Genomic DNA, 121108 nt, shown 5'->3' on the forward strand with positions numbered 1-121108 from the left:
GGTAGTCGATGATCAGTAATGAGAGTAAACTCTTTCCCATACAGGTGCTGGTTGAAACTTCTTACACCCTAAACCAGACTCAAGGCCTCTCTATAAACCTGTGTATAATTTTTCTCTGCAGCTATAAGGGAACGTGTGCAAAGGCTATGGGGCATTCACTTGCATCTCTCATAATGTGACATGACTGCACCTATACTATAAGGTGAGGCGTCACAGACAAGCTGCACAGGATGATGTGGATCATAATATGTGGGTGCAGTGTCTGAAGTCACTGTTTCTTTTACCACCTTGAAAGTCAGCTGATAGTACTTTGTCCATTGTCATTTCTTTCCGATCTGTAGTTTTCAGTTCAAGGGGTAGAGCACAAAAGCCAAGTTTGATAGGAACCTGTTATAGTAATTGACAAATCCTAAAAAGAACCACAGCTGTGACACGTCCCTTGGCCTTGGGGCATCCACCACTGCTTGAATTCTCTCAGCACACTGTGTAATTCTTGTATGTCAATGGTGTGACCACAGCAAGTGATGCTTGGTTTAAAGAATTCACACTTATTAGACGGCCAAATGGGGAGTGAGAATTGGAGGAGCAAATTTGTAAGGAGATAGCAGATATCTGTAGTAAGCACAAGGTTGTGATTGTGGGAGATTTTAATTTTCCACACATAGACTGGGAAGCCCATACTGTAAAAAGGCTGGATGGTTTGGAGTTTGTAAAATGTGTGCAGGATAGTTTTTTGCAGCAATACATAGAGGTACCAACTGGAGAAGGGGCAGTGTAGGATGTCCTCTTAGGGAATGAGATAGGTCAGGTGACGGAGGTTTGTGTTGGGGAGCACTTCAGGTCCAGTGATCACAATGCTATTAGTTTCAATATAATTATGGAGAAGGATGGGACTGGACCCAGGCTTGAGATTTTTGATTAGACAAAGGCTAACTTTGAGGAGATGTGAAAGGATTTAGAAGGAGTGGATTGGGACAGTTTGTTTTATGGGAAGAATGTAATAGAGAAATGGTGGTCATTTGAGGGTGAAATTTTGAGGGCACAGAATCTTTATGTTCCTGTTAGGTTGAAAGGAAAGGTTAAAAGTTTGAGAGAGCCATGGTTTTCAAGAGATATTGGAAACTTGGTTCGGAGAAGAGAGATATCTGCAATAAATATAGGAAGCATGGAGTAAATGAGGTGCTCGAGGAATATAAAGAATGTAAAAAGAATCTTAGGAAAGAAATTAGAAAAGCTAAAAGAAGATATGAGGATGCTTTGGCAAGTAAGGTGAAAATAAATCCCAAGGGTTTCTACCATTATATTAATAGCAAAAGGATAGTAAGGGATAAAAAAAAATTGGTCCCTTAGAGAATCAGAGTGGACAGCTATGTGTGGAGCCAAAAGAGATGGGGGAGATTCTGAACAATTTATTTTCTTCGGTTTTCACTAAGGAGAAGGATATTGAATTGTGTATGATAAGGGAAACAGGTAGGATAGTTATGGAAACTATGATGATTAAAGAAGAGGAAGTATTGGCGCTTTTAAGGAATATAAAAGTGGATAAGTGTCTGGGTCCTGACAGGATATTTCCTAGGACCCTGAGGGAAGTTAGTGTGGAAATAGCAGGGGCTCTGACAGAAATATTTCAAATGTCGTTAGAAACGGGGATGGTGCTGCCGTATTGCTCATGTTGTTCCATTGTTTAAAAAGGGTTCTAAGAATAAACCTAGCAATTATCGGCCTGTGAGTTTGACATAAGTGGTGGGTAAATTGATGGAAAATATTCTTAGAGATGGTATATATAATTATCTGGATAGACAGGGTCTGATTAGGAACAGTCAACATGGATTTGTGCGTGGAAGGTCATGTTTGACAAATCTTATTGAATATTTTGAAGAGGTTACTAGGAAAGTTGATGAGGGTAAAGCAGTTGTCTATATGGACTTCAGTAAGGCTTTTGACAAGGTTCCATATGGAAGGTTAGTTAGGAGGGTTCAATCGTTAGGTATTAGTATTGAAGTAGTAAAATGGATTCAGCAGTGGCTGGATGGGAAATGCCAGAGAGTAGTGGTGGATAACTGTTTGTCAGATTGGAGGCTGGTGACTAGTGGTGTGCCTCAGGGATCTGTACTGGGTCCAATGTTGTTTGTCATATACATTAATGATCTGGATGATGGGGTGGTAAATTGGTTCAGTAAGTATGCAGATGATACTAAGATAGGTGGAGTTGTGGATAATGAAGTAGGGTTTCAAAGCTTGCAGAGAGATTTAGACCAGTTAGAAGAGTGGGCTGAAAGATGGTAGATGGAGTTTAATGCTGATAAATGTGAGGTGCTACATTTTGGTAGGACTAATCAAAATAGGACACACATGGTAAATGGTAGGGCATTGAAGAATGCAGTAGACAAGAGGGATCTAGGAATAATGGTTCATAGTTCCCTGAAGGTGGAATCTCAGGTGGATAGGGTGGTGACGAAAGCTTTTGGTATGCTGGCCTTTATAAATCAGAGCATTGAGTATAGGAGTTGGGATGTAATGTTGAAATTGTACAGGGCATTGGTGAGGCCAAATTTGGAGTATTGTGTACAGTTTTGGTCACTGAATTATAGGAAAGATGTCAACAAAATAGAGAGTACCGGGGAGATTTACTAGACTGTTGCCTGGGTTTCATTACCTAAGTTACAGAGAAAGGTTGAGCAAGTTGGGTCTTTATTCTTTGGAGCGTAGAAGGTTGAGAGGTGACTTAATAGAGGTATTTAAAATTATGAGGGGAATAGATAGAGTTGACGTGGATAGGCTTTTTCCATTGAGAGTGGGAGAGATTTAAACAAGAGGACATGAGTGGAGAGTTAAAGGGCAAAAGTTTAGGGGTAACATGAGGGGAAACTTTTTTACTCAGAGAGTGGTAGCTGTGTGGAACGAGCTTCCAGCAGAAGTGGTTGAGGCAGGTTCGATGTTCTAATTTAAAGTTAAATTGGACAGCTAAATGGGCAGGAAAGGAATGGAGGGTTATGGGCTGAGTGCAGGTTGGTGGGACTAGGTGAGAGTAAGAGCTCGACACGGACTAGAAGGGCCGAGATGGCCTGTTTCCGTGCTGTAATTGTTATGTGGTTATATGGTTATTGCGTTGTCTTCTGATCCCATAATCCTCTAATCTTTTTAACACTGTTCCTTGTTATCCTCACCGGTAACAATGATGTTATCCGGGTAACAGTGAGTGCCTGGGCAGTCTTGCAGCACCTGGCCTACAGCTTTTATCAGATAAGACCCTTTGTGTGTTTTAATGGTGAGAAACACTGGACGTTTCTTCCATCCCCACCTGTAGGTAGGCCTCAGCAATCCACTTTGCTCAAGTGTTTCCCTCCGAAAGGTTTGCAAAGATATCCTTTATCTTGGGCAGCGGGGTATTGATCTACTTTCAGTACTGAGTTGATGGTGAACTTAAAATTACCAAAGTACCTGACAGACCCGTTCTTCTTGGCTACTGGGACCACTGGTGCTGCCCAGGGGTTCCACTCAACTTTGGAAAGAATTCATTCAGCCTCCATGCAACCTAACCCACTGGTTACTTTATCATGGATAGTATAAGGAACCAGCAGTCTTTGAAAGACTTGGGTCTGGCATTTTCACTTAACGCTATTTTACCCTAGATATGTTTGAGTTTTCCAATGCCTTCCCTGAACACCGCTGTGACATCATCCAGACCCTTATTTCATTTACCTTCAATTGACTTTATTGCAGAGTATGTGGCATGCAAATGGTGGATGGATCTCCAATCAATTTGTGATTATCTCAGCCAATCACGACCCTGCAATGCTGGCCCTTTAGTTTTTTTTTACCACAAACAGGTGCAATGTGGCTTGTTGGTTGTTTTATTGCTCTGTTACGAATGTCATTCACACTGGAGTTTATCTTTCTCCAGTAAAAGCCTAGTTGGATATCTGCAGGCTTCAGTTCAGTATCTTAGAAATACTGTTCAAAGTCATTTTGTGTAATGACTGAAACAACCAAACCAGTGTCCAATTCCATTTTAATTAACTTGCTGTTCGCTTTTGGTGCAAGACATATTGCTTGTCTATTGTTAGTCTTCACATAGTAAATCTCAAGGCTACGCAGTCCTGTATCACTCTCTTCATCATCAGATTTTTCATCAATAGGATGCAAACTAGTGCTCCTTTTGAATCTGTAACTTGACTTTTTATTATCTTTTTCTCTTCCCCGGGCAGTCCATTTATTTTTGTCTGCTCAGCATGGTCTTTGTATGTGTCCTACTTTGTTGCATTTTCTGCAAGTTTCAGCTTTAAACTTTTATTGGTCTGTACATGTGAGCCCCTACCTCAATGGTAACACAATTATTTAGGTCAGGCCAGTTACTGTTTGGACACTGCAATTTTGTTCACACTCATTTTCATTTCTGACTGCAACTCAATTGCGTCTCTCTGCTGTTTCCATTGATACAGCAATTTCAACTGTTTTAAAGCTGTGCTTTAATTAGGAGCTGTTTTTGAATGCTTTCTTGTAAGATTCCACATATTAAACAAACTGACAATGCTCAGACAACTTCATTACACTGAAACAGTCCTCTTCCTTTATGAAACTTATAATGTTGTGAAATCAACAACGGTTTTGGTTCTAAATGTTCCTGTATTACTTTCACGATATCAGTAAAGCTAATTTGGGCTGGTTTGGTTGCAGCAGGTAAATTGCGCTCAGCAAAACTGGTAATTGTTTCTCATTGGCTATTCTGTTTGCTTTAAAATATTACTCAATTCACTTAGTATACAATATCCAGCTATCTCTTGTTCAAAAGAACACGTCTATCTTTCCAATGTAGCCAGCCATTTTGACTTTATTTATTTATGATGATTATCACCTGGTACTTACTGTTTATGAAACTATGATGCCGTCCATTTTCTGCCTTTTTTAAAAACTTGACCATCTCTGTCCCTTCCCAAAGAAGCATGCGCTGAACTTTTATTTCCAGTTGACTGTTTATCACTCTGCTTTTTTAAACACTTGAATGTCCCACTATACTTCAACAAATAGGTAGTTGCCTTGGGTTTGTTTAACACTTCATTATTCCAAAACATAACAACTAATTGAAAGGGAAAGGAAAACGGAAAAATAAAAACAAGATAGTCCAGAATGGTATCTAGTTTCATTTTCACTTTAAGCAAGGCTCATGCTTAAGACCATAAGACATAGAAGCAGAATTAGGCTATTCAGCTCATCGAGTCTGCTCTGCCATTCCACCATGGCTGATCCCAGATCCTGCTCAACCACATACACCTACCTTCTCGCCATATTCTTTGATGCCCTGAACGATCAGCAAACTATCAACTTCCGCCTTAAATATACCCAAGTATTTGGCCTACATTCCACAGATTCAATAGTCTCTGGCTAAAAAAATTCCTCCTTACCTCTGTTCTAAAGGTCACCCCTCAATTTTCAGGCTGTGCGCTCTAGTTCTGGATACCCCAACCATAAGAAACACCCTCTCCACATCCACTTTATCTAGTCCTTTCAATATTTGGTAGGTTTCAATGAGATCTCCCCCCATTCTTCTAAATTCCAGTGATTACAGGCCCAAAGCTGTCAAATGCTCCTCATATGTTAACCCCTTCATTCCTGGAATCATCTGCTGGACTCTCCAATGACAACACATCCTTTCTGAGACATGGGATTCAAAACTGGTGACAATACTCCAAGTGCAGCCTGACTAGTGTCTTATAAAGCCTCAGAATTATCTCGTTTTTATATTCTATTTCCTTTGAAACAAATGCCAACATTGCATTTGCCTTCTTTACCACAGACTCAACCTGTAAATTAACTTTCTGGGAGTCTTGCACAAGGACTTCCAAGTCCCTCTGCACCTTTGATGTTTGAAGCTTCTCCCCATCTAGATAATAGTCCGCACTATTGTTCCTTGTACCAAAATGTAATATCATACATTTCCCAACGCTGTATTCTATCTGCTACTTTTTCACCCATTCTTCCAATTTGTCTAGCTCCTGCTGCAATCGCATTGCTTCCTCAGCATTACCTACCCCTCCACCAATCTTTGTATCATCCGTAAACTCTGCCACAAAGCCATCAATTCCATAATCTAAATCACTGACAAACAATATGAAAAGTAGCGGTCCCAGTACTGAACCCTGAGGAATACCACTAAAAATGGGTAACTAACCAGAACAGGTCCCCTTTATTCCCACTCGCTGCCTCCTGCCCACTCAGCTATTCCGCTATCCATGCCAGTATTTTTCCTGTAACACCATAGGATTTTATCTTGTTAAGCAACCTCATGTGTGGCACCTTATTAAATCTTATGAAAATCCAAGTAAATGACACTCACTGCCTCTCCTTTGTCCACCCTGCTTGTTACTTCCGCAAAGAACCTTAACAGATTAGTCAGGCAAGATTTCCTTTTACAGAAACCATGCTGACGACTTATTTTATCATTAGTCTCCAAGTACCCTGAAACCTCATCCTTAATGATAGACTCCTCCTCCTATGCATTTTAACTCATGACGGCAAACATCCCATGGGCCTTTTACAGCTGATCCAGTTAGCACTAGTACATTTTAGTACACATCTGGTTGTGCCAAATATCATGCTACAGTAAAACAGAGACTCCAAGACAAAGTATTTTTATAAAGTTGTTTATTTAATAAATAAGTCAAGTGTATGCCAAGAGTGTAAATACTTAAAATAAAAAGGCACTTTAAATCAAGAAAGTGATCCAAGTGAAATCAGTCCATACCTGGAACGAATTAATGCATACAGCTATATCTAGCATGTCTCCAAGTTATTATTTGCTTGCAGCTTATTAGTATGTATAGCTATTGAACATAAAGGAACATTCTGAGTTTGAGCAGTTCCAAGAGAACCTGCTTAGAAATGAAAGATTTGCTCTTTGCATTGATACAAGTATCGAGGCCTATTGGTTACTACAAAATACCTTAAAAAATCTGCAATATTACAAACCAATGAATACTTGCATCCAAGTTTTAAAAAAAAACTAAGTTTGATCTGTCATGATTTGGCAAAGCCATTGACAATTAAATAAAAAGATTCCACATTTGGCAGAGTAGTGTACGCATATCAAATATTTCAGGTATATGTTTGACACAGTTGTATAATGCTTTAAAAATAAAAGAAACGTACTTTTGCTCAGTTGTCACGATCTAAAGGGGGTAACAAAATACACAGAATGCCAACTAAGAATTTCACAAGTCACAGTATGACTGTAAGATAAACGTGGATTAAAGAAAAGATGAGATTTATTTTGGGTCTACAAAATTCTCTCAGGCACTCATGTAAATACCAGACATACAGTATATTCCAAATTATTTCTTTTGGCACATAAATTGAGTGGAGATTCTTTTGCTTTTCAAGTTGTTTTACCGGATTTGAATACTGTTCAGAGAATTTACATGATAGCAAGTCTAAATTCTGGAAGAATCTTAAAAAACAAAGCTAGACCAAGGGATAATATTCCATTCCAACACTGGCGTTTTGCACCTCTTCAAATTAAAATGCATTTAAAAAGCAACTAATTTTTGTTTACACTTACTGTACACATTGCAAAATCTGCATAGAAAAACTTACATTATTGGTTAGCAATCACTGCCGTGATCTAAAGCTAATTTGTGACTACAAAAGAAACCCAAACCCATTATCTATATTAAAATTAAAAAAAACCCTCACAAAAATGAACAAACTCCATCATTTTCCCTCGTATTTTGGGTTGACAATAGTTGTCACCGCACTCTTGTAGATTGGATTTTCACCCTGGAGAGGAAAGATAAAATTAACTTTAAATTTCAAAATAGTATGTCATTGGCAAATATATATAAATTATATCATTAGTGATATTAAACCTGATTTTGATTCTGATATTTAGCAATTTAATTGACAAGTACAGCATCTCCCTGAGTTCACAAAATTTTTACTTATTGGAAGGAAAACGTATTAGGCAGATAGTAATTTGCCTCTCACTGGTCCCTACTTTTAAGACCTGGCTACTTTTATATTGTCACTTGTTATGGATTATAACAAAACCTAATCAGTAATTAACTCTTTCCATTTATAAGGCACCTATGGCTTCTTTAGTAGGGAAAACTTACTCTGGAATAATAAAAATTAAGCAATGTTAAGCAATCTCCTGACCTCAAATGTTTGTAAGTTTTAGAGGAAAGAAACAACAGAATACCACAGTCTTCAGAGTAAGACAACTCCTTAAGCTTCCACACAACTGCAGAAGTTTTCAGTTCACTAATCAAGTTTATGGCAGAGCAGTAATAGGTCATTTAGCTGAGCAAGCTATTTCAGACCGTGATCAACGAGTTAATCCCACTAACATGTCATTCTTTAACATTGTTGTTAACATTTACATTGCAACTTAGAGACCCTGAAATTCATCTTCTAATACTAGTTTGCATGAAGATGATACAAAAAGTTAGCATTTCAATGCATGTTCTTGCTCTACATCTTACTAGTAAAGGTCTCACTCTTGTTTGCTACGTCTTCTTCTTTCACTATTTATATATACATGTCTATCATGAATGAAACTGTATATTGTGAACTACAAGAGCAGGGGAACCGATCAATTGGATAACTCAAGAGGCAAAATGGTTTGAAAGCCTCCCCTAAGATATGCAACTTCATATTACATCAACATTTTCCGAAGTAAAAGTAAAATATACTGACTCTCATCACAATACAGCCCATTTATCTTGATTTCCAGGTGATCTGACATAGATTCTTCCAAGAACACCATGTCCAAAAGATCTACTGTGATGGTATTACCACTGTGTTCCACAACCATGTAAGCTTGGCATCTATTAAGTTTAGTTTTAGCAACTTTGTTTCCAATAATAACAAGATTGAAATAATTTGCTTTACAGATCTGTTTAGTTAAAAAAAACCTTATTATATTAAACATTCTAGTCCTCAGAAAACACTTTGCATTCAAAATCACATATCTTGCCATTCCTAGTTATATCGATTGAGTGCTGTAATTTATTATGTATGCCCTATATACTCATTTGAAGACTGATTGTTTGCTGGTAAGCAGTTTTCGGAATGTTAAAATAATGAAACACCACATACTAATAGCTACAGTCATCTCAACTTTACAGGTGATGTTAGCATGACTCACAATTTAACCAGGAAGAATATTCTGTTCATAGCTGCTTAATTTTGAGAACTCAATTCTTCTGTCAGTCACAAGTATACAAAATCATAGTGGTTTCAAAACTACATTGTAACCAGCTTAATATAATTTTTGGCAACTTAACAGTAAGAAGGAATATTTTACATTTCAAACAATCATGTTAAAGCATACTTCAAAAGGTGCAAATTAAACTCCCATTGCAATTCAACTTCTGAAGTATCATTCAAAACCTAAATATATTACTGTAATAAAATCTGAAATCAAATTAACATACAACTTAAATTCACAGCACAGCAGTGACAGGTTAGTTTCAAAGCAAGTTCCTAAGTTCTGAAGCACACTTGAGCCAGGAATTAAATGCAAGTTCACAATATTCAAGTGCATAAAGCAGCATGAAACAAAACAGCAATTACTATAATCATACCATCTTCTATTAGCTCGCATTGAAAAGCACCATTTAAGTAGAAAACAACTTCAACGAACAGTGCCAAGAGACTGTATCAGCAACAAAAATATAGCTTTATGCTAAATTCTAAAGCAAGTGACTTTGGTTGTTGTAGGAGAGCCATCAAACATGGGGTGAAGAGAGAGGCATGCAAGAACAGTGTCAGAAGTACAGTATGCCATCAAGAATGGATAGATCACAAGTGTAACGGTTGGGGAAGACCGAGGATTTGAATAATGTGCAAGATTTGGAGATTGGGAATCATGGGAAGTTAGTCAAGACTAAATTTTGTACTTCATTCTCCCTCCACCCCACCAAAACAATTTAAATATCCAAAAGCCAAGAGGGACACTATATATATATATATATATATATATATATATATATATGTATTTAAATTGTTTTGGTGGGGTGGAGGGAGAATGAAGTACAAAATTTAGTGTGTGTATATATATATATAGGAGAAAATATATAAATATAAATAAAGCATAAATTGAATGACCAAGTACAGGATGACGGGATGAGATACTAAGGAAGACTGAGAACCAGCTAGTCAGAAAGAAAAAAAAATAGAGAATGAAGGTTCTAAAAGCAGAGGGGCTGCTGAAAGTACAGAAATGGAAGCTCAAATTCTGTGAGAGGTTGGATATGGTAGTATAAACTGTCTGGATCAGTGCACAATGGCTGACTAATGGTATAGAACCACAGGTGGAACTGCTCAAAAGTGTTGCAAATTATTCTGCTATCTAATAGAAATAGTTCTTTCTAAACTACATTAAGATGTTTTAATAATATTTAATTTTACATTTATTCATTAACACAGCTTTCTTTCTTTTCACTAAATGATAAATCACACCTTGCCAAATCACATCTCTTGAATCTGAAACACTATCACTTTTTAAAAAAATTCTGGTTCCTCCAGGAATAAGGATGGAAGGAGCAAGGTTAGCATTTATCCCTCATCTGTCCTTGCTACAGAATGGACTATTTCAGACTCAGTTAACACACTTTACCCTAAAGCGGGAGACCCCAACCTTTTCTATGCCACAGACCCTTACCATTAACTGAGAAGTCTGTGTACCCCAGGTTGGGAACCCCTGCCCTAAAGGATATGAGAACGAGATGACTGTCCCCCTTAGGAGCTGGTAGTTCCATCTGCTTTACTGTTGCTAGCATTTCATTTCAGATTCCGATTTAACTGAACTTAAGATGAAGTGGTAGGATTTTAATTAATTTCTGAACATTTGTCTGAGCCTTTTACCACTAGCCCAATAAGAATACTGCAATGCTTCTGTAACATATCAAATCTTTAATCATCTTTATTGCAGAATTACCAATACCATCATTAGAGAGACTGCAGGAATGTGCAACATTCAAGTTACTGATTAAATAAATGGGGTCTTTCTCACACCCTACAAATTAAGAACATATAGGAGTAGCACAGGCAAACTGCCATTATTACATTCATTTTGCTGTTAGGAGAGCAGATTGCTGAGGATACAGCTATTACATTTCTTTATCAGCAAAAATGTTAAGATTGTGATTGAGGAGGAACTCACACCATCCAGCTTACTCTCTTTACCAATGTGTGGTAATTTTAATGCTACTCTCTCCAGATATGGACAGTGAATCACAGGCTATTGAACCATATGTTTGACTGGTCTCTGTTCTAAAGAAGGTTCAAACATAACAACTAAAACAAACATTTTCAATCTTTTGGCTGCATGAATCCTGTATTATTAGAGATTATCACCTACTGTGCCAAGAAAGATGTGCTTACATAAATGGAACATTGCCAAAAGAGTAAAACTGTCTAATGGCAAAGCACGTTTAAGTCACACAAGCTATTTAGTTAGCAAAGTGCACAGACCATGCACACAAGGATTTCCGAAGAACCCAGCATTTCCAAAAAAACTAGTGTGAGCAGGTTTCTAAGGAGAATTATAATTCTATTATGTACATTGTAGGGTGAAGCTTGCCTAAGTCAGTTATTTTGCTAATTTATTGCCTGTCTCAAGTAATTTGAATACATGTATGCTCACTGTCTCTGGTTAAACACCACCAAAACCATGCATGTACAAAAAATTTGGGTTCATTTTCCCTTTTGAATATTTGTAGTTGTTTTAAAGGCAAGTCTTCTGTCACTATAACAGTTAAACAGGCAAATACAGAAAAGCAAAGACAAGAAAACATGCAAGAGAAGATGATACAAACAGGTTTAGAGAGAAGCAACTTTGCGCCCATAATTTGGATTCTTGAATTTGTGTATAGGACTCCTGTAAATAGGATTTTCTTGCTACAGAGAAAACAAATATGAAGAATCAGCAAAAAGAAAAAAAAATTAAAGATATAAATATTGATTTAGTTGTGCTTTTTACCCCCAAAATTATTTCAGCAGATCTTTCAGAATAACAGACAAGTCAGCAGCTTGTCCACTGCATCAGATAGTAGACCCTGTATTGGTTGAAAATATGCACACTAAAGATGTGAATTCAAAACAATTCAATCACTTGGTGATGGGAGCATTAAACCAAATTAAATCCCGTAAGCTATTATCTACAGTAATGACAAATAAGCTAATTACATTACATGGAGATCTGAGATGGGGGTGGTTTTACTGATACCAAGTTTGATTTCCATTTGTCTTCACATCTGATACCTACACAGCTAAAATTCAGACCTATATTTAATATTTGAATTACAGAGATGATTTGTAGATTTTCATTTTTCTGTATCCAACGGCTGAAGAGCTCATTTCTGTTCTGTGCAACTCTATGGTCACTTATTTCCAGCACCCTTCAGCTTTCTTCACAGCAGTGAAATAGACGGTGAGGAATGGAAGGTCTCAATTTAAAGGCTACCATGACAGACTCATTTGAAACATCACGACTGTAGCTCAGAATTTTTAGATATCAATTTCTATTGGAACATAGAGCATTACAACTCAGTACAGGTCCTTCATCCCAATATGTTGTGCTGACCTTTTAACCTGTCTAAGATCAATCTAACCCCATAGCTCTCTATTTTTTTTGTCCATATTTAGACATTGTTACTTAAACTTCCTTTAACCTATTCAGAAAGAGAAGCTTTACAAGCTGAATTTATTTCTTAGGCAATTATTTTTCCAGTGTTCATTACTTAGAAAGAAAGGAATAATAGTGTTCCATTTTACAACTTCTTGGATATATTTCATGACCGTGCCTCAACTATCTTCTGTGGGTGAACACATTTCTCCACTCAGTTATAAAGGGGCTACTTTCTATCCCTAAGCACTGACCACTTTTTCTGGACTTGCACACAATGGAAAGTTCAGCACATTACAAACAGTAACAAGATATCCACCTATCAAGCTGTGCTCTTTTAAAGGCTGGTGTTGCAAAAGATATTGTGCAACCTAACACTCTAGGAAGTACAATTCTTAATCTTCATATACTGGTTTACACATGATTTTGTTATAAAAGGTAGGTAGTTTGGATAGTTATTAATTAGACATGGCTCAACAGCACATTGACAGCTTGCAGCAATGAATTTATGTTCCTAAGAATGAGATCTTAAAAATGAACCAGATTGAGATATAAAAAAATGTCCCAGCTTCAAGTGGATTATTCTAAATAGCTTTTTGGTTACTTTCTTAAATCCATGACAAGAACACAAAGTGGACTTACTGTATCCCACTTGGCATTCATTTTCTCTTTCTCGAATTTTGCAAATTCCCTTCGGTCATGAATGATCATCAGTAATTTCCAAATCAGCAACAAGGCAAGGCCTATCAAGACAATACCAGCAACTACTCCAGCTACAATTGGAATGATGTCAGGTGCTTGCGGACATTCTAGAAAAATAAATGAAAAACAAAATATAATGGACTTTATGATCTATATAACATTTATGTTGAGCAATATGGTTATTTGTCTTTACATTGATGACATATTGAAATAATTCACATATACAAGGAAATATAAGGACCGTGAGAAGTTAGGTTTTGGTTGCTTTTCCACTAATTGTAACTTATTTCTCATTCATGCAACAGTCATATCCTTTGGGAATGGAATTTTTTTGAAGATAGCAGAAATTATTGAACGTGGAGGCTAGTGTAGCTTGAAACCAAGGGCCACCATTTCCTTTGCTTTACCTGAAAGAGAGGGGAGAGAGAGCAGAGATGCATGAAATAGATGATATGTACTTGAGGGCTCTAACTATTACAACAGAAGGAAAAAAAAAGTTAAGAAAAATAAAGAGAGACCTCAGGAAGCATCCATGTGGAAAATCCTATCATTAGAACATACTGCAATAGGAAGAACTGGGAAAATGGAACAGATATTTTGCATGCACTACAATTGCAAGAAATACAGCTGTAGGATTCTGTCGTTTGGGAACCCTCCAACCTGACGGTAAACAAATTCCCCTTCCCCCTTCCTTTATTCACCACTTTGACCTTTTACTTCTTCTCACCTGCCTATTTCTTTCCTCCAGTCCCCTCCTCCTTCCCTTTCTCCTATGGTCCACTCTCCTCTACTATCAGATTCTTTTTACTCCAGCCCTTGACCTTTTCCATCTATCGCCGTCCAGCTAGCCTCTTTTCTGTCACTGTCCCCACCTTTTGATTCTGGTGTCTTCCCCCCTTCCTTTTCAGTCCTGAAGAAAGGTCTCGGCCTGAAACATCGACTATCTATTTATTTCCATAGATGCAGCCTGTCCTTCTAAGTCCCTCCAGCATTTTGTGTGTTACTTTGGATTTCCAGCATCTGCAGATTTTCTCGTGTTCACCAGTATCAAAGTTCAAACTAAATTTATTATCAAAATACGTAAATGTCACTATACAACCTTGAGATTCATTTCAATATATCTGCTGAAAGAGACAGAAATCCAGAAAAGACCATGCAAAATTGACAGCAGGTTGGAAATAGGCAGCAGAGGATTTGTCTTTTTTAATATAAAAAATCTCTTGGAGCAAAGGGCGGCCTGGTTCACATATCCCACAAGGACAAACACAACATGGGCCCATTCATGTTCCCATGATTACATTTCTAATCTGATCTGGAGAAAGAGTTGAATCAAAGGAGAAGCTGTTCAATATCGGAACTAAAATGAAGGGGTCAATTTATGGAAGGGATGAAGCTCTGTTCTAAGAAATAGCTTTGAGGCAAGAGTAGACTGAAACAATGGGAGTGCCCAGTTAGGCCTTCTGTGCACTTTAAGAAAGAGGCACCAGTGTGTTGTATGGGATTGAGGGACCACAAGGCTGGAAGCTGTGAGGGAAGATTATCCTAACAAACTGTTAAAGACTTGAAGGACCATTCTGTGGTTTTCTGATCTTTCAGGAGAATGCTGTTGCCTTTTCATTAGGAGTTAGAACAGTTGCTGTCTTATAAAACAGCTCCCAATGAGTGGAACACGAAAATGTCAGTATGTCCTTGATTACAAATATGCATCGATTTGGTGTACTTTCTGTAACTCGGACATTTGTGGGGGAAAAAGAAAACGTTAACAAAGCCTTAACCAACAGTTTCATAACAAATTTTGACTACTCGAAATACCAGATTTTGAATACTTTTTCATTGCTTTGCTAATAATATTTTTCATATATTTTGTGTATTGGAGCACTGAGTCACAGTTGAAAACTTCCAAAGCACACAAGTCTTACCTGGATTTTTGGTAACATGAACTTCTGGAACATTCTGGTCATTAACAGAATAGGAGAAGTAGAACCAGCAGTCATTCTCATCCTTCTCTTTACAGTGAGCAATTGATGGAACTGCTCCTGGTTGTGGCAACTGATCCTGCTTTTCCACCAAAATCACTTCAAACTCACACTGATCACAAGTATCTTTCTTGGGTCCTTTCTGGAAGGCTTTACACTGAACACAATCCCTATTGAACACAGAAATTTTGCAAGTTTATGCATACCCTTTCTAGTTAGTCACAGAGATTCAATTCCAGATCAAGTACCTTGGGTAAAAAACTACAATAAAGTTCTACTGGAGAGTTCATAGACTGTTATCCTTAGTTTACCCGTAAATTTGAATTTTTTCCATAGACATTAACTAGCCAACATTCCAAGACATACCAGTTTTAGTGGGAACACAACATTTGGACAGAATGACAAATTGAATGAAATACAGATGAAAGTAATCATGCTTTTTTTCCTTGCATTTTAAAATGGATATTTATTAGGCATCTCTGAAGACATTGATAGTTTACCCTTAGCTCCAAAAATTCATATTGAGAATGGTTCTATTGATACAAACTTGGTTCTCAGACTGGAGTACAATATTTGTACTGTTGCATTCTAATATGCATATAATCCATAAGAGTGGCCCAGGATCATTAAATGTCTATTACAAACTTATCTAACCTTGAAGCAGCAGCCAAGAAAATAGAAAATAATTTGTGAACATGATTTTTTTTCCCCTTTTATTTTCAGTCTTAAAAGAAATATTGTCTTAAGGTTAATCATGAGACAAAGAAATCAAGACTGTAAACATTAAGATTAAATAAGATATGATGGGTATTCTGATTATTTCTGGATTAGTTTACCCCTTTTAAATATGATATTCAAGTGCAGAAGGATTAAGCACTTGTACTAACATATGGAACAGTTTTACTTAAATGCCACAACTTTTATTTAATATAACACTTAACATGGTATAATGCCGAGGCTTTAACACAACAAAAACAGGAATAAAATATCGGAATACCTACTTATGTTCTATACAGACTCCTGGGCAAGTTGGACACATTTCACAGGCCGACCCCTGGAATTTTGGATCAGTGCATTTGCAGCGACCACATTCACATGTACCTCTGCCATTACACATCTGTCCATTCTTTGAAATACATGTTGAATTGTCCACAGAGCAATCACAGGCATTGCCAGTGAAGTTGGGGTAACATTCACATACCCTACACTTACAGATTCCATTTCCTGCAGAGGCAGAGATAAATATTCCTGAATAATCGAGTTTGTGATTTCTGCACTCCCTACCACCTTACAACCCACTCACCCATCCCACCAAAAAATCATCAATTTACTTATGAAGCAGAACAATTAGAGCAGACAAAGTCATTAAGCCCGTCAAAGTCTGTAAAGTCTGTACTGGTTTAATAGAAGAACAATCTGGCTGGTCATACTACTTGCCTGTGTTATAGGTATCAGCTTCACTAAAAATGAATTTAAATACAGTTGGAGATAACAGTAACAGAAAAAATGGTAAAAGACTTATCATACAGATAAATAAGCATATAGTGCCCAGAGCTGCATACAATACCCTAGATGTGGAAAAGTGTTTTTTAAAGATTCATCAAGGCTTCCTTATTCTTGAACTCTTTTAAAGTCCACCAGGACTTTATAATTTTTTTTTGGAATACTTTTGCAACTGCTCGCCTCTTTTAAATGAACTATTCATATGTGAAACCAAATCTGTTCTTCTTTTCCTTTTACAAACTAGAGCGCAAAACAGTGAAATTATAAAATCAATTACTAAAATAAAAGCAATCTTCTGGATAACTGGCAACACAGGAAGTGAATATTTTCAATATAGGAAAAGAAAAAATTTAAAAGATTGTGTGGGATAATATAGTTGCAATCATTTATCTCAACATTCTTCTCAGTTATTCAGTGTAATATCTAGTCCAAGATTGAAGCACCGGATGTCACAAGAGGTCATTAATCCCACAAAGTCACAGCATTCACATCAGCACCATGCCTTCAGTTAGTTCCCTGTAATCTATTCTCGCATCAAAAATGCTTGGTCCTTTTGCTTTTCATTTACACTTGTACGGGGGGTGGGTGGGTGGGTTAGAAGAGCACTTAAATGTTTTTGCAGTTCAGTTTTGAAACAAGGTTCAAGTCTCCAATCAATTAAAGATACTGAAAGAATGCCTTAGAGTGACCACTGCATGAAACAGAAGTACATGGTAAAGTGATACAGACTGTGTGCTGTCCGATGGGATTAGTTTAGATCAGCATCATGGTTGATGAAGACATGGTGGGCCGAAAATGACATTTACTTTCTTTCTCTTTGGCGTTAGGTATAGTTCTAATTCAACACGTGATGAGATTAGGTAGCACAAAAGCATGATGGAATTGACTCTTCTATGAATTGAGATGTGCTAAAATGGTTCGAGTGGGAAAGCAAATGCCTCATTTCCAAAATGAAAACAGAACTTTTTGCCACAGCAAGAGCATTTGTAACAATATTGTAAACAGAAGTATTCTGTGAAACTTCATTATGGAATGTGAAACATTAATTCATGTAGATCACTTCATGTACTGCATACTTGCCTCCACAAATCAAACCACCAGACCGGTCACAGTTGAAGTTATCACATTCACAATATTTGCCAGAGATGATTTCAGTAGGATTTTCCCTCTTTTTACAGACACATTCTCCACAGATGCAATCACCATTGTCACTGCAGATTTGAGATGTATTATCTTTCCTGCATGAAGCATCCATGTCCTCACTGTTTACCTCATCAGTGCTGCACTCACAGAAACGCCCAATGCGCCCTTTATTACACCTGAAAATTAAGCAGCCTATATTTTAAAAACTGCCGTGATATATTATAAATATTACAATATTTTCATGTATTTCTTCTAGCACCTTTAATGAAGAAGATCTGAACTCTTGCTGTTACATTGTGTGTTATTCAGTGGTACTCAACAAACAACCTACCAAATCTAGTGGTTAATATGGAGTCTGAGAGTGGTGCATGGGCGAGACCTTTCAGCCACCAAGTCAGTACTAACCATTAAGCATCTATCTTTACAATAATTGTGTAATATTTTATCCACAAGTTCCGATCAACTACCCTGCCCAAACTCCCACACCTACATTCTACCACTCATTTATATACTAGGGACAATATAAAGTGGCCATTTAACCTGCCAACCCAAACAGGAGAGGAAACAGGAGCATCTAGAAGAAGATAATGTGGGCACAGGAATAGACAAAGAATAGAGATATACAATTCCTGGGCAAGCACATGGAATTAGTTTAGATCAATATGTTGTGTGCATATATGGTGGACAGATAAACCATCTCCTGTGCTGTAGTTTCTATGACTGTACCTGGGTCGCTGGAAGTACAAAACAGCTTTACTTGCCACAGCACTGTGTATATTAAAATTATCTCACCACACTATTGCACAGCTCTGGTGGAAGGGAGTCACCACGACAGACAATACAAGTCAGCTTATCTGAATACTTTTTCAGACACACTGATATACTGGGGCTGGAATTTATTACGCCCGCAGTATGAGTCACCTTTCCAGATCCGATGAGGGAAGTTATTAACGAGCCACAAAAGGAGAATTATTAGAAGTACCTCAAGCTCATTTTAGTGCAGGCCATGAGCAAAGATGCTGAAAACAGCATCTAAGAAAAGAGGAACAGTTAACATTTCAAGAGGAGGAAACACTTCACCTTTCTACAGATGCTGGTTAACCTACTGATAAAGATTAGCTTTATTTATCACATGTATATAGAAACATAGTGAAATGTAACTTGCGTCAAATCAAATCAGCAAGGATTGTGCTGGGCAGCTGCAAGTGGTGCTAACGCAACATGCTCACAACCCACTAACCCGTATGTTTTCCGAATGTGCAAGGAAGCTGGAGCATCCAGATGAAGTGCACATAGTTACGGAGGGAACACAGAAACTTCCTATGGACAGTGGCAGGAATTAAACCCCGCTCTTACAAGTGGCATTATAATAGTGTTACACTAACTGCTGTGTGACCATGCCACCCCACTGTAAAAGGAGTGTTTACAGTAATTTGTATTATTTCAAATTTCCAGTATCTGCAATTTTAAAAAATTTTCATGGGATAAGCTGGATTTCTCCAAAATTTAACTATCTCAGGATTGTGTGCAAATTTACCATGCACCAGATGCCAATGGCAGACATATAGGACATAAGTCTTTAGTACACAAGTGAAAACAGATCAGATTTTTTGCATGAATTGAGAATAAATGTCCCCGGGGAAATTACAGTAATAAGCAAAGAATCATTAGCATACCAAATAGCAATTAGTAGTAACATAGTCATAATTCTATAAATTACAACACTGCACCAAAATTAGTTCTTACAGACAAATTCTTGCCTTATTAAATGGATAAATGCAACCTGCATTGTCTGCATTAGCAGTTCCACCTTGAGAGAGATTAATGTTTTGGGTGTGATCCAACGAGCTTGAGCCCCTTCACTTTCTCCTCAGAGTGCATCTGTATTTTTGCTACATCATTAAAAGCTGTTCAAGTCTGCAGTGTGACCATTTTTCACCTTGCACAATTAAACAGGAAAAAACTCCCTCCAATATAAGCTGCCATAAACAAGCTTTTTTGTTAAATTCCTGCTTTGATTAACGCTTAAAAAACTGAAACGTCTTGAATTTTGACAGTATGTCACATTACAAAATCAAACGTATCAATTAAAATGATTCAGTTGAACTTTTATTCATTAATTTCTCCACATCAGGCATGCACTTAATTACAAACTCCTGAACAAATTGGTCACCTACCTGCAGGCTCCACATTCAAAGGTTCCATTACCCTGATGACATTCTGCGCTATTTGGCAATCCCTTTTTATGACATTCACATTCACAAATAAATTCCAGATTAACCTCTACTTTTTCAGTAAATCCCAGAGGTTTGATTTGAAAACTTGTTTTTTTACCATTATTTGGACATTTTGTTGCTGTGATACTTATGTTGAAGCTGACCTAAAAGACAAACAAAAAAAAAATGACTTTTCCTCTCTCACAGGGGCCTTTTATTCTTAGGTTTCCTTTAAACACACAGGTTCTGTTGGCTGTGCTCCCTTAAACTGAACAAAATCTAACGTTCCAAAAAATCAAATTAAATGTGCTAAGAAACCAATCAATGGTTCAATGATTCCATTTAATATCAGGTAATATATACAATATACAACCCGTAATTCTCACTCTCCACGGACATCCTTAAAACAAGAAAAAACCCAAAGAATGACAGAAAACGAAAACTTGAGTCCCGAAGTCTCCTATTCCACTTCCATGCACAAGCAGCATTAACCCTCCCTTCCCCCCTCCCCTCCCCCCATTTATTCTTGCATAAATTATCAGCATTCTACCACCCATCATAAACAATAACCGATAAACTAGAAAATCTGAGGATCCAGCACTAAAGTTTCAAATGTATCAGATTTAAGAGTTTTACTGTAGACAGGACTCGTGTCTCCTAAGTGTGAAGTGATGTACTTTGGGAGAACTAATAGGCTAGGACATATACAATGAATGGCACAGCTTCTGAGTTTTTGAGAACAGATTATTAAAGCTGGCCGCACAGGCAGAAAAAGCAGTCAGAGAGGTAGCTTTGTTGGCACAGAATACTACCCAGGTTTGTCCTGTTCATCAGGAGGAGAACAAAAATTCAGCCAATTACCACCCATTAGTCTACTCTTGATCATTAGCAAGGTGATAGAAGGGACAATCAGCAGTCCAGTTTGGGTTTTGCCAATGTCAATCAGCTGATCAATTCATTACAGATTTTATCCAACCATGGACAAAAGAGCTGAGCTCCAGAGGTGAAGGGAAAGTAACTGTGCATAACATCAGGACAGGACTGTGTATGTGCATGGGTGGGTGGGTGGGTGGGTGGGTGGGAGGAGGAACAGGGCTGTTATTTTGTTGCCTGTTGTGTTCTACTGAACATTGTGGGCATGCTACAATGTGGCAACACTTCCAGGCTGCCCCCAGCACATCCTTTGGTTGTTAACACAAACAATGTATGTTTCTATGTACATGCGATTGATAAAATGAATCTAAAATCTGTTCCTTCATCAACAATACGTTAAAATCATGGAACTCTCTCTATTATAACATACCCACACCTCAAGGACTGCAGCTGTTCAAAAGGGGCAGTTTTCCACCATTTTCAAGGGCAAATAGGAGTGGGCTATAAATGACCTACCTGGAATAAGTATAGCAGGATACAATACCAACAACCTCCGCTATGCGGATGATACAGTACTGATAGCAAACAGTGAAGTAAATTTACAGAAACTAGTATCTACCATCAACAGAGAGCGAAAGATTTGGCCTAACCTTAAACAAAAGAAAACCGAAGTAATGGTAATACCAAAGAAGCATGATATCCCAAACTGTAGGACCGTATTGGGAAATGAAATCTTGAAACAAGTTCAAAAGTTCAAGTTCCTTGGAGCATGGGTAACATCTGATGGCAAATGTGAAACAGACATAAAAGCAAGAATAGCAATGGCAAGAACAGCATTTACAGAAATGGGAAACATCCTAACGAACAAGAAAATAGCAATTGACATCCGCCTTAGAACTCTCAGCTGCTACATTCTTCCTATATTGATGTATGGCTGCCTGTCATGGACCATCACAAATGCAATGGAAAAAAGAATCAATGCAGTAGAGAAGTGGTTCCTCAGAAGAATGCTATGCATATCATATACAGACAGGATAACCAATGAAGAAGTTTCTACAGAGAACAAAAACAAAATGTACATTACTTAAAAAAAAAATCAGAAAACAGCAATCAAAATTCTTTGGACACATCATGTGAAGAAAGACATCAGAACATTTAGTTACAACTGGAAAGCTGGAAGGAAAAAGAAGCAGAGGCAGACAGAGAATGAAAATGACAGATGGAATAGCATCATGGTTAGAAACAGGGGAGGCAACAACTACAATTCGGAGGGTCAGGGATGGTGATGGATGGAGAGACATGATCGCCCACGCCGAACGGCAAGGCATCTGAATCATAAATGCTGGCTCAGCCTACCTTCCTTGAATTTCTAAGGACATAGGAGCAAAGATCTAATGGTACAACTTCATAATGAATTGGTTAGGCTATTTATGGAATACTAAGTGCAGCTCTGGTCACATTACTTGAGGACAGACCAGCCGGCACTGGAGAGAGTGTAGAGAAAAATTACCAGGATATTGTCTGGGATTGAGTGTTTCAGTTGTGGAGAGACTTGATAGGTTTGAGCAAAGGCAGCTAACAGCAGACCTAATAAAGGTATAAGAATTCTGAGGGGCACAGATAGGATAGAGAATAGGAAATTAAAATCAAGGATGGGAGGTGGAGGGCTAAAAGTAGGAATCTAGAGTTCCCAGCTCATAGGGATGGTGGAATCAGAGGCACAAATGTAAGAATCTGTGCACTTGAATTGGCAGAACATAGGTGGCTACTCAAATGGGATTAGAATAAAAGAATACTCAACAGTCAAGACGGTCATGATGGCAAAAAAAAATGTTTCTGCTGATGGAAGTATGCCATCCTTTTACCTGATCACAGAGATAGTAGAAGCAAACAGGAAAAGGACATGATTGGGAAGCAATGTTGATTTTGGTTATGACCTACCAGAATATTGTTTTAGATAATTAGACAAGATGGTAAGGTTGTATCCTCAAATGCTAACTTTTTATAGCTACTGAAAATGGAATATAGGCAGAGACCAACTAAATATATTTTTAGGGTAAGATTCAAACACTATAATCAGACATCATCTATGTGGTGCTTAGAGGAGAGAGGAAAAAAAACAATACGCTTCAAACTAACCTCAAATTAGCTGAGCAAAAAATGAGCTACTTGCTGATTCTCAACTTCTGCATAACTACAAATGTATAGATTTGGTCAGTGATCAAACCTTTTTAGAAAATATTAGCTTCAGTAATAATTAGCAAGACATTACCTCGTCATCAATCTGAATGCCCGAACACTTCCTGCCATCCTCCTTTGTATGAACAGTATTATTCTTACAGAAGGCTGTATATTGCAATGAAATGCCTTCTGGCAATTTATCATTCTCCAGGATAACTTCAGAAGACAAAGCCTGCTCAGACCAAAAAACAGAAGTGTTATATTGTTCTAAAGTACAGAAAAGGAAGGTAAACAAATTTTAAAATTTGTGTGTTAGTACTTACGTGATAAGCATCAAGGATTAAATTGATAACATTACTGGAGTTTGATGAAAGAACACCCACTTCAGATTTTGGAATGAGATTATGGAGTTCCTGTTAGAAATAATGTAACAAGGCTAACTGCAAGTTGTAGGATGACAATAATAAATCAAGAACAATAGTAATAAGAGTCTTAACTTTTTTTCCCCAAGGTAAGAAACACTGAGTTAAATGAATTCAGTTATTGCTTAGAAGAGCTAAAGGCAGCAATGCCATTCAGTTGGCATACAAATTAAAAAGTTTATTCTTCAAATAGGTTAAGTCATAGAAAACTAGAAGAGATCCAGAAAAGGTACCATTTAGTAATTCATAACAGAACATAGCTGTAGCTAAAGACCACATCACATTAGTATTTCAGCAGTAGTGTAATGTTGTTTCCACTAGCTTTATTGTTTACACTAACTTTATCTTCTTGTGATTTCAAATATTTCAATTTTATCAAGCTTTAGTTCCAATAATTTGACTTTTTTTTGCTCTTTAAGTGCATCGGCCAACTCTTTCCTTTGACATGTCTATCTATCTGGTTAACTTGTTAACCAATTAATAGCTGGGGCTCCATTTGCAGTTCCATGTTTTTGACTCATTATACTTGCTCTACATTGGAAATAAGTGCTCATTTCATTTCCATGTTTACTGTTAACTTTTCATATATTAATCCACCTTTTTTCCAAGATGATCACAATTCTGCCACTGCTGACAAGTTACTTTACACTGCATCTTTCTTAGATCTGCTTTAAAATGTAGTCTCTTTTCATGCAGTAACCCCAAGATCAATGTTGAATTTCTTTTACACTGTGGGTTCTGAGGTGGTCAGATACCAATGCTGGTATGGTAGACACTATAGGTGGGGCATAAGGCACATTAGGTATTTACATTGGCCTTCTACGTGTTCCTGATTATGGACACAAGGTTTTCATTTCATTGTGATGGTCCTCCACCACTTGAGAACTAAAATTCTCGAAGAGTCAGCCAAAATACCATATTTTTTCCAAGGTAACTTTAAGCATATCCTTGAATATTTTCTTCAGTCCATTTGATAATTACTTCCCCTACACACCCTGGAATATAATGCCCATTTCAGAAAACCGTTGCCATGTATGAGAATGATGAGGCCTACCTAACTTGACTTACTCTTAAGTAAGGCATCATTATTGAGGATGTTGGGTTGGAGAGGAAAATAACATAGGTTAACTTATTGTTCAGAGAACTGGGAGGATGTTGTGGAGATGACATTGGTGGTATTTTTCTATAGTCTTGAGGTCTTTGCTGTAGGTAATTCATGTTTAGGCAATCTGATAGACCATGAGTTTCGCCTAACTCAGAGCTCCTAAACTTCAACTTTCCTTTTCTTCAATCAGCTAAAGGCTGAGGTGACATAATATGGTTTGATTTCTGCCTGTGCAGTAAAATGCCTCTCCTGATTTCCAGATGTTCAATTTTGATAGGGGTTATTCAGTCTGAAATATTAACACTGACTGATTCTTTTCACAGTTACTGCCTGACCTGCTGAGTGTTTCAATATTATGTTTTACTTCAGATTTCCAGCATCTGCAGTTTCCAGAATCTTGTGTCAAACCTTCATTACTGTTGCAATAGGGATCAGTTAATAAAGAATATTGGCCTTGGGGATTTTGACTGCAAGACTGACCCCATCTGTGCTTGGGTAAATGAGTCAACAATGACTGAGTTCAATCTCCCAGCACGCATAAATGTGTGTATAATCTGCAACATTAGCTCTGAGTAACAGATGCTGTAGATTTAACAGATTCATTTTGAAGACTAGCTCCATTCCCATACTGATTTTAGCTGATTTAAATGATACATAGATCTGAAAATAGTAAGGGTAAAGAAACTATTTTCTCTGACAGAAAATCATTTGAAAATTGGAGTTGGACCATTTAGCAAAGAAACCAAAAGCCACTTTCTCCACATGAAGGATAATGAAAATATGCTGCACTCTCAAAATATTGATACAATTCAAAGGATCAAGGATATTTTTGTTTGTTAAAAGAGGTATAGAAATTGAATAAATATCAGAAAGAGTTTATAAAAATTGCATTGGCAGTAGCTAAGACTATAGCAGTTACTTGGAAATCTGATTCATATTTAAGTATGGATCGTTGGAATAATGAAATGGCTAGCTCTATTCCACTTGAAAAAATTACTTATAATTTAAGAGATAATTATGTAACATTCTTGAATATTTGGAGCCCTTATTTACAAAAGATAGGATGTCATATCTAAGTGCTCCGACAAAGAATTTGGTTACTTGGGGAAAGTAACGAATAATTATACCAAATTTATTTTGAATCCCATGGAGCGTGTGGAAACCTTCCAATATCCAGACGGCTTTTTTTTTTTCTTTTAGGTAGGACTATATATGGGGGGGGAGGGTTAAGGGGAGGGGGGGTAGATTTTATCTTTTCATGTATTCTTTTTGAAAATTTAATAAAAATTATATATAAAAAAAAAAGAGGTATAGAGTGAAGATGGGTACATGGAACTGAGGTACAACTCAGACTTGACTGGATTAAATGGCAGAAGGGGTTACTGTTGCTATATTCTGACAACTACAACTTCATTCCTTTTTTGATAAAAGAAACTATAAGTGGTTTTGTCTGCATGTTACAGCAGCACGAATGACTGAAAAATACCTATGGGTGTATGTCCAAACCAATATTCCAGCATCAACCTTTCAAAATGGCCATCACAGATCTCACTGGTAATTAATAGATCCACGAAAACTGCCTAAAGTACCACGCAACACACATAAAAATTGCCAGCAGCATCTCTAGGAAGAGGTACAGTCGACGTTTCAGGCCGAGACCCTTCGTCAGGACTAACTGAAAGAAGAGCTAGTAAGAGATTTGGAAGTGGGAGGGGGAGGGGGAGATCCGAAATGATAGGAGAAGACAGGAGGGGAAGGGATGGAGCCAAGAGCTGGACAGTTGATTGGCAAAAGGGATATGAGAGGATCACACACCAAGTTGTATATTGTTTTAATATGATTAAAAGTGGCAAGTCACTAAAAAATGCGAAATATTTCTTCTATAATTATACTTTTGAGGGGGAAATATTATTTATTTATTATTTATTATATTATTTATTAAAGCATCACGCTCGATTATCAATTTTTCCCTGTGATTAAATGATAATGATGAAAAGGATGCAAGAGTATTTTCACATCATACTCAAAGAATTATTTTGTATGAATGCATAAAAAATACTGTAGCTGAAAAATATATTTGGAAGCACTTACCTCGTATACACCCTTGAAATCATCAGTAACAGCAAAAATAGGCTGAATATTATTTTCACTAAGTTTCTGTACCAAATGAGCAATGGATGGATAATCCTGCACACAAAAATGTAAATCAGATTTACTTGAAGAGTGACACTTTTTTTTTTAAAAAGAAAGAATAATCTGTAAACAAGGTAGATAAATCTTCATGTCTTTCAAACATTACAATGATCAATACAAAGATTGGTGGCGTTATGGATCATGTAGAAGACTGTCAACAGATACAGAACAGTTCCAGATATGGGCAGAGAAGTAGCAAGAGGGATTTAAACAGGCCGCTGGTGAGGTGTTGCACTTTGGGAAATCAAATATAAAGGGACAGACAACTGTGATGACTGCACAAGTTGATAGCATATGGCAGGCTTACCTTTACTTATTGAGGCACTGAGTTAAACAGCCAGGAGGTATGATGCAGCATTATAAAACTCTGGTTAATCTGCATCTGGAGTATTGCATTCATTTCTGGACATCCCATCAGAGAAAGGATGTGAAGGTTTTGGGAAGGATGCCGAAGAGGCTTACCAGGATTCTGCTTGGCTTAGAGGGCAAGTTCTTTAAGGAGAGGTTGGGCAAATTGGGACCCTCTTCCCTGGAGTGGCAGAAGCTGAAGATTATGAGAGGTATAAGGAGACAAGTTGGCATTTGATTTCCTCCAGCATTTTTTATTCTGTGCATGTTATCTGTAACCACCACCACCGCCGCCGCCCCCCCCCCCCGCCCCCGCACCAGGGTGACAAAGTCTAATGAATGTCTTGGTTTTAAAAAAGTGGTGTGTGCTTGGAATGCACTGCCAAGTGTGGTAGTGGAGGCAAATACTATAGAGACATTTAAGAGGCTCCTCAATAGGGACATGAATATTTCAGAGAATGAAGGGATACAGATATTGTATAGTCAGAAAGGGCTTTGTTTAGTTAAGGCATTTAACTTCTAGTTTAATTAGTTTGACATAACATCGCAGATAAAAGGGCCTATTCGTATATCGATCTATGATTCACAAGTTCCAGGATCAAAAAACAAACTTACATAGTAATCACTCATGGTGTAGAGACCTTCAGTATTGAGATGACATTTCCCGTCATTTGGTAGAACAATGCCACCCAGTTTACCATCTCCAGCAAAGTGAAATCCTGCATCTGTAGAAAATACCAGCAATCGAGTAACATTTCGCCAACCAATCTTGTCCTGCAAAGAAAATAAAAATGAAGTCCTGAATTCCTATAATTTTTACAATTCTATTTGGTTTATTTGAGGCACAGAGGATGGAAGAAAAGGAAGATTACAGGAGAAAGTAACGAGTACACTAAACAAAGGAGAAAACTACTTGGAAATGTTGGTGAAGTTCTATGACAAGCAGGAGTCAAAGGGAGATCTGTTGAAGTATGCCAAATAGTGATTATCTTTATAAAGAAAACTGAAAATAAAGATATATCATATAACTCGATAAAAATGAAGCAATCCATAACACAAAATATTACTTTATAATAATCAGGGACAGTTATTATCACTTACCCCACAAACAGCAACCTGCATAATGGCATCAAAACCACCTTCTGGAGAGTCCAGATTTCCAGAAACAGTCTGGTTGCTTACAAGTTCATTGAACTTTGATCCATCTTCTGTCAATGGTAGCACATTTTTGAAGCTAAATGGACTTGTGCATACATCAGCACCTGGACAAGGATTTTTTCGTTTGGCTGGGGTTGTGCTAATGTATGGCATCACAGTCTTATCCACAAAGGACCCAAACCCTAAATGAGAACAGGTTTAATACAAGATGAAGCATTGTAAGGCAGAAGGAAAGAGTACGGCTCTGAAAATAAAGACTGATCATCCTTACCAATTTTGAAATCAGAAGTTATCTTCTGCATTTCATTTTTCAATTCTGTTCCTAACTTTTTAACCTTTTCCAAGTCATCCTTCATGGAAAAAGAGAGGTCCATAAGATAATAGAGATCAATAGGATAATCATCTGCTCTTTTAAAATACAGCGAGAAGGTCTGGGGCTCTCCTGAAATAAAATTAAGGAATTCCAGTGTCAGAAATGGACATATGAAATTCAAATTCACAATTAATTTGTTTCATATCATATCAACAGCATATGACAGGATATCAGAATGTCTTTATCCTTTGAAAACTGTACATGTGAAATTTGTCATATAAATTAGCATTTCATCTCAAGTTAGTTACACCTTTGTATTAAGCCCAATTTTGAAATGCATTTTTATTCTTGGACCATAGGTAACAGCATCTAACAAATTTCTACAAAGTTAACCTTGACATAAAGACTAAAACATTAGGAACATCAGAATAACAATAAGTGGAGGCAAGCCAAGGTAGAAAAGGCATATGAGAATTGGAGTCATCGTGACATAGATAGAAGTTCACTCCAGACAAACGTTATCTATAGAACAAGAAGAGACTATGACATACACAACTATCATTGCAATTCAACAATAAAGGCCTTTGATTCAATTTGGAAAACAGAAATGGATATATTATTGCCTAGGTACTTAAAAGGCTGAGCTACTACCACAACCTTATTTTCAATGTGAAACAGTAAAAGGTAATGCTATGAAGTCCTATAACAGAAATTCAGCACAATCTAATTGAAAATGCAGATGGAATGCATACCATCTTTGGAATACAATCTTAAAACAAGATTTTGCCTGCTGGAGAGTCATTTTATGAAACTATTCAAACAGAAGCTTGCCTATGCTTGTTTTAAGAGGCACACTCTCATAACTTGCTTGGCCTAAATATGGACCAAATGCTGAATTCCAAAAATGAGGAAGTGAGGGAAGCAAGCTACATATGACTTAATCGAAGAGGCCTGGCAAAAATAAAGTCAATGGGCTTCAAAAATGATTGGAGTCACAAATGAATAAATGAAATGGTTACAATTAACTTCCAACAGTCATCCCAAGACATAAAGTAGAAGCTTGCTAGGACAGTGTCCGAAGCCCAGTTACCTTTTGCTGTCTCGTTGATGACTTGCTTGTAAATGATAGGGTTAGAAATGCAAATGTTTGATGGCTGCAGGATATTAAAAAAAAGTGAAGATTCAATGTTCATTCAGAAATATGATGGCAGAGGGGAAGAAACTGTTCCTAAAATGTCGAGTGTGTGCCTTCATATTTCTCTATCAGCTCCTTGATGGTAGCAATGAGAAGAGGTCATGTCTTGAGTGACGGAGGTTCTTAATAGTGGACGCTGCCTTTTAGTGATATCCTCGATGCAGGGGAGGCTACTGCCCCTGATGAAGTTGGCTGAGTCTGCAATTCTGTACAATGGCCCCTGCATACCAGACAATGATGTAACCAAAAAAAGCTAATCTACACACTGTGATGCAGTGTAAGGGAAAAGTCTCTTGCTCATCATAAATAAAGCAGTGAAGTCTTCAAAGAAGAGCTGGGCACACTGGAGCATCAGCCACAAAGCTGGACTGTAACTTTAACAAGTTAGGATGCTTTGAAAATTAAGTTCTACAAAATGTGGACAATACTACCATATATTGAGATATTTGCTGTAGTTACATTTCTCAGATCCGTAAGCCAGTCTGTTTGACAATAAATAGTCCAGTGGCAGGGCTGCACAATGTAGCATTATGCTAACTGTATTCTTGATAGTGATGAATTCTCTGCTGGGATAAAACCATTTCAAAGTCCAATAAATCCCAATATGCTCATCACTTTGCATCCCAAGATAATGTGTCTTGGATGTATACCTGAATGGAACAGTGACTATCACCTGCAGCCATTTTTATTGAATTTGAAACATTTTCTAATTTATAGCAATTATTATTTTATGTATTTCTTATAGAAATACCTGATCGCAATTTCAGAGTTAGCTTCTGTGGTCGAATCTGTGTAATGTCTTTCACCTCTACTTTTGTACCGCTTGTGCGACCAGTAAGTTCTTTATTTGCGTCTATTTGTTGTGAACCTTTGGGATTTTCAATCTCATCCTCCGAACATCCTTTACTTTTTAAAGATTTAATATCATCACAGCGTGCAGAGTTTGGTTCCCCCTCTTGTAAGAAATCCTACAAAACAAAAATTCAAATCCTTGAGATGCAGATTATGCCTTAAGAGAATTTAAACACCTGTAGACTTTGACCTTATTTGATAAAGCATTCATAATATTTGATTCTATTATCTTGCTTCAACAACATGCATTGCTGAAACTTCAAGGCACATTTTCTTATCCAGATTGACACACATTTAGCCAAGCTTCTGACTAAGTTTCTGTCTCACTGAGATGCCAGCTACTCATGCCTCTTCACATTTTCTACATTCTATCCTACAATTTGTCCTCCAGCAGAAAAACTGCAGCAGCTATAAGCACTGCATTTCTACACTAGACATTTAAATTACCCCAGCCTCTTCACTGGCGATGTAGAACAGTCCATGCTCCAAGCCTTCCCCGGTAACGTTCCCCAACTCTTGCTCGGCTACATCGATGACTGCATTTCATGCACCCATGCAGAACTCAATTTCATCAACTTTAACTTCCACCCTGCCCTTAAAATCACTTAGTCCACCTCTGACTCTGCCCTTCCCTTTCTTGATCTCCCTTTCCATCTCTGAAGACAAACTGTCGACAGACATCTTTTATAAGCCAACTGATTTCCTCAGTTATCTTGACTATACCTCCTCCTACCGGATTTCTGTAAAAATGCTATTCCCCTTTCTCAGTACCAAAAAAACGGCAGAGATGTCCTCCTTCTTCAAATAGGGCTTCTTTTCCTCCACCATTGATGCTGCCCTCACCTGCATCGCCTCCATTTCCAGAATATCCACGCTCACCCCATCTTCCCGCCACCTCAACAGTGAGAGTTCCTCATCCTTACCTACAAGCCCACGATCCAACATATCACCCTCCACAACTTCTGCCATTTCCAAAGGGATCCTACCATCAAACACATCTTATTTCCCCCTCCCCCCAACCCACTTTCTGCAAGGATCACTCCCTCCGTGATTCCTTTGTCCATTTGTCCCTCCCCACTAATCTCCCTCCTAGAACCTATCCCTGCAGGCAGTCTATGTGCTACACCTGCCCCACCTGCCCATTTGCCTCCTCCCTCACCTCTAGTCAGGACCCTCTTCACCAGAAAACCTGCTAGTGTCCAGTGCTCCTGATATGCCTCCTCTAGATTAATAAGGCCCACTGTAAATTAAGGGATCACTTCACAGAGCACTCCCTGCTCCTTCCACCAAAATGCAGAACTTCCTGATGGCCAAACATTTTAATTCCAATTCCCATTTCAGCTCCGACATTTTGGTTCATGGCCTCATCACTCAGTATGAAGGAGCAACACCTTATATCCTGTCTGGGTAGCCTCTAACCTGATGTCATGAATATAGATTTCTACTTCCAATTTAAAAATATTTCTCTTTTCCTCTCCTCTTCTTCTATTCCCCTCTCTGACCTTTTATCTCTTTCGAGTTGCCTATCACCTTCCACTGTGTCCCTCCTCCTTTCCTATCAGATTCCTTCCTCTCCAACCCTTTATCTTTCCTCCCCACCCCACCTTTTAACTCTAGCATCTTCCCCCTTCCTTTCCAGTCCTGAAGAAGGGCCTTGGTCCAAAACGTCAACTGTTTATTCATTGCTGCCTGATCTGCTAGGTTTCTCCAGCATTTTGTGTGTATTGCTTTGGAGTTCAAGCACCTGCAGACTTTCTCATGTTCATAAAGAGGCACGAGTTTAGATTTCTCCTTGACTGAATTTTGGCTCAGATATTCCAAAACCGAATAATAATCTGACTTAATATTACATGGTCAGAGTTCAGGCAATCCTATTTTTGGTTGGAATTGCACACCAGCTGACATATGGGAGATCCTGTTTCATTTTCTTCATCGTCTTTCTTTTCTTATCCAATGAGTTATAGTATTCTCTGCGAAGCATCCCATGTCCACTGAACAGGTGAAAATTACCTACAACTTTCTATTTCACTCTTCCTTTTTTTTAAAAGTTTATTTTTATTTGGATAAGGAATTCACAATTATCATGTACTTTTTTCACACATATAACCTTTTCCATTTTTTTATATGTATAAAACTACAATTATTTATACATTCTTAAGTACACATTGAGATGATATAAAAGGAAAATAAACATTTAAATAGATAATTATGTACTTTGGTAAATCTAACCTTATTAGGCTAAGTAATGAAATTAGTTGTTAAGAAAAATGGTAATAATAGTTTCCATACAACCCTTCTGGACCATTTCCACTGGTCCAAAATGTTGCATACAAGCCTATATACCAACCATTGTAGGTGTTTATATCCCAATTTGTTCGTGCTTGTTCCTGCCGGCAGACATAATTATCCAATCCCTATGTACTTATTTACTTAATTTTTTCATTTTTTTTTATCCCTTTCCCAAATCTTTCCCTTTACTTGTGTTAATTCTCTATTTTCCAAAAAAAAACAAACATTTAGACTAGGGGTGCTTACGTTAGCAATATTACTGTGTTGATGAGAAGAGCAATATAAATCATTAGGAGAGTCATCTAAAGTCTGCTCGCATTGGGGTTATATATTCAATCCATTCATTCCAGATTTGATAAAATGTTTCTTTTTGAGTTCTCAGGGAGTAAGTCAACTTTTCCATTTTAAATATTTCCAAGATAATTTCGTACCAATCTTCTAATGTAGGTGGTATTGGATTTAGCCATTTTCTAGTGATTGATTTCTTACTTGCCGCTAAGAGGGCCTGCAGCAACTTTATATCTTCCTTCTGTTCAAGGAACAATACATGCCCCAAATAGAGCATCTCAAAGTTCAGAGGTATCTGGGACCTAAGTACCTTAACTAATGTTCTATGAATACCTTCCCAAAATAGACTTAATTTAGGGCAATCCCAGAAAATATGAAAATGATTTGCCTCCTTGGAGCCGCACCTTCTCCAACACATCACATTTGTATCTTTATATTTTTCCTGATATGGGGTCTTGAAGTATCTTATAATGTTTTTTCAACAATGTTCTCTCCAAGTCAAAGAATTAGTCGAGGACCATTGAAAGCTGCAGATTTTCCCCCAAGCCTCCTCCGAAAGTACCAACCCCGCTTCTTTCTCCCACTTCTCTTTAATATACAGTGTATTTACATTTTTAGCATGGGAGAGTGCATTATATAGGCGAGAAACTGATTTACTAGGTATTGAACTGCAAGCCGAATTCAGAATCTTGAAAAATTCTAATTCTACTGTTGATAGGTCTGTATATCTACAACTCTGGTTAACATAGTTTCGTATTTGAAGGTACCTAAAAAAGTCATTATGTTCTAGGCCATTTTTGTCCTGCAGGATTTGGAAACTTTGTAATACTCTTTTATCTATAAATGAGAGGTAGGTTGTAAGACCTTTCTTTATCCATAGCTCAAATCTTTTATCTCCTCTGTTGGGAAGAAATTCGGTATCATATGCACACCATCTAAAGAGTTTTAACATGTTATTAATTCCACATGAATTAACCACCTTCTGCCATACTTTTAATGTAAGATTTATCCAAGCATTATTAAATTTTTCCAACCGGGCCTATTTCACTCTTTCAAATCATCAGATGGAAGCAACCACTCAAATTTATTTTAAAACCATTCATAATATTTCACGTGTCAGGTTCATATCTTAGAAGACAAATGAGAAATTTCAATATGCCAAAACCAGAGGTTTCAGTTACAAGGAGAGACTGGATAGGCTGGGATTACTTAGCCTGTAGAGAAGGAAGCTGAGGTGTGACCAACATGAAGGACATAGACAAGGTGGATAAACACAACCTTTTTCCAAGGCCAGGGGAGTCTAAAACTAGAGGGCATAGTTTTTAAGGTGAGGGGAAAGATTTATATGGGAGCTGAAGGACAGGACTCCCCCCACACCAAGGATTGTGGGTACATGAAATGAGATGCCATCGAAAGAGGCTGGTGCAATTACAAATGTTTAAAAGACAGTTGGCTAGGCTCATAGATGGGAATGGTTTAGAGATATGGGTCAAATGTATGTAGATAGGACAATCTCATCTTGGTCAGCATTGATGAGTCAGGTCAAAATACTGTACATTTCCAAGCAATATAACTGACTATGGCTGTGTATTTAAGCTACCTAACATTCAAAAGGATAGCTCTTCACAACTGCCAGAGTGATGCATGAATTGCAAATAGGACCTTGATATACAAATAATTGTCTGGACATTGAAAAAAAAGTTTTGTTTGCTGCGCTAGGTGAATTTAATATTTGGAGAGATTTGTGCTTACAATTAGCACAAGTTATGATAGGCTCATTGTGTCACAGATACGTGCCTCGCTATAACACTTTCAGTACTTTTATTCTCTGGAATTAGTTTCAGAAGCTTACACACATGTAATCAAATGTAGCTTACAGCAGACAACATAGCTTCTTCCAAAATTTATGCATGTCAGACTGAAAAATATTTGGATCAGACCCATTTTGTTTTAGTCCTTTTGTGCTCTATTTCGTCAGCTAATTACAGCATTTTTTTGAAATCCTAAACTTCATTTGATATTTGTTATACCTTCCAACTGTTTCTAATACTTAGGTCTTCTTCTATACATTTCCTTAGAACAAACTCTTGCTCCTTTGGAAATTAGTGTTTTTTTTTCCATCTCCTGTCTTCACCTCTCCAAACCTGCCGTTTTATGAAGCAAGCTTTGGCACCCTCTCGGAGCAATCACATCTGCCATTACACCTCTCCTGTTATCTGCCCTATTACAACTTTCTCTATACTCACCTTTCCCTGCAACTTAAAACTAATTTATCTCACTTCTAATGAAATTGCTTTGTCCTGAAACATTACTGTTTCTTGTTCTGCAAATGCTATGTGACCCGAATGTTTTCATCACTTTTCCTGCTATACATTTTTCCCTTGCTTATACCTTTATGGATTTCACAATTTTTTCCCATTCAGTACAGCTGTAGGTAGCCGTCCGAAAGCTATTGTGTTTGACTTCATCTACCCTTAGAATATATATTTTTAAAACTTTGCCATTATCAAAATTCTTTTAAATAAGCCATTCCTACAAGACACCTTCTGTTGTGGTAATAAAAAGACCCTGAAGGATCGAGTAACTTGGACAAATTTTCCTATTTAATCATAACTTAATCAAACCAAGATTAATTAAGAATACTCTCAACTTATTAATTCCAGTGGAAGATTACAGGATATTCAAAATTTCTATAGTTGATTTTAAAGTTGAATTAGTAAGCACACTGATGTGCTTACTAATAAAGTAGTAATAAAAATAAGTGTTTATTTTAGGAGACAAGTCCATAACCAAGCTGCCTACACTTGAACAATTGATTTGAGAAAGTTTAGCTGTGTGTGACTACTACCCAACTGTAAATACCCTGTGCCTGGATGATTTGCAGCTTTCTCCCTGCTCTCAAGGGAAATCAAAAGTCATGCAATAACTTCTTCAAAAACTTTTAAAATGTAAAACTTACAACTTTGGTGCACCATCCACAATTTCTACCGGCTTGTATACATTCTCCACATGACTTTGCACTGGCTTTTAAACACTCACTGGTGTCTGTAAAACAGAAAGAAAGTTTAAGATTTTAATCTGTCTAGCTGTACACTGAAGTACAACGGTTTATCAGAATCTCTCAGCTGTAGCTATCAAGCCAGATTAAAAACCACTGACAAATTAAACTGTACAAAATAAACATCAGGATCATTTCAGCAATAACAGGCCCTGCCTCTCAAACTACTTCAACCCAAAATTCATGTCAGTACAGTATCATTAAGCACTCTTATTTACTGATTATCAATGGTTTATTTAAACTCTTTAAAATTTTGTCTCCTTGTTCAACATTCTATTAGACCCATTTTCCCTAGCTGGTTTGTCGTCTTCCTTCATTAACTTAAGCACTTCATTGGATTATCCCTCAAATAAGTTAAAATTTAGAGCCTGTTAAATTTAAATTTTCAAAGACAGACTCAATATTAATTTTTTTTTGAATTACAAGCTTCAGCCACTTCACAAATATTTGTCTAAAATACAACATTTTTTGAATTTTCTCCACAGATCTTGAAGCAGCTCAATATTAGGTCACATTTCTATCGCCTTACAAGATAGATATTTTATTGATCCCAAAGGAAATTCGTGTCACAGTAGCATTACAAGTGCCTTATAAGATTGTTTTTAAAAACAAATCTTTTATTAGAACCTTGTGATACTTTGATTCATCATTACTTAAAAAGAAAATGGCATAGCTGGAAGTTCTAGATTTGACCTCAGGTGCCGTTTGTATAGAGTTCACATGTTCTCCCCAAGACTACAGGCATAAGAACAAAAGAACATAAGAAATAGGAACAGAAGTAGGCCATCAGGCCCCCGCCATTCAATAAGATCATGGCTGTTCTGTCCATAAACTCAGCACCATCTATCTGCCTTTTCCCCATAACCCTTAATTCCCCTACTATGTAAAAATCTATCCAACTGCAACTTAACTATATTTAGTGAAGAAGCCTCAACTGCTTCCCTGGGCAGAGAATTAAACAGATTCACCACTCCCTGGGAAAAACAGTTTCTCCTCATCTCCATCCTAAATCTTCTCCCCTGAATCTTGAGGCAATGTCCCCTAGTTCTAGTCTCACCTACCAATGGAAACAACTTTCCTACTTATATCTTATCTATCCCTTTCAAAGTTTTGTATGTTTCTATAAGATTCCCTCTCATTCTTCTGAACTCCAGCGAGTAGAGTCCCAGGCGACTCAATCGCTCCTCATAGGTTAATCCCTTCATCTCTGGAATCAACCTGGTGAACCTCCTCTGCACTGCCTCCAAAGCCAGTATATCCTTCCTCAAGTATGGAGACCAGAACTGCACACAGTACTCCAGATGCGGCCTCAACGGTACCCTGTATAGTTGCAGCATGACCTCCCTGCTCTTGAATTCAATCCCTCTAGCAATGAAGGCCAACTTTCCGTTTGCCTTCTTAATAACCTGTTGTACCTGCAAGCCAACTTTTTGCGATTCATGAACAAGCACTCCCAAGTCCCTCTGCACAACAGCATGCTGCAATCTTTCACTGTTTAAGTAATAATCTGCTCTTCTATTATTCCTTCCAAAGTGGATGATCTCACATTTACCAATGTTGTATTCCATCTACCAGACCTTGGCCCACTCGCTTAATCTATCTATATCCCTCTGCAGACTCTCCACATCTTCTGTACAATTTGCATGACCCCAAGGTGCTCTGGATTTCTCCCACTTCCCAAAAAAACATGGAGGTTGCCATGTTAATTGGCCATTATAAATTGCCCTTGGCTTTTAGATGACTTATAGAACTTAGGGGCAGATAGGAATGTAGGGAAACTGAAATTAATGTAGGATTTGTGTAAATGAGTGTTTGATAGTGCAGACTCAATGGGATGAGGGACCAGTTTCAGTGTTGCACGACTATGAAACTAAGCAAGGAAATGAGAAGAGAAGAGAAAATACAGGCAGAAGTGGTTTCTAGGAAGAGGCCCATTTCAACAAAAGCAGTGACAATGGACAATACAGTCAACAACAGTTAACAAATGGAGATTCTTTACATGGATTTTCAGAAGTTCTTTGATAAGGTGTTGCATACGAGACTGTTAAAGATATTACAGGAAAGATACTAGCACAGACAGAAGATTGGCTGACTGGCAGAAGGCAAAGAGTGGGAATAAAGAGGCTTTTTTTTCTGGTTCGCTGTTGATGACTAGTGGTGTTCCAACGGGTCAGTGCTGGGTTTCTTACTTTTCATGCTATAGGGATGATAGACAATGACTTTGTGGCCAAGTTTGTGGATGTTACAAAGAGAGGTGGAGGAGCAGGTATTGTTGAGGAAGCAGAGCATAGACTTAATAGGTCAAATATCATCTTGGGCTGTACCTATTATATGGTTCTATAATGTGAGTTGCAGCAGTGCATAGATGTAGTGAAAGGGTTGAGAAAGGCAATGAGGTTGGATCATCAGCATGTATGAGAAGCAGATATTATCAATGACAGTATCCAGTGAACAATAATCAATTCTTCATGGACTTTTCTGAGAAGATGCCATTCAATATCTTAAATTGAGAAAAGCAAATGTAAGCAATAACCTTGTGGAATCCCTTGTGTTTTTAGGAAAACTTATTCAGAAATTATCATTGATGTTTTATTGAATATATTAAACAGCAAATAACTAACACCATTTGTGTTACCTGATTGGGCAAGTGCATTCCAGCAGCAGCAGCAAATCAGTACAGTATGTAGGATACATTTCAAATCCATCTGAAAGAGAAAGTCAGAATCAAAGATGCATTCAAAATCTTGCTTCTGCCTAAATTGTTACTTGAAGCTACTTAGGGAAAATGCCTGTGATAGCATTACCTCAAGTAATCAATTGTTCTGTTAATCAATAGAATGAGACCAGGTAATTGTTGGGAACAGAGGCTCTTCAGTAAAACTCCACTCTTCCATACCAATACAAATTAAGTTTTATTTTCACAATATTCACTTAGCCAAGAGTAATTTACAGGCCTTGTAGAGTTTCAAACTGCAACAGTTAGGTTCCCAAAATCGAATAGAAGGTTATTACTAAATCCAAAACACTTCCCTATTTCTCCAGTGAGAAATGCCAACACCTTATCCCAACCGCCCATGATTCCTCATGTGACAAGGTCAGCATTCCTGGAAACAAGTTGCAGCAAGGTACTTCTAAACCTCCACCAGTAAGCATCATTTTAAGGAGACATGTTCCTGTACCTCCTCCCTGACAGTAGTACTGGGAAGACACCATGTTCTGAATAGCAAGGGTCCTTCCTGTGACACTGCCTTTTGAAGATATCCTTGCTGGTGGGGAAGCTAGTGTCTATGATGGATTCCACAACTCCCTGCAGGACTCTGTGATTGGAACTGCTATACCAGGTGGTGATACAACCAGTCAGAATGCTCTCCAAGGTACATCTGCAGAAATTTACTAGAAGTCTTTGGTAACATACCAAAGTTCCTCAAAGTCTGAATGAAGTACAGTATAGCCATTGGCATGCCTTTGTGATTGCATCAAAATGCTGGGCCCAAGACAGATTCCTGGAGAGCTGATGTCCAGTTGTTGATAAATTAAATACTATATTTCAATGAGGGATTATGCAGTTTTGTCAAATTAAGCTGTGTATTGCTTAGATAAGACAGAAATTAAAACTATACAATAAAAGTTCCTTCATTTTGCTTCAAGGTTATTCAGCTCAATATTATTTCACCTGTATGAACTTCAGTATATTTGACAACCAGTGACAAAATAGTTTCATGTAATTGATACTCATAATTAATTTGATTTTCAAAACTCTTCCCTCTTCAAATAAATCCATCACCAAAACACTTAGTGGATTAGACCTTGGATTCAGCAAGGCATTTGATAAGGTACCCCATGCAAGGCTTATCGAGAAAGTAAGGAGGCACGGGATCCACCAGACCGGCTTGCCCACAGAAGGCAAAGAGTGGTTGTAGACAGGTCATATTCTGCATGGAGGTCGGTCACCAGTGGGATCTGTTCTGGGACCCCTACTCTTTGTGATTTTTATAAATGACCTGGATGAGGAAGTGGAGGGATGGGTTAGTAAATTTGCTGATGACACAAAGGTTGGAAGTGTTGTGGATAGTGTGGAGGGCAGACAGAGGTTTCAGCGGGACATTGATAGGATGCAAAACTGGGCTGAGAAGTGGCAGATGGAGTTCAATCCAGATAAGCGTGAGGTGGTTCATTTTGGTAGGTCAAATCTGATGGCAGAATATAGTATTAATGGGTAAGTCTCTTGGCAGTGTGGAGGATCAGAGTGATTTTGGGGTGTGAGTCCACAGGACACTCAGAGCAACTGCGCAGTTTGACTCTGTGGTTAATAAGGCATATGGTGCATTGGCCTTCATCAATCATGGGATTGAGTTTAGGAGCTGAGAGGTAATGTTGCAGCTATGTAGAACCCTGGTCAGACCCCACTTGGAGTACCGTACTCAGTTCTGGTCGCCTCACTACCGGAAGGATGTGGAACCCATAGAAAGGGTGCAGAGGAGATTTACAAGGATGTTGCCTGCATTGGGGAGCATGCCTTATGAGAATAGGTTGAGTGAACTTGGCCTTTACTCCTTGGAATGATGAAGAATGAGAAGTGACCTGATAGAGGCATACAAGATGATGAGAGGCTTTGATTGTGTGGATAGTCAGGCTTTTTCCCAGGGCTTAAATGGCTAGAATGAGAGCTCACAGTTTTAAGGTGCTTGGAAGCAGAGACAGGGGAGATGTCAGGGGTAAATTTTTTTTTATTACACAGAGTGGTGAGTGTGTGGAATCGGCTGCTGGTAACACTGGTGGAGGCAGATATGATAGGGTCTTTTAAGAGATTCCTGGATAGGCACATGGAGCTTAGAAAAATAGAGGGCTATGGGTAACCCTAGGTAATTTCTAAGGTAAGGACATGTTCGGCACAGCTTTGTGGGCCAAAGGGTCTAAGTTTCTATGCTTCTATGTTTGCTTGGATGTGCTGATCACTAGCTCACTATCATTTGTTGAAATATCACTGACTACTAATATCAATGCTGTTTCCCTGCCAACACAAAAACTCAAAGCTTAAGATCTTTATGCATAATGTATCCAAAGCTGTTGACCTTCTGGAATGAGTTGATTACAGTTCTAAATTTATTTCTGTTCAGCATCTGACAGACTGGAAAACAACTATAGACAGCATTTTGAGACACAACAGCTCCCATCTCTGGTAAGCTTCTTGGGGATTTTTAGGAGTTGGGTGCAATGTTTCATATTATAAGGCTATTTAGTTAGAAGGCTCAGAAATGTATACATAGATCAAAAAAAACATTCTCAGTCTACCAACTATTCCTGATGTTGTGCTGATAGCAGCCCCACAAAGTTTGCAGACCAGCACCAACTCCTAATAGTGAACCACTACATCATTAGGTGGATTGCATGTTTTATTTAGTGTGAACAAGCTTGGCTTTATAGTCACAAAGATGGGCACTATTGCTGTAATGAGTATTTGAAGGATAAATGCGGAATAATTTTGCAATTATTTTCAGTTCGCAAACTGAAAATGAAACTAGGAAGCAGGTTATTAATACTGGACATTAAGACATTTACAGAACCAAAGGGTGGAATGCTGGTATAGCTGACACCGCAGCTTTAACAAACTAAAAAATACATCAAATCACAACTTCAGAGCAAGTTAATGGCAAAAATGGTTATTTTTTTCCAAAGGTTCTAAATACAAGATAAATTATAAAAGGCCAACCTAAATCAACAAACTAAAGAGGTAAATATCAAGTAACAATGTTTCAGAAAGAATTGCCTCTGGAGAAAGAAATAAATTCAATGCTTAATTTTGATCATCTTTCAGACAGAATACATTACAGTCGGCCCTCCTTATCCGCGAGTTCCGCATGCGCAAATTCAACCAACTATGAATCGAGAAAACCCGGAAGTGCTCTTCCAGCACTTGTTGTTCAAACATGTACAGACTTTTTTTTTCTTGTCATTATTCCCTAAACAATGCAGTTTAACAACTATTTTACATAGCATTTACATTGTATTAGGTATTATAAGTAATCTAGAGATGATTTAAAGTATATGGGAGGATGTGCGTAGGTTATCGTGGATCAGGATCGAAAAAAAGAAACGGAAGTTCTCTTATTAAGTAAGTCAGAACAGGTACATCCGGTATTATTTAGTGTCAGTTAGTCAAACGTTTGTCTTAGTATATAGTATATATTTTACCTTTCTAAGCATATAAAACATTTAAGAAAGGTATGTTTCAGCGCTGGGCTCGGGAACTGAAATTCCCAAGTTCGATCCAGTGACGGATCGCTCCTGAGCACGCTCTCCATCCATGTCGGGTTGATATGGAGGATCAAAAACCCAAAACCCAATAATTAAACCACTGCGTTGCTTAGTAATAATTGTAGCTTTCATTGGGGCAGGGCATTTCTCACCTTATCCTTTAAAATTGTTCCAATGGTTGACCGACTGTAACCTAATGCTTTTCCAATGACCGATGGCATTTCACCTCTTTCCGATCGCTTTATTATTTCCACTTTATTCTAAATCGTGATCGTGGTTATTTTCGTGATCAGAAACACTGTGGATTCAGAGCTCCGCCGCCGGGTCCTAATGTCCACCGCACTGAGACAGGTTAAATAAGGACTGGGGTTCCGCTGGGTCCCAAGGTCCACCGCATCTAGACAGGCTGAATAAGGGACTTGAGCATCCACGTTTTTGGTATCCGCGAGGGGTCCCAGAACCAATCCCTCGCGGATAAGGAGGGCCAACTGTACTTACTTCCTTTGACCTATTCTGGTGGTGCAACTTAATAGTCAACTTGTCTTGACAGTGCTTGGTTGGGAGTTCCGGGTTAATGATCCTGCGATGCAAGGGGAAAGTACTGGGCTGGATCATCCAACTGGATGTCCAGATGTGAATTAGCCAAAGATGGAAGCTGCAACTTACAGAACGTGCTGTTCATCAACTGACACAGCAAACCCTTTAGTTAGCATTACAGGCTCAAGCACAAGCTGATGTAACATATGGTTCATCCTCTCAAATGACTAATAATGAAATGGTTGGAGATATTTTGCAATTGTTTTTCGAAACAGGAACAGCTTTGTTCCAAATCAGGAATGGGAGTAGGCCAGCCAGCCCATTCAGCCTGACGTCATTCAGCAAGATCAGAATGTAACCTCAACTAGATTCTATCCTCTCTTGGTAATATTTTGATTTACTGGTTATCACCAACCTTCCTACATTTGCCTTAAAAAAGAACATGAAGACCTTTGAGACAAGTAACCTCAAAACTTTTGCCCGATGTCTTCAATTGATAGCTGCTTATTTTTAAACACACGAATAACCATCCACTCCACAGAAAAAGAGTGCTGGCCTTTCCTGGCTGTTTGGATTATTGAAAGTGGAAGCTATGTACCAATGCAGGTGCTTGGACATTCAAGTCCCAGTTATGTGGTAAGGAACTTTTGTTCACAAGTTAACTGATTGGAAGATAACATTGAGTTCTGTTGGAATTTGGTGATTGAACTTGAAAACAAATGTACTGGCTGTTACTTGAAAGATCAAGTTACTTTGTGCTCCACCAATTCATTTTGGAGGTAGATGTTGAAAGGTGTTTTGGCAAACTTGGTAATTCACTGTGGTTTAGTGCCTGAAATGCCAATTATAAACAGACTAACTTTTGGAAGCAACTGTAAATTTTAAGAATCCGCAGTACATCAAGCCTTCTACACAAGTGTTTCTGATGGATTTTCTACTCTACAAGATTAGCTGCCCCCTCCCCGCGCCATACTTGCTCGGTTGAGGCCAAATGTAAACTACAACAGTAACTCATATTCCACCCAAAAAGTCTATAACCCGAAAGGTATGAACGCTGAATTTTCCAACTGCAGGTAACCTGCACCTAGCATTCCTCTCCCTTTGCTTCCAATCTGCCCAGGTTCTCTCATCCCTTTCTTTGCAACCTTTCAACTACCTGCCCCACCTCCTACCACCATTACCCAGTTTCTTTCCACACATTTCTGGTTTTCCTAACTTCTCCCCCACAGTCTTCATCTTTCTACCATCTCTATCTTAAAGATTAGCTTTATTTGTCACATGTATATTGAAACATACAGTGAAAATCATCATTCGCATCAAATCAGCGAGGATTGTGCTGTTCACCATTCCTCTGCCTCAGCATTTCCAGAACTGTACTTATTTCATAGAATCCAGAACAGAACAGTGCAGTATGAGCCCACAATGTTGTGCTGATCTATCGAAACCAACTCCATGATCAATCTATGCCTTCCCTCCTTCACAGCTCATAGCCCTTGCCATTTATTTTTCAAACATCCATGTACCTATCCAACAGACTCTTAACCGTATTAGCCTCTATCATCATCCTCTATCATCAGCACCTAGTGCTGTGTAAAACCTAACTCTATCATCTACTCTAAAAATTTTCTCCACTCACTGTAAAAACTCTGGTACTTACCACTGCTGCCCTAAATAAAAAGGTGCTGACTGTCCACTCTATCCATGCCAAATTTTAAGATTCAGATTTCTGCACCTGTAACTTTACTTTTAGATCTGTTGAATTTTTGAATTTCTAGTATGCAACTGTAGACTTTTCAATTTTGTTTTACGATTCTTGCAGACTTCTATATGTTAATTTAAAATGAGTGTAACCAGCGCTGATTACAGTATTCTTTTTAAAACCTTCCCTTTGCACCTTACTGCACCCTTTTTTCTCCAAACACACCTTTGGTCATTGCGGCCAAAATTCAGCATCAGAAGTTTGCAAAGGAACATGTAAACAACCCTGATGCATTTTGGAAACAAGTGCTGTGGAATGAAGAAGTTAAAATAGAACATTTTGGCCGCAATGAGCAAAGGTACGTTTGGAGAAAAAAGGGTGCAGAATTTCATGAAAAGAACCCCTCTCCAACTGTGGATTGTGGGTGGATCGATCATGCTTTGGGTTTGTGTTGCGGCCAGTGGCACGGGGAACATTTACTGGTAGAGGGAAGAATGAATTCAATTAAATACCAGCAAATTCTGTAAGCAAACTTCACACTGTCTGTGAAAAAAAAGCCGAAGATGAAAAGAGGATGGCTTCTACAACAGGATAATGATCCTAAACACACCTCAAGATCCACGATGGACTACCTCAACAGGCACAAGCTGAAGGTTTTGCCATGGCCCTCACAGTCCCCTGACCTAAACATCATCAAGAATCTGTGGATAGACCTCAAAAGAGCAGTGTATGCAAGACGGCTCAAGAATCTTACAGAACTAGAAGCCTTTTACAAGGACGACTGGGCGAAAATCCCCCAAACAAGAATTGAAAGACCCTTAGCTGGCTACAAAAAGCGTTTACAAGCTGTGATACTTGCCAAAGGGGGTGTTACTAAGTACTGCCATGCAGGGTGCCCAAACTTTTGCTTTGGGCCCTTTTCCTTTTTGGTTATTTTGAAACTGTAAAAGATGGAAATGAAGTTTTCTTGCTTAAAATATTAAAGAAATGTGTCATCTTTAATTAACTTTATGCCTTTTGGAAATTAGTTCATCTTTTACTCGCTTAGCTATTCACAGTAACAGAAATTTTGACCGGGGTGCCCAAACTTTTGCATGCCACTGTATATATGGAGTGCCATTGCAAGAAAGCAGCATCCATTATGAAGGACCCCCACCACCCAGGACATGCTTTCGTCTTGCTGCTGCCATCAGGAAGTATAGAAGCCTCAGGACCCTCACCACCAGGCTCAGGAACAGTTATTATCCCTTAGCAATCAGGTTGTTGAACGACTGGGGATAACTTCATTCATGCCATCAATGAACTATTCCTACAGCCTATGGACTCACTTTCAAGGGCTCTTCATCTCAGGTTCTTGATATTTATTGTTTATTTATTAATTATTATTATTCTTTCTTTTTGTATTGCAGTCTGTTGTCTTTTCCACATTCGTTGTTTGTCCATCCTGTTGGGTGTGGTCTTTCATTGATCCTATTGTGTTTTTTGCATTTACTATGAATGCCCGCAAAGAAGAAATGAACCTTAGGGCTGTTTATGGTGATGTAGGCATTATGTACTTTGATAACAAACTTAATTTGAACTTTGAGTTTGTTCATTTCACAGAAGACAACTAAAATGCTATCTCCCCAACTGGTGCAGCAATGCCAATCCGACTAATGAAAAATCAAAAACTAGAAATCTGAAAGGAAGGGGAAGGTAAACACTTAACATGTCGAGGGCCCTCTGATGAAATGGTGGGGACAGCATTGTTGTAGCGATAAGTCTGCTCAAGAGATGAATTCAGGCAACTGGATAGAGAAAAATAATTAAGTCTATGAAATTAGAGCAACTAGACAATGAGTGTTGAAAAAAAGGAACATAAAATTGCATCTTCATTCTGTGACACACACCAGTGGGCTGTCCATATGGAGGTCCAGAAGATGACTTTTTTTCTTCCCAGCTTGCTCATATAGATGCCTAGTTCATTGAGTTTTCCCCAGCATTCTGTTTTTACTGCAGATTTCTAACATCTGCAGCAATTTTCTTATGAGTTTTTTTTAAAAAAGTGGAATTTGGATTTCTGTCACTGGTGGGAACAAATAGCCAATGTATTGTAATACTACAAAATATACAATTAATAATTGTCTAGGTAATAAAATCTACATACTCAATAGTCCAGGACACATCTGTGGAAAGAAAATGAATCTCAGAAGTATCTTTGATCCTTCAACAGATGCAGCCGGACGTGCTGAGAGCTTACAGGATTTTGCTTTCATTTTAGATTTTCAGTATCTACAGTTTCTTTTTATTTTTCATTTTAATGTTAAAAAAAGAAAAATGCAACATTGCTTGATTAGTGATGGCATGGGAAAGAAAGAACAAAATGAAGCAGATGCAGTTATAAAACAGGAACAATACGATGGTAATAAAGACCTACTGACAAATTTTGTCTCAATGCTTCAGTTTGTTAATATTTACAATGTTGGCAGCCTAAATGTTAATTATAAGCATGAAACCAATACATTTCAAATTAAGAAATTAATTACGGTTTCCTCACTTGCAAACTCCAGTCAGTTTGGATTGGCAATATCTCCTCCAGGGTCTCCATCAACACAGGTGCACCACAAGCCTGTGAGCTTAGCCCCCCTGCCACCCATCAATTTACACTTACGACTATGTGGCTAAGCACAACTCCAGTACCATATTCAAGCTTGCTGACGTCACCACTGTTGTAGGACAAAACAAAGGTGGGGACAGATCAGCGTATTGGAGGGAGACTGAAAATCTGGCTGAGTGCTTTCGTAACGACAACCTCTTACTCAATGTCAGGAAGACCAAGGAACTGATTATTAACTTAAGGAGGAGGAAACCACGGGTTCATGAGCCAGTCTTCAGAGGATCAGAGGTAGAGAGGGTCAGCAACTGCAAATTCCTCAGTGGCATTATTTCAGAGGACCTGCCCTGGGCCCAGCATACAAGTGCAATTAAGAAAGCAAGGCAGCAACTCTACTTCCTTCAGAGTTTGTGAAGTGCATGACAATGCATTTTCCAACATTGCATTTCATTTGCTATTCTCTTGTCCATTCTCCTAATCTTTCTAAGCCCTATTGCATCTTACTTGTTTCCTCAACACTACCTGCCTTCATATCATCTGCAAACTTGGCAACAAAGCCATCTATTACATCATCTAAACCATTTATATACAACATAAAAAGAAGCGGTCCCAACACCAACCACTCTGGAACACCACTAGTCACTGACAGCCAACCAGAAAAGGATCCTTTTATTCCCACTCGCTGCCTCCTACCAATCAGCCAAGGTTCTAACCATGTTAGTGACTTTCCTGTAACACCATGGGCTACTAATGTGGTAAGCAGCTTCATGATGGGCAACATGTCAAAGGCCTTCTGTAAGTCCAAAAATACAACATCCACTGCATCCCCTTTATCTATACTACTTGTAATCTCCTCAAAGAATTCCAACAGGTTCGTCAGGCAAGATTTTCCCTGAAGGAAACCATGCTGACTTTGTACTATCTTGTCCTGTGTCACCAAGTACTTCATCACCTCATCCTTAACAATTGATTCCAACATGTTCCCAACCTCTGAGGACAGGCTAATTGGTCTATAATTTACTTTCTGCTGCCTTCCTGTTTTCTTAAAGAGTGAAGTAACATTTGCAATTTTCCAGTCCTCTAGCACCAAGCCAGAGCCCAATGATTTTTGAAATTTTTCATTTCTAACGCCACCACAATCACTAATGCTATGTCTTTCAGAACCTTAGAATGCAGTTCCTCTGGTCTGGGTGACCTATGTCCATCAGCTTTTTGAGCACCTTCTATCTTGTAATAGTAACTGCACTCACTTCTCTTCCTATACACACTACAACATGTAGGAAAAGGGAAGAGGTCCTGAAAAAAGACTACAGGGAGTTGGGAAGGAAGTTGAGGAGGACCACAAGGGTAGTAATCTTGGGATTACTGCCTGTGCCACGCGACAGTGAGAATAGGAATAGAATGAGGTGGAGGATAAATGTATGGGCTGAGGGATTGGAGCAGGGGGCAGGGATTCAGATTTCTGGATCAATGGGACCTCTTTTGGGGCAGGTGTGACCTGTACAAAAAGGACAGGTTGCACTTGAACGCAAACACAAGGAAATCTGCAGATGCTGGAAATTCAAGCAACACACACAAAATGCTGGTGGAACACAGCAGGCCAGGTAGCATCTATAGGAAGAAGTACAGTTGACGTTTCGGGCCAAGACCCTTCGTCAGGAATAACTGAAAGAAGAGGTAGTAAGAGATTTGAAAGTGGGAAGGGGAGGGGGAGATCCGAAATGATAGGAGAAGGCAGGAGGGAGAGGGATGAAGCCAAGAGCTGGAAAGTTGATTGACAAAAAGGATACAAGGCTGGAGAAGGGAGAGGATCATGGGACGGGAGGCCTGGGGAGAAAAAAAGGGGGAGGAGAGCACCAGAGGAAGATGGAGAGCAGGTAAGGAGTGATTGTGAGAGGGACAGAGAGAGAAAAAAGATAGGGGGAAAAAAAAGGAAATAATATTAAATAAATAAGGGATGGAGTAAGAAGGGGAGGAGGGACATTAACGGAAGTTAGAGAAATCAATGATCATGTCATCAGGTTGGAGGCTACCCACACAGAATGTTGTTCCTCCAACCTGAGTGTGGCTTCATCTTTGACATTAGGGGAGGCTATGGATTGACATATCAGAATGGGAATGGGACGTGGAATTAAAATGTGCGGCCACTGGGAGATCCTGCTTTCTCTGGCGGACAGAGCGTAGGTGTTCAGCGAAACAGTCTCCCAGTCTGTGTCGGGTCTCGCCAATATATAGAAGGCCGCACTGGGAGCACCGGACACAGTACAACGCCCCAGCCGACTCACAGGTGAAGTGTCGCCTCACCTAGAAGGACTGTTTGGGGCCCTGAATGGTGGTGAGGGAGGAAGTGTAAGGGCACGTGTAACACTTGTTCCGCTTACAAGGATAAGTGCTGGGAGGGAAATTGGTGGGAAGGGATGGCGGGGGGGAATGAATCGACAAGGGAGTCACGTAGGGAGCGATCCCTGTGGAAAGCAGAAGGCGGGGGGGGAGGGAAAGATGTGCTTGGTGGTGGGATCCCGCTGGAGGTGGCAGAAGTTATGGAGAATTATATGTTGGACCCTGAGGCTGGTGGGGTGGTAGGTGAGGACAAGGGGAACCCTATCCCCAGTGGGGTGGTGGGAGGGTGGGGTGAGAGCAGATATGCATGAAATGGGAGATGCGTATGAGAGCAGAGTTGATGGTGGAGGAAGGGAAGCCCTTTTCTTCAAAAAAGGAAGGCATCTCCTTCGTCCTGGAATGAAAAGCCTCATCCTGAGAGCAGATGCGGCAGAGACGGAGGAATTGCGAGAAGGGGGTGGCATTTTTGCAAGAGGCAGGGTGGGAAGAGGAATAGTCCAGGTAGCTGTGAGAGTCCGTAGGTTTACAGTAGACATCAGTAGATAAGCTGCCTCCAGAGACAGAGATAGAAAGATCAAGAAAGGGGAGGGAGGTGTTGGAAATGGACCAGGTAAACTTGAGGGCAGGGTGAAAGTTGGAGGCAAAGTTAATGAAGTCAACAAGCTCAGCATGCGTTCAGGAAGCAGCGCCAATGCAATCGTCGATGTAGCGAAGGAAAAGTGGGGGGCAGATACCTGTATAGGCTTGGAACATGGACTGTTCCACAAAGCTAACAAGGCAGGCAGGCAAAACTGGGACCCATAAGGGTGCCCATGGCTACACCTTTAGTTTGGAGGAAGTGGGAGGAGACAAAGGAGAAATTATTAAGAGTAAGGACTAATTCCGCTAGATGGAGGAGAGGTGGTAAAGGGGAACTGGTTAGGTCTGGAATGGAAGTATATAGGGACTGGACATCCATGGTGAGAATAAGGCAGTGGGGGCCAGGGAACTTAAAATCACTGAAAAAGTTCAGAGCATGAAAAGTGTCATGAACATAGGTGGGAAGGGATTGAACAAGGGGGGATAAAACAGTGTCGAGGTATGTGGAAATGAGTTCGGTGGGGCAGGAGCAAGCTGAGACAGCATCTTCTTCCTATGGATACTGCCTGGCCCATTGCGTTCCACCAGCATTTTGTGTGGGTTGCACTTAAATCCCAGGGGGACCAATATCCTGGCAGGGAGGTTTGCTAAGGCTACTGGGGAGAGTTTAAACTAGAATTGTTGTGGGGTGGGAACCGAACTGAAGAGACTGGGGAAGAGGAGGTTGGCTCACAAATAGAGAAAGCTTGTAGACAGTGTGAGAGGGAGGATAGGCAGGTGATAGAGAAGGGACGTGCACAGACTGAATGTTTGAGATGTGTCTATTTTAATGCAAGGAGTGTTGTGAACAAAGCGGATGAGCTTACAGCGTGGAGATATGATGTGGTGGTCATTACAGAGACTTGGATGGCTCACAGACAGTAATGGTTACTTCAAGTGCCGGGTTTTAGATGTTTCAGAAAGTACAGGGTGGGAGGCAAAAGAGGTGGGGGCATGGCACTGTTGATCAGAGATAGTGTCACGGCTGCAGAAAAGGTGGACGCCGTGGAGGGATTGTCTATGGAGTCTCTGTGGGTGGAGGTTAGGAACAGGAAGAGGTCTATAACTTTACTGGGTATTTTTTATAGGCTGCCAAATAGGGATATCGAAGAGCAGATAAGGAAACAGATCCTGGAAAGGTGTAATAATAACAGAGTTGTCATGATGGGAGATTTTAATTTCCCAAATGTCGATTGGCATCTCCCTAGAGCAAGGGGTTTAGACGGGGTGGAGCTTGTTAGGTGCATTCAGAAAGGTTTCTTGACACAATATGAAGATAAGCCTACAAGAGGAGAGGCCGTACTTGATTTGGTATTGGGAAATGAACCTGGTCAGGTGTCAGATCTCTCAGTGGGAGAGCATTTTGGAGATAGTGATCATAATTCTATCTCCTTTACAATAGCATTGGAGAGAGATAGGAGCAGACAAGTTAGAAAAGCATTTAATTGGAGTAAGGGGAATTATGAAGCTATTAGGCAGAAAACTGGAAGCTTAAATTGGAAACAGATGTTCTCAGGGAAAGGTACAGAAGAAATGTGGCAAATGTTCAGGGGATATTTGTGTGGAGTTCTGCATAGGTACATTCCAATGAGACAAGGAAGTTATGGTAGGGTACAGGAACTGTGGTGTACAAAGGCTGTAATAAATCTAGTCAAGAAGAAAAGAAAAGCTTACAGAAGTTCAGAGAGCTAGATAATGTTAGAGATCTAGAAGATTATAAGGCTAATAGGAAGGAGCTTAAGAAGGAAATTATGGCGCCTTCTGGCTCTCCTGAGAAGGCCTTGGCGGGCAGGATTAAAGAAAACCCTAAGGCATTCTATAAGTATGTGAAGAGCAAGAGGATGTGGAGGTAGAAGGGTGGGTTGGCAAGTTTGAAGACGACACAAAGGTTGGTGGTGTTGTGGATAGTGTAGAGGATTGTGGAAGATTGCAGACAGACATTGATAGGTTGTAGAAGTGGACTGAGAAATGGCAGATGGAGTTCAACCTGGAGAAGTGTGAGGTGGTACACTTTGGAAGGACAAACTCCAAGGTGGAGTACAAAGTAAATGGCAGGATACCTGGTAGTGTGGAGGAGCAGAGGGATCTGGGGGTACATGTCCACAGATCCCTGAAAGTTGCCTCACCAGGTAGATAGGGTAATTAAGAAAGCTTATGGGGTGTTAGCTTTCATAAGTCAAGGGACAGAGTTTAAGAGTCGTGAGGTAATGATGCAGCTCTATAAAACTCTGGTTAGGCCACACTTGGAGTACTGTGTCCAGTTCTGGTCGCCTCACTATAGGAAGGATGTGGAAGCATTTGAAAAGGTAGAGGAGATTTACCAGGATGCTGTCTGGTTTAGAGAGTATGCATTATGATCAGAGATTAAGGGAGTTAGGGCTTTACTCTTTGGAGAGGAGGATGATGAGAGGAGACAAGATAGAGGTATACAAGATATTAAGAGGAATAGATAGACTGGACAGCCAGTGCCTATTCCCCAGGACACCACTGCTCAATACAAGAGGACATGGCTTTAAGGTAAGGGGTGGGAAGTTCAAGGGGGATATTAGAGGAAGGTTTTTTACTCAGAGAGTGGTTGATGTGTGGAATGCACTGCCTGAGTCAGTGGTGGAGGCAGATACACTAGTGAAATTTAAGACACTACTAAACAGGAATATGAAGGAATTTAAGGTGGGGGGTTATATGGGAGGCAGGGTTTGAGGGTCAGCACAACATTGTGGGCCAAAGGGCCTGTACTGTGCTGTATTATTCTATAAGACATGACAGAATAGACCTATCAAGTGTGACAGTGAGGAAGTGTGTATGGAATCAGAGGAAATAGCAGAGGTACTTAATGAATACTTTACTTCAGTATTCACTGTGGAAAAGGATCTTAGTGATTGTAGTGATGACTTGCAGCAGACTGAAAAGCTTGAGCATGTAGATATTAAGAAAGAGGATGTGCTGGAGCTTTTGGAAAGCATCAAGTTGGGTAAGTCGCCAGGACTGGAGGAGGTGTACCCCAGTCTACTGTGGGAGGTGAGGGAGGAGATTGCTGAGCCTCTGGCGATGATCCTTGCATCATCAATGGGGACGGGAGAGATTCCGGAGGATTGGAGGTTTGCGGATGCTGTTCCTTTATTCAAGAAAGGGAGTCGAGATAGCCCAGGAAATTACAGACCATTGAGTCTTACCTCAGTGGTTTGTATGTTGATGGAGAAGATCCTGAGAGGCAGGATTTATGAACATTTGGAGAGGTATAATATGATTAGGAATAGTCAGCATGGCTTTGTTAAGGGCAGGTAGTGCCTTACGAGCCTGATTGAATTTTTTGAGGATGTGACTAAACACATTGATAAAGGAAGAGCAGTAGATGTAGTGTATATGGATTTCAGCAAGGCATTTGATAAGGTACCCATGCAAGGCTTATTGAGAAAGTAAGGAGGCAAGGGATCCAAGGGGACATTGCTTTGTGGATCCAGAACTGGCTTGCCCACAGAAGGCAAAGAGTGGTTGTAGACGGGTCAAATTCTGCATGGAGGTTGGTCACCAGTGGAGTTCCTCAGGGATCTGTTCTGGGACCCTTACTCTTCGTGATTTTTATAAATGACCTGGATGAGGAAGTGGAGGGATAGGCTAGTAGGTTTGCTGATAACACAAAGGTTGGAGGTGTTGTGGATAGTGTGGAGGGCTGTCAGAGGTTACAGCAGGACATTGATAGGATGCAAAACTGGGCTGAGAAGTGGCAGATGTTGTTCAACCCAGATAAGTGTGAAGTGGTTCATTCTGGTAGGTCAAATATGATGGCAGAATATAGTATTAATGGTAAGACTCCTGGCAGTGTGGAGGATCAGGGGGATCTTGGAGTCCGAGTCCATAGGACGCTCAAAGCAGCTGCGCAGGTTGACTCTGTGGTTAAGAAGGCATATGGTATATTGGCCATCAATTGTGGAATTGAATTTAGGAGCCGAGTGGTAATGTTGCAGCTCTATAGGACACTGGTCAGACCCTACTTACGAGTACAGTGCTCAGTTCTGGTCACCTCACTACAGGAAGGATGTGGAATCCATAGAAAGGGTGCAGAGGAGATTTACAAGGACGTTGCCTGGATTGGAGAGCATGCCTTATGAGAATAGGTTGAGTGAACTCAGCCTTTTCTCCTTGGAGCGACGGAGGATGAGAGGTGACCTGATAGAGGTGTATAAGATGATGAGAGGCATTGATCGTGTGGATAGTTGGAGGTTTTTTCCCAGGGCTGAAATGGTTGCCACAAGAGGACACAAGTTTAAGGTGCTGGGGAGTAGGTACAGAGGAGATGTCAGGAGTAAGCTTTTTTACTCAGAGAGTGGTGAGTGCATGGAATGGGCTGCCGGCAACAGTGGTGGAGACAGATAAGATAGGGTCTTTTAAGAGACTTTTGGATAGATACATGGAGCTTAGAAAAATAGAGGGCTATAGATAAGTCTAGTAATTTCTAAGGTAGGGCCATATTCGGTACAACTTTGTGCTGTAGGTTTTCTATGTTCTATGTTCTAACATCAGGCATCTTCTACAGTGAAGACTGATGTAATATACTCATTTAATTCATCAGCCATCTCTTTGTCCCCCGTTATTATTTCTCCTGTCTCATTTTCTAGCGGTCGTATATCCACTCTCATTTCTCCTATTTTTAACATACTTAAAAAAAAACTTCCACTATCCACTTTGATATTATTTGCTAGCTTGCTTTCATATTTCATCTGTTTCCTTCTAATGATATTTTTATTTGCTTTCTGTAGGTTTTTAAAAACTCCAATCCTCTACCTTCCCAGTAATTTTTGCTTTTATAATAGCTTTGACCTCCCGTCAGCCACTGTTGTACTATTTTACCATTTGAGTATTTCTTCACTTTTAGAACACACATGTCCTGTACCTTCCTCCTTACCCGCCCCCCGCCCCCCCAAACGCACACCATTGCTGCTCTGCTGACATCCCTGCCAGCAGCTCCTTCCAATTTACTTTGGCCAACTCTTCTCTCATCCCACTGTGACTTCCCTTACTCCACTGAAATACTGCTATATCAGACTTTACTTTCTCCCTATCAAATTTCAAGTTGAACACAATCATATTGTGATCACTGGTTCCTAAGGGTTCTTTTACCTTAAGCTCCCGAATCACCTCCAGTTCATTACATAACACCCAATCCAGTATAGCTGATCCCTTAGTACGCTCAAAGACAAACTGCTCTAAAAAGCTATCTCTTAAGCATTCAGTAAACTCACTGTCTTGAGATCCATTACCAACCTGATTTTCCCAATTGACCTGCATGTTAAAATCTCCCATGACTATCATAACTTTGCCCTTTTGACCTGCCTTTTCTATTTCCTATTGTAACCTGTGGTCCACTTCCCAGCCACTGTTGGTAGGCCTGTATATAACTACCAAAGCCCTTTTGCTCTTGCAGTTTCTTAACACAACCCACAAGGATTCAACATCTTCCAATCCTGTGTCACATCTTTCTACTGATTTGATGTCATTCTTTACCAGTAGAGCCACACCCACCCCGCTGCCTACCTTCCTATCCCTCTGATATAACATGTAACCTTGGACATCCAGCTCCCAACTACGACCATCCTTCAGCCACGATTCAGTGATGGCCACAACATACTTGGCAATCTGTAATATTGCAACAAGATCATCCACCTTATTTCTTATACTATATGCATTTAGATACAACACCTTGAATACCGTATCTGCTGTCCTTTCTGACTCTGCATCCCTAATGATTTGATACTCAGTCTGTTGGATGCAACCAAGTCCATCACCTGCCTGTCCTTCCTGACAATCTGACTGCAGGCTATCTTTACTTTTTTACCATCCGTGCTTTCCTGAGTCCCTTCACTCCGGTTCCCACCCCCAGGCCAAGTTAGTTTAAACACTCCTCAACAGCTCTAATAAACCTGCCCATGAGAATATTGGTCCCCCTTGGGTTCAGGTGCCTCCCCCAGAAGAGATCTCAATGATCTAAGAACCTGAAGTTCGGCCCCCTGCACCAGCTTCTCAGCCATGCATTTATCTAACAAATCATCCTGTTTCTACCCTCACTAGTGTGTGGTACAGGCAGCAATCCAGCAAACCAGGAGGTCCTGCTTCTCAGCTTTCTACCTAGCTCTCCAAGTTCTCTTTTCAGGACCTCACTGCTTTTCTTTCCTATGTCATTGGTATCAATATGTACCAAGACATCTGGCTGCTCCCCCTCCCTCTCAAAAATGTTGTGGATGCGATCCGAGACATCCCTGACCCTAAAAGGCAACATACCATCCGGGTGTCCCGTTCACATCTACAGAATCTCCCATCTGTTCCCCTCACTATTGAGTCCCCTATCATTACCCTCCCTTCTTCTCTCTTTCCCTTCTGCACCACCAACCCATGCTCAGTGTCTGTAACCCAGTCGCCGTGGCATTCTCCTGGGAGGTCATCCCCCACAAAAATATCCAAAGCGGTATACTTGTTTTTGAGGGGAATGGCCACAGGGGTGCTCCGATCTAACTACCTATTTGCATTTCTCCTGAGAGTCACCCAGCCACTCGCCTCCTGCAACTTCCGGGTGACTACTTCCCTGCAACTTTGATCAGTTATACTGCGCCAAATCCCTAACACAGTCTTCAAGGAGCTGCAGCTGGTTCACTTCATGCAGGTGTAGTTTCCTGGGTGATTCTGGGTCTCCCAGTTCTCCAACATCCAGCACGAAGAGCACACCACAACCATTTAAATGTTACAGTAAGGTGGGGGGGAAGAAGAGAGAATAAAAAAAGGAAGTCCTAACAGACACTTTACACAGAGCCGACACCTCTTCCGAGCAGAAGCCGAAGCTTGGTTTGAGCCAAAGCCTATCGCTTCTACTCTTGCCACTGGTCTACTCCTGACGATGGCTGATCTGCTTATCCCATCTGTTCTTTTATATAGTTCATAGAGCTCTGTTGCCGCCGCTGATAGGCCACGTACAATGGACCAACACTCTCAAAGCTCCCTTTTTAAATAAGCACTGCTGACCTGCAAGAAATCCCTGTTGGTAGAGCTTTGTTGAAGCTGCTGACAGGCCACGGACATGCTCTCTTCTCACTTGAGCCAGCAGGAAGGTGGCCCAGGAACCTCAAGTCTCACACCACCAGGTCTGGGAACAGTTAGTATCTCTCAACCAAAGTGGTTAACTTCACTTCATCATTAAAATGTTCCCACAACCTATGGACTCACTTCCAAAGACTCTTATCCCATGTCCTCAGCATTTATTGTTGTTTTATTATTTCTTTCTCTTTGCACACCAATTGAATGCCCAAGTTGGTGTGGTCACTCATTGATTCTATTATGGATTTATTGAGTATGCCCACAAAAAAATGAACCTCAGGGTTGTATATGGTGACATACATATACTTTGATAATAAATTTACTTTGAAATGTGTTCAATAATGCACGCTTCAGATACAAAATAGAGGTATCCCTTGCAAAGACTTGAAGTAGCACAATGTGTGTGTATGAAATTTGCTGATACATGTTGCATTAATTTTGATAATCACAATTTAATTAACAAGTATATCATAAAGTTAGAAATGTTTTTCCTCTAGAACTGGCATACAGCATTTGAAAGGGAAGCAGAAATTCAAGTAACACTATAAACCATCTCCACTTCTACTATATATACTTGGGTTTGTGCAGAAAAATGGTAAAAGATCAGCTATAACCTTACAGAATGGCAAAACAGGAATGAGAGGCCAAGAGGCTTCCATTTTTTATGTCCTTAAAGCTTGCTGAAAATTACAAGGCAGATGCAGCATTTACCTTCTATAGATGCAGTGGAGAGTATCCTGACCACTTACATCATTGCTGGTATGGAAACATCAATATCCAAGAATGGAAAAGTCTACAAATAATGGTAGAAATCAGCCCAGTCCATCACAGCAAAGGTCTCCCCAGCATTGAGAACATTTACAAGAAAGCAGCATCCATCATCCAGGCCATGCTCTCTTCTCACTATCACCATTGTGCAGGAGCCTTGGATTTCATACCACTGGGTTCAGGAAGTCATTACCCTAGAACCATCAGGCTGCTGAAGCAGTTTAGATAACTTCACTCACCTCAATGCCGAACTAATTCCTCAACCTATAGAATCACTCTCAAGGACTCTACAACTCACGTTCAGTGTTATTTATTTATTTTTTTTTAAATTATTTGCACAATTTGTCTTTTGCACCTTGGTTTTGTCAGTCTTTCTTATTTATATGTTTTTCATAAATGGTGTTGTATTCTTTTCCCTGCAAATGCCTGTAAGAAAATGAATCTCAAAGTAGTATAGGATGACATGAATACTTTGATAATAAATTTACTAACCATTTCATTGACAGCATCCAGTAAATATCTACAATCATGGTTGCTAATAAAAGAGATAGACTTCTGTAAGACAAACTGCATAATAGACATAGAAAGGCAAATCTATATGAACACACTCCTTTCCTAATATGCCTCCTGTTAATAGGTGGCAGTATCATTTTTCTGAATCACCTTTATACCGACTTGAAAAAACAAATTTGTAAAGGTTCCTTCAAAAATTGAGTGTATTTATAATTGAGCCCTTAAAAAAGAGCTGCTTTTTATAATTTATTGACCTTCTTATTGTCTAAATCTACTTTAGATGTACAGCAAGTCTCGTGTAGTTGAACTTTTTTCAGTCCTTACGCAGGGTCACGACCTGAAGTGCTGACCATCTCTTTGCCTCCATGGATGCTACTTAAGCTGCTGAGTTCTGCTATAGATTTGGTACATGTTGTCTGCATGGACATTAGTAAAAGATCTGACTATGTCCCTTATGGTAGAATCATGTAGAAAATTAAGCTGTATTGTTACTTGTGAGATTAAATTCAACATTGGCTTGGCCATAGCATAGTGGTGATAAATTAATCTGATTGGAGGTCTGTGACCAGTGGTGTTCCACAGGGATGAGTACTGAGAACTGTTGCTTGTGATACATGCACATGAATTGGACAAATATGTAAAAACTTCAAAGTGTAAAGTAAATGTATTATCAAAGTACATGTGTCACCATATAATACCCTGAGATTCATTTACTTGTGGGTATTCACAGTAAATACAAAGAAACACAACAGTATCAAGAAAAAAAAACACATAAGATGGACAATGTACAAAAAACAAACTGACAAAATACAAAAAGAAAAAACAAAATAAAATAAAAAAAATTATTGATAAATATGCAAAAATGTTGAAAATATGAGACGAGTCCTTGAAGGCGAGTCCATAGGTTGTGGGAACAATTCAGTGATGGGGTGAGTGAAGTTATCCCCTCTGGTTCAAGAGCCTGATGGTTGAAGGGTAACAACTATTCCTGAACCTGGTGCTGCAGGTCCTGAGACTACTGTACCTTCTTCCCATTCAAGGGGACTGGTGCTTCCATACCAGGCTATGAGGCAACCAGTGAGTATACTCTTCACTACACATCTATAGAAGTTTGTCAAAGTTTTAGATGACATGCCAAATCTTCACAGATTTCTAAGAAAGTAGAGGTGCTGCTGTGCCTTCTTTGTATTGGCACATGCATTCTGGATCCAGGACAAAGCCTCTGAAATAAAAGCGAGGAATTTAAAGTTGCTGACCCTCTCCACCTCTGATCCCCTCTTGACAACTAGCTCATGAACCTCTGGATTCCTCTTCCTGCAGTAGATAATTAGCTCCTTGGTTTTGCTGACATTGAGGGGTTATTGCTACAGGACTATTCGGCTAGATTTTCAATCCCCCTCCTATATACTGAGTCGTTACTACCTTTGATTTGGCCAATAGCAGTGGTGTTGTCAGCAAGCTTAAATTTGGCATTGGAGCTACGCTTAGCTACAGTTATAAGTGAAACGCGAGTACAGCAGGAGGCGAAGCACACAGTCTTGTGGTGTATCTGTGCTGATGCTCCACCTTTATATTCCACTTTACATTCACATATCAAGTCATGAAATTACGGAAAATGAATATTAAACAGAACAAAAACAGTATGCAGAGCACAGCCAGAGCAAAAGCAAATTGTAATGGTTTCAGAAAAGTTGCTGATGCTGGAGATCTGAAATAAAATTGAATGCCAAAAACACTCATTCAGTGTGGAACAGAAACTGTTCAAGTGCTTCATGTCTAGACCTCTAGAACCTAGAACTCTTGCTCTTTACATAATTTTCACTGTTTGTTCTTTTTGCTAACATTTCCAGATATTAACATGCACTGTGGCTGTGGGAAATGCCATAATTCTGCCACTGTCCTATGACAATTACAAGAAGCAGGTAATCAGGACAATGGATAAAAGACATCATAGAAACACAGAAAACCTACAGCACAATACAGGCCCTTTGGCCCACAATACTGTGCCGAACATGTACTTACTTTAAAAATTACCTATGGTTACCCATAGCCCTCTATTTTTCTAAGCTCCATGTACCTATCCAGGAGCCTCTTAAAATACCATATTGTATCTGCCTCCACCACTGTCGCTGGCAGCCCATTCTACGCACTCACCACTCCCTGCGTAAAAAAAAACTTACCCCTAACATTTCCTCTCTACCTACTTCCAAGCACCTTAAAATTGTGCCCTCTCACGTTAGCTACTTCATGGTCTACAATCATTTTAATCTTCACGACACATTTACTAAAGGCGTAATAATATATAATACTTAATAAATCATACTTATTGAAACTAACTTGAGGTGAAATTTGTTTTGCAGTAGCAGTACAAGTAAAAAAATAATATAAATTACAAAATAAATAAATAGTGCAAAGAACGGAATAACAAAATATTCTTCATGGGTTTGCTGACATTCAGCAATCCGATGGCGGAGGGAAGGAAGATATTCCTATAATCGCTGAATGTGGGTATTGAGGCTCCTGTACAGTATTTCCTTCCTGATGGTAGTAATAAGAAGACTGCACGTCCCAGATAGCACACAAATTTTGGATGCAATGGTTGAAGTATTAACTTGTTTTATATGCATACAAAATTATACCCCTTATACAAGAAAAGTTTTGTGTCAAATGGAAGTATTAATATTGTTGAATAAATAAAAGTTGCAATGCTGACAATTTTCAGGTTAAAATTTGCCATTTCTTTTTCATTCATCAAGAAATATTTCTATTAAAGCAAAATTACTAATTGCTGACCAAGCTTCCATTCAAGTTAAGACTATGCCAGCAGAGGATTGCACACAAAGAACACAGGATGTGACTCTATATACAGATTTAGATCTGTTCTAATCAGAATATCATACACATGAAAAAGATCTGGATTAATAGATTCAAATCCTGGTCAGAGTATCCAGAACAACAAAAATACTGAAGTTTAAAAAGATCCCCAAGTGTTTAACAGCTTTGCAAGCAAATTCAATAAATTAACAGCCAGCACAGTACTACACCCTTTGAGCATACCAGAACCGTACATAATGCTCCAAATGTGGCCTAAACAAAGTTCGATACAGGTATGTCATATTCAGAAAGCTAACGACTTGAAACCCAACATCCCCTGGTGTTTGTACATCCTTCTGCTCTGAAAGGTTGTATCAAGTACTGTATAGATTTTATAAAAGTCTTCTCTATGATAAGGTTTGCACTAAAGTTTCTCTCAAATACAGAATTGCATGATGTTATTTCAGTGAGCCAGCATCTCTTCGTTGTCCACAACTGCAACTTCACCGGAGTTTTGTCAGCTGGCTGCAGAGTACTGCAAGGTATTGTATGGTCACAGACGGCATCAAAAAAGTTAAGACTACATCTCAAGAACACTGATACAATATTAGTTAATATTAGGTCAAACAGAAATTTAACAGAAATGCATATTGCAGAAAACAAACCAGCATGGTCAATTAACAGAAGAGCTCAACCTTTAGCTTAAAATACTTACTGATTATTAAATTCAGGACAAAACTATGATGGGTATAATGAACAAAAGTAATGTAGTTCATCCCTCACAACCTGCAATTAGCTTTCAAACACTCTACCAAATAAAAATTGTTAAGATAAAATATATTCTTGGTATTAACAAACTTGGAGATGTGATGTTAAACAACAATGCCTTGATTTTCTACCTCCATACAACTGGGTTTGTTAATCTGACAAAGTCATGGATGAGTAACAATTTCCTTCAATTGTATCAGTCTCAGGTCACACCAACTCCACACCTTTTATTCAGGCTGAATTAAATTTAAAGGCTTGGCATCCTCTGAACCCAATATCCTGCCTGTAATTATTTTCATTTCCAGTTTCACTGCAGAAAAACATTATCTGAGGTTTTGACAAATCTACACTTTTGGTATTTGCACACTTGCCACACTACTAAATTCTGGCTAGCACAGAATAAGCAGTCGTGCATTCTCTTATTCCACATTCTAGTCATCCATCAGGTCTAACTCAATGCCTCTACTATTTGCTTTCATGCACCTCACTCCTATTTCACAGCATTACTGATGGCAAATAATTTAATTGCCTCAGTCCTCTCTGGAATTACCCACAGCTGTAACTGCAGCAACCTAACAACCATTCACTTTGTCTTGCTTTAACCTGTTAATGTTGCAGTCTGTTGACATTAGAAGTGGAAATACAACTGCCAGCTGAGAGTTCAGCACAGCTGAGTAAGCAAGTTAAAGTGACTGAACAGAGCAGCATTTTCACGTACGTAGAGGGCAATGAGGATGCAGGCATACAGAACCTCTGTCTTAAACTGAAAAATGAAATTATAGATTCCTCAAAATAAAAAAAAAGATCTACAGGTAACTGCAGCCAACTCTAATTATATCATTGGTGACGTGTGGATTAAATTGTGTCTGCAAACTACCTAATCTGTTAATACTTTGAAGACTTATTTGTGTGATTATCTACAAAAGCACTGTGAAGAGAACTGGTAACAAACTGAGGATATTAAACAAAGAGAAATCAGCTGATTGCAGGAAATTTTGCTTATGCAGATGGGAAAATGATATGCCAAGTGAAATAACTGGGGAACAGATGGGAAGGAATGAGGGGAAGTCAAGCACTTTGGGTAAAATTAATAGGTAGCAGAGGTCTCAGGAAGTGCAGCAAAGAGTGAAGGTCCTGATCTGAAACACGTCACTGAAACCTATAACTCTGGGGGAGTCCAAAATGACAAGTGACCAAAACTGATCGATTTAGATTAATCTCATTAATATCTGGAATCATAACCTTGTTAATTATGACTTTAGAAATATGATGAAAGCTTCTACTAGAGTTCCAGACACCCAGCTACAACTGGACAAAACAATTCCTCAACTTCCTGTAATCCTGTCAGCAGACTCCACGCCCCCAGTTATTGACCTCTCCGCTCAAGCACACAAATTTTCCAAGTGTTGAAGTCTCTTAATTGTATACATTTAATTTATTTCTCCTGTTACAGTGATACAGACCCTTCAATCCCACCAGCCCATGTCGACCATGGTGCCCATCCAACAAGTCTGAATTTCCTGTGTTTGACCCATATCCCTCCAAATCCTGCTGCTGTACTCATCCAAGTGCTTCTTAAATGGACTAGTTCTTGTGAATGCTGCTTATCTAATGCTCTGTGCCTGTAATGCTGTTACAACTTAATTTTTCCATTGCAAACGTGTATACATGCACTTGTTTTTGACTCTACCTGCCCAAGATGACTTCCTCCAGCAGTTCCTTCCATATACTCACATACCTAAGCATGAAAAATTTTCCCCTTGGGTTCTTTTATAAACTTTCCCCTTCCACTCCAAATCTTTGCCCAAAGTTTTGGTCTCCTTACCCTGGAGAAAAGACTATTATAGACCTTAATTATGCCTCACCTAATTTTAAACATTTCTATAAAGGTCATAACTAATGAGACAGTACTTCAACGTGCTCATACAAAAAGGTCTTTAATGAGAACATTGGGGGGGGGCGTCACGTGATGACATGGGATTGAGACGTGTAAATCCAGCTCTCCCGCAACAAGTCAGTAAAGTACCGTTTAAATAAAACAAAGTTAATAAATATTTTCTGAAAACTATTTATAAACTTTGTAAGATTACTTTGCGATATGCCTCCTAAACCGCAACAAAAGAAGTCTGCTGTTGCGAAGCAGCCGCGAGACGGGAAGAAAAAAGGGCCTACTGCAACGATGGAGCCTCGGACTCAGGTTGGATCTCCTTCGGTAGAACAGGGAGCAACGGCGGTGGCAACGGTTTCTTCGAAGAAGACACCGGTAATGCGCATGCGCAAACCGACACAATCCAAACTACAAGAACCGACAGCCACTGCAATTGAAAATGACTCAGAGTCAGAATCGGATTCTGCAGAGAACATAGATGAAGAAGAGGAGGAAGAATTGGAAGCGATTGGAAGTAAAGGAGATGATGGTGATATGAGAGAAGCTATATTGCAATTAACGGCTGAATTAAGAAAAGTAAGAGAAGAACTTAGAGATACGAAGATGTGCTATGATAAAGTTATGGCAAGACAGGACAAGATGGATAAGAAGCTTCAGAAGATGGAAAGAGCAATGGGGCATATGAATGATAGAGTGGAAAAAACAGAAAATGATTTGCTTGTCTGGAATTCGGAAAGAAATCGACTCTTGGAGAAAGTGGACATGTTGGAAAATTTTAGTAACGTAATAATATTAAAATTGTTGGTCTTGAAGAAGGTATGGAGGGAGATAAACCAATAGAATTTTTTCAAAGATGGATCCCGGATGTTTTGCAAATGGAAGAGGGGGTTCGATCAATTGAAATTGAGCGGGCACATAGAGCTTTAAGACCAAAGCCAAAAGATGACCAATATCCACGATCGATTTTAATAAAATTCTTAAGATTTCAAGACAAGGAAAGGATTCTACAGGCAGCTGCTCGAGCTGCCAAAGATAGAAAAGGGCCATTGAAAATTGGAGGGAACAAAGTTTTTTTCTATCCTGATATAAGTTACGAACTTTTGAAGAGAAGGAAGAAATTTAATCCAGTGAAAATAACCCTATGGGAGCATGGTTATCAGTTTACACTGCGTTATCCTGCAACTTTGAAGATTTTTTTGTCTGGTGGAGAAAAAAGATTTTTTGATGATTATCAGAAAGCAGAGCAGTTTGTGCGAGATTCTCTGAAAATTCACCAGACACAAGAACAAACCCAGGAGAGCGAGATAGATTGAAGATGAAGATTGGGTTAAAGAATGGACTTGATGGATTTTTGAAGCTGGATGAATGTATAAATATATTATTAATTATATGAGGGGGGTAAGAAAAGTTAAAACTGGAGGAATACTAGTTGGGAATAGTAATACTAATTTTGTCTATATATATATAATGTTTTTTTTGTTGCGGGGGAGCTGGAAGAAGCACTGATCGATTGCTACGCTAGTCATGTGTGCAAGCGTGGCTTTTGCCACGACCCACAAAATGGAGGGGGGTAGTGTTGTGTATCCTTTCGTTCACAACATTAGTGGGGGGGGGTATTTTGTTTTTTCTTTTTTTGTACTTTTTCTTTCTTCTTTTTTCTTTCTGCCTGGAAGGTTGGGAGGGAGACACATAGCAACATGGTGAAGTTTAAAGAGGTTCCCCAAGGAACTATGAAAGTTGAGAAGATAAATAATGTTTTAGATTGGAGTAAGTTTGTGAAGAATAATGACTAATTTATTGAAATTTTTGAGTTTTAATGTTAACGGGCTTAATGGACCAGTGAAAAGAAAAAGAATCTTAACACATATTAAAAAAATGAAGATAGATTTAGCTTTTTACAGGAAATGCACCTAATGGAAATAGAACATCAGAAACTAAAGAGAGATTGGGTGGGTAGTGTTGTTGCGGCTTCATTTAATTCAAAAGCGAGGGGAGTAGCAATTTTGATCAATAAAACGTTACCAATTAGAATACAAAATGTAATAACTGATTCTGCGGGGAGATATGTGATTATACATTGTCAACTTTTTTCTGAATTATGGACTTTTATGAACATTTGTGCACCAAATGAAAATGATGCAAAATTCATACAAGAAGCTTTTCTGAATTTGGCGGATGCGCATGAAAAAATATTAATTGGAGGAGACTTTAATTTTTGCTTAGACCCAGTCTTAGATAGATCAACCAAGGCTGTTATAAAATAGAAGGTAGTAAATTTAACTTTATCATTGATGAAGGATTTAAATCTGATTGATATATGGAGAAGAATCAATCCTAAAGAAAGAGACTATTCGTTCTATTCCCATAGACATAAAACTTTTTCAAGGATAGATTTGTTTCTATTATCAATGCATATTCAACACAGAGTGAAAAATATGGAATATAAAGCAAGAATATTATCAGATCATTCCCCTTTATTAATGATAATAATAATGGCTGATAAGGAAGAAGTGGCTTATAGATGGAGATTTAATTCAACATTATTAAAACGTCAAGATTTTTGTGATTTTATGGAAAAGCAGATCCAATTTTTTTTGGATACAAATTTTCATTCAGTGGATGATAAATTTATATTATGGGATGTGATGAAAGCATATCTTAGGGGCCAGATAATAAGTTATATGTCTAAAATTAAGAAAGAATATATGGCAGAACAAGATCAATTGGAAAAAGAGATTACAAAAATAGAAAAAGAATCTCAAAGATATATGCCAGAAGAAAAACGAAAACAACTTGTCAATAAGAAGTTACAATATAATACGCTTCAGACATATAGAACGGAAAAAGCAATCATAAGAACTAAACAAAGGTATTATGAGTTAGGTGAGAGAGCACATAAAATTCTTGCCTGGCAGTTGAAAACAGAACAAAATGCAATTAGAACAAGGGCAAATAAAATATCTTATAAACCTCTTGAAATAAATGAAACTTTTAAAAATTTCTATTCTGAATTATATCAATCAGAATCCCAAAATGATGTTAATGAGATAGAAAGGTTTTTATCACAAGTTTCTCTTCCAAAATTGAATTTGGAAGAACAGAAGGGATTAGATATGCCTTTTACATTAAAAGAAGTTGAAGAAGCTTTAGGATCACTCCAAAGTAATAAATCTCCAGGAGAAGATGGTTTTCCACCTGAATTTTATAAAAAATTTAAAGATTTATTATTTCCTCTTTTTACGGAACTAATACGTCAAGCAGAAAAAATACATAAACTTCCAGAATCTTTTTCAACAGCGATTGTAATAGTATTGCCAAAAAAGATAGCGATCCTATGAAACTAGCATCATATAGGCCTATTTCTTTATTGAATACGGATTATAAAATAATAGCAAAAATTTTATCGAATAGATTATCTAAATATTTACCAAAATTAATACATATGGATCAAACAGGATTTATTAAAAATAGACAATTGGCAGATAATGTAACTCGGCTACTCAGTATAATTCATTTGGCACAAAAAAGGGATGAGAAGAGTATAGTAGTAGCTTTGGATGCAGAAAAAGCATTTGATAGATTAGAATGGGATTTTTTATTTAAAGTACTAGAAAAATATGGGTTAGGAACATCTTTTATAAATTGGATTAAAACTTTAAATTCTAACCCTAAAGCTAAAGTGGTGACAAACTCTCAAATTTCAACACCATTCCAGTTTAGAAGGTCAACTAGACAAGGTTGTCCACTATCACCTGCTTTATTTGTATTGGCGATAGAGCCATTAGCAGAACTAATTAGAATTGATCCAGATATTATGGGTTTTAGAGTTAATCAGGAGGAATATAAAATTAATCTTTTTGCCGATGATGTTTTGATCTATTTAACAAATCCACAATATTCGTTACATAAATTATCTTCTAGATTGGATGAATATGGGAAGGTATCAGGTTACAAAATAAATTGGGATAAAAGTGAAATTTTACCTCTTACTAAAGGAGACTATAGTCAATGTCGATTAGTAACCCAATTTAGATGGCCGGTAAATGGTATAAAATATTTAGGTATAAGACTTGATAATGATCTAAAGAATTTATATAAATTTAATTATTTACCACTATTGAAAAAAATTCAAGAAGATCTTGACAAATGGATGATATTACCAATAACATTAATAGGTAGAGTCAATGTTATAAAAATGAATATATTTCCTAGATTACAGTATCTGTTTCAAACATTACCAATACAACTGCCACAGAAATTTTTTCAAGAGTTAAATAAATGTGTGAGAAAATTTCTTTGGAAAGGTAAAATGTCAAGAATATCATTGGAAAAATTGACATGTAAATTTGGGTTAGGAGGGTTACAACTTCCAAACTTTAAAAACTATTATAAAGCAAATCAACTTAGATTTATTGCATCTTTCTTCGATGATCGAAAACCAGCATGGATTAAAATAGAACTAGACAAGATAGGAGAAAATAGACCTGAAGATTTTATATATAAATGGGAATCTAAATTGATATGGGAAAAGAAAGAATCTCCTATATTAACACATTTGATTGATCTATGGAATAAGATAAATGTTGATAATGAAACACAGAAATCTCTATTAGCAAGGAGACCTTTGTTCCAAAACAGACTTATTCCTTTTACAATGGACAATCAACTTTTATATAATTGGTACCAAAAAGGGATTAAATTTATAGGAGATTGTTTTGAACGAGGTATATTGATGACATTTGAACAATTAAAGGATAAATATAAAATATCTAACAATACTTTCTTTTGTTACTTTCAACTAAGGGCTTACTTAAAAGGTAAGCTGGGTCAAACAATGTTTTTGCCAAAACCTAATGAAATTGAAATTTTAATTCAAAAAGGGAAAATTAAAAATGCAAATCTTGTATGTATAATTTGATTCAAGAACAGACAATTAAACAAGGAACCCATAAGTCAAAGCAAAAATGGGAAACAGATCTGAATATTATTATTGATGAAACAAATTGGTCAAAACTTTGTCTTGACAGTATGACAAATACAATAAATGTTCGACTTAGATTAGTACAATATAATTTTTTACATCAATTATATATTACACCGCAAAAAATAAATAGATTAAATTCAAATTTTTCTGATAAATTTTTTCGGTGTAATCAAGAAATTGGTACTTTTTTACAATCTACTTGGTCTTGTTTTAAAATTCAACCCTTTTGGATAAATTTAAGAATCTTATTGGAACAAATTACTGCAATTCAACTTCCACATAACCCTGTATTATTTTTATTAGGTGATATTGAAGGGATAAAACCGAAACTTAAATTGAATAAATATCAGAAAGAATTTATAAAAATTGCATTGGCAGTAGCTAAGAAGACCATAGCAGTTACTTGGAAATCTGATTCGTATTTAAGTATGGATCGTTGGAATAATAAAATGGCTAGTTCTATTCCACTTGAAAAAATTACTTATAATTTAAGAGATAAATATGTAACTTTTTTGAATATTTGGCGCCCTTATTTACAAAAGATAGGATGGCATATTTAAGTGCTCCGATAAAGACTTTGGTCACTTGGGGAAAGTAACGAATAATTATACCAAATTCATTTTGAATCCCATGGAGCATGTGGAAACCTTCCAACACCCAGGCGGTTCTTTTCTTGTTTTTTCTTTCTTTTTTTTTTCTTTTTCTTCTTTTTAGGTAGGACTATATATGGGGGGGGGGTTGGGTTAAGGGGAGGGGGGAGGGTAGATTCTTTTTTTCATGTATTCTTTTTGAAAATTCAATAAAAATATTTTTTAAAAAACGAGAACATTAAATGAGAGGAAACTTAAATTCCTGGGCCATGTCATCAGAATGGGAGAAATAGAATGCCTTACATTACAAGGCCATATGCCTGGGAAACGTGGAAGAGGAAGGTAAAGAATATATGGATATTGTGAAAGAAATAACAGATCTAAACGTGCGAGATATCATTGGCGCTGCGAGGGATCGTTCGATGTGGAGAACCATGATCGCCCAAGCGTGTAATGCGCGAGGCACATTGAAGAAGATAAAAGTCACCCAGCCTGGCCAATCTTTTCCAATAACTCAGGCCTTTTAGTCCTGACATCAGTCTGACATATTTTCTCTGCACTTTTTCCAATTTAACATCTTTTTCTAAAACAGTGACTGAAACTGTACATAGTACAACCTCACACACAGCTCCAACATAATACCCCAATTCCAATAGTCAATGCTCTAACTGATTAAATCCAGCGTGCCAAGTGTCTGTTTTCACCACCCTTTCTAAGCGCAATGCCACATTCAATTAAATATGCATCTGTACTTCTAGGCCCTTCTATTCCTTTACCTGCCCCAGTGTGCCAACATTCATAGCGCAAGTCTTAAACTGGATTGATTTTCCAAAATGCACCACCTCATATCTATATATATATTCAAATTGCCTGTCCTCCACCCACTTTTGTAAGTGATCAGCATCTCCTGTAATCTAGATTCTTCACTATCCCTCACAATCACCAATGCCTCAAATTTCATGTCAGCTGTCAGTCTTGCCTTTCTCTCAGCAATGTTTCTGTTTTGGCTGTAACTTCTCAGACCCCAGAGCCTACCTTAAGTGTCCTTCATTCCAAAGCAAACAAAACCCAGCCCTCAATTATATAATCTGCCCTCAATTATATATTTTCCAGATATTTTCACATCTGCTTTGTTCTCGAGTACAATAACATCTTCCTCTCACAGTGTGGTGACCAGAACTATATACAATAAACAGTATAAAACACTGTACAAATATTAACTAGTTCTCAAATACTAGATCCTTGACAAAAAAATCTTCCAAACAACTTTATCAACTGTCATGAATGCCACAAAAATAGGCACTCAGCAGTACAACATTCTAGATATAGCTCTGATAACCAGAAATGACTTAACTCAAAATTGATGAAACTTTTGTTAAGACTGCTGATCTGATCTAATGAACAGATGTCATTAAATTTATAGAACCACCCTTTGTACTGCTTCCAATAACAGTAGATACTTCCAAATGTAAAAAGAGTACATAGTACTCCAGCTGTGGTCTCACCAAACCCCTGTAAAGTTTTACTAAAGCTTCCCAGTTTTTGTATCCTGGTACCTTATGCAAAGAATGGGATTATGGGACAGAAAATAATAGTATAAAAATAGGCTTTAACACATACAGTGGTGCTGGAAGGTTTATGAACCCTTTACAATTCTCTCTATGTCTACTTTAGAATTCTCTTTATTTCTACTTAAGTATGACCTAAAATGTGATCAGATCTTCACACAGTCCAAAACCTAGATAAAGAGAACCCAATTAAATAACATGAAACATTATACTTGTTTATTTATTGTGAAAAATGCTTTGATATTACATGTATTGGCTGGAAAAAGTATGTGAACCTTGGTTTCAGTAGCTGGTGTAACCCCCTTGTACAAGCAATAACTTCAACCAAACGTTTCTGGTAACTGTTGATCAGTCCTGTACATCAGCTTGGAGGAATTTTAGGCCATTCCTCAATTCTTCCAAAACTGCTTCAACTCTGGGATGTTGGTGGGCTTCCTGGCAAAAACTGCTTGCTTCAAGTCCTTCCACAACATTTTATAGGATTAAGGTCAGGATTTTGATTTGGCCATTCCAAAACACTTTTCCTCTTTGTATTGTTGATTTATTTCCAAACATTGTCTTGTTCCATTATCCAACTTCAATTAAGCTTCATGTGACAGACTGCTACCCTGACATTCTCCTGTAGAATGTCTTGATACAATTTTGAATTCATTGTTCACTCAAGGATTGCAAGCTGTCCAGAGCCCTGAGGCAGCAAAGTAGCCCCAAACCATGATGCTCCTTTCAACATGCTTCACAGTTGGGATGAGGATTTAGTTTGGTGTGCAGTACCCTTTTCCCACCAAACTTAATGGTGTGCATTTCTGCTGAAAAGTCCAATTTCTGTCTCCTCTGTCCACAGCACATTGTCCCAGAAGTGTTGCAGAACACCCAGGTGGCATTTTGCAAACTTGAAATGTGCAGCAACGTTGTTATTTTGGACAGTAGTGGTTTCCTCTGTGGTGTCCTTCCATGAACACTATTTTTGTTCAGTGTTTTTCTTGTACTTAACACAAGAACAGAGACTCAAGCAAGTTCAAGAGATTTCTGCAGGTTGTTTTGCTGTTACCCTTGTTTTTTTTCCACCTCCTTCAGCATTGCACATTGTGCTCTTGATGTGATCATCGCAGGTTGTGCACTCTTAGGGAGAACAGCAACACTACTGAGTTTCCTTCATTTATAGGCAATTTCTCCTACTGTGGACTGATTAACACTGGTCTTTTAAAAAGCTTTTTAAAAATATTTTCCGGCTTCATGCATCTCTACATTTCTTCTTCTAAAGTGCTCTGACACGTTTTGCTCGCATCATGGAACACAAACAGATCTTACTTGAGGAGAGCAGGCTCTGTCAGTAACCTGACTGTGTCTTTTTTATAGGGCAGGGCACCTCAACAACCCACACCTCCAATCTCATTTCATTGATCGGAGCATCTGACTCCAAATAACTTTTGTAGAAGGCATTACCTCAGAGGTTCACATTCTTTTTCCAACAAATACATGTGATATGGGCTTTTTCCTAAATAAATGAACAAGTACAATGTTTTCGTGTTATTTATTCAATTGGGTTCCTTGTCTAGTTTTAGGACTTGCTTGAAAATCTGATCACAATTTTAGGTCTTATTTATGCAAAAGTAGAGAAAATTCTACAGGGTTTACAATCTTTCTAGTACCACTGTATGTAGAAGTAACAGAAGTATTGTTCTATGAGATGCTGAGACAAGGAAATTATGGACTAAGAAAATAGAATGGAATATGAAACAAAATTGAAAAATTGTCAGAAAAGAGACAAAATAAAAGAATATGAAAAAAATAACCAATTTAAGGGGAAAGGTGCTAGGTAGACCAACAGGATTAAAGTTGGAGAAGTCTCCTAGACCCGATAAACTGCATCACAAGAACTTGAAAGTAGTGTCAGATTTTGCAAATTCATTGGTTGCAATATTCCAAAATTCCTTGGATTCTGTGGAGGTAATCTATAGATGAATAGGTCTGATGTTTTTTGGGGAATGGCTGGAAACCATTAAATAGCAACATGACATTTTCAGAATAATAATTAATTAAAGAATCAACATGATTCAAGAGAAGAGAAATGCCTGGCGCAGATCTATAGGAAGAATGTAAAAACCAAGATGGATAAAGATCAAAAGGTGCGGTCTGTATTTGGAGCTTCAAACGCATTTCATTAAGTGTCATAAAAGGTTGATGTCTTAAAAAAAAGCTTTATGTATTAGCAACGATAGAAAAATGGATAATAAAATAAGCATTTTGATGTTGGCAAACTAATTGGTGAGGTCAAAAAACTGCACATTTTGAAGTCTGGAGTTATACTAAATGCTTGGTTAACTCAGTAGTCAGACAGCATCTATGGAGAGAAACAGACAGCCACTTAACCTACAGAGTTCCTCCGTATAGTAAGTAGTGGGTTGTGCTAGGGAACAGTGCTAGGTCTCAACCTTTTATAAGCTTGTACTAAATGACTTATAAGTAAAAGCACGGTAGCAAAATCTGTTGAAAAAACAAAGATATGTGGGACTAGCACATTGTGAAGAGGACATGGTATGCATACATCCAATGTACGCTCCTAAAAATATTCTAGTTTAATGTTATAATAGCTATCCACTTATTACTACAGAAGGTAGGTCGACATGAGGAAATCTGCGGATGCTGGAAATTCAAGCAACACACACAAAATGCTGGTAGAACACAGCAGGCCAGACAGCATCAATAGGAAGAAGCACAGTCGACACTTTGGCCAAGACTCTTCGTCAGGACTAACTGAAAGAAGAGATAGTAAGAGATTTGAAAGTGGGAGGGGGAGGGGGAGATCCGAGATGATAGGAGAAGACAGGAGGGGGAGGAATGAAGCTAAGAGCAGGAAAGTTGATTGGCAAAAGGGATACAAGGCTGGAGAAGGGAGAGGATCATGGGACGGGAGGCCTCAGGAGAAAGAAAGGGAGAGTGGAGCACCAGAGGAAGACAGAGCAGGCAAGGAGTTATCGTGAGAGGGACAGAGAGAGGAAAGAGAGAGAGAAAAAAGGAAAAAATAATAAATAAATAAGGGATGGGGTAAGAAGGGAGGAGGGGCATTAACGGAAGTTACAGAAGTCAATGTTCATGCCATCAGGTTGGAGACTACCCAGACGGAATATAAGGTGTTGTTCCTCCAACCTGAGTGTGGCTTCACCTTGACAGTAGAGGAGGCCGTGGATAGACATATCAGAATGGGAATGGAACGTGGAATTAAACTGTGTGGCCACTGGATCCTGCTTTCTCTGGCGGACAGAGCGTAGGTGTTCAGCGAAATGGTCTCCCAGTCTGCGTCGGGTGTCACCAATGTATAGAAGGCCACATCAGGAGAACCGGACGCAGTATATCACCACAGCTGACTCACAGGTGAAGTGTCGCCTCACCTGGAAGGACTGTCTGGGGCCCTGAATGGTGGTGAGGGAGGAAGTGTGAGGGCACGTGTAGCAATCGTTCCGCTTACAAGGACAAGTGCTGGGAGAGAGAGATCAGTGGGAAGGGATGAGGGGGACGAATGGACAAGGGAGTCGCGTCGGGAGCAATCCCTGCAGAAAGCAGAAGGGGTGGGGGGGAGGGAAAGATGTGCTTGGTGGAGGTATCCCGTTGGAGGTGGCGGAAATTACGGAGAATTATATGTTGGACCCTGAGGCTGGTGGGGTGGTAGGTGAGAATAAGGGGAACCCTATCCCTAGTGGGGTGGCGGGAGGATGGGGTGAGAGCAGATGCGAGTGAAATGCGTTTGAGAGCAGAGTTGATGGTGGAGAAAGGGAAGCCCTTTCCTTAAAAAGGAAGACATCTCCTTCGTCCTGGAATGAAAGGCCTCATCCTGAGAGCAGATGTGGCGGAGACAGAGCAATTGCAAGAAGGGGGTGGCATCTTTCCTTTTTTTTTAAGGTTGCTTTATTTTCCTCCTGAATACTAGGTTCATTACAGAGATGTTAAACATAGGAATTAAGACAGCCATATTCAATATTTCACAGCTGTCTTGAGTAACATTTTCCAAGTAACAAGGAGTGGTGTTTTTTTACCCCTGCAGGAAAGTAATGCTAAAGTAAGAGGAATTAAGTCCTAAAATAACCATTGTAGTCCTTATATTTAATTGATAGATATCTAGAGTACACCAGCTATACATTTGAGATAAGGACAAACAACTAAGTAACCATATACAGTCGACCTTCACTAATCTGACTACCTGTAATCCGGCTCCTTCGATAATCTGGCACTGATCACGCTTAATGTGATCCTTCTGTAATTCGGCATTTTCACTAATCTAGCACTCCTCAGGTCCCAATGGTGCCGGATTAGTGAAGGTCGACCTATATTTTCATTTTCAAGATTCAAGATTCAAAAAACTTTATTGTCATTCTAACCATACATCAGCTCTGCAGAGCAGAATGAGACAGCGTTTCTCAGGGGCAGTGCAATCATAAGATAACAAACGCAACACTAAATAATAAACATAACAATAAATAGTAAAACACAACAGCCACATGTCAGTTAAGTGTCCAGTGCAAGTTAAAAGTGTCCAAAGCAGAGTCAGGTAGAGCAGCTATTTAGCAGTCTGACTGCCTGTGGGAGGAAGCTGTTCAGTAGCCTTGTGGTTTTAGTTTTGATGCTCCTGTAACGTTTACCTGATGGCAGAAGAACAAACAGTTCATGGAGAGGGTGTGAGGGGTCTTTAATGATGTACCGTGTCTTCTGGAGGCATCGACTCTGAAAGAGGTCTTGGACAGAAGGTAGGGAGATCCCAAAAACCTTCTCTGCTCCCCTAACCACCCTCTGCAAGGCTTTTTTGTTGACAGCACTACAGCTGGAGTACCAGGTTGTGATGCAAAAGGTCAGCACACTCTCAACCACGCCTCTGTAGAATGTAGTTAAGATGTTAGTGGGGAGTGATGCTTGTTTAAGCTTCCTCAGAAAGTGCAATCTCTGCTGGGCCCGTTTCACAATCCCAGTGGTGTTCCTGGACCAGGTGAGATTTTCCGAGATCTGCACCCCAAGGAACTTGATGATTTCCACTCTCTCCACTGTGGAGCCGTTGATGCTGAGGGGTGTGTGCTCAAGCTGAGACCGTCTGAAATTGACGATCATCTCCTTGGTTTTGGTGACATTAAGCATCAAGTTGTTATCCCTGCACCAGCTCTCTAGGTGTTTGACCTCCTCCCTGTACATAGTTTCATCATTTTTGCTGATGAGCCCCGCCACTGTAGTATCATCTGCAAATTTAATGATCAGGTTCTCCTTGAATCTGGCTGCACAGTCATGTGTTAGCAGTGTAAACAGCAATGGGCTAAGCACACAGCCTTGTGGAGATCCAGTGCTCAGTGTGATGGAGTCAGAGATGTTCCTGCCAAAAAGGACTGACAGTGGTCTCTCTGTCAAGAAATCCAGAATCCAGCGACACATGGCAGTGCTGAGGCCAAGCAGCGACAGTTTCTCCACTAGTCTCTGCAGGATGATGGTATTGAACGCTGAACTGAAATCAATGTACAGGATTCTGGCATAAGTGTCTTTGTTGTCCAAGTGAGAGAGAACTGTGTGCAGTGTGGTGGATACTGCGTCCTCCGTAGAGCGATTTGGACGATAAGCAAACTGTAGAGGATCCAGTGATGAGGGGAGGCTGGCTGTGATATGAGGCTTGACAAGCCGTTCGAAACATTTCATCACTATGGGGGTCAGGGCAACGGGATGGTAATCATTCAGACAGGCTACAACTGATTTCTTTGCTACAGGGATGATTGTGGAGGTTTTGAAGCATCTGGGGACAATAGCTTGACTAAGGGAGATGTTGAAAATGTCTGTCAGGACATCTGCTAATACATCAGCACATTCCTTGAGCACACGTCCAGGGATGTTGTCGGAACCTCCCGCTTTTCGTGGGTTGACCCTGGGAAGGGTCCTCCATGTTTGCTCTGGATCAATGATTGGAGCCGGCTGGTCAGATGGTAAAAAGGGACTGGCTCTCCCCCTTGCTGTAGTGTTTGATGCTTCGAAGCGGGCAAAGAAACTGTTAAGCCTGTCTGGTAGAGAGGCGTAGCTGTCATCAGTTTTCTGCCTGATCTTGTAGTCTGTCAGAGCTTTAATTCCCTGCCACATCCGTCTGGTGTCACCTGTGTCACAGAAATGTCCATGTATTTTGCCCGCGTAGGCCCTTTTCGCTTTCCTGATCCCTAGTGAAAGCGCAGACCTGGCTGAGCGAAGCACACTCCTGTCCCCCGATCTGTAGGCTGTCACGGGCCTTCAGTAGTGAACGCACCTCTGTTGTCATCCATGGCTTTTTATAACCACGTGCGGTGAAGGTTTTCATCACAGTGACATCCTCCGTGCATTTGGCTATGTAGCTGATTACGGCCTCCGCATACTCCTCAATGTCTGTATGGTCGTCATAGGAGGCTGCTGTTTTGAATATGTCCCAGTCTGTGCGCAAAAAACAGTCTTGTAGTGCTGAGGCTGCTCCTTTTGGCCAGACCCTTATCTCTCTTTTCTCTGCTCTCACATGTTTAAGCAGTGGTTTATATGCTGCCGTTAGCATGACAGATATGTGGTCAGAGTGGCCAAGATGGGGGCGGGGGGCTGCTTTGTATGCCTGTGGTGTGTTGGTATAAACCAAGTCCAGTGTGCTGTCTCCCCTGGTTTTGAAATCCACATATTGCCGGAATTTGGGGAACACAGTCTTTAAGCTGGTGTGGTTAAAGTCCCCAGCAATCACCACAAATCTGTCAGGATGTGTAGTCAGTAGCTCACTGATGGCTTCATGTAGGCCTCCCAGTGCTCCGTTAGCATTAGCCTTAGCATTGGCATTGGGAGCTACGTAAACAGCTGCCACAAACATGATGGTGAATTCCCTCAGCAGATAGAACAGCCGGCATTTCACAATGAGAAATTCAGCCAGTGGTGAGCAGTGTTTAGCAGCTACTGTAGCGTTCACACACCAGTCTTTGTTTATATAATCACACAGACCTCCTCCTCGGCTCTTACCAGAGCTAGCTGCCTCTCTGTCCGCACAAAACGATGTCATTCCCTCTAGCTGTATCGCCGCGTCCGGTAAGTTGTCATGGAGCCAGGATTCCGTTAAGACATACACATAGCAGTCTTTAAATTCCTTGCCTGTTTCTCTCAGCAGACGCAGCTCATCCAGCTTGTTGTCGATGATTAAAAATCAAATGACAACTTTATAGCACCTGATACAGTTCTCTGCATGTTATGGTTTCTATAAAAACAAAACACCAGCAACATAACAATCCCAATCTTTTGTGGTCAGATCTAGCTGCAGAGCCAGTACATTTTGCAGTTAACACCATCCTGACTCTACAGAAATCCCTAAAAGGGCTTTGAGTTGTCATAACGTCAAGTTTAATAAAACTGACAATATGACAACTCAGAGCCCTAGGGAAGGGTGTCTGATGTTGAAAGGCCCGAAACACCTGATGACCCCAGGTTACATCACTGATGATGTGCCCCAGCGCATCTGCAGGATGTACCTCAGCATCAATGGAGCCCATTTTCAATTACTAATTTTACTTCCACAGTATCCATCTTACATTCACCACTGGTTTTATTATACAACATTTAATTGCAAAAAACAGGGCAGGCAGTGCAAACGTACAATATGCACAGCCTTTTAAAGGTTATTCAGCATACAGAAATCAGATTTCCTTCCACCCTTTGAAAGGTAAATAGATTTCATTTTAAACCTCTACATCCTCTCCAAAGACTCCACATCCTTCCTGTCTTGGGGTGATCAAACCTGAATGCAACACTCCAGATGCAACCTACCTGGAGCTGCAACATTACCTCCTGACCATGAACACAGTTCCTTGACCAATAAAGGCAAGGATGCCATATGCTTTATTAAGACACTGTCACCCTGTCAACTTGATAGGTGGATGCAAATGTGTGTGGGGGGGGCAGGGTGATGGTCATATGTGAAAAGTGTAATATGCTCTCAAATGTTTACGTGTCACCTTTCACTTCAGGTAAAATTTAGTGTCTTCTTGCATCAACTGTTAGTAATTTTACTTGTTTAAAATATCATGATGGTCTGATTTCACTTGTCATGCTTCATTACACAGCAGCATATGCCAGCTCTCAATACTGCTTTCCATATTTTGCTGATATCAGCTCTTTACAGACATTGTGATCTCAGTTTGAATTTTAATTCTTTAACTCGGGGGCGGCGGGGGGGAAATCAGCACAGGTAATATCAGCATAGGTAATATTGGAAAGAATACAAACACAGGTTTGTTTTGACTTATGGTTCTGAGTATGCAGAGAGAAACATATCTGATAGACCCATTTGACAAAGCTGGTTCTACATATTGTTATGCTTACGTTACCCAGTCCAACCAAACCAATTAAACTGACTGGAGTTCATGCATAGTAAAAAGCTACAATGTTTCAAATGGAGGACCATGGAGCTTTCCCCTTACTTGTGATCCACGAAAATGTTGCTCCTATTGATCCTGTCTAAACCCTCATCTTTAAGTTCACCGAAGTTAACAACATACATTTTTAGTACACACCTTTGGTTGCCATGAAACAGTATTATTTATATGGTGAAACAGACAGAACAGCTTTTCATTCTCTATTCATGCCCACAAAAATGTGCAGACCAAACTGCATTCTTAGACAATTTGAATTAAACTCATGATGCACCAAGTTTTTCCACATTCATTCACAGGATGTGATCAGTACTGGAAAAGTTTAACCCCAAACTGAGAAAGTGATTAGAGTCTTTTACACCACTTGCTCTGGGGCCAGACCAAACAAAGATAGCAGATTTCCTTCTGTAAAAAGGCCTAAGTGAACCTGAAGGGATTTCACAACAATCTGCAGTTTCAGTTACTATACTGAAACTCGCTTCGAAGTAGACTTAATTATTTGAATTTATATTCTTCAATTGGCATTGTGAGATCTGAATTTACTATACATATTGGGATCAACAATGCAGAACTCTGATTCTTAACCCAGTGAAATTAGCTATAACACTCACACTCTCAAGATGAATTGAAAATATATTTTTCATAAAGTAAAAGTTGCCCTTCATAAAGTTTTGTTACAGACTTGGAAATTTAAGTTTTGCAAAAATCAAAGGCTATGACCCAATGTTTTCTGATAGACCCCCTTCATTATCCACCCTAAATGTTGCAAAATGAAAGACTGAAATACAATCGCAAACTCTCCACATCACATGAATATCTAAAAGAACATGGCAACATGAAAACAAAATCCAAAAAATTTGCATGGCATTATTTCCACTTCAGTGTTGCATAAATCACATAAACTTATGTCTGAAAACATGAAGTCTGACAGTAACAGACTCAACACAAGCTTTATCACCTGAAAAAAAGCCAATGGGCATTATGGGACCTCACAGCACACATATTACACTTAATTAGTTGTTTTCCATCTGGGTAGTTGGGGCTGAAAAAATATGGGGTTGGCAGGAAAACTCTGATCTCAAACCTCCAATGCCTTGTGGCTATAACCACTCATGAGAAAGGCTTCTGGAGTAAATCCCAAGGGGGAAAAAAAACAGAGTTGGAGTCCATTGAGTTCAATGCTGACTGGCAATTCCTGCGGTGCTGCTGGTGCCAAACTGTATCAGCCTCTGCAGTTCCTCTGGATCAGGGGTTCCCAACCTTGCTTGGTCCATGGCATTGAAAAAGGTTTGCAACCTTTTTTTATTTTTTTCCCCACAATGGATGTGACAGTCTTTGTTCTGTGGTGTTTTTCATGGACTCTACTGTGTTCCTTTGTTTTATGGCTGCCGTCTGCAATAAGGTTGTATATGGTATACAAACTTTGAACTTTGCAAAGATATTGCCAGATTCAAACTTGCTCTGTACTTTCTAATGCAATCACATCTTTCCTGTCATGTGCTGACCAAAATTCTGCACAGTATTCTGTGGCCTATGTAACTGCAGCGTTAAATTCCTGTTACATTGTCAAGTTCAAAAATTAGTGGTCATCCACATCCCTGTACACTTCACAATGCACTCCCAGGTCGGAGCAGGCGCGGCAGGTGAAGCTAATTACTCAAATTGTCAGCTAATATAAGCAAGGTTTGCTCTAAGGGAGCGGCCTTGTTGAGGGAAGTGCCTTGTGAGAAAAGTGCGAGTCCTTGGCTCGAGAGTCTTTGGCAAGGAGGCTAAGGGAGGAGACTACGCCACAGTTGAAGAGGTGAAGAGATGACCACTAGGCTGATTCAGTGTGCTACATGCATGATGTGGGAGGTCAGGGGCACTGATAGTGCCTCTGGCTCCTAAACCAGTAGAAAATGTGTCCAGATTCAGCTTCTGAAGGACCGTGTTGTAGCACTGGAGAGGCAACTGGATGACCTTAGGTTAATCCGGGAGAACAAGAGTTTTCTGGACAGGACCTACAGTGAGATCGTTACACCCAGGATATAGGAAGAGAGAAGGAGGACCACGATGAGCAAGGAAAGGATGCTTGAAGTACAGGAGACCCCAGGGGATGTGCCTCTCATAAACGGGTTCACCCTCTTGGAAGCTGTCGGGACAGAAGATGATGTCAGTCTGAGAGGCGGTCAGGTCTGCGAGTCAACAATTGGCGCTGAAGCAAAGCCGAGGAGACAAACGTCAGGTAGAGCCGTGGTAGTAGGGGACTCCATAGTGAGAGGTACAGAAAGGGGTTTCTGTGGCAACAGGCGAGATTTAAGGATGGTGTGTTGCCTCCCTGGTGCCGGGATCCAGGATGTCACGGACCGATTGGAGGGAATCCTCAAGAGTGAAGGTGAACATCCGGAAGTGGTGGTGCATGTCGGCACAAATGATGTGGGAAAGAAGAGGAAAGACATTCTACAGCGCGACTTCAGAGAACTCGGAAGAAAGCTGAAAAGCAGGATTTCCAGGGTGGTTATCTCTGGTTTGCTTCCAGTTCCTCGTGCAGAGATAATGGATCTGAATGTGTGGCTGAGGAACTGGCGCAGGAAGCAAGGATTTACATTCTTGGACCACTGGGGTATGTTTCGGGGTAAGGATGAATTGTACAAAAGGGACGGGTTGCACCTTAATAAGTGGGGCACCAGCATTCTGGCAGGCAGGTTTGCCTCTGCAACATGGGTGTGTTTAAACTAAGTAGTGGGGGGGAGGGGATGAACTGGAAATATAAGGATGGAGATAAAGGGAAAGTGAGAATAAGGAAAGTTAAGAAAGACAGCAGAATCAACACAGCAGAAAGCTCAAGAAGGGATCGTACAGTATGGCCAAGTGATATAGGAACTGATATGGGAGTTGAGGGGAGTAATGAATTAAAAGTATTATACATGAATGCATGGAGTATAAGAAATAAAGTAGATGAGCTTGAGGCTCAGTTGGAAATTGGTAAGTATGATGTTGTGGGAATAACAGAGACATGGCTTCAAGTGGACAGCGCCTGGGAAATGAATATTCATAAGGTACGAAGGTAAACTAGCCAAGAATATAAAGAAGGATAGTAAAAGCTTCTTTAGGTATGTGAAAAGGGAAAAAATGGTTAAGACCAAAATTGGGCCCTTGAAGACAGAAACGGGAGAATTTATTATGGGGAACAAGGAAATGGCAGACGAATTGACAGGTACTTTGGATCTGTCTTCACTAGGGAAGACACAAACAATCTCCCAGATATAATAGTGGCCAAAGGACCTAGGGTAATGGATGAACTGAAGGAAATTTATATTAGGCAGGAAATGGTGTTGGATAGACTGTTGGGTCTGAAGGCTGATAGTCTGCATCCCAGGGTACTTAAGGAGGTGGCTTTAGAAATCGTGGACGCATTGGTAATCCTTCTCCAATATTCTATAGATTCAGGATCAGTTCCTGTGGATTGGAGGGTAGCTAATGTTGTCCCTCTATTCAAGAAGGGAAGAAGAGAAAAAGCAGGGAATTATAGACTGGTTAGCCTGACGTTGGTGGTGGGAAAGATGCTGGAGTCAATTATAAAAGATGAAATTACGACACATCTGGATAGCAGTAACAGGATCGGTCTGAGTCAGCATGGATTTACGAAGGGGAAATCGTGCTTAACTAACCTTCTGGAATTTTTTGAGGATGTAACTATGAAAATGGACAAGGGACAGCCAGTGGATGTAGTGTACCTGAACTTTCAGAAAGCCTTTGATAAAGTCCCACATAGGAGATTAGTGGGCAAAATTAGGGCACATGGTATTGGGGGCAGAGTAGTGACATGGATTTAAAATTGGCTGGCTGACAGAAAAGAAAGAGTAGCGATTAATGGCTTCCTCTCGGAATGGCAGGTGGTGACCAGTACCGCAGGGTTCAGTGCTGGGACCGCAGCTGTTTACAATATATATTAATGATTTAGATGAGGGAATTAAAAGTAACATTAGCAAATTTGCCAATGACACAAAGCTGGGTGGCAGTGTGAAATGTGAGGAGGATGTTATGAGAATGCAGGGTGACTTGGACAGGCTGGGTGAGTGGGCAGATGCAGTTTAATGTGGATAAATGTGAGGTTATCCACTTTGGTGGTAAGAACAGGAAGGTAGATTATTATCTAAATGGAGTCAAGTTAGGAAAAGGGGAAGTACAACGAGATCTAGGTGTTCTTGTACATCAGTCACTGAAAGCAAGCATGCAAGTACAGCAAGCAGTGAAGAAAGCTAATGGCATGCTGGTCTTCATAACAAGGGGAATTGAGTATAAGAGCGAAGTGGTCCTTCTGCAGTTGTACAGGGCCCTGGTGAGACCACACCTGGAGTACTGTGTGCAGTTTTGGTCTCCAAATTTGAGGAAGGACATCCTTGCTATTGAGGGAGTGCAGCGTAGGTTCACAAGGTTAATTCCCGGGATGGCGGGACTGTCATATGTTGAAAAATTGGAGCAACTGGGCTTGTATACTCTGGAATTTAGAAGGCTGAGAGGGGATCTTATTGAAACATATAAGATTATTAAGGGATTGGACATGCTGGAGGCAGGAAGCATGTTCCTGCTGATGGGTGAGTCCAGAACCAGAGGTCACAGTTTAAGAAAAAGGGGTAGGCCATTTAGAACAGAGTTGAGGAAAAACTTTTTCACCCAGAGAGTGGTGGATATATGGAATGCTCTGCCCCAGAAGGCTGTGGAGGCAAAATCTCTGGATGCTTTCAAGAAAGAGATGGATAGAGCTCTTAAAGATAGTGGAATCAAAGGTTATGGGGATAAGGCAGGAGGAACTGGATACTGATTGTGGATGATCAGCCATGATCACAGTGAAAGGCAGTGTTGGCTCGAAGGGCCGAATGGCCTACTCCTGCACCTATTGTCTATTATTAAATATTCCCCTTTCACTTCCAAATTTATCACCTCACACCAATTTAATTTCATTTTCCACTTTATTGCCTGGCTGGTCAGATCTTCTATATCCTCCTGGAATCAAAAGCTTTCCTCTTTTTTGAACAATTTTACCACTACTAACTTTTCTATCATACCCTCTACATCCAAGGCAGAATCATCAATAGTTATTTGGGAGAAATTGAGGCGAGCACATTTTAGCCCAATTATACAAACTGACCAAAGTAGTCAAAGATTCATTGAAATAGTTAAAAAGGCCTATAAAAGACAAACTGCTGTTTAACTGAGTAACAAACTGTGCACTTAAATGAAATACAGAACAGATAAGAACACTACCAATACTGGTGGCCCATCATGTCCGACGATGACAGAAACCTGTGCAGGAGAGTTTTCAAAAGGAGAAAAGCTATGCAGTGGGGCAGTTCTACTCTCTTGACCTCAGAAGTCTGGGTCTAGTGGTACGAACAAGTATCACAAACTGGGTTCTTCCTTGGTTGCAGTGGATAACCATGACACCTTAAGCAAATAAAATATAGGAGCGGAATTAGGCCATTTGGTCCAGTGAGTCTGCTCTGCCATTTCATCATGACAGATCCATTTTCCACTCCAGCCCCAATTTTCCGGCCTTCTCCCCATATCCCTTCATGCCTTTCTACTTCATCAAAATTACCTGCCACTCCTTCTATTCCTCGTCATGCCCTTTGCTCTCCATAGCAATTTGTAGTACCACCTTTGTAGCAGCTGAAACTCACCAAAGATCTCATCTGCCCAGTCCCCCGGAGATGGCTTTGACTGCCTGTAGAGGCATGTCCTTATCTCACTTGGGTACGAGGCTGCTGGTTACTCCTAGCTGGTTTAGCAAGCCTGTTGAAGTGGTGTACGGGGGTCTGGCCACTGTCGCATGTAAACAGCTACCTGGAGCCACAGGTGAGAGCTGAGTGCTTGGTGGGACCAAAGGTGAGTGAACTTCTCTGGAATGGACATGACAAGCTCCTTCATCAGAGATGCTACCTCTCCCTGTTCATCCCATACCAATACTACTGCAGTACTATAAAACTTTGTATTAGTTCCTAATCGTTATCAATGGATGAATTTATCAAGTGTATGCTGCCAAGTACTTTTGATTGACTGCAAATGATCAAAATTAGCGAAGACACCTACTGCAGATAATGGACTGCCTTCACACAATGCTTTCAACAATTGCATCTTCCAAATCTTCATTTTCATTGTAACATTCAAAATGACTGTTGACACCCTGAAATTCTTCGTAGTTCCTAACGAAGTATTAAAATCATTTTATTTTCACTCATGGTTATTTCTGGCACCTCCAAGCCTGAATGCCTGAAATCGCAGTGAGCAAAACAGTTCTGAATTGTCCTACTGCTTTTTTCTCACCAATTATCAGTGACAAAAATCACTGACTTTTGAACACAAAAGCAGATATCTGATACTATGTAAAAACTATTCATTCTAAGCATGCAAACATGAGGAAATCTACAGACGCTGGAATTTTAAGCAACACACATAAAAGTTGCTGAACGCAGACCAGGCAGCATCTCTAGGAAGAGGTACATTCGACGTTTCGGGCCGAGACCCTTCGCCAGGACTAACCAAAAGAAAAGCTAGTAAGATTTGAAATCTCTTACTAGCTCTTCTTTTAGTTAGTCCTGACGAAGGGTCTCGGCCAGAAACATTGACTGTACCTCTTCCTAGAGATGCTGCCCGTTCTAAGCATAGTGTAGTGTCTAACAGCCTTGCAGGTGCACACGACTGATGCTAGTTAGAAACCATTCGGCAACAGTTTCTGTCCCAATTAAGCTGCGTAGTGTCCCAAATAAATGAAGGGAATTATTAGATTTTCTTTCAGAGTTGTCCCAAATAACTAGCTGCCCTGATTAACCAATGGTCCAATTAACCTGAATCCACTGCACATTCAATGAGACAAAGCCCTGAAGAAAGCCAATGATAACAGTCAAGGAGTTGCCACTTAACCAATTTTGCATTCAATTTGTAATTCTCTCTTAAATTACTCCTACCTTTCTAACCAGTCTTAATGCAAGTCTTTCTAATTGCTCAAACCAATCTAGGTTAATTCAGTTAGTTTAACACAACCTCTCATTAAGCAAATAAAACTTGTGTTCCAGTCTTAAACACAAGATTCTGCAGAGCAAAACACACAAACTCTGCAGGTCAGGCAGCATCTACGGGAAGGAATAAAAAGTCAATGTTTCTAGCTGAGACTTCATCAGGTCCTGGTGTGAAACGACGCCTGTTTATTCATTTCCATAGATGCGGCCTAACTCATCAGCACTTTGTGTGAGCTTTCCAGTCTTCTGGGGTTTCTTCCGAGCCTAATGATTTTTTTGTAGCTTACACACGATTTATTAATAAAATTTAAGGCATCCGTTAGTCTTGTGAGACCATGGATCTGCGCCTGGAAAATCTTCACTCTCCAGGGTGCGGGCCTGGGCAACGTTGTATGGAAGACTGGCAGTTGCCCATGCTGCAAGTCTCCCCTCTCCATGACACCGATGTTGTCCAAGGGAAGGGCAAGGGCCGATACAGCTTGGCGCCAGTGTCGTCACAGAGCACTGTGTGGTTAAGTGCCTTGGTCAAGGACACAACACGCTGCCTCGGCTGGGGCTCGAACTCACGACCTTCAGGTCGCTAGTCGAATGCCTTAACCACTTGGCCACATGCCCGCTATTATTAATAAAATAGATAAAATATATCAATTCTGTCAGCAGTGTCCATATCAATCAATAAACATGTTCCAATGACATCCTCTGAAACTGCATTTTAACTATTGTAACTCATCTACTAAATATACTGGAGATACTAATCAGAAAAGGTCCATCATATCCAAGCCCCAGGTGATACATATGTAATTACAAGTCATTGTTTCGTCTGGCATGAAGTGTGGTCTGGGAGAGGCAGACGCAAGTCTGTCTGTTTGGCAGCTGGGGTTGGATTAATCTGGCATCTCATCTTCAGCTACTTCAACCTGAGTTGGCATCGCCTGATGGAGTCCTTGAAGCACACAAGCCTCCACACAACAGGTAAGGGAAAGTAATGTCATCACTGGTGTCCTTGCTATTCCAATGAGATAAACTAATTGAAAAGGGCATTACGCTTTCTCCAATGTTTCATCTTGGATGGTGCTCAGCCACAGTACTGAGAGAACACCACAGTGTCAGAAGAACCATGATTCGGAATTAGCCCTTACATCAAGGCCGTCTGCAAAAGCTCCCAAATAAATATATCAGAGGACAGGGCTATTTCTGGCACATTGATTTATTTATAATGGCATTAGAATAACTAAGCCAAATTACACACACACTTTCACATTATGAGAATGTCGTTGTTTTCCCCTTAAAGAAAAACTGAATACATTAGCCATCAGGACACTTTGGATTTGTATGTGCATATCTTTGTCCTGTAAGACCAATATACTTTACAGCATAACATCTGCAGAATAACTGCAGAACTGACGCTCAAGTCCTGGGCAGGAAGTCATAGGGAGAGCGAAGTTCCGTTATTTTTATTTTCTGATTCGTTGTGTGAGATACTTTTTTCTTAAAATGTAGTAAGGAGAACCTAATCTATCAAGTCAAATTAATTTCTTAAACGGAATTACTAATATTCTTCAACACCTTAGGCCGTTGAAATCCTTTTCCATATTTGTCCATTTGCGAAATAAAAATAGGTCACGTCATCGCTCGCACAAAGCCTTGCTTGGCAATTTCTTTTTTTGTTTAAAGTTATTGTATCACAAAAATACATCTGCAAAATAGGGTGTTCCACCGTTAATCTTTTACAGTTGAAAAAAAAACCTTCAAAGTGGAACTGCTTTTGTTTGAATTTAAAGCTGAGATAATTAAAGAATCAAAGAGCAGTCATTTTTATAAAACAAAAGCAAATAAAATGCACACTCAAGACCACTAAAAGGGAAAGCTAGACAGCTTTCGTCGGGTGTTTAACTACTACTGCGAATACTTAAAGTTAGACATAAAGACATCCTCACATAATAGAAACAAGTGATCATATTAAAGCTCTTTCACATGGACCTTCGAAGTTTCAACTAAGCAAGAAAAAAAATGGTGTTGTGGATAGAAAAACAAAAGAGTAAAAACTCGAACCGGCCTGACGATACAATGCTCAAATTCTCGCAAGAATGTCCACAAAAAAATCTCGCTCAGTGTGGAGAAAACAGCCCCGACAAGACTTGGAACTATACCCTTCATCATACTTGTGTATATAAATGCGAAAAGATGTATATTTCAGTGGCTGTACGTCCCCCACCCATAAATAGGACATGTATCGCATTTCCGTCCTTTCTATGGTAGGAGGGAGAGATATCATATTGATAATGCCCATATGGATAACTTGTACCCCAAGAAAAGCGCCGACGGACCCCGATCGGTCGGCGGTGCCTTGTGCAAGGAGAGAATGAGCGGCCCACTTACCTTAAATGTGCAGGTCAACCGGAGTTAGCAGATTCCCAGCTACTCAAATGACTTCTGGCCCCGGCTACACTCCTCGGTGGATTGATATGCACACAATGGATGTCCTCGCCCGCTCATTTACGATCTCTGCTTTCTTTTTTTTTGAAAAACAAAGCTATCCCCACCCTGTCACCGACGCACAATTTCTCTAGGGCCGCGGCTGCGCCCGCGACTACTCCTTACTTCTGCGATCAACCCTGCTTCTCCCGACTGCTCCCCGAGCACCGCCGACGGCTTCCGAGTTCAGCCGAGCGGCGGCAGTACCCGCCGGAAACGAATTCCTGAGCAGACGCGTCACCGTGTGGGCGTAGGGCTGAGGGAAGGGTGATGTCATCGCCGGGAGAGTGGCTGACGCATGGGGGGGGGCGGTGGAGCCGAGGGCTGGGGGGAGAAAGATCGTGTGAAGTAAACTTGAATGCCAACGAGAATCAGTTTATTAGACGGCTTCAGTGGTGGGGGAAAAACAGTTAACGTTTTCAGGTGAATGATAAATGGCAGACAGTTGGATAGGAAAGGTTTCAAGGGATGCAGAACAGCACGGTGTGGGGGCCCATGATGTTGCGCTTGACCTATGTAAACCTACACCACGACCAATTTAACCTACCGAGCCCATAACCATCATTTTCTTACATCCATGTGCTTATCTAAGAGTATCTTAAAACTCTTATCAACTCTGCCACCAGCCAGGTAGAGTTGAAGGAAACCAGGTAGACTCGATGTGAGGAGGATGTGACTTCTGAGGGATGAATGTATTAATTGAGGGGACCCCCCCCCGCAACGTTTTGGGTTCAATGCGGACAAGTGGAACTAGCTTAGTTGGGAATTTTGGTGAGTATGGATTAGTTGGTCTGAGGGGCCTGTTTCTGGGCTGTAATTGTAGATATCAAACTCAGAGAATGGTTACTGCACAGGTGACGGCCCAGTTTACTGAGTTCTTACTGGCTTCATGTAAGAGGATTTTAGATTGGCCTTCTCTGCCCATAGTCCAAGCAAGTCATTTTTTTTCAGATGCAACCCTTTTGAATGTTACGGTTCAGTTACCTGTGGAACAGTTGTTCAGCTGTTGGTGCTACTGTTTCACAGGTCCTTGGACCAAGGTTCAATCCTAACCATGCATGCTGCCAGATTGGAGTGTGGTTGTGTGGGTTTCCTGAGTGTGCTGTCTTTTCTGCCCAAGCTACATAGACATGATAATAGGTTAATTTGCCACTGTAAATTTCATCTAGTGTAGGTAAATGACAAAAACAATAAAGATGATGGGCATAGAATATTGTACGGCACAGGGTGGGCCTTGGGTCCATGGTGTCTGTTTTGACTATGATGTCCATCTTCCTACATATGATGTGTGTATCCCTCCATCCCATGCCTATTCATGTGTATGTCTACCTCTTTTAGAATTTATTATTGTGTCCACTTCCACTGCTCCCCTGACAGAACATTCCAGGTATCTACCTCTAAAAACAAAACATGCCTGAAAAATATCCTTTAAATTCTCCCTGTTCTACCTTTATGGTATTCTTCTAATTATTTGACATTTTCTGAATGAAAAGAATATGATTATTTAGCTGACAGTCCTGAAGAAGGGTCTCGGCCTGAAATGTCGACTGCACCTCTTCCTGGAGATGCTGCCTGGCCTGCTGCGTTCACCAGCAACTTTGATGTGTGTTGCTTGAATTTCCAGCATCTGCAGAATTCCTGTTGTTTGATTATTTAGCAATCAAAATAATCCAAATAAGCCCAACTTCTCTTGATCTAAATACTGTACTCTGTAATTTCACATTCTTCCTCTATTCTGCTGACCAGAACACCACATAATACTCCAGATGAGGCTTACCTAAAGGTTTTTGCAACCACAATATGATTTCCTTACCTATACTGAACAATCTGTATGCTGTATGCCCTTTTTACTACATAATCTACTTGTGTTGCCACTTATAGGGAGCTGTACACTTGCACCCCACAAGCCCTTTGTGCATCAATGCTCTTAAGGGTCCTGTCATTTACTGTATTCTTTCTCCTAACGTTTGATCTCCCGAAGTGTGGCACCTCACACTCGGCTGGATTAAACACCATTTGCCATTTCTCTACCCACATTTCCCACTGGACTAGAACCTTCTTCAATATCCACAACTTCAGCAATTTATGTGTCGTCTGCAAGCATGTTAATCAGCAATATTTTCATCCCAGCACTGACCCTTGTGGAAGACCAGTGGTCACAGACTTCCAGTCAGAAAGTAGCCCTCCACCCCTACCATTTGTCTTCTGTAGCTAAGCCAATTTTGAATCCAATGTACTAAGTCTCCATGGATCCTACATGCCTTAATGAGAAACAATAAATTGTGGAAATACAGACCAATTAAAAGGGGGAATGGGACTAATGGGATTACTATGCTACAAGCTGACACAGACCCACAGGGATAAATGCTTTCCTGTATCTTAATAAATAAATCCGTATAACTAAAGATCCTCTTCCTTAGAATTACTTCAGTAGATCCCTTCTGAATTGTAAAATTATTTAGATCCAGTGGGGCTGCAACTAGATGCATTCTCCATTTGTGGCTACATCATTTTATCAGGACTTGCTTTCTCTTGTGTGTTAAAGACCTTGCACGTGAGATAAGAGGACAAGTATCCGAAAGGACAAATCTGCAAGACCAAGGGAAGTGAAGGTGAGATTGGATTACTCTTGTGTAGAGCCATTATGAATTCATCAGGCCAAAAATGTTCTTCTTTGCTGCGCCCACTCTGTGTCTTTGTGAAGTCTTGGTTTACATTAATCACAGCTTCAGAACAGAGAGAGTATTTTCTTCCTGCCTAATAACACCTACCACACTCCTATACATACATTTTATAAGAGCAGTTATTTATAATTATTGGGTGAATATACCATAACTTCCTTTGTTAGACATGTCATTGTTCTTCAAGTACAAATTCATTATTTTTCAAATGTGTTGGGAGTTGGCACCAAAGGCAGTTGAGATTCAGATCTCATCTTGTGGATGGGAAAAAAAGTAATTTTATTTAACAGTTATTTTAAATCTATGCCCCTTGATTTTTGATCCCTCAGCTAAAGGAAATACAGTATATCCTTTGTATTTTTCTTTGATTTTGTAGTCTCGGCATTGCGGACATTAATTAATTGCCCTTGAGAAATTTCTGATGAGTTGATTAGATTAGCTTTATTTGTCATGTGTACATTGAAACAAAGGAACATACATTTACATCAACAGTTGACATATTCCGAGGATGTAGTGGGGGCAGCCCACAAGTGTTGCCAAGTTTCCGGTGCCAAGAAGTGAGAACGGTATACTTTTAGGTCACGATGAGGAGAACCAGTGTAGATGGTGGGTTTTTCATGTGCTGCCGCCTTGCTCCATCTCAGTGGCGAGAGCTTTTGAGTCTGGAACCTTAGAACTAGCATAGGTGAATAAATGCAATGCAATTTGTTCATAGTATGACAGCAGGCACTGTGCTCTGATCTTCCTATTTGATTGCTATTGGAGCTGCACTCATCTAAAAATCAGAGTATTCTGTCAGCTTTTGATGTCACTTGTGGATAACAGAAAGGCTATGGTGTTGGAAATAAGTCATTTGCTGCCTCTGACTTGCTCTTGTACCCAACGTATTTGTGTGACTGGTCAAAATGAGTTTCTAGTTTGTGATTACCTTTAGGATATTGGAGTTGCAGGACTTGAATGCTGGTGATACTGCTGAATGTCAAGATTACGTGTCATTGTCTGGAACATATGTGATGTGGATATTGTTTAACTCTTGTCAGCCCATGCCTAATTTTGTGTAGACTTACCTGTGTACAGTTGTGAACAGCTTCCTTTGCAGAGAGTTGGAAATGGAATCAATATTATGCAATTATCTCCAAATAATCTAATTTTTGGTCGTATAATGGAATGATGCAACTGAGGGTGTTTCGGCCTAGGACACTGCTCAGAAGAGCTCCCAAGACTGGGACAGCCGCAATCATTTTTCTTTGTGCAGGGTACAACTTCAGCCATGAGAGTGCTTTCACTTTCATATCTTTTGAATTCATAGCTGGTTGTTGCCACAGAAGGCCAATGAGTCTTGATATCAAGGACAGTCACTTTCCCCTTGCCTCTGGAATTCATCTTTTTTAATCCATGTTTCGATCAAGGCTGAGATAAGTGATGCTATGCTCATTGCAGTGTCCCGTACCCCGTGACGGGTTAAAGAACCAGCAGAAATGGAAAACACTTTGGCTTCCAGTATTGCTATTAACTGATGGTATTTATTAGTAACTACGCAGTACAGTAATATAAATGCAGATATATCAAACAGGTTAGCAATGACTATATATACATATATATATAGTGGAAATATATGAAAATCAAGCTTCTTCAAGTCTAGAGGTAAATAGATACAGTCTTATGATGATGAATAAAGTTCAGTTCAGTTCATGGTATTGAGTTGAATTGTGATGGAGAGAGAGAGATATCTAATTCTTCAGGTTAATTAATGCGAGATGTTTGTAATTCAAAGACGAATGTTGTGAGAAGGCAATTATGTCGATATTCCACAGATTCCACGACAGCAATACAGAATAACAATAGTGGTAGGTTTTATCTCCGAAGTTGTTCTACTCCACACATGAAGTATCACCGACAGTGATCTTCAACGAATATCCTTTCAATACAAGTGGTACCACACCCGAATTCAGCTACAGGTCATCCCAAAGTGGTGGCCACAGGATACTCCAACAGAATCCATGTAGGGATTATCACCAACAGTAGTCTATCGCTAAGGGGACCCTCTTCAAGTGGTAAAATTACTAACCCAGGCAAGGATTATCACACACAGGTAGTTTCCACACAAGGTTACCCCGAACACACAACCGTGATAGCCACTTATCCAGTTCCACAACATAAGAAATAACTGCAACAGTGATTTGCCGCAGGGGTGCCTTTCTTCAGTGAACAACCACACCCAAACAAGGGTAAAACACAAGTGGTACTCACAAGGTACTCCCCTCCCCAGAGTACCCACTCCTGTGGATTAACGATGTGACAACCACACTTTCGTATTGGAATGGAATCAAACTCACCCTTACAGGCTACTTATAGAGAGAGTCCAAACAGTGACCTCTTTGTCACTAGGTTTCTTCTGTTTCAAACCTTCTCTCCTCTCTTCTCTTCCATTAAAGTCACCAAATATGACCACAACAAAAGGGGAAACAACAGGAATTCTGCAGATGCTGGACATTCAAGCAACACACATCAAAGTTGCTGGTGAACGCAGCAGGCCAGGCAGCATCTCTAGGAAGAGGTACAGTCGACGTTTCAGGCTGAGACCCTTCGTCAGGACTAACTGAAGGAAGAGTTAGTAAGAGATTTGAAAGTGGGAGGGGGAGGGGGAGATCCAAAATGATAGGAGAAGACGGGGGGGGGGGGGAGGGAAGGAGCCAAGAGCTGGACAGGTGATTGGCAAAGGGGATACGAGAGGATCATGGGACAGGAGGTCCGGGAAGAAAGACAAGGTGGGGGGAACCAGAGGATAGGCAAGGGGTATAGTCAGAGGGACAGAGGGAAAAAAAGGAGAGTGAGAGAAAGAATGTGTGTATAAAAATAAATAACAGATGGGGTACGAGGGGGAGGTGGGGCATTAGCGAAAGTTAGAGAAGTCGATGGTATCTGTCCCCCACTTTTCCTTCGCTACATCGACGACTGCATTGGCGCTGCTTCCTGCACGCATGCTGAGCTCATTGACTTTATTAACTTTGCCTCCAACTTTCACCCTGCCCTCAAGTTTACCTGGTCCATTTCCAACACCTCCCTCCCCTTTCTAGATCTTTCTGTCTCTGTCTCTGGAGACAGCTTATCCCCTGATGTCTACTATAAGCCTACTGACTCACAGCTCTCTTCTCACCCTGTCTCTTGCAAAAACGCCATCCCCTTCTCGCAATTCCTCCGTCTCCGCCGCATCTGCTCTCAGGATGAGGCTTTTCATTCTAGGACGAGGGAGATGCCCTCCTTTTTTAAAGAAAGGGGCTTCCCTTCCTCCACTATCAACTCTGCTCTCAAACGCATCTCCCCCATTTCACGTACATCTGCTCTCACTCCGTCCTCCCGCCACCCCACTAGGAATAGGGTTCCCCTAGTCCTCACCTACCACCCCACCAGCCTCTGGGTCCAACATATTATTCTCCGTAACTTCTGCCACCACCAATGGGATCCCACCACTAAGCACATCTTTCCCTCCCCACCCCTCTCTGCTTTCCGCAGGGATTGCTCCCTACGCGACTCCCTTGTCCATTCGTCCCCCCCATCCCTCCCCACTGATCTCCCTCCTGGCACTTATCCTTGTAAGCGGAACAAGTGCTACACATCCCTTACACTTCCTCCCTTACCACTATTCAGGGCCCCAAACAGTCCTTCCAGGTGAGGCGTCACTTCACCTGTGAGTCGGCTGGGGTGATATACTGAGTCCGGTGCTCCCAATGTGGCCTTCTATATGTTGGCCAGACCCGACGCAGACTGGGAGACTGCTTTGCTGAACACCTACGCTCTGTCCGCCAGAGAAAGCAGGATCTCCCAGTGGCCACACATTTTAATTCCACATCCCATTCCCATTCTGACATGTCTATCCACGGCCTCCTCTACTGTAAAGATGAAGCCACGCTCAGGTTGGAGGAACAACACCTTATATTCCGTCTGGGTAGCCTCCAACCTGATGGCATGAACATCGACTTCTCTAACTTCCGCTAATGCCCCACTTCCCCCTTGTACCCCATCTGTTATTTATTTTTATACACACGTTCTTTCTCTCACTCTCCTTTTTCTCCCTCTGTCCCTCTGACTATACCCCTTGCCCATCCTCTGGTTCCCCCCACCTTGTCTTTCTTCCCGGACCTCCTGTCCCATGATCCTCTCGTATCCCCTTTGCCAATCACCTGTCCAGCTCTTGGCTCCATCCCTCCCCCTCCTGTCTTCTCCTATCATTTTGGATCTCCCCCTCCCCCTCCCACTTTCAAATCTTACTAACTCTTCCTTCAGTTAGTCCTGACGAAGGGTCTCAGCCTGAAACGTCAACTGTACCTCTTCCTAGAGATGCTGCCTGGCCTGCTGCGTTCACCAGCAACTTTGATGTGTGTTACAACAAAGGGGGACCGTTCTTCTGTGGTGGAATTATCAACCCAGGTGAGGGTTGGATTCATGAATAACTCCCCACCAGTCACACCTTCTCCACACTGCGAGAGCCACTGATCGATTCTCCTTACCAATCCTCCAAAAACCCACCTTTCTGCGGGCACAACAAAGCTCATCCAGTGTCCAAAACCATGTGTCTGTCAATCTATCAGCTGACCTTCCATTAATCTCACCATGCTGAACACCAGCTGTTCATCAAGTAGCTCCTTCCTTCTCTCTCCCTGCAAACTCGTTCCAGTTGCAGGAAACTTGTAAGTCATTCATCAATACTCAGGATCGATCTCAACTCACCCCTTTTCGGGCTATTGAAAGTTTAAACCAGGACCTCACTCACTGGTGTCTTTCATTGATCGAATCCATCTTGACTCCAAGCATGTGTTTCTCTGTGTCTCTAACTGTCCTTGTAAAAAGTTAACACGCTGCAGAGAAACCATAACATCATCTCAAAGCAGTATTCACCTCTCTCTCTCTTAGTAACCAGGTGTTTGTGTTGTACAACTCTCTCTCTCTCCTTTTTAAAGGTATAGTCCATTAAAAAAAATGACCCCTAGGGGTACGTAACAGCAGTGATAGCATCTGATGCAACTGATTTCACCAGTGAACCTTAGACACAGTTCTGTTGCCTTAAACTTTGCAGTGCCATTTTGACCACGGATTGTAGCTACACTAGTTAATTGTGGAGGATGAAATTCTCTAGGATTCTTGAATGCCACTTCCATCAACTTAACAATTCTATGTGCAACAAGTTGCACAGTAAAAGCCTTAATCAGGATTTTAGCAGATTTTCCAGACTTTTGGGTGTTATTCCAACATACCTTTAATGATCATCATCATTGTGTGCCGTGTCACACCTTTAATACACTATTTTAACTGCAACACGGTAGTATAATAAATTTTACAATGAGCCTGTGAAGTTTGAAGAGAGTATGGGAAATTGGATCCTGATAGGTTTAAAGGGAGAACAGGAAATGGAGCTTTTGTGTGTTAAAGGATCCTTGGTAATTAAAGTTATGATGAGTCATAGGCTGAATTATCAGGATTTTTGAATGAGTGGATAGTGTGCTGAAGATAATTCAGTTTTAGGACAGTAATGGAAAAAGACAAATATAAAATAAGATTAAAGCTTTTGAATTTAAAGCTAATTTTACTAGGCAGTGATGATTTTTTTAGCCAGAATAAACTGTAAATAGCTAATAGAAGCTATGTCAGAGTGGTAAGAGACAATAAAGGAAGAGATTTAAACACTTAAGATAAATGTATCATCACAAAGAAGTTGGGTGCAATTGCTAAATCTAGAACCCCCTGAAGGATGAGGGATCATGAAAAAATGAAAAGTGCTTAATACTACTTAAAGCACAGAAAAGTACAGAAAGCTTAATAGTGAAATTAAAAGGGAGTTTGAAAGGTAAAAGGGGGAAAAAAACAAACAATACTAGCAAGTAAACTATAAACTGCAGAGTTTTGTTGACATAGCTCAGCACACCATGGAAAGCAACCACCCTCCATTGAGTTTGTCTCCACTTCTCTTTGTCTCGGTAAAGCATATATTCAAAGACCCCATCCACCCTGGGCATTGCCTTCTCCCCACTCCCATCAGGTAGAAGATATAAAAGCCTTAAAGCATGTGCCACAAGGCTTAAGAACAGCTTCTACACTGCTGTGATAAGATTATTGAACAGACCTCTTAAACAATAAAATCAGAATCAGATTTATTAATAGTGGCATATGTCATGAAATTTGTTGTTTCTGTGGCAGCATATATAAAAATTACTCTTGATCTCCCAAGCTATGGTCTTGTATTGGTATGTTCTATGGTATGTTGTATTGAGAGCATTCTGAGCAGCTGCATCAGTGCCTTTTTCGGAAATTGCACCATCTCGGATCGCAAGACCCTGCAGCGGATAGTGAGGTCAGCTGAGAAGATCATCGGGGTCTCTCTTCCCACTATTACAGACATTTACACCATTTGCAGACATTTGCATCCATAAAGCAAACAGCATTATGAAGGACCCCATGCACTCCTCATACAAACTCTACTCCCTCCTGCATCTGGCAAAAGGCACTGAAGCATTCGGGCTCTCACGACCAGACTATGTAACAGTTTCTTTCCCCAAGCCATCAGACTTCTCAATACCCAGTGCCTGGACTGACAACGACTTACTGCCCTCTACTGTGCCTATTGTCTTGTTTGTTATTTATTGTAATGCCTGCACTGTTTTGTGCACTTTATGTCTGTAGGTCTGTAGTCTAGTGTAGTTTTTGTGTTGTTTTACGTAGTTCAGTGTAGTTTTTGTATTGTTTCATGTAGCACCATGGTCCTGAAAAACATTGTTTTGTTTTTACTGTGTACTGTACCAGCAGTTATGGTCGAAATGACAATATAAAGTTACTTGACTTGTACCTTATTGCATTCCTGCACTGAACTTTCTCTGTAACTGTAATACTTTATTCTGCATTCTGTTATTGTTTTCCCTTGTGCTACCTGAATGCACTGATGTATTGAAATAATAGCATGCAAAACCACGTTTTTTTAACTGTTCCAGTAAGAACTAGTAGTAAGCTGTTGCACGTCTTCGGTAGCACCATCTTGGTACATGTGATAGCAATAAGTCAATTCAAATAAATGCAAAAATAACAGCTAGGTATATATGAAGAGCAAAATCATAACTAAGGAAAGAGTAGGGCAATGGACCATAAAGATAGCCAAATAGAGCTAGCTGGAGAATATGGTTAATATTCTTCGGATAAGACAGCTGCAAACTATTAGCTATGAGTACAATGCCAATGTTACAGTTAAGGAATAATATTCAAACATATAAACTCATAGGGAACTTGACAGGGTAGATACTGAGATGTTTTCATTCATGAGAGAATCACAAACAAGGGAACATAGCTACAAAATAAGGGACCTTTCACTTAAAATTGAGATGTGTAGAGATTTCTCACAGAAGGTACTGAATTATTGGACTTCTCTGCCTAGAGGATACACAATCTGCATATATTTAAGGTGGAGATAGATTATTATTTGAAAGATCAAAGAATTGAGGGTTATGGGGAACTGGCATAGAAGAGTTGAGGCCACATTGATCAGGTATGATCATACTGAATGGCAGAGCAGTGTTGGGGGGCCTGGCAGCCTACTCCTGCTCCTATTTGCTTGTGTTCTTGTGAAGAAGAGTGTAAATAGATAGTGTGATAAACACAGTATGAAAGGAAATATTAATAGGCTTAGCATCTTAGACAGTAAATAAATTGCTAGGCTCGGATTAAATTTTGCCCAGACTAGTAAAGGAAGCAAGTGAGGAAATTGTAGGGGTAGGGAAATCCTGTACACAATAAGTGGAAAGATACTGAGAGATATGGAGCAACAGAGAAATCTTGGAGCCTGCATTCACAGATCCTTAAAGGTATTAGGACGGAATGAAAAGGTGGCTAATAAATCCTGTGGAGTGGTTTCCTTTATTAGCAGAGGTTATGAGAAGAAGGCAGGACAATGGGGTTGAGAGGGATAATGAATCAACCATGATTGAATTGCGGAGCAGACTCTATGGGCCAAATTGCTTAATTATGCTCCTATATCTTATGAAATAAAAAAAGAAGAGAAATTAGGTTGGACTGCACATTGGCGCTGGTAGCCGAGGAGCTGTCTCTCAGTGCCAGATACATGGGTTCGATTCTGAACTCAGGTGCTGTCTGTGTTGATTTTGGGCATTACCTCTGTGATGGTGAGGATTTTCTGCAGTTCCCTCCATGTCCCAAATATGCGCTTGTGTCAGTAGGTTAATTGGCCCCTGAGGATTGCTCCTAGTGTGTGCACCAGTAGTAGAATCTGGAGAGAGTGTTGAAAATGTGAGAAGAATAAGCACAAATATAAATTTGTGGTTAATGGTTGGGTCTGATTTGGTGGACAGAAGATTGTTTCCATTTTGTATCTTTCTTTGACCATGTAGAACTAGTCAGCCTACAGATTCAGCTTTGTTTGTAGTTCCGGTAACCACATTGCAAGATGTGGTTATACTGAGAGATTGCAGAGGAGATGTACCAAAAAAGGAAAATTTTAATAATGACAAGAGATTGGAGAGACTTTCTATGGAACAGAGAAGAATGAGATGATTTAAAGAAAAATGAGATAATAAAATCATGAAGAACCCAAATAGAATAAAGAGAAAGGCATTTTTTTTAAGGGGCAGATGACAAATCTAGGGCCAATGATTTAAAGTAACTATTATAAGGGAAGTAGGTAGGATGACAGTGATGATGATGATGATGATGATGATGATGATGATGATGATGATGACAGGCAAAACACCTAACACATTTTTTTAAAAACTTGGATTCTTACTTAAGGAGACATGACCTACAAGACTATCAACCTAATTTTGGAAGATGCTAGAGGGTGGGATTAGTCTGAATTTTGAAGATGAACTCTTTGTAATTTGTAATTTGCATGTCAGATTTTGCATGGACAACTAAACTTGTTCATCTATGACAAGCCTGTCCTGAGAGGGATATTGTGAAAGGGAGGCAAGTATTAGTTCTTTAATGAAACATTGCGCGGACTATTTATTTCACAAGAGATACTGCAAATGCTGGAAATTTGTAGCAACATACAATATCAAATCTTGGAACAACACTCAAAATCAAAACCTGAAACAACATATAAAATGAAATATTATTTCATCCTGCTTCTGAATCCTTGTCTCAAACATGTAGCTGCCATGGCTTTGTGTTAAAGTGATTTTATAATTTTGTTTACACAATATCTCAAAATGGCATTCCTGGCTTTGCATCTGAAGAGAGGTTGAGATTTGTCAGTGTTTCATGCTTCTGGTGCAGTTCTTGTCAGAAATATGGTATTTTTATTCTTGTATTTCATATTGTTTTGAAGAATTCTACAACTGGACATCTGTAAAGAATAATTCTATTCATTTCTGTATTTGAGCTGAAAAAAAATTTGAGCTTGGCCATTGAAGCACCTTCAATAACTCCAAAAGACTGAGGTTCGGTAAAATACTGAAAGGCTTTTACTCGCTGTACAATACGACCTCCACGACCTCCACGGTAAGTGCCTGCCCCCGGACTGAGGGGAGGGGCAAGGCGAACACCTTTATACAGGACTCTGTGGGAGGAGCCACAGGGGCAGTCAGCAGAGGGGCGTGTCCAGACAGTTAACCCAGTTACAACATATATATATATGGTTTACCACATTCACCCCTCCTTTTTTAAAAAAGAGTCCCGCGGGGTGAAGTGACTAACAATATTTACAACAAGTATATTTACAGGTTAAGTCTATCAGGCGGTCAAGTCCGTCGCTGTGATCTACGTAGCATCAGTGGTGATTGCGTCGGCGATAGCAGTTGTGCTGGCTCTGGCCTGACTTGAGGTGCCAGCATGTTAGGCGTTGTTAATCCCTCGTGCGTGTGCGTCGCGCCCGGTATGGGAGTGTCGTGTGGTGTCTGGGTAGGGTTTGGAGTGTGCGGTGTCTCGTGGGTACATACATCGGTGGGTACGGGGTCAATAGTCACCACGGAGTGTTCAGGGTAGGGGCCTGGAGCTCCTGCGGGTGCCAGGTTGCGGATGGAGACCGTGTCCTCCCACCCATCAGGTAAAACGATGTAGGCATACTGAGGGTTCGCATGAAGTAAGTGAACCCTCTCGACCATCGGGGAGTATTTATTGCTCCTCGCATGTTTCTGGAGCAGCACTGGCCCCGGGGACGTCAGCCAAGTTGGTAGGGTGGTCGACTTTCTGGGAAAAGAAAAGAGCCGCTCATGAGGGGTGGCATTGGTGGCTGTGCATAACAGGGAGCGGATGGAGTGGAGTGCCTCGGGAAGAACCTCCTGCCAGCGGGAGACCGGCAGTCCCTTTGACCTGAGGGCTAAGAGTGTGGCTTTCCACACTGTGCCATTCTCCTTCTCTACCTGCCCATTCCCCTGGGGATTATAGCTCGTGGTCCGACTAGTTGCAATTCCCCTAGCCAGTAGATATTGGCGCAGCTCGTCACTCATAAACGAGGACCCTCTGTCACTGTGGATATAGCATGGATATCTGAACAGAGTGAAGAGCTTGCACAGGGCTTTTATAACTGAAGTGATAGTGGTGTCGGGGCAGGGGATGGCGAAGGGGAACCGCGAGTACTCGTCGATAACGTTAAGAAAGTACACATTGGTGGAGGGAAGGGAGCCCTTAAAATCAACACTCAGTCGCTCAAAAGGGCAGGTGGCCTTGATGAGTTGTGCCTTTTCGGGTTGGTAGAAGTGTGGTTTGCACTCTGCACAGACTTGGCAGTCCCTGGTCATCATCCTGATCTCCTCAAGGGAGTAGGGCAGGTTCCGGGCTTTCACAAAGTGGAAAAGCCAGGTGACCCCCGGGTGGCAAGGGTCTACATGTAGGGCGTATAGCTGGTCGATCTGCGCGCTGGCGCATATCCCCGGGATAGGGCATTGGAGGGCTCGTTGAGCTTCCCAGGCCTGTATATGATGTCATAGTTGTAGGTGGAGAGTTCGATTCTCCACCTCAGAATTTTATCATTTTTGATTTTGCTCCGCTGCTGATTATTAAACATGAATGCAACTGAGCGCTGGTCAGTTAGCAGGGTGAACCTTTTGCCAGCAAGATAGTGCCTCCTAATAGCTTCCACTATGGACTGGGCCTCTTTCTCTACCGCAGAGTGCCGAATTCCAGGGCCTTGAAGGGTACGGGAGAAGAACGCCACTGGTCTTCATGCCTGGTTGAGGGTAGCAGCCAGCGCAAAGTCAGAGGCGTCACTCTCTACTTGGAAGGGAATGTCCTCATCCACCGCGTGCATTGCTGCTTTGGCAATGTCCCCTTTTATGCGGTTGAAGGCCGTGCGGGCCTCGGCCTAGAGGGGGAATGTGGTGGACTTGAACAGGGGGCGGGCCTTGTCTGCGTAGTTAGAGACCCATTGGGCGTAATATGAAAAGAAGCCCAGGCACCTTTCGAGGGCTCTGAGGGTATTGGGAAGAGGGAGTTCCAACAGGGGGCACATACGGTCGGGGTCAGGGCCAACGACTCCATTCTCCACGACACACCCAAGGATAGCAAGTCGGGTGGTCCCGAATACACACTTATCCTTGTTATAGGTGAGGTTGAAAGCTTTGGCCGCTTGGAGAAATTTTTGGAGGTTGTTGTCGTGATTCTGCCGGTCGTGACCGCAGATGGTGATGTTATCCAGATATGGGAACGTGGCCTTCAGTTGGCACTGGTCCACCATCCGGTCCATTGCCCTCTGGAAGACAGATACACCATTCATGACCCCAAAGGGGACGCGCAGGAATTGATAAAGCCTGCTGTCCGCCTCGAAGCCGGTGTAAGGGCAGTCCTCCCGGCGGATGGGGAGCTGATGGTAAGCGGATTTTAGGTCTATGGTCGAGTACCTTGTACTGTGCTATCTGATTGACCGTATCTGCGATGCGGGGCAGGGGGTACGCGTCGAGCTGCGTGAACCTATTGATGGTCTGGCTATAGTCCACGACCATCCTATTCTTCTCCCCGTTCTGAACAATGACCACCTGCGTCCTCCAAGGACTTGTGCTTGCCTCAATGACCCCCTTCCTGACCAGCCGCTGCACCTCCGACTTAATGAAAGCTCTGTCCCCCGCGCTGTACCTCCTGCTTTTAGTTGCCACAGGTTTACAGTCGGGGGTCAGGTTGGCGAACAGCGGTGGGGGAGGGATCCTGAGGGTGGAGAGGCCGCAAGTGGCGTCGGTAGTGCTGCATTTGGCATTGTGTTGGGTGGGATGGGATGTGCGGGTCGGTGTGTGTGTGTGGTCAGTAGCGGGGTACGTGACATATCTCTACAAAACTGGGGATTTATGACAGTAATTGGTGGGAGGGGCCCATCATACTTCATTGTCACGCTTTTCAGGTGGCTCTGGAAGTCCAGCCCCAATAGCACAGGGGCACACAGTTGAGGCAAGACCAGTAACGTAAAGTCTTGATATTCTGTGTCCTGCACCACTAGCGTTGCTACACAACCCCCTCGGATGTCTGTTGTATGCGACCCGGAAGCCATGATGACCCTCTGACTTACCGGCCGTATCATGAGTCCACAATGCTGCACCGTGTCCGGGTGGATAAAACTCTCCGTGCTGCCTGTGTCAAACAGGCAGCTTGTCCTGTGCCCCTCCACCAGGATGTCCATCATTGACCTTGCGAGCTGGTGGGGAGCGCTTTGGTCGAGGGTCAGGGAAGCCAGGGTGGGGTCGCTGTCTTGGTCCGGCGCGGTGGGGTGCCCCGTGAGCACCCGTTGGTCGTAGGCGGTGGGAGGTGGCGCCGACCAAGATGGCCGCCCCCATGTCTCGCAGGCGGCGCTGCTCAATCCTGCTCGCGGTTTTGACTTACAGACCTTGGCGAAGTGGCCCTTCTTTCCGCAGCTGGAGCAGGTAGCTTGTCGGGCCGGGCAGCATTTCCGGGGGTGCTTCTCCAGTCAGCAGAAGTAGCAATTCGTGGACTCACGACTGGCGGCAGCCGAGGTCGATTCGCCGGCGGGTTGCAGGGTCTGCGGCGCCTATGAGGCCATCGGGGGATCGCGTGCCTGGAGAGCCTCAGAGTTGTGCAGAGCAGCCTCCAATGTATCAGCCAGCTCGATCGCCGAACTTATGGTAAGATCGGCTTTTTCCAGCAGCCGCTGGCGCACGTACACTGACCTGGTCCCTGTGACGAAGGCGTATCTCACTAGGAGCTCTGCATGCTGCACACCGTCAGCTCCTGGCAATTGCAGGCTTGCACGAGCGTCTGTAGTGCCTGGACAAGCTCAGCACTCGATTCCCCGGGCCTCTGTTGCCGTGTCGCTAAGCGGTGCTGAGCATAGACGCTGTTTATTGGCCGCAGGTATTGTCCTTTGAGTGCGCTCATCGCGCCGTCGTAGCTCGGCTGGTCTCTGATCAGCGAATAGACCCGTGGACTGACCCTGGAGAGTAGAACTCTGCACTTTGCTATGGGGTCGGTCACTTTAATCTCCTCTAGATACGCTTCGAGCAGGCCAGTCAGAGTTCAAAAGCGTTTTCAGCTTCAGGTGTTTGCGGATCGAGGTCTAACTTGTCTGGTCTCAGTGCCTGTTCCATGTTTTAAAATGTACAGCGAATAAAATTGAAGCACCTTCAATAACTCCAAAAGACTGAGGTTTGGTAAATTACTGAAAGGCTTTTATTCGCTGTACAATACGACCTCCACGACCTCCACGGTGAGTGCCTGCCCTGGACTGAGGGGGAGGGGCAAGGCGAACACCTTTATACAGGACTCTGTGGGAGGAGCCACAGGGGCAGTCAGCAGAGGGGCGTGTCCAGACAGTTAACCCAGTTACAACATATATATATATATATATATATATATATATATATACACACACACACACACACACACACACACATATATATATACATGTATATATATATGGTTTACCACAGCCATCAACACTACAGCTCCCAATATGGCCATTCTGAACATTCATGTTTTCATTTAAAATTGATATGGCTAAACTTGGTGCGTGCCTTTTTCAGTGATAACTCATCACTGCCATTCCTTGGCTCTGTGGTTTGATGTGCTATGCAGATTTGTTGCTACATGAAGCTGTCTTAGTCAAATGAGATTCCATTTGATTAGTCTTAAAAGCAGCAGGAAATATCTAATGGTTTTATGCAACATACCCAAAGCTTGCACGAGAATTCCAAAGAAAAACTTTATCTTTCTCATTGTCAATTTATAATATCTTCATGAATGTGTTGGTTCAGGAGTGGGTATCAGACTTAAGCTATGTATAGACTGAGTCTTTCAGCTGTCGGTTTGAAATGAATGTTCCACATAAAGTTATGTTGTTGCAAAGCAAACACACCATGTGACTCCTGCTCAGAGTTACAGTACAGTATGAACACACAACTGGATATAGAGAGTGCAGCATGCACATAGAATGTTTATAAAAGGCAACACTTTACCATTTCTTTAATCACAGCAGAATCAGCAGTTATTGCTCATACCCGGCTGCCTTTAAAATATAGTATTGCACATCATGACTGATGTGCAAACACCAATGCCCAAGAATGGAAAAGCCTATAAATATGTAGTGGATGCTGCCTTGTCCATCACAGGAAAAACCCTCCCCACCATTAAGAACACTTACAAGGAGCACCGCCATGAGAAAACAAGGACCGTCATCAACGACCGCCCCCCCCCCAGCACCCAGGCAGTACTCTCCTCTTGCTGCTGCCATTGGGAAGGAGATACAGAATCCTTGGGTCCCACACTAACAGGTTCAGGAACAGATAGTACCCTTCAAGCAGTAGGCTCCTGAACTCGCGTGGATAACTGCACTCATCTCAACGTTGAACTGATTCTACAACCTACAGATTCACTTTCAAGGACTCTACAACTCATGTTCTCAGTATTATTTACTTATTTATTATTATTTTTGTATTTGAAACAATATGTCTTCTTTTGTACGTTGGTTGTTTGTCAGACATATGTAGTTTTTCATTGATTTCTTCGTTCTACTGTGAATGATTGCAGGAAAATGAGTCTTGGGACAGTATATGGTGACATGTGCATACTTTGATAATAAATTTGCTTTGGACTTTTGAGTGTTCTTGGAGAATTACGGTTTGGTAAAAGCGGCAGGCAACATTCACACTATAACACTATTACAGAGGGAACTCCAGAATTTGGACTCGGATCAGAATAGTGTGTGATTTGGATCAGAATTCAAAAGTGTTGGAGTTCCCTTGTATCTGGGGTCCTTGTGCTAGACAGAGAAGAACATGGGTTCAATAAGTGCTTTGAAGTGATAGAATTACACAAACCCTGTTGACTAAGAGAAATGGTACTTGACATCGATCATTTGGCTAAACAAGAGGTTCTTCACTTACAAGCTGGTATGCGAGTGAAGTGGCCATGAAGAAGGCCATGTTGGGCGAGTAAAGCCACAGGTATGAGAGCAAGGTGGCTACCTGCGTTGAGGTTATGAATGTAACCTACACTAGAGACTACCTAGAATTTCCCTCGTGCATAGCCCTCTATTTTTCTAAGCTCCATGTACCTATCTAAGAGGTTCTTAAAAGACCCTATTGTATCCGCTTCCACCACTGCCGCTGGTAGTACATTCCGCGCACCTACCACTCTCTGTGTGAAAAACTTACCCCTGACATCCTCTCGGTATCTATTTCCAAGCACCTAAAACTATGCCCCTTCATGTTAGCCATTTTAGCCCCGGGAAAAGGCCTCTGGCTATCCACATGATCAATGCTCCTCATCATCTTATACACCTCTATCAGGTCACCTCTCATCCTCCATCGCTCCAAGGAGAAAAGGCCAAGTATACTCAACCTCTTCTCATAAGGTATGCCCTTCAATCCAGGCAACACCCTTGTAAATCTCCTCTGCACGCTCTCTATAGTATCCACATCCTTCCTGTAGTAAGGTAGCAGAAATGAACATAGTACTCCAAGTGGGGTCTGACCAAGGTCTTATATAGCTGTAACATTACCTCACGGCTCTTGAACTCAATCCCACGGTTGATGAATGCCAACACACCATATGCCTTTTTAACAACACTGTCAACCTACGCAGCAACTTTGAGTGTCCTATTGACACGAATCCCAAGATCCCTCAGATCCTCCACGCTGCCAAGAGTCCTACTATTTATATTCTAAATGACAGACCAGGCAGAGTTATTAAAAGAACCCCAGAGATCAGGCTTTTTCCTACTTTTGGAATCAAATAACCACACAGCAGCCTGGGTATGTTGCCTCTCCGTATTCAAAATATAGTCAAATGTAGAGCTATATGTACAGAAAAGCAACAGTATTGTACCATTGCTTCAACTTTTGGACATCACCAGGATCATGTGAAAAAACAAGGTACCAATAAAAATATTCCCAGCCACACTTCAGATCCAGAAAGGAGAATGTGAATGAAAAATACCACAGATTATTTTATTAGTCCTGTGTCCTTGATTGGTTATTTCTGAAGTCAGAGCTCTGATTGAATCCACACTTGTGGGATTTGGATTATCTTTTGAATGCTGTACTGCGCTGAGACACATCATCAGCGATGTAACCGGGGTTCATCGGGTGTTTTGAGTCTTTCAACATCAGACAGGTGACTCAGGCAGGGTTGAGGGTGTCTCACGCAACCGCACTCAGATCCTTAAGATAATGCAATACCTTCAAGTAAATAAAACAGAAAATGCTGGAAGTACTCAGCAGGTTAGACAGAATGTGTGCAGAGAGACATTTAACCTTATTTACCCATCAGCGTGGAAGTAGAGGCTAATATTAGGGTTTTGTATGCCTTAATCAAGATTCTTGTTTTTTTTATGTGCGTTTGAACTTAGGTTCCTTATTATCAATAATGTGAGTAATGTGATGAATTTAATACTTATACAGTATTCCATACAGAGAGTGGTGCGGACAGCCTAGCACATCTGTAGATGTGAACTTCCCACTATTCAGGATACTTACAGAGACAGGTGCATAAAAAGGGCCCGAAGGATCATTGGGGACCTGAGTCCCCCCAAACACAAACTGTTCTAGCTGCCACCATCCGGGAAATGGTACCATAGCATAAAAGCCAGGACCTACAGGCTCCAGGACAGTTTCTTCCACCAGGTCATCAGACTGATTCATTCACGCTGATACAATTGTATTTCTATGCTATATTGACTGTCATGTTGTACATACTATTTATTGTAAATTGCACATTGCACATTTAGGTGGAGACATAACGCAAAGATTTTTACTGCTCATGTATGTGAAGGATGTAAGAAATAAAGTCAATTCAATTCAATTCACTGCAATGAAAACTCATTTTGTGAAGGTTATTTGAGATTATGTAGTTCCTACTTTGTAAACTGTGAATAAGGTTAGAGCATATGGAGATAAGGATAATCTACTATCATGTATTAAGGGTTAGTTAATTGATAGAATACAAAGAGTGGCAATGAACTGGCTAGTCTCTGGCTAACAGACTGTGACTGGCCACATAATATTATATGCAAAGCACTCAACATGTCAGGCAGCATATGTGGAATGAGAAGTGGTTAATATTCTGAAGAAGTGTCCCAGTGCTACACATTAAATGCTTCCTATTCTGCAGAAACCGCCTGACCTAGTGAGATTTTCCAGCAATATTTGTTTTTATTTCAGATTTACATCAGTGGTTTTTATGATTCCATGATTTTGGCGTACAAGAGTAAGGAAATCTTACTGCAACTCTTCGTGGCTTTGGTGAGTTCACGGTAACTGTGGATTGACTAGACTGATCTCTGGGAGAGGATAGTGTCCTAAGAGAAGAGGATGAATTTATATTTATTAAAAGTTCAGAAGAATGAGTGGTGATCTTCTTGATTGACAGAGTGTTTAGGACATGAGGGTGGAGTCTCTATCAGCTATTTATAGTTACAACGAAGAAAAATGTCTTTGTTTGAAAAGCAGTGAATCATTAGAAGACTCATCCCAGAGGGCTATTGATGTTGAGCTGTTGAGCATGCTCAAAGTTGTAATTGATAGACTTGAATACTAAAGAAATCAAGTGGGATTATGAGTCGGTTTTTATTAGGAGAGGAGTAGGTTTAGGCGGCATTATGGCCTACTATTCCTTTTGTTGAAAATAAGGCACCATGCATTCTGACATGGATGTGAAAGATTCTGTGACACAACTTCAAAGGAAAAAAAAACAGAAAGTTATCTTTGTAGTCCAGGCCAATGGTTATCTTTCAATCGACAACACAAAAACTGATTATCTGATCATTATCATATTTCTTTTTAATGGCTTGTACAAATCAGCTGCTGTGTCTCTTTCATTACATTGGTGATTATACTTCTGAAGATTTTTTGCTGTAAACTGCTCTGGGATAACATGAGGGCATGCAAACCTCCGTATAAATACTGTACAAGCCTTATTTCCATCTGAGATGTCTTTATTTTAATTTTAATCTAATTACCTGCAAATTACAAGCAAGATAAAATACTAAATTCACATAGGTAACATTATGAAAAACAAACACGAGAAAATCTGCAGATGCTGGAAATTCAAGGCAAAGCACACAAAATGCTGGAGAAACTCAGCCGGCCAGGCAGCATCTATGGAGATGAATGGACAGTTGATGTTCTGGGCCAAGATCCTTCATCAGTACATTATGAAAAAGGTGGCCATAGAAATGATGGATACTCTAATTATCAACTATAATTCTACAGAGTCGAGAGTGGTTCCTTCAAATCAGAGAGAAGCAAATGTGACCCCCAATATATAATGAAATGAGAGAGAAAAGGTGAACTAGGAACCTGCTACACTGATATTGGTAGTAGAAAACATGTTTGAATCTATAATAAATGACTTATAATAATGAATAATATGAGATATGACTGAGTAGATGTGGATTTATGAAGAGCTTTGGTAAGTTCCCATACAGGAGTTTGATGGATATGGTTAGAGTACATATAATTGGAGTTAATATACTAGTGTGGACTGAGAGTCAATTAACTGAGGCAGGAATAAACAATTTCTCAGATTGGCAAGTTATGATTAGTGGGGTACCAGAAGGATCAGTGCTTTTGTCCTAAAGATGCACAATTTTTTCTGAGGGGACCAAGTAATATATTTCCAATGGGAAGACACAAGACTTCTTAGGGCTGCATGCTCAGAAGAGGTGAGGTTGGAGTGGCCCTCGAGACCTGCTGAATTCCTCCAGCATATTGTCGGTATAATATTTCCAGCTTTTCTAATAATAATAAAAACCTAAGTGGGATTGTGAAGAGTGATTATATAAAGAATCGTCAGTGGGATATAGATAAGGTAAGTGAATGGGCAACATTGCAGGTGGAGTGCATTGTGGGAAGTTGTGAAGTTGTTTATCTTTGGTACAAAATCAGAAATGCTATTATAAATGGGGCAACATTGGAAAATGCTGATACTCCAAAATCAACATTTGATATAAGCCTTAGAAATCTATTGATCACTTTATAGAACACAATCAATGGTTGATTACTGATAGCCAGATCAAAGGGATCTGACTGTTCCTGTGTATTAATCACTAAAAGCAAACGTGGAGGTACAGAAGGTAATGCAGTACAAAGGTAAAAAATCTTTTACAATAATCATTCTGTTAGATCATAATAATCATTTATTTGGACTATTGCACACAAGTTTGGTCTCTTACCTAAAAAAGAGGATACACTTATTTAGAGGGCGTGCAATAAAGATTCTTCAGACCAATGGTAAGTCTATTGTATGCAGAGAGACCATGTTGGCTAGTCTCCCATTCTCTAGAATTTAAAGAATGGGAAGGGACCTCGCTGAAAACTACAGCATTCTTACAGGGATTAACAGGGTAATTGAGGGATTTATGGTTTCCCTGGCTAAGAAGTCTGGGACGAGAGCTCAGGCTCTTAAATTTGGGGCAGTCAACTTAAACAAAAATGAGAAAAAGTTGTGTAATGTTGAGAGTGGTGGATCTTAGAAATTTTATGGATTGATGGTGGTCAATAAAGAGAGTGATAAATCTCTAGATACTAAAAGAATTATAGCAATGTGGAGAGGAGGCAAGGAAGTGGTGGTTGAGGTAGAGATCAGCATGATTTTGTTGAAATAGTTGAACAAGTTATCCATGTGTAGTCTGTGTTCCAAACTGTGGAGAAGGCTGTGGTACTGAATTCTTCCCTGGTCAGTGATTTGCTCATCACCTTTTAGTAAAATTGGCTGCTATGTCTTCTCCTTGGAATGCAAGTTTAAAGGGAATATATGCCTTGTCAACCTGAACATGAATGGCTGTCATCCTAGTCAAAGATCCCGGGGAAAAGAAGTGATCTTCATTAAATCACTTTGGAGTAAATTGTGACTTGTGGCATACCACAAATTGGCCTATCTGGCTTCAATGCACAGATTCCTGCAACCTATTGTATCTTGTAGCTTGTGGACTTGATTGTATTTTAAAGCACAACTTTTAAATGTAACCGAACCACAAAAAAATCATTATTACTGTTTTAAAGCACAACTTTTAAATGTAACCGAACCACAAAAAATCATTATTACTGTATGGAGAAAAACTTGGTCTATGCCAGTGACTCTACTCATTGGGTTGCATGTACTAAATTTATTGAGTCAATTCCTGCACCACTGGTGCTTTGCAGCCTTTTCTTGTGATTAGCCAGTGTTGAGTGAACCATTCTTTCCTGAATAGGGACATTTAAATTTTATGCCTCACTGCAGAGACTTGAACACATAATCTAGGTCATTGGCTCTAGCGTACTGCTGAGGAAGTGTTGTATTGTCAGAGATGCCAGCCTTGATTTAGGGGCTTTCAGACAATATTGCGTGGTAAGCAAATTCTGACTTCCAAATGCTAGTATGGTTTTGATCCTTTAATGCAACTGTTACTAACCAGCAGTGCTGGATTACGAATGGATAATGAGTCTTCTGATTTTTTTTTGGACTAATGGCTTGCTTTGGCATAATCTTTTTCACTGTATAATTTTATGTATGATTTATATTCTCTGTGTTGTTAGTGATGTGCAGCAAGTTTTCTATTGTACAGTAGCTTGTGTACTTGTATACATGAGAGTGGACTTGACTTGATGAAGTGCATCAATAGTCTTTCCTAAGCAATGATAGGCAGCTCCCAATACTGACCTGAACAGTGGCAACCTTAGGATCAACCGATTGAAGGGAAAAAGGCAGCAGATAACTAATACTGGTGCAAACTGTACTGAGTGTTGTCAGGTGAAGAAATTCTATAGACAGCCTAGGAAGAGGAAATTAGAGAGGCTGGATAGGTATACAAACTGCAAGGAAGTGAGAAACTTCCGGGAGGATAGGAAAACAAACTGAAATGGCGAGTGAGAGTTTGCTGCTGATTCTCGAGTCGTCAAACTCGAAATAAAAAGTGACAGATTGTGACTATAACATTGAAACAGCGACTGTCAGTGGCTGTTTGTCTCCCCTCTCACTGTGGAAGAAGTGATATCTGTCTCTCCCTTGTTAGTGAGTGAGAGAGAGAGGGATGTTGAATTGTTGGAATAGTCAGTTACTTTATGATCAACATACACAAAATACTGGAGGAACTCAGCAGGCCAGGCAGCATCTATGGAAAAGATGCTGCCTGGCCTGCTGAGTTCCTCCAGCATTTTGTGTGTGTTGCTTGGATTTCCAGCATCTGCAGATTTTCTCTTGTTTGAGTTAGTTTTTGATGTACTTAGACTATGGTCTCTCTTTGGGGGCTTTGTTGTTGTGTGCACAGTGGGTAGTGGGAATGGTGATGCTTTACGCTAGAATAATTTGGGGGGAGGTTTTATGGTGTTTGCTGTTGCTTGTGTGTGGGAAGGGGAACAGGGGCTTTGGGGTTCTTACATTTTTTTCTGTTCATTCTTTGGCATTTTTTGAGGATGTCCGTGGAGAATAAGAATTTCAGGTTGTATATTGTATACATTCTCTGATATTAAATGGAGCCATTGAAAGGGAGTGAGAGACTTGCTATTGTTGTAGACACGTGCTCGCAGGTGGAGGCTATTCGGAGGTCTCCTCTAACAATATGTTAGCAAATACTTGAAAATGTTGGCAAATCCTTATGTCTCATTCTCCTGGATGAAGAAGTGTGTATGAAGTCATCCTTCCTTTGGTTTGTATGACTTTTGCAATGCAGCAGTGAAAAGCAGTCTGAAGAGTATCATAGATCAGTGGCAGCAGCTTGGAGTGATCTTGAGGCTAGGATGTTGGGAGTGGTTTTGATTATGAGAGCAGTTTAGGCACATGTGTAGTTCTTATGAGAGGCTGAAATAAGCATCAGGTCTCAGTGGAGACTGTCTCTTACTATTCTTTTTGTTTTGTAAAGTGTCGTAAACTTTTTAATATCTTTCATTGTTCAGTACTACCATGACAGTCAACGAATTTCATGACATACGTCAGTGATAATAAACCTGGTTCTTATTCACGGGTATGAGATCATGTCCCTGTAAGCCCTGGGGTATTAAGATCTTCAGTGTTGAGTCCTTCTATAAAGTACAAACTACAAAGTAAGTTTATTATCGAAGTACATATATGTCACCATATAGAATCCTGAGATTTGTTTTCTTGCGGGCATACTCAGTAAATCCAAGAACCATAATGGAATCAATCAAAAACCACACCCAACAGGATGGACAAACAACCAGTGTGCAAAAGACAACAAACTGTGCAAATACGAAAGAAAAAAATAAGCAATAAATATTGAGAAGAGTCATTAAAAGTGAGTCCATTGGTTGTGGGAACAGTTCAGTGATGGGGCGAGTGAAGTTATCCGCATTGGTTCAAGAGTCTGATGGTTGAGGGGTAGTAACAGTTCCTGAACCTGGTGGAGTAGGTCCTGAGGCTCCTGTACCTCCTTTCTGATGGCAGCAGCGAAGCATGACCTCGGTGGCGGGGTCCCTGATGATGGATGCAACAGCACTCTCATGTAGATGTGCTTAATGGTGGGGAGGGCTTTACCTGTGATGGGCTGGGCTGTATCCACTACTTTTTGTAGGATTTTCCATTCAAGGTCTTCTTCCACAAATGTCCCCACAGCTGACTGTGATGCTTCAGACATCAGCATTCCATATCTACGCTATCTAGTAAAGGGATTGTTAACCCATTAGATGCTAGGGTTTAATATAGAAATGCATTTGATGGTGCAAGGAAGGATCAGTATTCAGTGTGTATCGTTTACAGGATAAGCAATGAGATTGCAGAATGCAGGGAGTGTATTGGCTATGAATGTAGTTTGAATATGATAAGTCCTGGTTTCAGGGGAATTCGCACTATTAAAAGCTTGTTCTGTGAGTAAATGAGGAAGGCAATTCTTGACATCAATGAGGATGAAAGTCACTAGGAAGGCAAAAGGAAAAGATTGTTCTATTACTGACATCATCAGGGAGAACTTGAAACTGGAATTGTGTTTCTAGCCCTAACAACAGAAAATGGAAAGTCAAAGGTCAAATTTCCCTTTGAGTGCCAGGAGGCCTGGAAATGTGTGCAATTCTGCGCCACTCTGGATTAATTTATCTTCAACTACATGCTTAGTTGTTCATTGATTTGAGAATAAATTTCTGGGTTATCTTCTCGTTGCATGAATCAGAATTAGAATTCAGATTTATTCTCAAGAATGGTTGAAAAGAGATGGATATTTAGTGAATATGCTACTGGTGGCTGGTAGGGGGACTCTTGCCAGGAAATGGTTGTCACAGGAGAGCCCAACTTTGGATGCATGGATGGAAATTACAATGGACATTTGCAGGATGGAGAAAATAACAGCATCTGTTAGTCATGGGTTGGAACAATTTGATTCATACTGGGTGGAATGGTTTGGCTACATAACACCTCATAGGCCTGATTTTATTCTCATAGATCAATGAATATGTTGTTTAAAAAAAAAGATCACTCCCTACTTATACATAGTTTTCTCCTTTTGCTTGTTCTTTCTTTCCTCTCTTTTCTATAAGTGTATACCTCAGATGAATATTATGTGGTGATTTGTGGCATATATGACTATATGATATATATGTTCAATAACTGAAATACATCTTATGGAAATGTTTGATGATGAACTTCAATAAAAAAAAATTACAAAAAAAAGAATTCAGATTTATTATGAGTGACTTATGACGTGAAATATGTTGTTTTGCGGCAGCAGCAAAGTGTAAAGAAATAAAATTACTATAAATTGCTTAAATAAATAGTGCAAAAAAAAAAGGAATAATGAGGTAGTGTTCATGGGTTTGTGGACTGTTCTGAATCTCATAGCAGAGTGGAAGAAGCTGTTTCTGAATTGTTGAGTGTGGGTCCTCAGGCCCCTGTACCTCCTCCCCATGGGTAGTAACAAGAAAAAGGCATGGGCCAGATGGTGAGGGTCCTCAATGATGGAGGCCACATTTTTGAGGCACCACCTCTTGAAGATGTTCTTGATGGTGGGGATGATTGTGCCCGTGATGGAACTTGTTGAGTCTAGAATCCCCTGCAGTCTCTCACAATCCTGTGCATTGGAGAACTCCATACCAGTCCGTAATTCAACCGGTCAGAATGCTTTCCCTCTAAAAACATAGATCCTCTCTGTTCTCTCTGATGCAAGATATCTCATGGTACTTCTGGAAATTCTCACCTATCCAAAATTAAACCTTCAACCAGATTCACTTGAAACAGTTATCAAGAAATTATTGTCTTTGTTATTTGTGGAAGCGTGTGAAGGAAAATTAGTTACCACATTTTCTCACAAAACTCTGGAAGGACTCAGTTGGTCAGGAGGTACCTGTGGAAGGAAATAGGCAGTCAATGTTTAAAGGTAAATCCCTTCATCTACACTGAAAGGTAGAGGGCAGATAGCTGGTATAAAAAGATGGAGAGGACAGAATGGAGCTTCAAGTTCCAGCCCCTTGCATCTATCCTTCCTAAAGAAGTAATTGAGTAGCAGTAAAATACTCGTAAAGAGATAAAGATTAGCTTTATTTGTCACATGTATATCAAAACATACAGTGAAATGTGAGGATGTGCTGGAGGCTCCATTGAAATGTCGCCATGCTCCAGGCACCAACATAGCACGGGCTCAACTTACTCCTATGACTTTGGAGTGTGGTAAGAAACCGGAGCACCCAGAGGAAACCCAGGTGGTCACAGGAAGAACTTACAAATTCCTTACAAACAGTCGTGGGAGTTGAACCCGGTGCTGTAAAGCGTAACACTAATCACTACGATACCTTGCCGCCTTTTCTTTTGCTATAATTCAAGTCTGTCTTTCTTTTGGCTGCCGGGTGTTAAACCATTTCAAATATGAGTGATTTATTTTAATGGTAGTGATTGAATTTATGTAAAGATACTGAGATTCAAAAAACACTGTCTCTATAATATTTAAAAAGGTTTCAAGGTCACTGCATTACAGGAATAAATTCTGCGCCAACTATTTGAATGGAGTCAGAGAGCTGTATCATTTGAACAGAGGCTGAGGAATGCTGCAATTCAGAACAGTCAATTTGGGGAAGAAATTCTTTTGGGGAAAAAAAAAGATAAAAGAATTTCCTTTAATGTCACAACAGCAATTGGAGATGATTACTTAAGAACAAACTCAGAGCATGAAAGGTTGTCAAACAAAGACATTCTCCATTTTTGACTAATAACTTTCAAGGATTTCTGTAGGATTTTTATATGTATACCTTTTAAACATGAGACTTTAATTACTCAGGAGATTGATCATAAAGTGAAATTCAAAATAGTCTCTACTTAATTCACCGTACAAACACAATTAGGTATGCAAATATATTACTAAGGGAAGCCAAGAGTTTAGGACAGAAATGGTGAACTTGTTTTTTTTAAACTTTGGAACAAAACTAAGAATGATTACCATGGTAATGGAATACTCTCTAGTTAACCGGATACGATCAGTTGGTTGAAACTGTCGTTTAAAGTTGGCCCTCATCCCCTCAATTACACTGTAGTTTTATATTGTCCCACAGACCAAAAATAAAAGAAACATTCTGACATATCAGCAGATTCCAATCCTTGAAGAAAGAGCTTTTTATTGAATGCAGCCATTGACAAGATATTTAAATTGAATTTTAACTTGCATGAAAGCTGAATGCGCCTATCAGTCGCAATGGCAATCCATGCCCTGTGTTTTGGACTGCTATAAATGATTCAAAACTATATATACATATAGTTTAAGAACATATGTACATATAATTTTGTTTTATTTTAAAATAAAATTAACAACATACACTCAGTGTTTTTGAAATAGGAATTTAATCCCCTTGTTTGCAGAGACGTTAAGGGAAAAATCTGTAGGGTAATTTATAAAAGGATCATCATAAATCTGAAGAATTTTGATTGAGGGGATGTACAGAGAATGTGTTTAAAAATTTATCTAGAGCCCAACATTATAAAGGTAGTCATCAAGAATCCAACATGGGATTCAGAAGAAACTTCTGAGCAGTATGAATGTGAAGCTCTCCACTGCAGGGAGTGGTTGAAGTGAATGGTGTAGATGAATTTAAGTGGGGGCTGGGGGAAGGTGAGGGTGAATGGAGTTAGCTGCATTTAGGTGTATGTGAAGGTTCAGTGCAAGTGAATATGAAGCTGCCAGATTATTGAAAACACTTGTTTGTCCTTTAGAGAAGGCAATGAAAATCCTCAAGTCCATGCATTAGACCTAATGGAACCCTAGTCCTCAAACTGCCTTCTGAAGTACCTTTGCACCATCAACTTTTCTGTAAAACTTGGAATGGATACTGATGAGTCTATAGTTGCTGTGATTCTATTGTTGCACATCAGTGTTTTGTCATCTTTTTTAAATAGATGAGATATATTTTGTGTTCTAATTTACTGGCATTTAAGTGCCCAGTGACTCACTCAAATTGATTATCAGTGCTTTAAAAGTCACTTTATGCAGTGTAGTGTTTCAAGTAGATCTCCATCATCTCAGGGATAGTTAGGGGTTAAAATGAAAGTCGTCCATGCTGGGGAAATCCACAAATCAGTAATAAATTAAATTCAGATACAGTATACCTCTGAGGTTTATTGATTTCTATTTTACCTGATTATCCTTACATTGAAGACAAATATTAACTTCACGTGCCTCTGTTGGAAAGAAGCAGTCATTAGGAAGGTGAAGACCATTTTCTCCTCTTTTTTTGCCAGTCCTAATTTTTTTCCCCCAAGTTCTGATGAAGGGCCTCAGATCCAGCATCTGAAATGTTAATTTTGTTTTCCTTCCTGCAGATGCTGCCTAACCTGCTGAGTTTTTCAAAGTCAATTTTATTGTCATATGCACAAGTAGATGTAAGCTCAGATGCAGTGAAAAACTTACTTGCAGCAGCATCAAAGGCAGATATGTAGTATTGACAAGAAAAGCATAAGTTATACCATTAGAAAGAATGCCATTAAAGAAGACCATTAAAGTGTGAAGTGATCAAAATAGTCATAGTGCAGTGGTTATGGTTGGCTCAAGAACCATATGGTTGAAGAGAAGTAACTGGTTTTGAAACTGCTTTCCAGCATTTTCTGTTAATATTTAAGATTTTCAGAACCTGCAGTTTTTAAGAATTTTTATTTAAACACTGCTTTGATTTTTCTGACTGATTGTAGTGAACTGCCATAGCTGCTTTTAGTCAAGCTACTTGTAATATCACAGTGAATTATGAAGGCTGTTCCTCGACACACCCAAATGTTTATTGCTTACATTACTTAGAATTCCTTATTGCTGAATATGTCCTTTATGTACTTTACATACTTATCACAGAACTAATGTAACTACAAAATACCGAGTGCAATGAATTATAACAAAACAATTCAAACTTGTTTGAATTTTAATGCCCGTGATGCAACATCAAGCAAATTATTAATAATAGTTTATAACACTAAGTTAGTAAATTTGTCCTTTGGTATACCCCTAATCCACGAAGATGGACACTTGATCTCACAGTCTACCATGTTGTGATCTTATACTTTATTGTATTTTGTGAACTGCACTTTCTCTATAGCTGTTACATTTTATTGTGATTCTGATTTTGTTTTACCTTGTCTCTGCAGGTATCTAATGAATTGATCTGTATGAACAGTAGGTAAGACAGACTTTTCACTGTATCTTGGTACATGTGGCAACAATAAACTAATGGCAATTCCAATTCCAGATAGACGGGGATTTATATATCCTGTGCCTTCTGAATTGCTTCCAGAAATTCTACCCATTGCGGCTGTGCCGTCATCCCTGCCAGTGTTTTTTTTCCAATCAATTCTAACCAACTCCTCTCATGCCTCTATAATTCTCTTTACTCTACTGTACCACTATTATATCTGATCTTGGCTTCTCCTTCTCAAATTTCAGGGTGAATTTGATCATATTATGATCACTTCCCCTAAGGGTTCTTTAACCTTAAACTCTCTGATCCATTCTGGTTCATTACACAACACCCAATCCAGAATAGCTGATCCTCTAGTGGGCTCAACCTGCTGCTCTAAAAAGCCATCTCTGAGGCAATCTAGAAATTCCCTTCCTGTAATCCAGTATCAACCTGATTTTCCCAGTCTAACTGCATATTGAAATCCCCCATGAATCTGAATCAGAATCAGGTTTGTTATCTTCGGCATGTGACGTGAAATTTGTTAACTTAGCAGCAACAGTTCAATGCAATACATAACCTAGCAGAGAGAAAAAAAATAATAAATAAACAAGTAAATCAATTACATATAATCGAATAGATCTAAAAACGTGCAAAAGCAGAAATACTGTATATTTTAAACAAGTGAGGTAGTGTCCAAAGATTCAGTGTCCATTTAGGAATTGGATGGCAGAGGGGAAGAAGCTGTTCCTGAATGGCTGAGTGTGTGCCTTCAGGCTTTTGTACCTCCTACCTGATGGTAACAGTGAGAAAAGGGCATGCCCTGGGTACCGGAGGTCCTTAATAATGGATGCTACCTTTCTGAGACACCGCTCCCAGAAGCTGTCCTGGGTACTTTGTAGGCTAGTACCCAAGGTGGAGCTGACAAGATTTACAACTTTCTGCAACTTCTTTCCGTCCTGTGCAGTAGCTCCTCCATATCAGACAGTGATGCAGTTTGTCAGAATGCTCTCCACAGTACAACTATAGAAATTTTTGAATGTATTTGTTTACATGCCATATCTCTTCAAACTCCTAATAAAGTATAGCTGCTGTCTTGCCTTCTTTATAACTA

At 40.2% G+C, this 121108-nt stretch overlaps 1 protein-coding gene across 3 annotated transcripts; it reads right to left on the reverse strand.

Annotated features, from left to right (window-relative positions):
- Positions 1 to 6625: 6625 nt before the first annotated feature.
- LOC134344475 (integrin beta-1-A-like) lies at positions 6626 to 89511 on the reverse strand. Of its 3 annotated transcripts, none has more exons than XM_063044346.1 (17): positions 89220 to 89511; positions 39076 to 39145; positions 36342 to 36427; positions 30705 to 30921; positions 28717 to 28887; positions 28389 to 28627; positions 27903 to 28061; positions 26838 to 26933; positions 23543 to 23632; positions 23311 to 23451; positions 20127 to 20329; positions 17887 to 18125; positions 16305 to 16527; positions 15247 to 15473; positions 13268 to 13434; positions 11817 to 11898; positions 6626 to 7773 (listed from the first exon to the last, which is right to left on the reverse strand). In XM_063044346.1, exons 2-16 carry the CDS (start codon positions 39143 to 39145, stop codon positions 11821 to 11823), a joined length of 2406 nt encoding a protein of 801 aa, XP_062900416.1. In that variant the 5' UTR covers positions 89220 to 89511; the 3' UTR covers positions 6626 to 7773; positions 11817 to 11820. The 3 variants fall into 3 exon arrangements, with proteins under 3 accessions (XP_062900416.1, XP_062900417.1, XP_062900419.1); XM_063044347.1 differs by lacking the exon at positions 89220 to 89511 and adding an exon at positions 64601 to 64641; XM_063044349.1 differs by lacking the exon at positions 11817 to 11898 and having other exon boundaries at positions 89220 to 89509.
- Between the last annotated feature and the right edge of the window lie 31597 nt (positions 89512 to 121108).

The sequence above is a fragment of the Mobula hypostoma genome, chromosome 3, assembly GCF_963921235.1.
Source record: "Mobula hypostoma chromosome 3, sMobHyp1.1, whole genome shotgun sequence".
Lineage (NCBI taxonomy): Eukaryota > Metazoa > Chordata > Chondrichthyes > Myliobatiformes > Myliobatidae > Mobula > Mobula hypostoma.

Excerpts from the sequence above, each read along its gene's own strand:
- LOC134344475 (XM_063044346.1), bottom strand. The coding sequence starts at position 39,145 with ATGGATTTGAAATGTATCCTACATACTGTACTGATTTGCTGCTGCTGC. Across the intron at positions 18,126-20,126 it reads TTTGAATGTGGAGCCTGCAG|GTGTAATAAAGGGCGCATTG; the intron begins GTAGGTGACCAA and ends CTTAATTTTCAG. Across the intron at positions 13,435-15,246 it reads TCATGTTACCAAAAATCCAG|AATGTCCGCAAGCACCTGAC; the intron begins GTAAGACTTGTG and ends TTATTTTTCTAG.